This window comes from Molothrus aeneus, chromosome 1, assembly GCF_037042795.1.
Source record: "Molothrus aeneus isolate 106 chromosome 1, BPBGC_Maene_1.0, whole genome shotgun sequence".
In the NCBI taxonomy this organism is placed as follows: domain Eukaryota; kingdom Metazoa; phylum Chordata; class Aves; order Passeriformes; family Icteridae; genus Molothrus; species Molothrus aeneus.
Genome location: NC_089646.1, coordinates 133,472,738 through 133,616,916, shown reverse-complemented (window position 1 = coordinate 133,616,916; position 144,179 = coordinate 133,472,738). Strand labels below are relative to the sequence as shown.

Sequence of the window (144,179 nt, the reverse complement as noted above, 5' to 3'; positions counted from 1 at the left end):
ATTTCATACTATGCATAGTCTGAGAAATGTAATTACATTTCTGTGTCTAGCATGAGATACAGGATATAATAATCCTGTAGCAGTTATAAAAATAAATAACTATAGATTTGAATATGTGGTTTCAGGCAAGGTAATGCAATGCAAACCAATATAATAACTGTGATACAGCATCCAGAATAGTATTTCAGAGCATAGTTGAAAGATAGGCAAGGCTTTTGAAAATACTTCTCAGTTCTGTCCTTTGTACCATGCTACAACCTAGTGAAGGTTTCCAACTCCAGATAGGATTGGGACATGGCATTGATATGCACAACCATGTGATAATCTCTGGAACAGTTACTATGCTGAAATGTTTAACTTCCTTTTCTTTATTTTCTTTAAATGTATGTGTCTGTAATTTATTCACATGAAAGAGTGTACAAGCACCATGAAAATGGGAATGTCATACAATTCCATATATATTTTTACTTCGAAAAGGGCTTTTTTCTCTGCAGAAATTAGACAGCAGATCTACAGAACACAGGAATTAATTATGAACCTCTTATCTGCAGAAGAATTTTACCTTTAGTCCCATCAACACTGCTCATCCCGTTGCAGTTGTGTGATAAGTCACCCTCCCACTGGCGACACAAAGACAAGGAACATTATGTTATTATGTTATTATGTTATTATGTTATTCAGGGATGACTTGGGAGGCTGACAGCACCTAATGTTGCAGAAAGTGGTTGTTCCTCCTTCCATTCCTTCCCACCTCCAGGGCTGTGGAGACAGGAGATCAGCACACCAGAGCTGTGGGAAGGGTCATGCTGGCTGCACTGACAGCCTCTCCTGTCAACACCCTCTGTTCCCAACAGCAATGGGGAGCATTTGGCCAGTGACTAGACAAGTCTATTTTTAGTAACTTTTTATGCCATATATTCTATTCCTGTCACTACAGAGTACTCATGCAAATGTATGTAGGGCTGCTGCTGTTACAAAGCTGCAATTTCCTGGACTGCATTAATTTTACTACAGTAGATTATGACAGACAGAAATTATAATGGTAAAGAAGTCTTCATTTACACAAAGAGAGGCATCTTCTCTTATTTGTAACTGGAATTACAGTTCTTGTAAAGCTTATTCATGTTATCATCTTTTCCTGATTGCACATCTGTCATTTCTTTTACAGTATTGGTGCTATTTCCAGTTAACCTTATTTTTAGAATAATGGAGGAATTTTCAGTCTCAATTAAGAAGCAGTTCACTCTGGAAAATATAATCCCTATTGGCAGGAAAATTGTTTATGGGTTTTAAATTCCTTTACATTCCACCTCCATCTCTATGTGTTACCATAACCATTAAGCACTTTCTTGGTCATCTTGAAGACACCAGCTGCTTTCAAAGATCTTTATTTAATATATTAATCTCCTCTTAATCACATTACATATACTCAAGATTCTTGCCTTTGTTATTTGTCAGAGATTGCTACCCAATAAGTATTATATTATTATGAAATATCTATATAATATCTAAATATGTAGATCTCTTTATTCTGTAAAATCATTCCATTTGTTTATTAATGTCAGTCAAATGGTATTTGAATAAACTTAATTCCTTTCTTTTTACTTTATTTTCTATTATTGAATGGATTAATATTACACAGATAATAAGTTAGTTTTAAATTTGTTTGACAATTCTAAATGTTGGCATCATATACATTTTTAATTTGATCTCTGATTTTTAGTTCTGAGGGGCAGTTTGAGGGGAATGAGGAAAATATTGTCCTACACTTTTGAGGTTTTTTTTTTCAGTTTCCAGTGGACTTACTTTTTAGCCAGAAGCTTCTGAGTCTTGGTCATGAAACCAAGCAATATCTGGCTCAGTCCATACCTGGATAAGATACATTGAAGAAAAGCAGGTAAAGATCTGAAGTAACTTGTGGTGCTTCACTAGACAGCACCTTTTGCTTTGTGGAAGAACAGAGCTGCTGTACCCTCCTGGCACCTGGTGGACACTAAGTATAAAGAAGGAAGCTCCAAATTCAGTGTAGGTTACAGCAGCTTTTGATCACGAGCTATCCCATGACACATATCACAAGAATAGCAGAATCTTGGTCAAACTCCAGTTCGGATAATTAAGCATCTGACTTGAATTCCCTTTGCCATTTCAGTCTCAATGAGCAGCCTTCTTCAGTTTCAACTGGAACTCATTTCATGCAACATGTTCATTAAAGTGTTGCTCCATTTCAGGAATAGATGAAGTGATAAACATACAGTTCATGATTTTTCCAGGATAATAAGAAAGAATAACAAGGCCTGCCACTCTAGTTATTTTATGAGCACCAATCTCTACTTCAGCTAAGTAGCATCCTTGATGATAATGCATAGTAGATTTATGACAACATTGTAAATGGGGTAAATGCAAAGACTGTTCCACACAGATATGGATGGTGTGGATTGAAGTGGCACGGTGCTCCTTTTTAAATGTAGTTGCATTTGTTAACATAGTACATAGAGTGTTTGGAACAGGGACACAAAGATGGTGAGGGGCAAGAGGAGAAGCTGCATAAGAAGTAGCTGAGGTCCCTTGGTCTGTTCAGCCTGGAGGAGACCTCATTGCAGTCTGCAACTTCCTCATGAGAGGAAGAGGAGGGGCAGGCACTGATCTCCTCTCTGGGGTGACCAGTGACAGGAGCCAAGGGAACAGCATCAACATGTCTCATGGAACATTTAGGTTACATATTAGGAAAAAGTTCTTCACCCAGAGGGTGGTTGGTCACTGGAACAGGCTCCCCATGGAAATGGTCATAGCACCAAGCCTGATGGAGTTCAAGGAGCATTTAGACACTGCTCTCAGGCACATGGTGGGACTCTTGGTGCTGTCCTGTTCAGGTCCAGGAGCTGAACTTCAAGGATTCTTGTGGATCTCTTCTAACTCAGCATATTCTGTGATTCTATGATTCTATTAAATGTGATCAAGAGCAGCCATACTGAACTGAGGATCTTTGAATCATCAGCACTTTGGAAGAAAACATTTGAGATCAGACTGGGGGAGTGAAAATGCTGGTGATGGCCTGTCTCCAAGGTAAGCTTTTCTACTGGGAGCTGCCAAGAAAGATGTTGCTTTAGAAAGAATGTGCAGATGTCAGAAGTCTGAATGAAATTCTCAAAGTTCCTTGAACTCATCTCCACTATAGCTTGGAGTTATGCAAGGCTTCTGTGAGTTAGAAAAGATCCACATAACCAGAAGGGAAAGAAAGGAGTTTGAGGCAAAATGAGTTTACTCTAAATACCTAGAAATTAAACTGTTTGCATGTTTGCATCTAAATATTGGCTGTACTTGCAGAATCTCTTCAATGGATGCTTTTCATAAAGAAATAATTTAGTTTTACAGATATGGAGTGTTATTGTGTGCCTCTCAGCATGGAATGCAAGGGTGGCAACAGCTAGTCTAATCACAGCCACCAATAAAGAAGAATTTATAATTAACCACAAAACATTGAAGCAATGAGAAACCTGACACATTAGAGGGATGGAGGGTATTCAGCTAGTGGAAAGCTGAATTTTTTGCTATAAGAATAGAAATAACAGAAGTAATATTTTTTTGCCTGTATCTTGAATTTAACTAGATTTTATTAGTACATAGATTGTAAAGGGAAAAGCAGAAACAAATATTATTCTCCCGTTGATAGAAAAGATGTGGGAATCATACCAGTAGTTATTGTGAGCTTCATCAGAAGAGTATTACAGCTTCTTGATACAAAGCCCAATATCCTTCTGGGAAAGGTTAAAACCATGATTTTTGATTAGAGCCATGATTTTCTTATCCTTATCAACTGATCAATCTTAAGACTGTCAGGAAAACATGCAGATCCTGTAACAAGGAGAAGGAATGCAAAATAGTGCAATTAACGTAGCAAATTAATGGAAAAAAATGCCTTTACCAGTACTACAAACAACTTTCAAGACCCATGGAGTTGAAAAAGGTGCAATGAAATTAGTGTATTTTGTGTCATTGCAGTATCTTTCTAAATGGATCTCCTAATGAAGAGCAAATAAATATGGATTCTGCACACTGTTTGCACATAATGCTTGAAATGGGATTCCTGTGATCTTTTTATCTGGGAAAAAGAAATGAGACTTAGTTGCTCCACTGTATCTCTGCAAATTCTATTTTGATGTGCACCAGCTTTGTGAGCCAGTGACAAATTTTTTTTTCTGATTTTGCTATCAGGTTACTCACTTAAGTTATAATATTTTGCTCTCTCCTTGTAGAGTTGGAAGACCTTTCACCATGCTCATAACTCAATGTGCCTATGGCAGTTCGGATAGATTACATTTCCCTTCTTTCCTGCAGGCAGCTGTTACAATTCCAGCTCTGCCTTCCTTCCACAGCCCCTCCCAGATGACCTGCTGTGCCATTTGAGGTCCCTAGTATGATCACAAAAAGTGATCCCTAGTATGGTCCCTATTATAGATCCCAAACAACCAAAATAGCTTCTGTAGGAAATGTATCACATCTATGTTCTTTGATATGACCTTGTCATTTAACAGCAATCTGAATCTCTGGGTGCATTACTGTAACAAATGACAAAGCAAGAATTAATACAATTCTCCAACATATTTTTGAGGAATATAGATTGGAAATTGAAGAGTTAGGAGTAGAAAGGCACTGGTTTAGGATTTCCAAGGAAATGGAAAATTCAGTTCTGCCACATAGTCAAGCTCTAAAGGTAGCTTTCTTTCCTCCTGAAAAAAAGAAAACCAAAACCAAACAACAACCAAAAAAATTGACTCAGAAGGAATAACACCATTTGTTTCTTTAAGCATCACTTGCTGGTAAATACAGAAAATTATTTTTGTGAACTGCTTAATAAAGTGAATGGAAATACACATCAGCTTGGGGTTTTGTTGCTTTGAATTTGAAGAAACTGTTGGATTTTCTCTTTTCTTCTAGATGATATACTGCAAAGGTATAGAAAGCCTGGCTGGTTGCTTATTAATAGGTTCTATCAATCTGGAGATAAAAAGGCATGAAGCATTTTGAGGAAAGGATGGAATGATGGCTGACTTTAAGTACCAGCGCTGGTTTGAAATCTTACAAGTAGTGCTTTTGTACCTACAGCCTGTGGTTATATGGTACAGCTTATTCTTTCTTCATTCTTCAGGGCTGTATCCGTTACATCTGTGCTGCACCTTTTCAAATAATTCAGTTTTCTCATTTCAAATCCATTGTGTCATACTCCATCTCATCCTTCTTCATAATTCATTTGTAGATCACTCCATGTGAGGAAAGTCTGTTGTCAAACTCAACTATTTAATCTGCTCTATGTTTGTAAAGGTTGAGGCTGGTGTGATAATTTTCTTTGGAGTGTATGCAGCAATGTCTCTGTCAATCAGAATATTTGTGGGCCCCACTCACTTTGGGATTGCACTGCAGAATTCTGGAGCTTGTCCACCTGTTTTGTTAATCACTTTTAACCATTCCATTGCCCTCATACTCAAATTTACAACTCCAGGTCCTTACCCTGGTTTACCCCTTGCTTTGTCCTCCTCTCTGGTTTCCCACTCAGCTTACCCCAGATTTCTCTTGAAGCCTTGTTTCTTGTCAGAGATATCTCCTAACTTCACCCATCTATGATAGGGATCAATGATTCTTTGCCTCCTTCTCTGACTACTCCTAGTTCCATTGTTCATCCTCCAATTTTAGAATTCATAGGATCATAGAATAGTTTGTGTTGGAAAGGACCTTTAAAAGTCATATAGTCCAACCCCTGCAATGAGCAGGGACATGGTCCACTAGAACAGGTTGCTCAGGGCCTTGTCCAACCTGACCTTGATTGTTTCCACGGATGGGCGATCTACCACCTCTCTGGCCAACTTGTTTCAGTGTTTTGACACCCTCAAATTTCTCTCTCTTTGTCAAACATGCTTTCTCCAATTACCTCTACAAATTTCTCTATTGGGTCCAGACATTCCTTCCTCTTGTCAAAGCCATGGTATCTCTCACCAGCAATGACCTCTACAGCTCCTTTCAGAACTCTCAGTCAGTTTTCCCTTTCCTTTCCCCAGCCAGGTCACCAGACTCCTTTTCTGAATCTTCTGCTTGTCTCTTCCTCATCCTTAGGGCACTCAGGCAGATTCCTTTCTTCCCCTGCCCCAGGGTATCTGGAGATGAGAGCATTAGAGGTGGGGTCCAGTACCCAGCCCTATGGACAGTACTGGCAGTCCAGGGCTGGGATTAGAGGATAGGCCTAGGTTGGTACTTCACCCCTGGCCAGAAGGTTATCTGGCACAGACAAATACTTTTGGTTGAGCTGTGACAGCAATTATGTGTCCTAGAAATTATGGTGAGACTTCTGTATGCTGAAAAATTATACAAAGGTGTAACTGCATTTTATTGATATAAGAATTTACAGTGCACAAATCACAGTGCAAATACTTAGTCATATATTTGTCTTGAAGACTATGTACAAGTAAAATGCAATTTTAGCTGGACTGCTTACTTGAATGCTACTTTGAGAGTCTCAGAGATTGCAGTAACTGACCCATTACTCATTTTAGCAGTTTAAGGAGTATCTAGGGTTCCTCTTGTCTTTTCTTTCATTATCATGAGATATGGGAAGATTATCTGGCAAAAAAAAAAGGTCTGCTTAACACGTGACACTCTCTTTCCTTGTTTTACAACAAGATGAGCTATAGTTGACAATTCCACAGTGTAGAAAGTAAGTAAAGAGCATGGTGAAAATAAAAGAGTGCAAATGACAGCAGCTTCAAGGGGTTATGAATTATTGGCCTGAATTATTAGCCAAGATTCTTTACAGGACTACACCAGCAAAATGTGATGATATCCAGTGCTAACCCTGTGAAACCCAACTGAAAGTGTCTGCTGAATGCATTAAGGAACAGTACTTACATACTGAAAATCCCAAATGTCCAATTTTAAATATTTTTCCTCCTGAAAAGTAGTGTGAAGAGCTGCAGCTGAGCTTTTTCTCTTTGCTTATTGTTTCTGAGCATCTAGAATGCATTCAAGTCACCTCTTGTCAAGCAAAGATCACATCTCAGTCATTTGGCCAAGAAAAGTGCTTAAAAATCCAGACTCAGGGGTTTTTATGTAATGTCACCATTCTACCTTGCTAAAATTTAAAAAAGCAAAACACTGCAAATTTCACAATACATCTGCTGAGGCTGGCAAAAAGGTGCTACCACTAACAGACACATTTCTCAAAAGCAATCTTCACAAAAACCAAGGACATCTACAGGTAACAGCCTGGAGAAAAACAACAGTTTTTCTGTACCCCAGCACTAGTAAGACAACTGTGAGTGAGTGAGCCTGAATCTATTTGCATTAACAGAAACCTAAGTTTTTTTACAACTTCTGATTTTACAAATAGAAAAGATAAATACATTGGTCTTTGTAAGCTCAAAAATATCAAATCCAGAAATAAGCCCCACTATTTTGTTTAACTGATAAATGACTCATAACAGATTTTGTTAAGTGATTTTATATACATTAGGTCCTGACCCTTGTCAAATTTGTGTTGAAAAATTACTAGAAAAGTTTAAGAGATTGGGGATCTCAGCTGCAGATGTCTTTCTGCAAAAAACCTGATAGCACTGTTTCCAGCAAAAATAAACAAACAATAGGAAAATCTCAGCTAGTTCATTTACTGATCTAAGTGAACTTTCAGAAAGTCTGTAGTACATATACCATGCTGGGAGATTTTAGGAGCCTAACAGCACATGCCATATTGAGTTTTATGTTCTGTGGAGGTTTCATTGCAAGGTCATGTACAGTCCTTCTTCATTTAGACTAATTGCAAACCTTACTGCCAGCCAATTTTAAGGCATAAAGTTTAACAGTTTACTACTTTTTCTTCAGTATCTGGGCTCAGGTGACCCAGATTCACTGATTATATAGCACATAAATAAGAAAACTCTCAAGAAAGCCTTACCAAAACAACAGAGCCATTTCAACAGTTTCATGTATAGCTGTAACCAGCCTATAATTCACTTTAATGCTCTGCAAGAAACATCTTGTAGCTAATGGGGGGAATGAGATACACACGGATGTCAAAGCAGTAAGATAGCTTCTTTGCTTGACCAATGTTTTATATCATTTAGCTGAGTAAGATTTGGGTAGTCTTTACTACTGTCATGAAAACTGTTTGCCCAACAGCTTATTGGCTTTGCAATTGAAGAAATAAAATCAAGATTTTTGGAGAGTAACAGACGTAGTGGGGCGTCCCACCCCAGCTTATGAATGAACAACCAACCTTCCTGAAGTTCAGATGTTACTAAATACTGTGACAGCACTGGGAGACTGATACTAGAAAGGAGGTCAAAGTGCAGTACTTTAAATAGCCATGCATGCTTTCCTCCCCAGAAAACAAACATGAAAGAAAGTGAACACAGCAGCTGGTTAATTCACTGTCCAAATCAGCTGATATCACAGGTATGGAGTTATTGACTTCAGTGACTAACTTGACAATATTCAGTCGCATTGCAAAAGAATCCCTTAATTCTGAAAGTTTCAATTTTGTCAGTGTATAAGACAGACTGTGCTTAGGACAGAGCCTCTTAAGCTATCATTGATTTCAATGGGAGGTTCAAAATCCTACAGAATGGATTAATGAAGTAATAAATTTTAATACCAAAAAGGGCCATTATGGCAATCCACTCAGACTGCTTTGAATTCAGAAAGTCAGTAAATGCTGCTTGCATGAAGACTGTAACTTAGATCTGAGCTAACACATATCCATAGGAACTATTCCAGTCTTGATTTAAAGACCTGTGTGACAGCAAACCTATCAGATCCTAGATAAAGTGCTTCACAGTTGGTTACCTCAGATTTCAGTTCTCTTTTTTTTTCCTCCTTTCAACTTCTAACCATTATGTTTCAGTATGACTTTATCTGTTAAGCCACCCTTTCTACTCAGGAACTAGATAAACTGAGCTTATATGCAGGAAGGCTCAAGCTAGGTGCTGTAAGACTATCAGAGAGGAAAGCCAGAATATGTGGAGGGGAAAATGCTGATGAGCTGGCAGATCAAGAGACCCTGAGGAACGAGGGATCCTGGTGCAAGCAGGCAAGGAGCAGGCAGGAACAGGAAAGGCCCCTGGAGCAGGGGCAGGCACAGGCTTAGACAGAAGGTGGCACACAGGCTGCCCTGGCAGTCTCACAGAGACAACTTGACTGCAGGTCCCTGCGATGGCAGTTTCTCCAAATTCAGGTGTTTTTTTCCTTTTATAAGAGGATTTCTGATCAGCCTTTCGTCTCCATCCCACAGGCTATACTCACATTTGGCGATACCGGAGAGTGTCATTTTCTCAGGTCTCAGCAAATGCCTCCTCCTGCTGCTTGGTTGATCCTCTCTAGCTCAGCTGCTGCTTCCCTTTGATGGGCTCAAAGCATTACTGACTTGTGATGTGGTTTTCTTCAAGCAGTAATTTGGTATCAGTTAGTTTATAATGCTGGCTCCTCTGTTTTCAGTATTTCCAAGGCCTTTGCTGTTATCCCACATTAAACTCCAGTTCATAACAGCCGTCTTGGCACAAAGCTCCAGTTCCCAGGACAGGCTCTCAGCACAGGCTGATAACAAGCACCGCAGGCCAGAACTGGGGCATTGAGCCTGTGGCCTGCTGCTAACAATGGAAGTGCTCTTCTTAATAGCTTTCATTTATTCCAGGTTTCATGGCAACAGAGGAAACTCATCATTAGCTGGCTGTGCAGCATGACCTGCCCAGCATTTGTGGTACAGCTGTTCTCAAACATGCACTCCCTCATACTTAGTGTGCACTAAAATCTCCACTCCTGTGTCAAATTGAGTTCAGTTATATTAAGTGTTGTTCAAATGAGACTAGTTTTAATCAACTTAGCACTGTCCATTTGGTGACTTGAGGTATTTATTTGGTTGTTGGTATTTATTCTACACTCTTTTGGGTTACTCCTAAAGATATGGCAGAAGCCTGGACTAAAACCAGTGGTCACTGCAGAGACTTCACTGGATCCCTGTAGTGACTACCCTTTGACTGGGGATAGTTCTGCTGAAGGGAAGGAACCTCAACTACCTTATTTTTTCTGAAAGATTTAAGGCTGTAGTCTCCTAAAACACAGGAGAGCTCAGCCTGCTTGAACAGCAGACAGAGTGTGTCATATGTCTGAACATCTAATTATAGTGTCTTGTATGGTAAAATGAGGATTTTTTTTTAAACTTTGCTGTAATTTCTAATGTTCTGAAAAAAAATCTTGGAAATGTAGAAGGTTATATGTTAAAGAAACTCTCCCATTTGACCATTCTGATGGCAATCTGGGAGTCTCACTTGCACCATTCCAAATTTTAATGCTGGAACAGGAGCCCCTTTGCAGCAAGTAAATCCAGTGATGTAACATGTTTGACTCCCTGCACACACCACACTCAGACCTAAGCTCCCCACATCAGCTTGACCCCAGGTTTCCCATAGCAGCATCCCAGATGTCCTGTACCTTTTAAGTAATTTAATTGTGATGCAGCAACTTAGAGAGCCTCTGGGGAAGAAACCCCAATGAAAAGATCACTGGGTTTTTATACCCTCACAGTCTGTGCACTCGTCCTTCAAGCACCTCTTGATCCAATGGTGGTTTTGGTCTGGGGTCTTCCTGTTGTTCACTGGGTCCTGCAGAGTCTCTGTGTCACTGACCATCCTTGCCTGGCTGGCGTTGCAGGTCCCCAGGCCCTTTGCAGGCAGAAGGTCAGGGCTCCTTCCTGGCTCCTTGCTTGTGGTTCCAGCCATGCAGGGCACAGTGAGCACGTCACACACCAAACAATCTGAACTGGGTGTGCTGCTCAACAGTCCTCCTGCTAATGTACTGAAAGGAAAAAGAAAAAAACTCTCAAGGCATTTAACCACTGCCTTTACATACAGGATTATTGCAAGTAACAAACATAACAAAATTAAGGCTACCAAGATTACCATAGGGCAGAAAACAAATTCATAAATTCTTGTGCATAAATACTCAAGTGATTACAAATACAAAATCACCAAGGATTCTCAGAAGTCTTTTACTTATCAACTGATTGATCAGCCACTCTTCATTTGATGTGAGAATTGTGTATCCAGTTTTCCTTACCTAAAACTTAAACAGCAAAACTTGATACAGCAAAATAAGGACATTGTAGGAAAGTATATGGCCTTCTCATTTTGGTGCTAACTTGAATTTTCTAGAGAATACCTTAATTAAAACTTAATTTCCAGGCTATATATTATATACCTTTATTTCAGATGGCATGTGCTGATACAATTGAGCAGCACAATTTTCTTTTCTGCTCTTACATGCTCTTTTTGCATCTAAAAAATATACTGTATCAACAGTACAGTTTGAAGGCAAACAAAGGTTGACTTCCTTCATCTATTGGGATGCTGAAAAAGCCAGCTGTTAAATTATTTACAATAAAATAGCCATTTTAAAGTGGTATTTGCAAAAGCATAGTCAAGGGGCCTGGCATCACTGGGTGAAGGGTCACTGCCTGTTGGTTAATCATCCACAAATCCTGCACAAGTACTCAGGGTCTTCATCTAACCTATTCTGGTTTACAGGCAATATAGGAATGTTATATGCAGGCACACATGCTTTAAAATTCCTTTGTCTAAGTATTAGTCTATCTGGTTTTGGATACTTTTCCCAGCTTCCAGAGGAATAGGATACTGTCTCACAGAGGCTGGCATGTCTGCCTTAGTTTTAATGCACATGGGTGGTTCCCCACCTGTAGTGGTCTTACTCCAGAACTCTCATAATACAGCTTTCAATATTTCTAGTATCTTCTGCTCTTTTTTGAAGCTCTCAGTAATCACACCCAGTGCCATTATTGAATCCATTCCCTCTGGTGACACATGCAATTCTGCATCTAAGGCCTGTAGAAGGTCAACAAGCACACTGAGGAATCTTCTACTAATATAAACCTTCCCAGCACACTCTTATATCCTACCATTGCTGACACAGGTTTACTTAAATTTTTCCCTGCCCAGTGGCTCCATGTATGCATACTTTGTCTGTTAAACTTTGTCTGACCCTCTTGGGGCAAAGTTTAAGAGGATAATGTGGCTCCTGTATCTATCAGAAATTCAACAATGACACCCAATCCCCACATACTACTACCATATGTCCCTGTTGTTCTGGGTGTTCTCCACAAATTGTATATTTCTAATTGTATGGCTCCCTCAAATTCAGTAGAATTGCTGGCCTCTAGTCATTGTGACAATATATCCTTGCATAATTACTCCCCCACTTGGTTGGAAAGGCCATTCTCTTTGCCTGTGTTCTAAATTTCCACAATAGTAACGCTCCATTTCCACATTCCTTTTCTGTCTCTTTCTGCTTTCTGGTTTAGGTCCACTAATTGTATTTGGTTGTCTTCTCTTCCATTTTCTCCCCCAAAGATTTCCTGTCATGGCAACAGCCATCAGATTTTCCACTTTCTCCAATTTCCCTTTTTTCCTCTCCTTGCTTTGCCCTCTGTTTTTTTCTTTCTCCCATCACACATGAATACTGCAACACATGAATTTTCTGTAGTGCTACTCCCTGCCACCTTGGCATATGCTCCTTAAATTACTTTTGGCTGTCTGGTGCTGCCTGACCTACAAAAACACTAATTGCAAGTGTACCATTAAAGTTTTGTGAAGCCATTGCCCCAAATTCTAGCAAAACCTGTTGGAGGCAGCCCCCAAAATCTCTAGTTTTGTTGTCCATTCTCTGTCTGCAATTCCACTATTTTAGTCCAGTTAACCTTTCATTCCCCATGATCATATTGCTTCAACCAGGTTTTGAACTCTTGTCTGATATGCAGGCCTGTCCTCCACAGTATTATAATTCCAATTCAGGTCATTCACTGGCCAGGGGCTCCTGTTTCCTTCTGTTGGCAGTGCCCATTCTACTTTGCTATTAATTACTTTTTCCCTTTCACCAGGCCAGAACAGTTCTTTCAAAAGCACCTGCATGTCCCCCACAGCTTGGGTCATGTCCAGTACATATATTACAGCTGAGCACATTTCTTGCTGCCTTCCCTCAGCCTTAGCATCTCACTTCCCTATAATGCCAAATCGCTCGGACTCCACGGGTGTTTGATAAACAGGGAGTAGCCCCACAGGAGAAGTCAGATGGTGTTGAAAGAGTATTTAAAGGACAGGGCGGTGCCGAGGCAGAAAGAGCGCCGGCATTCCTGCTTTGGAGATGAATCCCGCGATCAGCAGGGCAGAACGCCAGGGTTTCTGCTTTGAGGCTCCGCCAGTGTCACCGTCGGTTCGGCTTCCCTCTGCTGACTTCTCATCTGTGCACTGCTGCTCCAAACATAACAATAATCCATGTGATCTGGGAATCCATTTTCCAGACACTGCCGCAGGAAAGTTAATTTGTGTAGATCAAAAAGTGCCTTGCGATGGCCATTGTTCTGCCGCGCTACCACTACAGGTTACAGCCGGCCAATGCTCCTGGCACAGCGTCACTGCCTGCTCTTGGAATAACAGCAATGCCGGACACGCTGTTAACCTGTGAGTGATTTAATCGCCGTGCACCTGGGGGCCTCTGGGGAAGGACCCTCCCAAAAAAGATCACTGGAGTTTTATTCCCTCACAGTCTTTGCACCCGCATTTCTCACAGCTCTTGGTCCAGCGCTGGGTTTCGGTCTGGGCTCTCCTCACTGTTCATCAGGTCCCTCGGGGCCTGGCGGTGACTTGGCCACCCCCTGGCTGGTGCTGCCGCTCCCCTAAGGGCCCTTGCCCATTCACAGCTCGGTGTCTGGATCCCCAGCCACTTTCCCCAGCCAAACCACACCGAGATTATCTGCAAGGAGCGTTTTTCAAACAGTATAAACCAGTATCCTATTTTAAAATATACAGTATATTCAAGAATATGTACTAAATGTATATATAGATACATATGTAGACACATATAGGCCATATACAAACTGATACAGAGCACATATATGTCAGTTAAACCAAATCCAACAAGGATTTGTCCCTATTCTGGATGAGCAGAATATTTATAAGGCTGCCCTAGTACTTTCCAGTGCTACACTGTTTTCCTAGCTAAAAGCCAACTTCCCCCCTTCCCTTTTCCTAGCAGATCTGTGACATCTTTTATTCTATCAAGATGTGAATAGCAGGTGGAAGAATATTATACTTTCAGATATGGACATATGAATCTGAAAATCCTTTACATTTCAACCTAATTCTAAAAGGGATCTAAAAAATAAGTGGTTCTATATAGCAAGAGAGATTGATATATCATATTATGATTCTGTTTTAGACTTGTGTCCTTTCTTTACACATGACACTGTACTTCATAGAATCTCAGGACTGTCTTGCTCGGGAAAGATGTGTACAATGTCCAACTCTTAACACAGCACTGCCAAGTCCAGCACCAAATCATATCTCTAAGAAACATATTTACTGTTTTTTAATATCTCTAGGGAGATATTCTTGTAGACATTCTGTTCATAAAAATGTAAAAGGAGTAATGTAAAAGCAGTGACATTAAGAGTCAAGGACAGATGCAGTTCCATTACCAGTTTTTGATCAGTTAGAGTAATTTTAAGCACCATTAAAATATGAACTTTTATAGGCTATATTTTGTCATTATCAACTGAATGTTCCAGTGTTGGTGCCTCCACCAGACAGAAAAGCATCTCACAACACAAGGGTTTGTAGTTCTCAATTTGAGGCGGTGATTTGACCCCAAACACGAAGCCTGGCTTTTTACTGTAACAAAAATGTTTCACATTCTGAGGAGTAATTCACAATGATGAGGACACACATCACAACTTGAAAATCGTGAGCCTTTCTAGTGTTTTTGAGCTTCATGAGAAAAACTAGCACACGCAGCACACTGTGTATTTTGCACAGAAACGAACAGGTTAAATAATTTGTTTTTCCTTAATGTGATAAACTGCGTACAACCCCTAAGCGATTCCCTTCTCACCTCCCTGTAAAACAGGATCTACCTCTAGGTTGAACTAAATCTATAGCTTTTTCCTAGGGCACACTTGTCCACGGGAGTCCTTTACCGGGACATTACGGCAGCAGCGAGTATCCCGCAGAGATCAGCGGACAGAAACGCTCACAGCCCCTAAACAAACCAAGGGCCACCTTTCCCTTCCAGGAGCTGAACCTGGGACCCCGAGCCTAGGACCCCGAGCCTAGGACCCCGAGCCCCGGCGCGGAGGCCGGGCCGCTCCGGCCCCTCACGCCGCGGCGGAGGCGGCGCCGGGCGGGGCGGCGCTGGCGGAAGCGCGACGAGCTCCCGCCTCCCGCCGGGGTCGGGGGTCAGCAGCGCCCGCCGGCTGCGGGCGCCCATGGAGGGCTCGGAGGAGGAGGAGGAGCCGGGGCCCGAGGGGCCGCTGCAGCAGCTGCTGAAGCGGCAGCGGAAGGAGAAGCGGGAGCTCCAGGGTGAGGAGCGCTGTGCCTGGTGCAGGGCGAGCGGGGAGCAGGCTGGGGAGCGGCGGAGGGAACACGCGGGGCCGGCTGGGCTCGGCGTCCCCTCTCCGCCTTCCCTCGCAGGAAGCCCCGCTCGGCAGCGCGAGTAGCTCGGAGGGGCGGGAGGGACGGCGGCGGCTGTGGAGAAGGAGGGAGCAGCCCTGGCAGTGCCCTCGCAGGGGGACGAGGACGGCGGGAGCAAATGGTGCGTGCGGGCAGCGGTGCGGCAGCCGGGCTGCGCTCGGCGTGAGGGCGGCCTGCGGAGCTCGCCTTGCCCTGGCCTCGGGAGCCGTGACTTAATGCTGGGCTATTGGCGTGATGTTCGCGGTTTGGTACTTTGATTTCAAGTTGAAAAAGGTGTGGTCGTTTAAGGCATTTTAGATTGAAAAGCCTGCACAGGGGCTCTTCCTGCCCAGCCTGATATGTTTCTTCATTCCAAGTTTCTTCATTCTTCATTCATTCAGGCAGTTGACCTGAACTGAATTTTCATGTCCTGTCCATCCATAATGAATGGTGCTTCAATATAAACTTGTAACACTTTGCGTCGTTTGACCTACCCTATTACAATATATTCGTATAATTAAGGAGGTCTGATAGATGGATTCTGTTGAGTTTCATAGTTGTTATATCATTTTTGTTAAGCTTTTCTCATTCTTAGTATATTGATAAGGCCTTTTCCTTGTTTGGTTTTTTGGTATGTAATGAAATAGGCCCATCTGCAACCTCTTATCGGAGGGTTAAAGAAGAAAGGAGTCAGGTTGCATACTGTCACTAAATCTATAGGAACTTACTGTTTTGAGAGGCCTGTTCCTCCCTCAGATTTGGTTGAAATTGAAGAGGCTTACGAATCAGGCATTGTCAGAGGTGGCTGGGGTGCATGGCACCTTCACTGGGGGTGGCTGAGGAGCAGAGGGATTTTACACCTAGAGATGGGGTGATAATGGCAGTTCTCCGCTACCCAATGGTGGGAGGGGTGTCTGCAAGGCAGAGTCCCTTTCTTCCCAGTTGGGAGAGGCAGCTGACTTACAGGTAGGTACGTTTGCCTACTAGTAAAATAGATTCGTGGTATGTGCATTGAGAACTGTTTACCAGAGAACAAAGCTGTTGGTGAGAACTAACACAAGGTGTATCTCAACCTCTGAAAATCTCAGCACCTTCTCTGGTTCATGGTACTTGTCTTCACAATCCCCTCCTCCCTTTTCACTACCCTTACTCTCTCCTGTGTATTTGTGTGTGCCTTTTATGTTCTGGATTCATTTTTCCTCTATTATGTTAATTTTAAGGAACAATGCTGCTTTTCTGTCATAAGCAGCTTCATCTGTGGGGCTGAATGCTTAACATAAATCTTTCAGTGTAAGCCTCTTCCTGCCTCCCTTTGAAAAGTTTCATTATCATTGCCATCATCTTCAGCTCAATTGGTCAGTCAAGGATGCAGGACAAGAAAATGTACAGGTGATGAATAGCAAGCAGGGTGTTAAATAATTGCTGATGTAACTCTAAAACAGTGAATACAGAAGTGGCAGAAGTAGGGGGAGTGTTCATTTAGGAACACATGAGAAAACTATGGGGGAATGTGGTTCTAGTTTCTACTGTGTAATGGATGGAGCCAGACTCATCAAAGAATAGAGGATGGACTAGAGACATGGGCTGAAGGGCAGCAAGAAAAATCTTCCTGGGAAGAATAAGGGAAAATATTTTCATAGCAAGAATCATTAAATTTTGGGAAAAAAGTTTCCCAGAAGGATTGCAGAATGCTGATCCCTGGAGACTGCACAGTCACCTGAATTAATTTCAGGTGCATCTGAATTGGCATAACCTGATGCAGCTTTGAATTTAGCTCCACTTTGAGAAGGAGGTAGAACTAGGTTTCCATTCAACACCATTTCTAACCAAAGTATTCTGTGATTTTAGAAGTGAAGCATTGACTTACAGCCTAGAAATACTTAGGAGCTTTACTCAAGTTAAGATTTTTTTTTCAATACCCATTTTGCTCTTAGAAAGTTTGTCCTAATTAGGATGGGTAAAGTCAGTTTTTAATTTTAGTCTGCTGTGTAATTTAAAAACTATGCATTTTCCTGTGTGATTTGATATTTTGATGCCCACATAATCTTTCTCAAGGCAACAGGCCAAAGTCTGCTGCATTGATGAAGTTCATATGTATTTTTATTAGTAACCTGGCATAAGCTTTTCTCTTCTTGAGAGAAAGAAAGAAAAGGCAGTTTACATCTTTTAAGAAAAAATATAGCCATTTGGAAAATGTGAAGATTAGAACCAGCAGTCTCACAGCTAAACTATTATACTGATTTGTTGATGTTTGTAAATTAGTTTTTCTGTGTGACTTGCAGTCATTTTCTGCAATGACCATAGAGTATATATTAAGAAATAATGTTTTATTACACTGCTTCTCTAACAGCAAAAATTCAAGGCATGAAAAATGCTGTTCCCAAGAATGATAAGAAGAGACGAAAACAGCTGGCAGATGAAGTTGCTAAACTAGAGGCAGAACTTGAACAGAAGCACAAGGAGGAATTAAAGCAGCTGAAGGAAGCTTCACCTGAACAGAATAAGGTAGGTGCCCTAACTTCAGCTGAAGTTGTACAGGTACAATTTATGTTAGGGCTTTTTTAATTTTTAAAAATTATGGTGAAATAGTAATTCAAAGCAGTTATCCTCTTTTTCACGGTATTAGTAACTCTTTTTCAACTTAGGAACGTTTTAGCTGTTACAGTAAGTGGGCAGTGCTAGAAGGGGTATGTAACAGTGAGGGATTTCTGTTGAGCTCTTTTGAGAGAGTGGCTTGGTTGCCAAAGAATCGCTGTAAAAGATATTTCAAAAGCAGGTTTAATATAAATTTGCAAAAGCATGACAAAATTTGATGGCAAGATTTACTCTGCTACTGAATCCATGGATGAGGCTTACAAGCAAACTCATTACACAAATACCAAGCTGTAACAGAAAGTAAATGTAGAGTGGGGGGAAAGATGCACCACCACAAGTAGTATTTTGTGTTGCTTTTAAGGCTACATGGGTAACTCAGTTATGTTAGAGAATTATTTTTTTAGGATACTGTTATATTGCCTCTCTGGTTATCTTATGTAGACTACTCAAGTATTGAAAGCTTCAGCAGGTGTTTGACTCATCCAGTGTGTTTTGCCTTGCAGTTTTGTCAACAGGGTGACTGATCTTTTTGTATAGCTCATACATTTACTGAGTTAGGTTTGTCATTTTCTTGAGAAGTTTCAACTCTCTGTCTTTTTCAACTCCTCGTTATGCTTTGATATAGAGGATGGACCCTTCTGCTTTAATTTTCACAGAACTTGCTAATGGCTGTTTGGATACCTCATAGGCTGGCATGGTGAGGAAAGCTTTTCCTTTCAGCCAGTAAGCAGTGTTCACCTTTCAGCCAGTAAGCAGTATGTTAGAGAACATACAGCTTAAATTTGAGATGCACATAACTCTGTTGGGACTGTAGAAAGTAACAAAATGCAAGACAGTAGTTTGGGATGTGAAATACTTTGATGGCTTCTCTGCTATACATGGATCTTTGTGGTTAAACTTCATAAAAATACTGTGGAAGAAAACTTAAAATTGTTTCAGAAGATGCATGTCTTCGTTATTGTTTATACTAATAAGAACATTTGACTTTTTTTTTCCCTTTTAGACAGATTCCATAGCTGATGGGGTTGCAAATATAGAGCTTGAAGGAGTAGAGCAGCAGATTCAGCATCATCGAATATCAAAAGCACAGAAGAGGCGGGTATGACTTCATGTTAAACATTTTGCAAATAACTGATTGATTATCTTCAGCTAAACTTAACTGTAATAGCCAAAGGTAAACATTTTTACTGGGGACATTACCTGGGTAATTCTGTATTGATGCTGTACCTACTGGATGCCTTGAGAATCTGTTAAACTGCTGCCTAGACATATGTAATGATTTTATAAGTAATTGTACTTTTCTACCCTCAGCTGTGAGCCAGTATCAGAATAGGTCAGAAAATGGGAGCCATAAAAAAACTTATAAAGCAAATTATTTTTTAAAGACTCTCACTAAAAATATTATTAAAGCAGTAAAGTAATTGAATTAAAATACTATGTGGAAATTATGCAACTAGTGGTACTTTATACATTTAACGAAAGAACATCAATACTGAAGAAATTCTGTAAAATATCAAGTTGTTAAGAAACACTACCTAATGTCCTGTTCTGTTAGGCTTAGATCTGGTTAGACATCATATGTTGTGATGGATTAACATTGTCATTGTACCTGCCTGAATATTGGGTCATGGCCAGGGGAACACTGCTTTATTGCATATTTCATCCCCTGTTACATGTCACTACAAACATGGCACCATGTCTAGGCAAACCAGGAACTCTGGTCTAGTTTTCCCATATTCTTATTGCCTAAACCTGTCTGGTCTTGATTTGTGGTGAATTTTAAGCATGAAAATGGAAAGGTAATTCTTCTTACTGCTTCCTTGTTTATTTGCTTATTTATTTTGGTTCTTGTTCCCATGTTAACATCAGCGTGAACTTATGAAGCATTCTAGGAAAGTATTTTTTTTGTATTATTGCATCCCTACTAATATTCTCTACATGCATTCTTATCCATCCTTTAGGTTAGGAGCAGTCTTTTATGATGTAGAGTACCTGTCCTGAGAGAGTTTCAGTCTCATGGCATGAGCTCCATTATGCAGTCCTATACTTAACTGGTAGATCTCACACTTCTTATGAAAGAGCAGTATTTTCTGAGTTTAATTAAGAGTTCCCATCCTTGAGTGTTGAAATAGTTGATCCTGAAGAAAGCACTATGATTAATAGACTATATAAGTGTTGTAAAGTGTTATTTTGCATGTTGATTTAATTAAGATTTCTCTTGTCATATAATTTTGGGTGTGGTTAACTGTGGAGGCAGTTGGGATGTATTAGTCACTTAGCATTTGCTAAAGTTTGGGTTTAGGAGGTCCCCAAGATCAGTCTGAATCTGGTAGTACTGATTCAGACAAATATTTTATAGATAAGAACGTACTGAGAAAGCATTGGAAGAGCTAGAAGCAAGCACTAAGCCAAGAACCGTACGGGCATATTCTAAATTTTAACATTTGATGCAATTTTTGTGTGTTTTTAATCTAAGGAGAAAAAAGCTGCTTTGGAGAAAGAAAGAGAAGAAAGAATAGCTGAAGCTGAGATACAAAATTTAACTGGTGCTAGACATCTTGAAAGTCAGAAACTTGCCTGCCTATTGGCAGCAAGGCACTTAGAGATTAAACAAATCCCTTCAGATGGCCATTGCATGTACAGAGCTATTGAAGATCAGCTCAAGGATCACCAAAATTCCTGGACTGTAGCAACTCTGAGGAACCAAACAGCAAAGTATATGCAAAGTCACTGTGATGACTTCTTGCCTTTTCTTACAAACCCTAATACTGGAGATATGTATAGCAGAGGTAAGATTTTAAAAACAATTATAACTGTTTCTGATAAATCTCAGTCTCAGTTACAGCTTAATTGGGACTTTTATGGTTTTTGTAACTTTGTTACTGTATTGTGTTCCATGGAACACAGAATTATGATCTGCTATGAAACTTGGTACACCTGGATCTCTAATTAAATATATATTTTTAAATTAATCTAGGAAATATTATTCCCCATTGGAAAAAAAAGAAAAACAAAACCAGAACAAAACAGAACTTGCTGGTTACTAGATGATGTGAACTCATTCTGGGATGTGATTTTGTTATTATAAACAGCTTGTCTACCAGGTTGGAATTATTTTCTTGTCAAGTTTAATATTGGTGTTTTCAATGTACACAGGAAAGCTGTTAAAAATGGGTGTGAAATTCAATCAAATCTATTTTATAATAGTTTGAATAGATGCATTTTCTTATTCTGTCTTGTTTTTTTCACTGCAAAGTAGTTTGGGACCATTTTTTTACAAATAGACTAAATTAAAAAATATTAAGAGTTTTAGTGTGAAGTAACGGTGTAGGCTGAGTAAAAACAGAGTTTATGTACCTCTTCTTTGAGCAATATATGATTTATTCATTATGCCTTGAACACCACAAAAATGACTGTATGAATTTCATTAACTTAATGCTACATTTGTTTAATAGCCATTGCTGTGGATTTCATGTGGTCACTGGGTGCTGTCTTTCCCATGTTGACAGAGATTAATGTCACAGGTTAGGTGTGTCCCAGGAGAATACTGAATAAAATTCTGCACAGCAACAAGGAATTGTGCTTTTCTGTTATAAAGGAAATGAATGAGAAGTCATTCTGAGCAGTCTTCAGAAAATCTGAAGATTCTTCTTTCTTAAAATCTGTAAGGTTCAGAGGCTTGAGGGTTTGTAATTTACAAACTTTAAACTTGGTATTTGTAGAACATGATCTGAAAAGATTAGCTATTTACAGAGGGACTATTAAGAATAAATACTTCAGAGGTTAAAAACAAGGCAGCTAATCTGGAAATTTAAATAAACCCTAGCCAACTGTTTACCTACATGCAGTTGCAAGATTTTTTAAACATACCTGACACCTGGCTAATTTAAGACCTAGATACACTACTTGCTGTCACATTCTTTTCTAAAGTGTCTAAACATCCTCTGAAACTTGACATGAAGGAAACTGTGTGCAATTTCATGTGTGTTGTTACCTGTTGTTCTCTGAATAAAAAATTAAAGTATTAGCTGTACTTCTTTTTTTACTCTTTTTTATCCCTCTCTTCAGTCTGAAATTTTCTTTTCAAAACAGAATGAGTCTGGGGTTTTTTTTTGACAACTGTTTTTCTCTGCTTTTCTTCAGTGAACATACGTATTTTCCAATAATGTGTTTGTACTTTTCTGCCTCTAGTTTGCACAATCAGTGTTTTTCCTCAGCTGCTTGTTCTTAACCAAGACAAGTACTAAATGTTGTCTTTTCCTGCAGAGGAATTTGAGAAATACTGTGACGATATTGCAAATACAGCTGCATGGGGAGGTCAGCTGGAAGTAAGTATTGTATTGATAATTTTTATTTGTGAAATTCTGAAGTGGGTGAATACACCTTAAAAAAGGGCTTCTTTAGAAAGAATACATGAAGGCATAAGGAAACATAGTCGTAAATAGCTTATTAAGAACTTTTTCTTGTGGTTATAGGTTGTTTTCCCACCATCTTTCTGATGGTGCACCACTGTTCTGATGTATTTGACAACATCCAAGTTAGTGAATTCATTTGGTATAAATATCATTAGAAAGACTGACACAATGAGTGGGGTGTATTGTTAGGTTGCTGTCATGTAAACGAGAACTCGTGCTTCAAAAAATACATATGTATTTTAGTTTGTTGAATTTTTTATGAGAAGAGTTAGCAAATTAATGAAACTAGCCCAATGTTGTATCCTCTAAACAATGATTAAGGCAATCTGTTTTCAATTAACGTTTTAAAAGTTAAAATAATTTTGCTTATTTTAATAAAGCATAATTTCTGAAAATATTTCTAATGTTATGCTTGAACTGTCTGCTAAAATTAAATGCCTAGTCTTCCTGTCTCCTACCTACATTGTCTTTAATCTTATTACTAAATTGTTTTTGCCTTAAAGCTAAGGGCTTTGTCACACATTTTGCAAACACCTATTGAAGTAGTGCAGATGGATTCTCCTCCCATTGTTGTTGGTGAAGAATATTCAGGGAAACCAATAACACTTGTGTAAGTATGCAATTTTATCACTTAAATTTAGTGCACTTATTTATGTAACAGAGGGCTCAGCTTTGATTCTCATCTGCTCTTTTGTTTTCTGTTACACATCTGATGTTGAAACAGTGCTTGAGTAATGGTTGTGCAGATCAGAAATTGTTTGTGATTGACACACATTGGAGAAATTGTAATTAGTGTCTGATGTGTATCAGTCACTCATTTAGAGAATGCTGCAAGGTCATTTTACCTGGTAAATACTTACAAAATAATAATGACATTGATACAAGATGGAGAAAACTTATTTCCTTATTCAGGGTATTTGTCAAACTGTGCCTGGAAGTCACCAGAAATAAAAATTGTCTTTATTAATACTCTTCTATGTAATGATCCTATATGTTTTTGTTGCTAAAACTTGGCTTTATTTCAGTTGTCTTCCAGTGCTGTTACTGTTTGGCATGATGTATACTTTTTGTTCAACTGAACACTATTTCTGTAACTTTTTTTTAGGTATATGAGGCATGCCTATGGATTAGGAGAACATTACAATTCTGTGAAAGTTCTAACAGACACTGCTCCAGAGAACAGCAGCTAGCATACAGAAGTTGTACATTCGCATGGATAACAGTTGCATCGTGATGTGTTGGGCTACAGGAAATTCCCAGTAAGACTGGAAAGTAAATGGCATGGATTAGAAATTAAAAAAAAAAAAATACAAAATACAAGACCCTGCAAGGTTTGACTGTAAATCAGACATGGCTCTTGATTTATAACAAAACCAAACCAAAACCACACAACAATATTTTGAACTTACTGGTATTAATTATGTTTAGAAGATCTTCTGTAAAATGGTGGCTGTGTAGATCAGGTTTTTTTCAATAGAGCTTCCTCCCAATACTGCAGAGAAAATATCAAGTAGTAAAAATTCGTTTTGGTTAATCTGCATTTCTGCTGAAAATTTAAGGTTACCTGAAAAATGTAAGGTCCCTGTTCCAATATTTCTGTCAGATTTTCATGATAATGGAAGAGTTCAGGCATTTGAAAGAACTGATTGTACTTTTCTTATGGAATATTTGCAGTGTTTCTGTAGTCCCTATTAGGATCTAATTTCAACAATGTAGTATTGATTCCCTTCTTTATTTGGGCAGAGAAGATGAGGAGGTAAATCCAGCAGCAGAATATCTTGGCTTGGCTGAAGGAATTGCACAATCTTTTTAAAGACTTCCATGTAAGATTTTTACCAAGGGTCTCTGTAGGGGGTTTTTTGAGTTGGCAGTAGGAATTCAACTCTTGTGCATTGTTATTAATGACTGTACATTGTACTGTCAGTGCAAGTTAACTGCACTGTTCATTCTCCATAGTCTTTCAGCTGTGCATTTCGGTGAATCCGAAATCTTACAGAGCTCCTCAGTGTCCTCACCTGAGGTACTGAAACTCATCTGAACTTATAATTTCTGGATCTGCTGATCTAAGCACTTTGTCATCTAAAGTGTGATGTTTTATAATGCTTAAAACAACTGGTTGCACACAAGCTGTAGAAGTAATCACCTTGGGTTTTATCAGTAACTAAAGTTGATCTGGAAAAGAGTTAAGTTTATTTTAATTGCTTCTTATGATGCACAGAGACTTGAAAGGTTTTAATATGGCTTGACTTTTTACATTAGAAATGTAGATTGTTGTCTGTAAATGTGACTTCAAAATGAGGAGCATACTGAAACCAAAATTTTAATGCAAATGTTTTTTAACAAGTGATTTTGTTAATTTTTAAAAAGCCTTAGTCAATAAAAGTGTTGTATTTTACTGCTGCTGAGTTGGTTTGGAGAAAAGTGGTTCATGAAAAGATTAAACACCTTTGCCCTGGTTTGTGGATTATGACCTAACAGTGTGTATCTTGTAGTACTTCAATAAAGCTAGCCTGCAGACTTACATTCCTGGAACTTAGAAAAGTCTGCTCTTACTTAAGAGGGAGATAAGTGATCACTTTATGGGTCAGATTATGTCTGAATTAAAGCACTTTGAAAGAGAGGGGGTAAAAAAAACCAGATAATTACAGCAGGAGTTTTTGGACAGCAGTTCTTTAAGGCTGGTACCTGCCAGGAAAACAAAGTATTAACCAGATCAGGAGTTTTTACATTCTTATTTATCTGTTATAGTGTAATAAATATAGCTGGTTTATGCACCAAACCAGCTGGCTACTGTAAAATTTGGTTTACTACCTTGATTGTATAAAATGATGGTTTTAATTTCAAACAAAAAATAGGATACAACAGCATGGAAAAAATGTTTCTATTCATAATTCCATTACAAATTTCACTAAAAATAATAAAAAGTACTTTGCTTTGCTTAGAATTGATGTGATATAAAATGTACATGCTGCATTTTATAGATACACAGTTCTTTGGTTTATTTGGGTTTTTGTTTGATTAATTCAGAGAGAAAAGTTTTGTTTGATTAATTCAGAGAGAAAAGATGCCAGAATTGGGGAACACCTGTACCAAGAGTTTGTCATGTTGAAGATGTTTACAGTTTGTATAAAGTTAAATAATTTAATATAGCGAGTGAAAGATCCTTGCTTATGCTGTATGGGACTTGCCAAAAAGTAATAAATTGGTTTATTTGTGGCAAATCTTGTTGGGGTCAGTTTTATTTTATACTCAAATGTTCACTTATTTCCTAGTATGAATAAGCTTACCCGTTTAAGTTTTAGGATCCTATTGTAATATGAATTCTAAAACAACTGATTGTATTCAGGCAGACAGTGCTTCACTCCATATGAAATTAAGTTGTTTCTGAAGTGAATTTATCCTTTGCATTTTAGCAGTTAAACTTGGGCTCTTCTGAAAAACTGTATTTGAAAATCCTGTTGAACTTCAGGGGTCTTCTCACAATTAAGCTTCTAACTTTTGTCAGATTACATTTTTCTCTGCAGAATAACACTATTTACTTCGAGTGTGTTTCAGTAGCTTTCCTTGCTTTCATCTGTAATTCAGTTTCTTCAGCTGCTATTTCTTTTAAGGAAAAGGGTATTTTTTGGGGTATTTTTTTGCAAGATTAATTAAGATTAATTGCCAGCAGGAATACTCACATGAACAGGGGGGAAGCTGTCTAGTGGTCTGCAGTATATTGTGTACAATATTCTGAAAGGGAAGAACATATTTGTTGTTGAAAACAGTGGTTACATGTGGCTCTTAGTGCTTGTCCTTGTACCCTTCACTTACTCTGCACCAGTCTCTGCTTTCCTTTCCAGCTGTGTGGGCTGCAGGCAGCCCCAGAAAGGGGGTTGGAGGTGGGTGGCAGCCAGAGGGAGTGTAGACCTGTCATAATTTATTTAAGCAGTAAATTAATTCATCTAATAATTTATTATTTAGATAGTAAATTAGTTCAAGGATTTTTTTTAAAGAAAGAAATTATATAAAATGCAATGAAGCAGTGATGTCCCTTGTGCACTTTTGTATAGTTCTCATAACTTGTTGTGTTTATGTATATTAAAATATTGCAGAAAGCTAAAATGGAGCTTTTTTATGTTGAGGGTGGCAGAGCAGTGGGACAGGCTGCCCAGAGAGGTTGTGGAGTGTCGTGAACGGCGGAAGAATTGCAGCACACGATATGCGTGAACAGCAAATCTCAAAGTTTATTGGTAGCTCACACATATTTATATTGGTGTTAACGAAGCTTATACATATTGCAAAGCTGAGCTCATTATTGGTTAAAACACACATGAATCAACCACACCTACTTCTATGCTCTAATGATTATTTTATTTCTATGTTTGCATTCTTGTGGCTATTCTACCTAGGCTATCTTCATTTTTCTGGCAAAAGATTTTCTCCCCCATCTTCATGTTGCAGCAAAGGTCACCATGACCCTTGTCAGTGATTGGACACTGACTACTTAATCCCCAGCTTGTTTCCCCTATCCTTATCTAATGGTATCACATCAAAGTGGCCTTTCTCAGCTAGCCAATTATCCATAAAGCTCTCCACAGTGGAGTCTCCCTCTCTGGGGACATTCAGAACCCACCTGGTTCCTGTGTAACCTGCTCTGGGTGACTCTGCCTTGGTGGGGTGCTTGGACTGCATGATCTCCAGGAGTCCTTTCCAGCCCTGGTGATTCTGTGATTCTGTGAGACAGTGAAGAGGGAATTTGTTCCACAACCACTTGCTTTGAGGCAAAATTGTCAGTAGGAACACTTTTTGCCTCTTCTCCGTGCTCTGTTCTTTGTAACAGGCAATTGAACAGGGGCTGTGATGGGCTCCAGGAAAAAAAAACAACAAAAAAAAAAAAAACAAAAAACAAAAAACAAAAAAAAACCCCAGTGCTGAAATTTTGGGTGTATGCCGAACACAATCCCCTCTGCTCCCGTGACTAAAGGAGTGAGATGTGCTGGCAGCGGTGTGACTGGGTACATCTGCTGCCTGTGGGATGGACGGTGCCTGCCCCTCAGCTGGGTTATGCTTGAGTGTAACGTGAATTACAAGGGTGGGAGTTCTGGAGCTAAATGCACGGGTGGAGTCGATGTGGTGGGGAGGGGCCCTCCCTCCCTCTGTGAGTTTGGGCTGTGAGTTTTGCCCAGTTCCTCCCCCAGCAGCCCCGATTGCCTTGCAGCTTGCAGGCAGTGGCAGAGTGAGGACAGGCAGCGTCCCTCTCCCCTTGGTGGGCGGCGCGGCGGGGGCAGTGCACGCACGGGGCTGTGCTCAGGGCAGTCCTGCCCTGGCCCTGCAGGGCTGTGCTGCGTTAATCAGCGCCATCTGCAGGGCTGCAGCTGCATTCCTGCCAAAGGAGCCAACGATGAGTGGCCCGGAGATGGCCTGAAAGCTTTGGTGAGGGTGGGCATCAGAATGTCCCATCTGCATCATCGGGGTACTTTGGGCTGGCATCTGTCATAGGCCACAGAATTGTTGCAAGTACAGCTTTCTATTTTTAGCCCTTGAAACTCAGCCTGCCTCCCTCTGTCTGCCAGTGGATCTCCTGGGATGTATCTATCAATGATGTATTTATTTTGCCTGTGTTTATTACTTAATCTATAAGAAGTTAAGCAGACTTTAAAATAGGATCTGAACCACAGAAGGCATTTTCTCTACTTTCCTTGGCTTCAGTGAGAATGCTAACCCACCAATTCCTTGCTTTGAGCAACTAATAAAAGCGACAGATGGTTGCTTTTATTGATTGATCACTAGAGGCATATGATAGATGTACTTTTGAATACAACTAAAATCCAATTGCCCCTGTATGTTAGAAACAGTTATATCATAAAAAGAATTATTCATGCACAAAAATATTTGGTAAAATTCAGAATAATCTGATGTAGTCTGTGTTGAAAATTAAATAAATACATCAAGGTGTTAATTGAAAAGCTTTTTTCTATTTGCAAGTTAGAAAAATTGGAGTGTATAAACTTATATAGTAAGCAGATTAAAAAATATTCCCAGGAGCTGTATTTTCTACAAAGGCTCCCTGAACTTCATCAGTCATGATGTATGTAGGAGTTAGATACGTTAAGAATCTGACGTGCTGTGTTTGTCCAGAAATGAAAACCTTCCAGATGTGAGTAATGCTGTTTTATTTTTTATTGCTATTTTTTTTTCTTTTCTTTTGAAGGATAGTATTATGAAAACATTTGAGTACGATCTCTTATTTGAAATTATTATGTAAATCATGAAGATGCATGTTGGCAATTGCATTCTGGAAGGTATATGAATATTCTTTTGAGAAAGCTAAGGATGTGGAGATTTTAAACAATTCTTCTACACACATATATACACACACATATATCCTCTAAAATCAAAATATGAATAAAGCTTCAATAGTATTAATATGCAATAGTTTGTCATTAAATCCTAATAAGGCTCCATTAAGTGGGGAGTGAGGGACATCTAATGAGGAACCATTTTTCTTTTAGCTGTTTGCAGAATATTGGAGCACAAAACAAAAACAAAAAACAAAACAGGGAAAATAGTTGTGAACTGGGGATGCCTGCATGAGATGCACAGAATTATTCAGTGTTGAGGAATATTCCAGGTGCTGGTGGCTGGGTGTGCTGCTGTTGTGCCCTGGCTGGGGGGAAGCAGCTGGAGCCCCAGGCAAACAGCTGTGAGTGTCCTTTTGCACTTTGGTGCTTTTCAACAGTTGCACCACATTAATCAGCAGCCTCCAACACTCAGAGTTTGGTGAGCTCCTTGTGAGAGTGTTCTGTACCTTCACTGGCAGCTACATTGCATCTTCTTCACTGGCTGGTGGAACTGCAGATTGCATCAATGGATTTTAAAAACTTTATTTTGATCTCTGGTATATTTGTTGGTATTAGACATACTGTGCTTAATGTTGCTGATTCCATTGTAGTGCTTGCTGTCTGATCTGCTGCTTGTGTGTGTTATCCATCTGCTTCTGAACATTTTATCACAAGTTTTGCAAACAACTGAAGAATTAGAGTCAACTTGAAGATTTTTGAGAAAAAATACAGGGGGCAAGGGGCTGGAGAATGTAGTGCAAGAATGCTTTAAATCCAAATTGAAAAACTGCTGTTAGGTAAAAAACAATGAAGATACTATTAAGGAAGGTTATTCTCCTGATCTTCCAAACGTTTACATTTTAGATTGTACATTTTAGTTGTGACAAGTTAAAATTTTGTTTGTTTTAAATAGAAAAGAAGGTGGATGTCAGACCTCTGATAGAATCTGCAAAACTTGAGTACATGCTGTCACTTCTAAAAGAACCTTAACTTTCCTTGTCTTAACAAGTGATATTCCCCCTCTTGTGGAAGGACACATTACAAAAACTATGATAAGGGCCTTTTTCTAGTTAGACCATTTGGGAATTCAGTTATTTTTCATGAAACATTTTTGATGCTGTCATAATTATCCACATAATTGCTATGTCCTACTTGTGCCTGGCTGAGAGCCTTCTGTCTACTACTCTTGCCACAGACATCACTGGAAATAAAAAAAAATGAGAAATAGCTTGTGTGGATACAGCCTCCTCAGAAAGGACAGACTGGGATGGTGAGGAGGAGAGGGATTGCTTAGTGCTCCTCTGTGGGACTGGTGATGGGGTCTGTTCATAGCTCCTGGGTCAGGAGCAGAGAGGGGTGGCCTAAGTGGGCTTGTTACACACCAACAAACATATTTCATATTTTTATTAAGTTTGCTGATAGTGTGGGCATTTTGCACAGTTTGAGCTCCCTGCCCAACTTTTAATCTAAAAATAAGGTAAAGCAGACTAAATTTGAACATTTTTGCTTTGTAAATACAATTGAATATGAAATCTCATATTCAAAATGCTGTGTCTGAAATTCTGTGTCTTTTTTCCTGCAAGACTTCTTTATGCATTTGAAGAAGAGCACACAAGACAGGTTATTTGTACAACATAAGAAAGCAAGTCTCAGTAGAGGATTTCTGCTAGTCTCACTTCATGCCATGTGAGGTACACATCACAACAATGCATGTACCATCAAAGTTTGTCTGATACACAAACTAAGCTATTATTACTTTCACAGAGTGGCCTTTCCAAAACTCATTAAAAATATTACATGAGTATTGAAATAGTCTTTATAAATTTCAAATGCAGCTGCAACAGTTTGCAGTCAGAAAACAAAAAAATACAATTTTGCTTAGCCCCATCCTTGTGTTCAAGACCAGGTTGGATGGAGCTCTGAGCAACTTGGTTCTGGTGCAACGTGTCCCTGCCCATGGCAGGGGGGTTGGAACAAAGTAAACTTTAAGGTCCCTTCCAATCCAAACCATTCTATGGTTCCATGATCATTTCAAGGGCTGAAATCTAATATGCATTCTAATAAGGGGTGAAAAAAATCTAATCCTGTACTGCACACTGTAAAAATAGATGAGAACTACTGACTATTATATTAGAATCTAAGTAAACAAGCCAAGAACAGAATCAACTGCTAAAGGTATAAAGCTTAATTTTTGTTTATTAAAGCACTGTACATGTTAACTATATATTGTTCAGAGTAAACTGTAAATTTTACAGTTTTTTTAAATTTACTCTCAGTAAATTTTAATTGAAGAGCCTTAAAAATTATAAAAGTAACTTTGCTTCTAATTTTGCACATAGTACATCTCACAAACATTTCCTTTTGAAGTATTGAAGTGAGGGAATAGGTAATCCATAACTATACTGAGTAACTCAAATGATATTTTAAATTTTGGAACTAAGATTCTGCATGTTGCTCACATGCACGTGCACGTACGAAAAATACATGGACATAAAACATATGTTCTACATATTTGGTACTTCAGTTCATTTTTAAAAGTAATGACATAGTTAAACAAATTTCTGATATCAGGGCTGAATGTATCCCTGGCACACAATGCACATGACATTCTGTTCATTCAGTTAATGTCTTCAAGGATAGTTTAACCAAGTGTATCTGGCACACAATGCACATGACATTCTGTTTGTTCAATTAATGGCTTCAAGGATGGTTTAACCAAGTATTTGAAGAACTATACACCGAGATTAAAGATATGTATTGAATAACTTTTTATCTCTTAAATATAGTCACTTCTTTTTATAATCATAAGAAGCATAAATCAAAAAGCAGGGTGGTGGATGCAGGGTGGGAATATGGGTCTCAAAGCTGGGAAAAAAATAGTTGAGGAAGTTATTAGTGGCCTCAATAACATATTTTAAAACTGAGCAAGTACCTTCCAACAGTTTACAAAATACCAAAATTTGATCACATTTTTCTAAATGTGTAGACAAACAAATGAGTAAGCATGAAGCATGATTTTCAAAGAATATTTTAGTTTTAAAGGGATCTCTGGTGGTCCTCCAGACTGACATCCAGCTCACAGCAGCACTAGTTTCGGATAGAGAAAATTATTCTTTCATTTTATGAGCATCATCTTGTATGTGGAAAAAGGGGAGAGAAGGAACTGAGAACTCCGTAGACACAGTCAGAGGAGAAATGCATGTTCTGTGTGTTTGCTTCAGGCTGCAGGTCCCTTGTTTCTGTGTCCATGCCAGTCAAAGGGGCCACCTCAGAAATTTTTTATCTGAAGGTTTCCCCAGTTTGAGCTGAGTTGTCCAGTTTCTTCTGGCTCAATCTAGGTCATAATGAGGGAGATGTTTGCTTGGGGTTTTCTGATCACTTGGATTGATAGAGCCAGCTGACAGACTAGAACAGCTTTGAAGGTATTTCTGCCCATTCAACCTATTAATAATACTGGTGTGTTGTATTCAGTGGAATTAACTCACCTTGTTCCTTTAGACAAGTCTTTCATTCCATCCTTATGTTAACTCTGCCTTTCTTATATGAGCTATCATGCTTAGTGCTTTTCAGATAAATAATTTTATTGGAAAACAGCTAAAGAGTTACAGAGACTGTAATCTCCTTCTGCTAGGGATTGTTTGAGTTACTGAAGCATCGGTTATCAGTTGTTTCTTGAGACTCCCAGAGCTCTCAGCTGTGTACCCTGGTGGTTGTGAGCACATTCCTTGGCAAAGAAATCTGCTTACCATGTTTGGGCAGATGGGGAGCAACTCACCCTTCATTTTCTGGTTGAATTTCAGTTTGTCATTTTTGGTTTGCAATTTTCCATTTCCAAGGATCTTTTTTTCATTATCACACCTCCCTCTAGTTTAGCAGCATCTCCACATTCATTAAAGCAGTTTTTATTTCTTGCACCTCTGTTACAAGACTGAACTAATGAAAAAGTTACTAATTCAAAGTTCATTACTAATGAACTTTGTCACACAGCATTAGCTATCTCTCTCAGCAGATGCCTTGAACTTTTATAATTCTCCCTGAGCCTTTCTACATCATGGAACCAGTCCCAATGAGCACGGAGTGTTTCTGACACACTTTGCTATGTGGCACCAAATACTTTGCTAGTTGGATGTAAACTACACAAGTTATTACACAGAAATTGCTCATTTCATAGGCCTTTCACCTCTTTCAAAAAAACTTCTCCATCTCAGAGTAGGTAATAATTTCTTTGCATGTGCAATTCTTGTTGTGACTGCCAGGAAGAGTTCCACCCATACAATGATTTTTTTGCAAAATCTGGATTTCATCCATGAGTATCTGGTCTCAGGCCAGGGAGTTAATATCAAATAGTTTGCAGCAGAAACTCTCTGTTATAACTCATAGAGTACGTAATGAAAAGAGTGACTTAGAAATGGAATGTCCTAAATTCTTTGGCCATCTCCCTCAGCCATCCAGTCCTCAGAACACATTTGGATTTTTATTTACTTTCTGAAGTGCTGATAGCCCTAATTTTTCCCGAGATCCTCTTAAAGTATAGAGTTTTGGGAGTAAAAGATTTGTGTGTTGGATAATGAACTTTCAACCCCATATGAAATGACATAATGCTCTTGAAAGAGACTGAGGTGGATATGCCTCATTCCAAATGTGGGTGACTTAAAGGGTCTCATTATGGAAAAATAAATGGAGCTTCATACTCATAATTACTTTAGCTGACATGTTTAGCTGAGCAGCAATAAAACATACATCATCTTAATATATATTGTTAATCTTGCCAATGATTTATATCATGCAAGATGAAATTACCTCACCCAGTTAGAGAGAATGAAGTCAGTGAAAAGCAGCTCAGGATAATTAATCTAGACAAAGTGGCAAGTAGGTTTTTCACTGCTTAATATATGCTATTATGAAATATTTAAATACTAAAAGACAACATGAAATTCCTTTCTTTTAACCATAATTGGTCATGCTGTGGATGTGTTCAAACAAAAAAGATATTTCAGATATTTCATAACAGTAAATAAACATGGTTTTATTTCATTTTGACAACTACATTAGAATGTGCGGATTTTAAGCTAAGATCTCCAGCCTTGACATTCTTCTGATGAATCATGGATGCAGAGCAACAAACAAGAGAACTTTGCTGTTTGGGGTGTGAGTCTGAATACACTTCTGCTTGGGAGAGAAAATTTTTCTTTAGGTGTGTTTCTTGCAGTCTTTTCTAATCTGAGAGAAGTCAGCCTGGTGATGACAGGAACAGGGAATCTTTGTAATAAGAGAAAATAAAATTTTGTACTCCTCTACCTTTTCTCCTTTTCTGTTTAAGATGATTATTCTTTAGATAAAACATGCAGAATTTATACATCTTGGGATATTTTCAAGCACTTTAGCATAAAAGGAGATAATTATATTTTATTGTCTAACAATATCCTTCTTTTCAATTTGGCCCTCAGGGCACTTTTTGTAGCATCATTGTGCAAGATGGGCTTGTAAGGTTCATATACTTTTTAAGTATTCCATAATGAAAATCAGATGAGCAATTTCACACACAAAAAAAGAAAATAAAGTAGTAGTTCAAACCTAAGATTTAGAGAAAAAGAAAATCCATATGTTTTTAAATCTTTTGTCATTGTTGTTTGTCATTTTGTAACAACTTGGAGCAATACTTAGTCCAAGATTTCAAACAGAACATGGTTGGCTCTTTAGTCATGGTTAGGCAGTTGCTTAAGGCCACCATCACTTATGTTCTGTATGCCAGTGAACACAGGAAAACAGAAATTTCTTCAAGGCAAAGGCCTGATTTAATAAGCTGGTTTCTTAAACCAGCTGCTTTCTTAGAGTTTCTGGTTACTCCTAGCTTTTGTTTATGACTGAGTTCTAAAGGACATGCTCCTATGCAAGCCTAATTTTTATGATGTGTTGTGAATTAAATTTCTATGCTGTCAGTGGAACACAGGTGCATCTTTGTGCTTCTTATACAGGCCACTGATTTGCTGTGGTAGATAAGGCCATAGAGGTTAAATGTTTTGTCATCAATATGATGAGTTGTACAGCAGGAAAGGGAATGGCATTATAAAAGGATGGGGAATGAGAAAATGAGATGGAACTGCAAATCTCTAGGAAGTGTTTGGATGCACAGTTTCCAGAGAATCAGGAAATCCTGAACCTGTTCAGCATGAACATAAATATCTTTGGAAGTAAATTAATTTTAAAGTGGCCAAAGTATTTGGATTTTAAAACTGTTATTTTTCTGGTTCTAGATAATCTTAGAGAAGAGGATTTACAGTACTATTCATTGAATTAATATTTGATTGATTTCTTATACAGCTTAACTAAAGGCTTTATTCTGGTTTATAATTTATAGTTTTATAAAGCATTTTAAAGACATCAAATATGAATGCATTTTGGGTCCCAGTGTAGGCAATGGGAAGGAAGATTGAGGATGGTCAACACCTTGGAAACCCAAATCTCTTAAGAGCCATTTGAATGTGGAGCTACTCCCAGCCAGCAGTAACATCTGGATTTCACAACAGCTTAAATAACTTTCCAGATGGATGTTGCTAATGTTCCCATTTCCATAGACAGGGCTGACACTGTGAAAAAGGAGCGAGAAGGCTTGAGGATCTGTTCACAGCATCTCTACAGTGCTTAACTTGTTCTTACTGGCAAGTCATCCATTTCATGGAGCTTGAGAGTTATGGAATTGTCATGGTTGGAAGGGATCTCCTGAGATCGTCCAGCATAACCCCCTGCCCAGGCAGTTTAAATCTCTTGGCACATGTCCTGGTTCTGGCCCAGAGCAGCAGGAGGTGGAGTGGCCAAGACTGTAATGTTACTTGATACCAACTTATTTCATTGCCAGGGGTGGGGGAAAGGGATTCTCTCTGTTTCCAAGATGAAGGACATTCTTTTCCGGTGGGAAAAAGCATGGTGTGGTGGGGAAGAGTCAGATGGCATTTGTTGTGTTTTTCTGTGTAAACTGTTTCTTTATCTTATACCTTTTGTTGCTGTTACTGTTTGTTTTCTTATCTCATTGCTGTTTCCAGTAAATTGTTGTTATCTTAACCCATGATTTTCATCTTTTATGCCTCCAATTCCCAGCTCCATCTCTGGAGCAGAAGCGGGGAAGGGAAGGAGGGAAGGGTGAGCAATCAAGTGGTATGTGGTTTGGGAGAGTCCTGGTGGGGGCACTGGAGTGGGGAGTACCATTCCTAAACCACAACAGTATGTTAGCTGTAGATAGGAATCACATTTGGTTTCTGAAGATGCTACACTGAATGTTGAATAGAGAGTAATATGGAGAGTGTCTTGAATTCTGAAGGAGACATCACTAATCTGCTGGATGCGTGACACAGTGGGGAAAGCAGGCAGAAGGCTGCTGCAGCCCCCTGCCAGGCTCTCTGCTGGACCCTTCATCCCTCATGTGCTCCTCTCATTTTAAAGTTTCTAAAGCAAGCTGAGGGCAGTTTGTCCGGCTCAGGAGGGCTGTACATTTGTACAGAATGGAAGTGAAGCTATGTATAAGTGTTTAGGAGTGCAGCATGAGGATTTTTAGGGGTTTGTGGGGATGGAAAAACTTCTGGGACAGCACTGAAGGGCTGAGTATGCAGAAAAAGGCAGAACTGATGTAACCTTATCCATACTGACTTTTGGCTCTGGTTTTTGAACTGAAATCTCCTTCAAACTTTGCTCAGTTTGCAGCCCAAAAGATGCCGGCAGTAAGGGAGAAATGAAGCAGTGTGGACAGTGAAGGGTCCAATTAATTTTCTGGCCCTCAGTTACTTATCAGCATGGATGTTTTCTATGAAGTTCAATCCTAGTTATAATATAATTTATACTGCAGTATAAATAATAAATAAATTATAAATTAATTTCTTCTTCCTAAATTAAAAATAACCTAGGATAGCATTTTGATTTCAAAAAACTTACGTTTTCTTCATCAACATTACTGTCCACTCCCCACTCAGGGTTGCATATGACATGACAGATAACAATGGCCCTGTCCTAAAGATCTCTACATTTAAATATTTTGTCTTGAAGAAAAAATTTGAGTGTAAATTGTGTCCTTGGAAGCCTTTGGGCCTTCAAAGCCATTTAGAAAGAACCAACACCATACAGAACATCTGACAGAAAAAGAATTCAGCAGTATAGATTTGTGGAAAGTAATTTTGAAATGTTGGTGTTGCACTGGTGTTTCCTCAGAAAGAATGTGCAGCACCTCTTATTTTAGAAGGAAAAAGAATATAAGCTGAACTGTACACCTGCTAGAATAGAGACAATGCTGTGCTCCTACCCAGCCTAGTCATGGCTTGGACGCTGTTGCTGTGCCACAGAGCAAACAGGGAATGCACTCACTAGATCAATCAGATTGCTCTCTTTGGTATTGTTTACAATAATTGTTAATTAGTTTCCTAGGATAGTACCTCATTTGCGGTCAAAATAAAATGTACACCAGATGGAGAGAAAATGAATTCAAAAGCAGTAATCTATTTATATACATAATTATTCCTTGGAACTCTAATGGTGGTGGTTTTGGCTGTTTAAACTCCAGCAACAGATAGATCAAGCAGATGACATTGCTTAAACATTATTCAGGATTTTATTGGATAAACCATAAACAATTGATATATGATTGCTTTTTGACTGGCTTCTTTCATGTGTATTAATTTGATATTGTAATTAACAATTTTTCATTTAGAGAATTTGAGTTCAAATTTAAAGTTGCAGAAAATATTTGGATGCGCTTAAAGTGTTATTTCTAATATGTTTTAGCATTTTTGCTATAAGTCCTGCTTTTCCTTAGTTCTGAAACTGGCTTTTAAAATGTGATGTATGGATGTCTTGATTTAGAAACAAATACATTCTTAAAAATGAAGACAAAATACTAGGTATGGAATGTTTGTAGATTTTGTGTCAGTTTTTTTCTGGAACAACTTTAAACTTAAAGAATCTCTTAGACCTCATGGAAAATAGTAAAAAAGCATAAATTACTTTATCTTTAGAAATGATATATTTATATCCTGCCCATGTTTATATTTCATTTGGAATCAAGATTATTGTAATATTCTTTTATGCTAAGAATCTGGTCATTCATGTCATTTCTTTCTCCAGTAAAATTAGAGGGTTTTGTTATTTCTCACCCTTTTGAAAGAATCATGTTACAAAGACAAAACTGATTCAGGAAACGTATTCCTAAGTATGTAATTAGTAAGTAATTTCAGTGGGAATCTCAATGTGCTTGAATTTAAGGATGTGCTTAGTAAGCTTCTTCAACTGATCCCAATTTACTTACTTTGGAATAATTCTAGTATGTCTATTACTTCTATAGTAAGTAACTTTAAGGATAAGTAAGTCAAAGTTCCATAAAGTGGTGCAGATTTTTTTTCCCCATGCAGATTTTTTTTGTGCTTAGAATAAAGGATTGCTGGAATGCAAGCTTTGGAGACTTTTGGCTCTGTGGTGGAGCCTATGGGGACTTTGGGCTTGATATTTTTGCTTTGAAAAATGAAACTGACTGAGAGATGAACTTTTATACTGCTGTACAAACTGTGAGGGGTATCTTGGCTATACTCTAAATATTCTGTCACCTTTCTGAATCTGAACACTTCAGTAAGAGGGTGTTTAAGGAACACTTAATTCAATTTTGGTTTTTATGTAGAATAAAAATGTAAAAATGACAAACTAAATTCACATCATTGTCCCATTAAGATGATGTTAAGAAGGCTGTATTTGGTGCCCAAATATATGGAGGTGACAAAACCAACAAAACCAGAGCTGGTCAGGGGACTTTATTTGTACTTTGCTTTTAAAGGTCTTTAGAAATCAACATTTTATGTGCAGATTGTATTCCCAAATAAAGAAGATCAGACTATTTTCATCACTGTCTAAAAATATAACATTAAATATTATATAAAAGACAATTATTTAAAATATGTAAGATCTCATGAAGTTTTTTTTTTTGAAATTCACCTAATTTATGTAATATATATGATGCTTTTCTGTTGGGTATGGGATAAATGAAAATCCATCTCTGACAAGGAGAAAAGCATATTACTGAAGTTTATACAGTACTGTCACAGATCAAATATTCACATGGGCACTGGCACAATGTCTTGGCTGTGTAGGATTACAGGTTAAACATTTAGAAACACATACAGGTTAAACATTTAGAAACCTTGGAAAATAAATGTACGTAGATCATTCTGTAGAACACTAAAAGTTATCTGTAATTTATGTAAAAAAATTCTTCTGTCCAGGTTTTATTGTTAAATGTACACACTCTAATTTATGCTGAAATGTTTGTTCTGTTTTCTTTTTCAAAAGCAGTTTCATTACAGCATGAAGTTTGACAGTGTTTCCCGTGTGATATTATATGGACATTGGTTTAAGTTGTTGATATTTTAAATAACACAATTTGCAAATACATGTAGAAATGAATAAGGCAACATCAAAATGGTAGATATTAATTATACTGGCACAGATGGAATAAGTCTTTGGTGGCACACAGGGGCCTCATTTATCAGCCACTGGGATCTAGCATGGCTTGAGGCAGCAGAAAGTCAAAGAAGAGTTGGACAATGGAATCATGGTGCAGCCAAGTGGGTGCTGTCTCTAACAGCTGCCCAAACCTTTGGACTCCAGTGTAGGTTCTCTTCACTCCTTTGTAGCTCTTTCCAGTTGTGTAAAGGATGGTTATGAGACATCTCACTGCTTTAGCTTCTCATGAGCTGCTGAGTAAAATTTCTTTCTTCCATTTATGGATTGACAGAGAGAGTCTGAAATGTAAGAGAGGATCAGGATCGTGCACAGAGCTCCCATGGACACCAAAACCACCAAAATGATTGTTGTACGTGACAAAGTTGTGTCAGCACAGGGAGGTGAAATTAGTCTTGTTTCTCATTCAAAATGCATAAGTGAGCATGCCAAGTTTCTCCTTCTCATTCTGGTAACTAAGTTTTCTGTAGAAATAGTCCTGAGGTGTGTTTTGAAGCAAGTTGGGGTTTTTTTAATTACTGTATCTTGGAGGAAGTTTCCCTTCTCTCCAGTGAAATCCTACTACAATTTCAGCTGTGGCAAAATTAACTCAAAGTAATTATAGTTTGAAACAACAAATCTATGCTATATATGCCTTATTTTATGCACTGTTCTGCCCAATGTCTAACTTAAAATACTGCACATTTCTGAATAAATGATTCATTTGAGGGAAGTAATTCTAAACTGGGAAAGTGTGCAGCTGATCAGTCATTAAGGAACCCCCAGTGAATAATTACATCAATGCATCTGAGCACATGGGGACAGGTTTTAACAGGGTGGAAGGGAAATGCTTGTGTGGAATATGGGAGTCAGAACAAAGAAATCTTGCAAAAAAGGAGGAAAATTATTTGTAAACCAGTGTAAAAGAAGACAAAGGCAACACAAGAGCTAAAAAGTCTAAATTTTAGAAGTAGAAATGGAAAAGGAAATATGATGGGGAAGTAAAAAAAATGGTTTGTCATTTGCAAAGATCAGGAACTAAACTAAAGCAACTGCTAAGCACCTGACTCAGCAAACTATCCAGCCATATGCTCAAGTGCATTTTTACTTAACAAAGCACTCCACAGTCAATTAAGCAATCACTGGGGTCAGGAGGAATCTTTCCATAACAGCTATGAGAATTTAATCTCTTAGATTTTATTCCTTTTTAATTTAGAAACATGTAGGTTTTGTGCTCCCATTGTTTATGGGATTAGACAAAATGAGGCTGAGACAACAAAGATTTTTATAGTTTCTATATAAAATTCTAAATGCATGTATAATGAAAAGCCCTCTCTTTCTGTTTACTTTACAAAAAGTATTTGAAAAAGTTGCATCAATTGCTAGGTTTCTGCTTTGGAAATATGGCTTAAAAATACAGAGTTTGAAGTATGTAGGAGAGAAAATTGGCATGAAATTATCTCAGTTGTCTGTACTCCCTCTCTGTAACAAGAAAGAGTGGTAACTTTATAAGATTTGGAGCTATCTAGGACAAATATTGATTATTTGGGAAAGTGTGGAGTTCTGCACCAGTTGTTCAGTAGCAGTGGTGCATTTCTCTTGCCCTGATGAGCATCCCTGCTCCCTCAGACAGCCCAGAATGGTCTGTGCCAGCCCTCTTTATCAGCTGTCCTCCACTCTCTAGTTGGTGCCATGTTCATATTCCTAGGAAAAGAAAATACTCTGTCGTGTGATGTAGATAATTGCCTTAGAGACCCAGGAAAGAGATCATGTTCAAAACTTTGAGATATTTACTGAGACTACCTAATTTACTATTATCTATTGGTAAATTGTCTAAACTAAGTAACAGCTGATAATTAAAAAAGCACATAACTACTGCCTTTTCTTCATCAAGGAGGTCATTAGCAATCACATCAGAAGAGGAAAAGAATATATATCCTAATTAGTGTGAGGCAGAGCTATAAAGACAGAATGCATTGTTCAAGGTCGTCTAGAAGAGATGTTTTTTGCTGTAAATATAATTAGGACAAATTGTCCAACTCATGGAGTCGAGTACATGCAAGCATGGTCATACATGGAATTAGTTTTTAAGATAATCAATTGTTTAAAATAGCATTGAGATGCATAAAATGAACAAGTAGCAGTATTTGGTTGACTTTTCTTCTCAATTCTGTAATATTGTGCAAATTAAAATGGACTGTGATTTGGGGACTTTGGAGCTGAGTAATGGGCATTTTAAATAAAATATATGGACTCATCTATATGGCCTATATGATTGAGCAAACTTTTTTTTTTTTTTTAGTTCACTTTAATGGATTCTTAAGCACCTGGCATGTGAGTCATGGTGTTCTCAGCTATCCAGCACCAGTGTACCAGTGAGTTGTTTTTGTTCCTACACTTCGGAAGAAATTGCGGAAAGGGCAGCAACATTCCTGATTTCAGGGCACTTGGCAAGTATACTGGGAGATTTAGTTTGAATTATTTGTATACTTTTGAAATTTGGAATTATTATATTTTTATAATCTATGGATGCATGTATGGGAAAGTTTAAAACACATTCTTTCAAACTGAAGTATTTTGTGTGTGTCTAGTCACTAAGTCCTAGGCAAGGATGAGAATTTTTACTAAAGTAAGCAAGATAGTTCAGTGCAGCTGTTTGTTGTGTGACTTTTCTGAGGTTACTGTCTTGTAGTAGTGAAATCATTTAGAGAACTAATGTTCTTATGTGTCTGTATATCTTTCATGCCTATTTCTGGAACTAGTAAAAGCTGATGTTACAATTCATTATTATTATTATTAGTACAAACCTTTTTGTCTACTCTTTAATTTAGAAGCAATCAATTTCCTGTATACTCACTCATGATTATGAAGTCAGTGTGGCAAACAACATCTTTGGGGAGAAAAATCATTAAAATCACAAATTTAAGAGTAACCTCTTTTTTTATTTAGTATCTAATATACATTCTTCATGTGAAAGTTTCTATTAAGTGTGCAGACTACTAGATAGTGGTGTCATAAAATATCTTTTCAGATATTTTAAATTGCAATGAAGTAAGAAAAGACTGTGTGGATACGTTAATACTTTTGAATTATTTCTTCTCACGAACTGTTTTAGCTTTCTCACAGGCTGCATGGAATTTGCTCAGCTGTGATCCTGGAATTCTGTCAGTTTGCTGTCTCTTGGGGCAGGAAGATATTAGCTACTTAAATACTAAATTTTAATTATTATACTTCATAGGCCTTCCTTTCTGAATGGCTGTACTTTCTGTCATATGTTGTAAAATCTATTACCACTGTGATTTATATTATGACAGCCTACAGTTCTGGATTAATATGCTGATTTATAAATACACTGTTAACTTAGTGTCCTCAGTGAGGTAATTAAGTATCTGTTTCAACTGGATGAAATTAATTTAAGGAGTGAAGTGTATGGATACGCCAAAATTGCAGGTTTTTCTGATTAATGCTTTCACTGATGTGTCACTCTAAAATACTTAACAACACCACCCTTTGTTGTAAGAGAGGATAGAAATGAGGCACTTAGAGGTTTTTGCATAGGGAGAGAAGAATGTGATAAGGTATTTTATCACATGATGCAAAAGAAAAGATTTCATCTGCTGAAGATTCTGGAGGCAAGGTATTTGTGATTAACCAGATAGTGATATCCTCTCTCTTTAGATTGCCAGAACAAAAAACTTAGTATTGAAGAAATATTATGTATTTTGTGATAATCTGTGATTTAGTATTCATTTCACTGCCATGAGATGATGTAACCCTCTATAGAGGAATGCAGTGAGGGGGTCAAGCACAAGAACAGTTTGTCCCTCTTGAGCAAGGTCCTGAGCACCTTGTCTGGCTTTGAAGTTATCCATTCTTTGGGGAAGTGTTTGGATGAGATGGCCTTCAGGTGTTCCCTCCCCTCTTAAATTATTCTATGCTTCACAGGTCATCTGGAGATAAAGTCCTTCAGGAATGCTTGTTTCATGCTACTTCCCAAGTCGTTCTCTCATGAGACAATCCGTAATAAGTGAGCACCTAAATGTTCTGTGGTTGATGACATTATGCTCTTCAGGTAAATGGTAACTTGAGGAGTTGCACTTCTTGAACATAGGTACATTTTAGACCTATCTGCTGTTTGTCTAACTCATAAGACTGTTGCACCTGAATTCCAGGGAAAACAGAACCCTGTTGTGGGAGGTCTTAAGGAAACTCCTGTCTGACCACCCAGAAGTGACTCAGTCACAGTCCGATCACCTGAGCTGGGACCAAGGCTCCTTCACAGAAGGAGGCCCCAGTGACCCCATGAGTGCCCTGCACGGTATGTGATTCCCTACACACTCCATACTCACATACTCCAACCAGGTTCTCTAACTGGCTCAACCCCAGGTTTCTCATATTAGTCTTAGAACTCTGGATCCTTAAAATAATTTAATCATGGTGCAACAGAATAACCTCTTGTGCTAAGAGCCTGAATAAAGGACTCCCTGGGGCTTTTATAACCTTACCTTAGGTGTGCAATAGTTGGGGGTCTTCCTGTTGGTTCATTGGCTCCTGCTGTGTCTCAGTGCCAGGTCACCGGGCTGGTGTCACAGGTCCCCAGCCCTTTGCAGTTCATGGCCTCCTGACACCCAGAGCTCGATTTGCAGCTGGCTCTGCAGCTGCACCCTGAGCTGCCTGCATTGATTGTATTCTTCTACAGGAGCTCAGGTTTGGCCCTCCCAGCTGCATCTGTGCCCCAGTGTCCCACAGCCTCTGGTGGGCCAGGTCTCAGCACCATCACTTACAGATTAGGTCTCAGACATGAGAATGGATATTCTTCAAGATGTGCTTAAAGGCTCAGTACACACTGCTTTGAAATGAAAGGATGCCCAGAGTCAGCAGCGGCTTTGACTCATTCTCTGGAGGTCAAGGCTGGAACTGAAACCAGTGAAGATCTGCTTCTGTGGTGTGGTTACTCCATTCCACAGGCTGCTGAGCACCCACCGGTCAATAAGATATGCAAGAGAAGGGGTCACTTGAGTTTGAATTTTTTGGTTTCCTAAGTTGAAAAGTTCTCCTTTATTTGTGTGGCTTATAGGCTGGCTTGTGCACTCAATAATCCGAAAATCTGGTTTACTCTCTCTGTCATAACATTTGGCTAAGTGAAATAATATGAAGAAACCAATGCCTGTGATTTAAATATTTTTTCAACATGCATTTTTGATGTTGAAACCTTAAACAGCATTTCTCTTGCACAGACAAATCTGTGTCAAGGGGAAGGGGTTACCACAAAATATTTCTGTTAAATGCCAGCGTCTCTGTATATAGATTTATGTATTTTGGCTGTCAAGACATTTTCTCTAGTGTAAGAGTTCTTAAATCTCTTTCTAGTCTGTTCCGTGACACTTAACCCAGTTTAAAAAGAAAAAAATAAGCTCACTTTTACTAATTTGAAGGTAACCTTCAAACAGCTGCAAGAAACAACCTTAAAAGGAAATGAAAAATTACATTTCTTTACAGATATTTTCCATAAGAAGTGGACACTACTATGTTTCTTATTGTCGTTTTAGATATGCTAAAATTATCCAATATAAGTTGCTAATATTTATTTTTTTAAATTTCATTAGCACCTGTATGGCAATTTATTAGCAGACAGCTAATCTTATCAGGCTCAGAGGATCTCATCAGGAACAGAGTTTAAGAGGACGGTTGCACTATGCCTTTTTTTTTTTGCCTATTCTATGCTCCCTTCGCCATTCATTAGGTGTGCACAGAGCAGACTGATCCTGAGCATAAGGAGCTCCCATGGTTCAGTACCTTCCTAATCAAGCAGATGACCTCCTGTCTTAAATTTCTGACCAGTAAACACATTGAATTTTTTTTGATGCTACAGATATCTGATTTTCAACTAGCTGTGTTAATAAATTATATAGTTAATATCATCCAGTTCAACGGCACAGCGTCAGATGGGAGCAGCGCCCTCGCATCCTGCGATAGCCAAAGGGAAATACCAGGCGAAGCCGCTCGATGTCAGTGTTGCTTCACCGAGTTTTGCTAGCACAGCGTCCTTAAAAGAGCTAAAAAGTCCATTTTACAGAGAAGATGCTTAAGTAGAGCCCAAGCCTTTTGATCCATGCCTGGCTTCTGTATTGCCTTGGTGTTACTGTCCCCATAGTCTTGTAAATTATCTGTATGATGAGGGGATGGAGATTATAGCTTTATGTGTTTTGTGAAGGGTGAGAATCGTATCTTTCTCAGTTTAGGTCCACATTCAAGTAATTGGTGACTGAAATCAGTGGTTTTGAAGTTAATTATTACTGAAAATGCATTGCATCCAAGCATGGGAAATAAATTGGCAAGCTTTTGAGTTTGTGGATTTTGTCTGGCTTTGATACAGCAGAATTTCAGAGGAGGAAGATATTTAAATATCATTAATAAATGATTTGCATACTTACACATACGCTTCTTCTCTGCCTAGTGTTGTGGTTTAACCCAGGTTGATGTAATACATGTGGTTGATAACCTACTTTTTTACAAATTCTCAAAATTCAGGAACGCTGTTTTGACCTGTGGATTTCTATCACTATTTTTGTGTTGTTGCATTTGTCAGCACTCTGTTTTAAATCTAGTAGCTTGTATTATATTCCCATGTGCTATGTTCTACAATATAAGAACTGCACGATTTGGTCTCTCTAAATTATTTCCTATCACCCTCTTTTTAAAACTTGACTTTCATTCCTATCCAGTTGTGCTTTGTCAAAATCCTTTAAATTTTTCATAGGAAAAGATTGTCTAGGAATTTTAGCCATAGTTGCTAAGGACACAAGCTTTATGTGACCAAGATTTTTGCCTGTCTTATTTTCCTAAGTCTACCATTTAGTATCACCTTAATCCTTTAGCTATACTTAACTTATTTGACAGAAACAGAGCAATACCAAAACTGAGTTCATAAAAATTTTTGGTCAGGATAGAGGACAAGGATGAACAGCAATTAGTTTCTGCACAGAACAGAAAGGTGAGGAAAGCTCAATCATTATGTATTCATTATATATATATTAAGATCTAAATCTTAAGATCCAATATGTTTTTTGCCAGTGGCCAGCCAGAAGATGTGTGTAGTTTTGGATTAATGACAGCACATCCTTCCCTTTACCCAGTGATGGTGGAAGGGAGAACTTCAGGAAGTGAGTTGGATGCTCTGGATGTTCTTGAGGGGAAAAAATTATGCATAGCAGCAGGAGCACAGGTTCAGTTAGTTCAAACTGGTTTAATGCTGGATGTTTGCAGATATTTAGTTCCTTCCTGATAAAACTTACGAAGATCAAGTCACACTGCAGAAGCACAGAATGGACAAGGTTGGAAGGGAGCACAGTGGGTCATCTGGTCCCACCTCCCTGCTCGAGCAGGGCCATCCCAGAGCACATGGCACAGGATTGTGTCCAGATGGTTCTTGGATATCTCCAGTGAGGGAGACTCCACATGTTCAATTTTTCCATCTATGCCTGTCTGAGGTTTGAATAACATCATTTAAGTTCTATGAGTGTCTGTACACATAAGTGTAGTTTTTGAACTTGTCTGCCAGTTTATGTGACATCTAAAGTCAGTTCTCATGCAAGAATCCAAAGATTTCCTTCAAAGATTTTCGTGCTTCCATATGAACTAGGGTTTAGGGCTTCTCTGTAAGAGTTTACCACAGTTTTTTCCTTTTGGGGTCTAAATTGGACTAAGGGGTCAGATTATTATTTTTTTAACTCTTTGAGGCCAGAGCTAGAGAATCAAACCCCTTTCTTCATATATCCACCATGTTTGTAAACTTCCCATGTATGTAAATGTTAGAGGAGCTAAGGTTACCCCATTTATTTTTGGAACTTGTTGCAAATCAGGATTTAAAAGCCCACCATATCTGATTATGATGCCATAAATATCTCCTTCTATATACTATCTGTATGCTAATTTTTGACTTATGGTAATTATCTTTTTAGCATTTTACATAAATATTCTGCTAGAATTAAATTTTTATGCATTTCCAGAACAAACAAACTACTATGGTAATCACTTGAAGATAGGTTTTACTCATATGAGATCATCAAAAAAGCTATTTGTGAAGCATCTAATATTACAAAAGTATGTGAGAATACAGCGACTTAAATGTATAAAACCAAAGGTTTCTCATGCTTATCCTTTGTTGTTCCAGAAAATGAAGTTTTATTCACTTGTTTCAGAGCAAGAGAGGGTCTCAGAATCCTGATAGCTCAGGTACATCATGAAACAATTCAACCTGTGGAAAGCCTGCATGGTCTGGGAGTGTATAGACTAAAGATTTATATCAGCTAATGGGAAGGAGTTTAATCACTGTGTGTGTGATACAATGTGTTTCCATTAGGATACTGAAGTGTTCTAGGAAAGTGGAGGGGATTTTATATTTCTTTAAGATTCAAAGGCTGTAATATTTTGTAGTGAGGTACAGGGTTGTTATACATACTTATACATCAGTTTTCCCTTAAAAATGTTGATTTCTCTGGGGGTTTGTAACTGAAATGTTACTTTGTGTCACAGGTAACTAGGATTATTTATTAATTTCAGAATTACAATGAAGAATGTGTTTCAATAGTGATAGTATTATCAACTTCAGATTTATGGATAATGCAGTTTTTTACTTATCAAAAATTATTGTTGGGGTTAAACAAAGTTTCCACAAAAATTCCACAACAGCTGTAGGATGTTTGAACTCATGCATGCACACACTTAGAGAAAGATACCATCTTTTGTTATTGGTAGGGGATAATATCTGTTGATAATGGAAATCCTAGGTGTTCAAATACTAATCTGGGAATGAGGTAAACTTGTCCAGTTTAACTGACTCTGCAATCAGGAGGTGGGAAAATCTCAATTACAGACCTTCTCAAACATCATCAGCATTTTGGTGCAAGAATTTTGAGGACTGGAGAATGTGTTCTTGTGTGTTTAGCCATGGTTCTTTGGTTTCCCACTGTGGGTTTTTTTGCCTGTTCAGAATATCCAGAGCTTTTAGCAGACAATGATAAAAAAAAAAAAAGAGGCTAGACTCTTTGGCTTTTTTACAAAAGTACCTATATTTGGGGATATTTTTGCACATGCATACTTATGTGTAGAAATGTATTTTGATTTTTATTTCATGGTAAATACTGTTATAGTTAGAGGTACTGAACATTTCGTCAAAACTAAGCAGCACCTGACTGCTGAGTACCTCTCATTGTAGCTCACATAGTGAATTCCTGTCCACTTCTATTGAAAGGAAAAGATTTGTGTTGTGAAAACTTGGCAGGCATAAATGTCTCAATTATTAAATCCTTCAACTGCATTTTCAAGTTAAAAAAAAAACAAAGAAAACAAAAAACACAAACCACAAAAAGAATAAATTAAAATAATTGATGCTTAGAGGTTTTATTCTAATGAACAGAAGTAAGATTACCTGTCTTTAAAAAGTGTATGTTGTTAATGGGTGGGCAGGGCAAAGAGTAAGTATGCCAGGAATAGTTAAAAGTAAGGGTCTGTCTCATGGTAGGAAATTCTTTCTTTCTCTTCCTTTTTTCTTTTTATCTTTGCAATGCTATGGGACACAGTTGTGGACATCAACTGAATGTCACTCAGCAGAATGACTTGATGCATTTGTCTTTGTGCCAGTCTACCTGTTGCATTTGGAAGCAGTCTCATTTTTCTAAAATTGTTTTGGATGGAAAATGCTTCAGGGTTTTTTTGCCTTAATCTAAACAATAAAATGTAAATTAATTTCTATTTTTAAAAAAAGGAAATATTTAAAAAATATATTGATTTTTATTGCTTACTACAGAACAGTGATTGGGAAGACACTTCACCCATATAATGGATCTTGCATTTCAACTTAAATTTCTTTGCCATCCAGAGATACAGAAAACTTAGAGGAAAGCTTACTGTGTCCTTGCTCCATAACAGTCAAGGCATTTAAATGCCTGAACATTTAAAGCTCCTCCGTGTCCCTATCACTTTGTGTCTGGGCACTTTGTATCGTACACAAGGTACATGACATTATTACAAGAACAAATGTTACTGGGTGAACAGTCTGTGCTGAGAGAGCCTTTGCTGAGTGGACAGCCAAGAGCAGAAAGGACTAGCTTTGAACAAGAATGATTCTCACAAGAATTTTTGGCACTGCCCATGTGAAGCTGATACCTTGCAGTCCCTCGCTGCACTTTGAGCTTGTTACTCTGAAGTTTGAGGTTTCAGCCTACAGAGAGATTCTGTGTATGTTTCTGGTAAGGCTTATTGCTACCTGATGTTCTGCATTTGCTACATAAACAAGCTTTTTGTGTCATTTAGAAGACAAAATGCTGATGGAGTAAGACAAGTCTTCTAGCATGAGCTTTACTGAGGTCTTTATGCCTCCTGCCTGTGGCCAGAAAAGCTCCCCCAGGAGGGACAAGGCTGCTCTCCCAGGCTTGGCAGGGAGATGCCTGCTCTGCTGGGCACTTCTTGCTCAGATTAGCATAGCCCAGCCTATATCACACACACACCCAGTAATACCTCATTTTGCCACTGGAATGAGGCCAAAAGCACAAGCATTACAGGGATATAAAGCGGGAAGTTACTGGAAAGAATCACAAACTAACGTGAGACTAGACCAAATTTTTGCAAACAGGAGAAAATGGGATCTTTGCTGTAGACAGTTCTTGCATTTAATGTAGCTGTTTATATGATTGAAGCACTTAAAAGTGTTTTCATTGAGTATACTTACAGAACAGCTGCAGAAATCTTAAGTGCTTCTGTTCATTTTTTTTTTCTTTGTAGTTTGGAACTGAAAAATCTCAGAAGAAAACTGGACACTGACAGAGATCAGGGTGATTCCTCAACAGTGCACTCTTCTGACAGAGGCACTGCTTTTGTGGGGTAGGAATGATGACAGGGGCAAAAAGGAAGAGAAGTACAGTCTGGAGGAAGATCCAGGCTGTTCGCTTTGAAGATATCAAAGCCTGGTGTATGAGAAGGCTGCCTATCTTGACATGGGCGCCTGTCTACAACTGGAAGGAAAATTTGGTTCCTGATACTGTTTCTGGGATGATGCTAGCCATCCAACAGGTGACTCAAGGTACAGTTAACTCATTTCAAATTAATATTTTAAGTTTGTCTGGTCATATCTAATGTTGATTGAATCCAAATAAAAATACAAGGAAAAATATATAGTCTTAACTCATTTATAGAGTGGATGTGTAAATGTGGAAAGAAACCCATTGTGATACTTGAGTTAATTTCTGTGGAACTTTACTATTTATCCTTCGACATTTTTTCAAACATTGAATATGGAAGGTGAGAGAGCAGTAACTCCATTCATACAGGATATATATTATATACAATGTTTTATCAGTTAAATGACCATCTTTTTTCTCTATTTCACATGGAAAACAAAATATAACTCGATGATAATTGCACTATAAAATATGCTGTTGTGGGATAAACACATGCATGATACTATTACCTGTAAAATTCCAAAACACAGCAGGAAGAGGTCACAACTTTCTGTGCCTAAAGAGTGTTCCTGCCAGAGACATTATCTGGGGAGAGGATCTGTGGCATCCATAGCTTGTGTGCTGATTTAATGCTGTATTACATTACCTACCACACCTCTTTTCAAGCAGCAATACAAAGCAGGGGTGGAGCTAGACTCCATTTTACAGCTAAAAAAAAAAAAAAAAGAGAGAGAGAAAAAAAGGCAGAAAAAAGGAAAAGCTTCCCAAACCCTGCACAATGAGCTGCAGAAACTTTAAGTGCCAGTCTTCTTGCTTAGTAAAGTGATTGCTGTGAGGAAATAAATGCTTTTGTCAGTTTTTGATGTGTCTTTGATAGTGTCACCTTCTTATGATAATCTCTTATATTTGTCTCAGACAAATCACAGCTTCTTATCTCAGATGGACTTTAACTCCTTCCTTCATGTGAATGACATCTATTGTTTTCTAACAGTCTTCCATATTAAGTGTGCCTAACTATCATTCATGTTGTTAAATACTCCTTTAATTGAATTATGCTGCAACTTGAAACAACTGATTTGTATAAGTATTTGTGCTTTTAAAGTAATTAGGAACATCTGCATTGGCATGATTTAACTTTGGGAACCTTAATACTGTAACTCTGCAATGTATCTAATTTCACTGGTATGTGTGCAACAATTGTAATTAAAATGCTGCTAATAACAGTATGTTGAAATTCATCAAAAATGCTATGTTAAACAGCATTTCTGCAGTGCTGGTAGTTTTAGCCAGGATTTTAATGTTTGACTCTTGTACCAAGAAGTTGTTTACTGTCACAGATAAATCTGTGAAGACAGAAAATACAGGTTTGTGTTTTCTGGTTTATTTATAAGTACTCTAGAAACAATTTTATCCTTATTTTATGCTGTTCAAAAAGAAATACTTAGAAACTCCCAATCTGTTTTTTCTTTCTCTGCTTGCTGCTTCTCAAGATTTTGGAATGATTTTAGGGGATGAAATGGGAAGAGAATTAGAGACAAAAGCATTTCATCATGTTTGTGGTGCTTTAATTTGAATGCAAATATAAGCTCTTTTACTAGTGTTGTAAGCATTCCAGTTACCAGCACTATCCTGATATTTTCACATGGATGAAAAGAAGTTCCATTTGTTATATAGCACAAAGCCAAAAAAACCCAAATATTGGGAGGTCGTATTGTGACTGTTTTCTTCCACCCTCAAGATAAACCAAGAAATTTTGTAATGCAATGCAAGGCAGAAATTCTAAAAATAGTAGGAAAAAAAGGTAATTGGTGATAATTGATTTGTTGAGCATAGTGTCAACCTCAGCAACAGGTTTAGGCAAATCCAAGTATAAGGAAATAAACCTGAGTAATGGAAATATTTGGAAAAATGTACAGTTGTATTCATATGCAGCAGTTTTCTGAGTGATGAAAACTGCAAACTCCAGGGTGGAGAGCAGTCCAATAGCTTGAGAATAATTAAGAAAGGCCTTGCAAATGAGCTGTGTTTTTCATAATTTCCTTCTGTGGGATTTCTTACTCATCTGGTATTGATCATATTCAGACTATTCAGGTTGGCAACTGCTCTGATCTCGTGTAATGTGTTTGTGTTCCCACTTCTAATCTAAATTTTAGATAAAATTGCTGATTTCCCTTTGTATTGTAAGGAAGAAAAGATGAAAGTCACTGTCCTTACTGTGCTGTAGTGAAAGCAACAAAACTGGGCTGGGGAAAAGGAGACTGAGGGGTGTAACAAGATGGAAAGTGAAGGCATGGGATTATCATAATGTACTGCTGGGCATTTGTGATGAAAGAGTCATTGTTGAAACCAAGCAGTCATTCTGAAAATGTTCCTGTAGTTGTTTCATTGTCTGCTAAAAATAAGAAATAAATATTAATTCAGAAGTCCCAAAATTTAAGGATCTTTACCTTATGAGACAATACTTGTATTTTCTCTGTATGTATCCTCTAGTTTTAGAGTCCTTTATCTACTTCTACAGAATATGGAGAAAGAAATGTCAAAGATAATTATGTTTCTAAAAATTTTATGAAAATATCACATAGGAAAAGACCCTACAAGTTCTAACAAAAAAAAGCCTTTTCAAATACACCAATTGGCACAAAGGTCCAGCTGGACTTGCACAGTCTCAGACAGCAAAGTCAGCCAGCCACAAGTCAAAACTAGTAAAAGAAATCAGGCTTCATCAGTTCCAGCTATTTAATATTAGTTCCAAGTATAATTTAATAATGCTGACAAAGAATCTTTATTCTTACTTTGATACCTAAGGTTGAAAAAATAATCTTTAAATCTAAAATGAACATCATGATGCAGTCTTGAAGTTTGCTATACACTGTAATAGGAAGTTAAGAAATTTGAGCTTTTATGTTGTGGTAATCACTACATAATTTGTCTCCAAAACTTCTCAAAACTCTGTTATTGATAGACCAGAGCAATATGTCTCTAAATTAACATAATAAATCCCCGACTTTCTTGTTGGATTAACATTCATTGTCCTCTTCCCTTTCCCTTTAAAACTTATTAATACCCCATCAACAGTCATTCTCTGAAGAGTCTTTCCATTTAATTTTGTATCCCTCATCCTTGCAAACAAATTCAACTGCTAGATCCATGTAGATGTCTCATAAGTGCCTAACCTTTTTTCTTTCCAAACTGAAATCATGCTAATAAAACAAAGGGTCTGCTGTGCAGGTAAGCAGTTCTCAGCAAGCTGCTTCTGTGTCCTTCACTGGTCAATGAAGACTTAGTTGATGGGAGTTAATGAACATTAAGTTATTAGAGAGCATCCAAAGGAGGGTAAAGAGGATGATTAAGGGCCTTGAGGGGGAGCCAGATGAGGAACAGCAGAGGTCACTTAGTTTGTTCAGCCTGCAGAAGAGGAGACTGAGGGAAAACCTCAATATGCTTTGAGAGGAGGTGGAAAGGCAGGCACTGATCTATTCTCTCTGGTGACCAGGGACAGGACTTGAGGAAACTGAGTCAGGAGGGGTTTAGGGTGCATATCAGGAAAAAGTTCTTCAGCCAGAGGGTTGCTGGGCACAGGAACAGGCTCCCCAGGGAACTGGTCACAGCACCAGCCTGTCAGAGTTCAATAAGCATTTGGACAATGCTCTCTGGCACACAGTGTGACTCTTGGGGTGCTCTGGGCAGGGCCAGGAGTTGGACTTGATGATCTTTATAGATCCCTTCCAACTTAGTTTATTCTGTGACTCTATGCTTGTGAGAGGTGGTGAATGACTGCATTTACATCACTTGTATTCTTTTCTTTCATTCACTTATTAAGTTGTCAATCTTGACTGACAAGTTTTCTCACTTGTGCTTTTCTGATTCTCTCCTGCATCCTTTGAGGAGGAGTGAGTGGCTGGATGGGTACTTAACCGCTGGCTAGAATCAACCCACCACAGGCGTGATTCATCTGACTAAATCTAACCATCTGCTTTGTTAAGGTTGATTAATTATATTAATAAGTTTCCTCTGAGTGTAACAGGGAAGGGCTCAAGTGTAGACACTGATGAGGCAGACATCAAAGTTTAGGTGTCTTAACCATTATATCCATGTCATTGTGGGTAATAAACAGATAAAGAGTTCATGTTTAACAGTTCATGGTTAAAGGCAGGTCTTACTGTTTTCTTTTCTTTTCTTTTCTGTAATTCACCCATTGACTTGTCACAATAGAATTATTTGTGGGTTCTTTGTGTGACTCATACCCATGCTCATAGAAGAAGAATACTTCTATCAGCCTGGGTCTGAATTTTTCTTGGTTTCTTTACATGATAAAATTAAGATGCATTATGATGCAGTCTTTCCATGTAGCTAAATCTCACTAAACTGTCATCATGTTTTTTCTGTAGCCTTCTGAACATGTGCTATAGTCCCATCATAGCTCTTCAGAATGCATCTGCTTAGCTTATTTACCCAGTGGTAACTTTTATTGCACCAAGAAAATTATTCATCTTTACTTTCATGGCCTTTCATAGGTGATGTTTCCTGATATTATTTATTCATTACCAAGCTCTTGATCCATCTACCGATAATTCACTTGGCTATTCTTCTTCGTTCAGTCTTGTCTTTTCAAAAAACCAGCTTTTTACTCAGGATTTAAATTTTGCATTGTATATTTTTTGGTAGTCATTCCTCAGTATTTTGCTATTTGGAATGTGGGATTTAGGGTTTGTTTTTTGCTTGTTTTGCTGTTTGTTTTTTCCTGGGCAGAATTGTGCACACTGCTCACAAAGACTGGCATATAGAAACCATGTACCATGACCCATCAGTAAGCTTCCCTGAATGTCCCTGAATGCAACAGAATTAAAACCAAGTTTATCTGAAAAAGTTTATAAAAGAGACCCTCGGTCATGCAGATGAGTTAAATGCCAGAGGAATTACTACCCAAGTTAGTCTGCTTGAATATATACTTTATTTTTTGAATATATATTTTAGTGTATGTAACTTATTTATGTTCTCTATACAGGTAGGGGACACAAATGTGTCTGAAGTATTTTGGTAATGAAATGCTGTGAAAATTAAGTGCTCTGCATAACACCTAAAGTTGTTTTACTCTTTCTGGATGTAAATTACTAATGTAGGTACCTAACTTCAGACTATGTCAACCCTTCTCTCAGGCTTCTTCCAAGATCTCTCTTGAGGTTTTGATAATTATAAACCTCATCTTCAAGCTATTAATGACCAGACTGTCTCCTTCTTACACAAACATATGATTTAAATTCTTTTTTTTTGGCAATTTTCTGGGTGATGATAATACTTATACCCTACACTTTTCTTTATAACAATTTAGAGCTCTTTACACTTACCAGTAATAGAAAAGTTTATAGGTAGGGAAATTAGACACACAAAAATGCTTTTGCTCAAAATAGAGAAATTACTTGAGCAATACTACACTGAGAGTTTATGGTGCAAAGAATTCAGGTTTCAGTAGTTTGCTACTGAAACGCATGTCTAACAGTGCAACTGAGTTAAACCCCTCCAAAAAACCTCAAACCTACAAGTGCTTTTACAGCCTTTAAAAAAATAAGTGCAAAACAAAGGCATGGTACTTTCTACTGAAGTATTTGGTCTGAATGGAAGCCTCAGTGCAAAATTAGAACTTTGACTCAGTTTCCTGAAGAATGATGACTTTTCCATGAGGGAAATGGTGAAGCACGTGGATATATAACTGATATCAAACAGAGAAAATGAAACACATCCAGACTGAAGGCTGAGATAGGTAATTGCCATCTCAGGATTCTGAAAAATGAGGTAAGTGGCATTGTGGGTCTGGTTACATGTACCCTAGATGATGCTGTCGATTTTGGAATTATATTCTATGTTGATAGTGAGTATAGTGTTGTACCCCAGTTACAAGTCTGTACTGCAGATGAGGGACTGGACCAGATGCAACCCATGGTGTTGTATTTCTCTTTAGTAATAATAATAATAATGAAAATACATGTCCATATAGAGCAATAAAGGACACCAGAGTGATGGATTCAGCTATGCAATTCTGAAGCAAGGCTGTAGGACAGATGATGGGTTTTACGTCAGATTTATGTATGGGTTCTAAAGACAAATCTGCTGCTGCTCTCAGTTAAAGTTGGTTTTAATGGTGTGTTGGAAAACAATTAGCCTATTAGCCAGGGAAAAAAAAGTCTGCTGCATGAATTGGGAGGTGCAAAGAATCTGATGACCACTGGCAGTGCTGTCTGTTGTTCCATTATCACAAATACAGTGTTTCATTTTGGTTGCCTCTGTTCATAGATGATGATCTCAGTAGAAGAAAAGGCTAGGAGAAGGAGTAGAAAAACAGAGATTATATTTGGGAGAAAAATGGCTCAGGTTAATTAAAACATGAGAAGGTTTTTTCTTTATCAGGAAAGGCATTCAAATTAAAAGACAGTTGCAGCACATAGAGAAATGAAAATAAAGTAACTTGAATCTGTTTAGATTTAAAATTGGGAGTAGTTCTAAAAATATTGCATTTAATTATTGGGTTCAGAAGATGGATCACCTTATCACATAATCCCATTCATGGATGTGCTAAATTCAAACAATTGTGTTTGGCTGTCATAAGGGGGAGCAGATCACAAGAGAAGGTCTTGACAATTTTATGCTCCCTTTCATTTTTATGATATCTGAGCTGCTGCTTTTTTTTTTTCCCAAAAAAAAAAAAAAAAAGGAAAAAAGAAAAAAAAGAGAAGTTTGGAACTTCTGTATGTATATGAAAAAGTTAAGACAAATGTGTGGGAGTTTCAAAATGAAAACACTGTCACTCTATTTCTGATTCAGTCTTTGCTTGCTAAGTTGTGGAATCATAAACATTTTTCTGTTTCTTTTGAAATAAATATTTTTATGTATATTATATTGCATGTACTCAGTAGCTGCCCACTGGAAGCATGAGGGTATAAGATTTGGACTTTCAAACTTGCCAGATTGCAATGATGCTAGTGTTTGTAGTTTTAAAAAAATACATTTTTTTTGTAGGCAGCTAGTACAGGGATATGATTAATGTAGAATTTATATATAATATTATACATTTGCTGCCTTTCCTGTGATCTATCATGAACAAGAAATGCTTTGGCTCAAGTGGATTTTGGTGGGCTGTTTTTTTGGAGGGTGGAGGGCCCTTGAGACATATTTCCTCTAAAAGTTAAATATGTAGATGGCATCTGATGAAATCAGTATTGTTATTTCTGCCAACTTCTTTTCTTTTTCATTCTTCAAGCCCAATAATAACTCACTGAGTCTTGGTGTGGTTTGTATGTTTTAATTAAACTTAATTTAATCTGGAGCTGGATTTATTGCTGAACAACTAATTCCTTAACACTGGCTGGAGATCCTGACATTAAAAAAAATTAACTATACTGCCTTCCTGCATTCCAGAACTGGTGCCCAGTGTTTTGGAAGGCATGATGCCAGGAACTTATATAATTTTTTTTCCTTAGCTTTTCATGGAGGAACCCCAGCTGTGTCTTCTCAAGAGTGATAGTTGCCAGGGGTTTATTTCAGGTTCTGATCATAAATGTAGGCATAAATATACTCTAAGCTCACTAACTGGAGCTAATAATTTTATTAAGGGGTAAAGCTGCCTTGTAAATATACATCTGGCTTACAAAAAACACGTGTTGATGAAATAGAATAGGCACATTTGGAAACAGAGCCAGAAAAACCTCCTACAGAATGCATTGGAGAATCCATGTAGTTCATGATTTCTGGAAGAGTGTCCAGTTGAACTCTGTTATAGTTCTCTCATGCAAAGAATAATGATGTAAGCAGAATATGAAATTTAACATGTTAGTGAGAAAATGTGGGACAATGTTTCACACTTTACAACTCTCCAGTGGAGCAGCAAGGCACTTAGGCTGCTGTGCGTGCAATATTTTCTTTCTAATGTCTATAAAAATTCTTCCAAGTTACACATGTGCTGGTGCAGACCTGTCTAACAGAAATGTGCTAGAAATGCTGCTAGAAATGTGAATTCAGCTTCTGGATGCCCTCTGACTCCCCTGGGGCCTCCTGTCCAGGTGCACTCCGGTATGCACACACTGCGTGCCCACATGAGCTGCGTGGATCCCTGGGCTCTGAGGTGCCTGAGCACCATGGACAGAGACTGAGCAACCCAGGAAACATTGATCCTTGAAGGAAGGAATGACACCATACATAATCTTCCAGATCAGAAAACTGTTCGTGTTCAGATCCTTGGGCATTGGTTTCCCAAAATGGATGCCCTTTTCATGGATTTCAGCAAGTCCAGCTCATCTGGATTAAGGCCTGAAATCACTCATGACAGGCTTTTGTTTCCCCACAGCATTGATGCTTCTCAGAAGATCACCTCATAGTTACCTGCTTGCCAGAAACTTCTGAAGGCTTCATTCTCTGCTTATTCTTACTGAAATACAGGGATTTTTACCTATAATCCATGTTCAAAATCCTTTTTTCTGGAGGTGGCCGAATTCTTCCAGTATTACAGCTGGCTAGTGGATAATAGGACTCCCTGTGAAGCAGTTTATAAAATCTTTGTGGTGTTCAGATATAGTGCTGAATTTATCCTAAAGGGATCTTAACATTTCCTCTCAGATTGTCTGTCTGAGACAGTAGCTGATAGCTTTTTTTTGAGGAGCTCTATTGAAAGAAAAGAAAACACTAGGAGTTTTTTAATGCTCTGTTTTGTATGTATCTATTATATATAGAAGGGTCAAGCTGTCTTGAACAGTGAAATCATAAGCTGGTCGTGCCATCCCCTTATTTCTTGTACCATAATGCTTGCATATTTTCCTTTTGAACATTAAGATACAAATGTACAAATACAGATCTGGAGATCTGTAAAGTGGCAGAATAGCACAGTGTTTTCTCAAATCCACCTTTGATGTGCTTGTCAGATGGTACATTGGCAGAGCTGCGTTTCAGAATCTGTGAAACACTGGGAGTTTGGGTACTATGGCTAACACAGCTGAAGTGCTTAACTCTCACCAGGCTGAAGGAGACAGCTGCATGGGAAGGACCTGCACTGAAGGATCCTTCAAAAACAGAGGGGGGTTGCCAAATCAACATTGTGTGGTCTCTGAAAGATTTATGGCTCATTTTTGAGGGCCGGTCCTTCTATTTTGTCTTTACATTCTTCATTTGCCTCAGGCTTTGAATGACAGAAGAACCAAGGAATGATTTTAAGCTCTTGGTACTTTGTCACCGAATAAGTGAGACAGAAGGTACAATCCACTTGTGCAGCCCCAGCAAATGTGCATTGAGAGAACTGATACTGAGCTGCACAGTTTTTGGAGGTTAATGATACTATTTCCAAAAGATCAGTTTGTGTTAAGAGCTTTTAGAAAGCCATTGTTAAAGAACCCTCCAGAACTTGCAGGTTTCTGTAGGAAAACTTTTCTGAAATATAATATTAATTGTTTTCCTGTGGTGGAAAAAAATTTTCTTGTTTTTTCTTCAATAGAAGTTAGCTATCCTGGAGTTAGAAATTAAATCCTGGGATATGAGTCATTGGTTAGTTTGATTTGTTAGTTCTCCAGGAAGTATTGATAGAAGACTGATTAAATATGTGTCAATTCTACATTTTAGGGCATCCTCAGAAAATACCCTTCTTACTACATAATAGAGCTTTTTGAGAAGAGGGAGAAGAAATGGAGAAAATCTATTTTTCTGAAGCATTAGAGAGTGCCCACAACTGCAGATAGCATTTTTGAGTGGGATAAGATGAATTAGTGTCATTTAGGGTTTCATAAACCTGGGGTCTGACCATCTTAGAATAGACACACTTAAGCATAAAAGGTTACAATTACAGAAAGTTATTTGAATATACACTCTATCAGAAAAACTTTTAAAATGTATATAGCTTTTTACAGTAAATATTAAATGATACTAATGTTGTTACTCCTCAAATTAATTATAGGCTTAATACTTTTCCTGCTTCTTAATTTAATTTCTGGTTTGCACCTAGTATGTCCAAAAGATGTGGTAGAGTTTTCCTGAGAACAGATGTATGTATCATGAACATATTTCCAGATGCAGAGAACTGTTAACTAGTTGACTATTCTCTGGTGATTCATAGCTCTTCCTATGGAAAATATTTTTTATTGCTGTAGCTTTGGCACTAATCTAATTAGCAGAAACTTCCAACTCAAGCTGAGACCTTTCTCCTGCGGCAGGAGATGGCCTTGTTTCTCTTTGTATCAAGTTTGTTATTTTGCAGTTGCTTGCAATGACACTGAGTGTTCAACATTTCTTGCTTTTCAGCATGATGTGCCAGAGGACTGGAAAGCACCTGGTGCTAATCACAGGTCATGGTTTTCAGTGAAAGTGTGTCCCACAATGTTATCTTATGATAAGGAGGTAGTTAAAACAAACAATATTAATGTACTGTATCTAAACTTACTGTTCAATATTTGTTTGCATTTCTTTTCATGGAATTTATATTCTTATATGAAAAGCTTAATGTCACTGCCATGGGGGTTTCTCCATATTACCAGTGAAGATTATGGGAGATCCTTACTTTATGATCTATTTTCTTTAAGTATTACTCTATGGAATGAAAAAAAAAGAAAATAATGTTTCCTGTCTTTTGACGGGAAAGTTCTTGTGCAAACAGAATGCATTGCAGTGAAGTTTAATATGAAAATTAATTAAATAAGCATAAATAAACTACTGATTACATCTTGAAAAGTATTTTAACCTTTAGAGCATTTTATGCCTAATAAGAAAACCTGAAGTTTTTACTGATTCTATTTTATAATGCCCCTCTGCTCTTACATACTTCAGTAAGTGCTACACATGCTTCAGTAATGGGAGTAAAAACCCAACAAACAGAGCCAGGACTCAAGTCAAAGGCTGGTAGTTTTAGCTCTGGCCTAATTGCCACAACCTCACCATGAAAAAGAATGACATACTGCTTCTAGAAATTAATACAAAATGTGAAAAGTCCAGGCATGAAATGGAGAAAAACAAGGGCCAAATTTAAGCTCAGATTATCTGCCTGTAAACAAGTGATATTTATCAGCAGCAGATAATCTGGATTTATAACTATAACCAGGATCAAAAGGCTCTTCCCAAAAACCTTCTGAAGTACATATCTGGCTCAACATTAAGTACGGAACCTTGTGTATTCCCTTGTGCTTGGGAAGCACACAGACAGGTCACTCCATTTCAATTATGTTGTTATGATTAAAATGAGACCGAAATTATACTGATTTTTCTGATTCCTTCACTTTTTGGATAGTCAAATAATTAGCCTAGCATAATGCTTTGTTGCAAGTCTGGAATATGTGTGTGAATAGTATTCAACTAGTAAATTAATTCCAAATTTTCTCTTTCTGTTTGATTTTGTTCATGTTCAAAATGGTTAAAATGGAGGAGCTTTCCAGTGTTAAACAAGATTTAAAAATTTCTTTCTCCTATTCTCTATTTCCCCCCTCTCCTCCATGCTCAATTTTATCTGGATTGGGTCACATAGTTCTCTCCTATGCTGTTTTTATTCTCCTCAGGCACACCCTTCTGTGTTGCTCTTGGTTCAGAATCTTCTTTTACCTCGATTGATCATGTGAACATGGACAGTACACTACAATTTCAAAGAGCTTTCTGGATTATGCTGTGCTAAGAGAAAAATACAGAAGTGACTCAGTAGATGCACTCATTATAAGGCTGAAGAGCAACCAAGTCCATTTCTGTTTAAAAGAAATTTAAAACTAAACAGATTTAAAAATATCTGTTCTCCAAGTCATAATTGATAGTGCTACTTTGCTGAGCACAATGTGGATGAAAATGATCCATGTAGGGTTTACCTCAGCAAAATCTTCACTGTGAGGTTTTTCTAAGAACAGATGAACTGCTTCTCTGAGAACTTGACACTTCTGACCTTTTTGTATTTTCTTGCCTCCCCCCTACCACCACGTGTGCTTTGTTACAGACTCGAAAATGTAAGAAGAAGATTTTGAATAAAAGTGTTCAGAATTGCCTCTTAAAATCCATAAACAAAGACACTCTTTGGCACTCTCCATATTATCAAAGCCTCATAACACCAACATTTCAGGCAAATAATGCTTTCTGGAGCAGTTAGGAAAGCTCAGTGAGAAGAATGAATCCTACAGGTTTAGTTTTCTTTGGGGATTTCACATGTACACAGAAGGCAACTCCATTGCACAGATCTGAATCTCCTCTGTCACAGACCACAGGTGCTCATTCTCCCAGTGCAGGCACCTCTGCCCTAGGCTGGTGAGTGCACTCAGGTTGAAGGTGGACTTGAGAAAGGCATCTTGTGTGTTACACAGGCCAGTCCTTTCTTCCAGACTGCATGATGAGGTATTCACCAAAATTTATGGAGCAACTGTGCAAGCCAAGTGCTCCTGCTCTTGGTTTCCAGAAGTAAGAGCTGTGAAATGGTTGTGGAGCCTGCTGATCTGGAGGAAGTCTGGGGAGTCTCCTTCTGACGACTTGCAAGAAGCCAGTGCAGTCTGATTTGCTGTCTTAGGTATCTCAAGTTGAAAAGCAACCAAATCTGCTGCTTTACAGGAATGTTCCTGTTGAAAGATGAGTTCCTGTCCAAGACTTTCTAAGAAAAGGATGGATGCTGTCCTCTGTAGCTAAGCAATGAAAGTAATTAGTAAGTCTATAAAGTTAAACCTGAACCAATTCTGTTCGTTCTCCATCTCAACATGAAAGTCAAATACTTTCTGTTTCTGAACTGACAGATTTACATGATGGAAGATGTTAATGTCTAGAGGCTTATAAACCCCAGGCACCTAAAGAAGATGAACTTTGGAATAGTTTTTTGTTTAAGAAATTAGAAGAAAGCAGACTGAAGGGGCTCTATCCAAACCAAAATTACAGGTTTTGAAATATTTGTAAGAAATAACCATCCCACCGCCTGGAGACCGCCTGGCAGTTTCAAACCCACGTTTGTGAGGGTGGGGGTAAGACATTGCTGCCTCCTCCTGTGAGGCCTGGCTATTAAAAGAGGCTTGGAACCACTAATGGAGACAACTTGGAAACATGGTAGGATATGTGGATTTGGATGATGAAATGAAAAACCTTCCATAGTTATTTCTGACCCTTATTGTACAGTACTTCACATGCACTCTAGGTTTTAATAAAGGAAGGTGAGTTTTTCCTGCTCTTAATAAAATTGTAGACATTTCCTCATAAAAATAAAAAACAACAAAGCAAACAGAACAGTTTTATCGTCATACAGTGAAGTAATTATCTTTAATTTTCTATAGGGCTGGCCTTTGCTATTTTGTCTTCAGTCCATCCAGTTTTTGGTTTATATGGATCTTTTTTCCCTGTCATTATTTATGCCATATTTGGAATGGGACGTCATGTTGCAACAGGTAAGTGTCTGTCTGCTAAAGTCATTTTCAAAAATAAAGAACCGCATATTGAAATTTATTTTTGTTTAAAGGTCAATGGAAGGACAAATATCTATCATTAAACAGAAACAAGATGTTTTTGTGCTTCTCTTTACAACTGTTTTTTGTCAGTTTAAGTACTTTAAAGAGCCTCATTAAGAATATACTGGAGTTACTCCTGCCATTATAATTTAATATTGCACTAACACTTCCTTTGTAAATGTAATTTAGTAAGAGCTTCGTATTTTAAGTTTGCTTTAGAAATCTGCTTCAGGCTAAGAGTTTAACACAGGGCTCTGCCAACAAGATGTATGTAAATGGAAATGAAAAAGTTTGACTGCCTCTTAAACCACAGAAAAGACACATTACTTCTCACCTGTCTAAAACACAAATCCTGCATTTCTCAGGAAAAGAAAAACAAAAATGACCTTCTGAGCCCATTACCTGCTATTGTATTAAAGCTAGAGACTCTCCCAATAAGGACTCTTACCTCTTGCAGAGCAGTTGGGCAGACAGTGAAAGATCCTGCCTGGCTACTCTGCTGGTAGTTATGAGTTACTTGCTTACCCTCAACAGAGCCTCATCAGCTGAAGAATTGAATGGCTTTTGCACCTAATAGGTTCATGAATGCTCTGTTTCTGAGCCCAAAGAAATCAAAATTATAGAGGGCAGCTGGAAATAATACTCATTAGATTGAACCACAAACCCTTTACTGTGCAGAAGTGGGCACTTGATGGCCCCTGAAGTTTGCAAGAAGGGTGAGATGGGCCCAGCAGCCACACCCAGCATGGCTGGGTAAAGGGAAGCAGCCCCTAGGGCTGTCAGAAGATTTAAGCAGGGAGGGGTATCTCTTCCTTGAAGAGGAGAAAATCTCCTGAAAGGACAAAGGATTGTTCTGGGTAATTGCACTCAAAATGAACTTCTCAGAGTCTGATTGCACACATGTATGCATAAGAAGTTAGCAACACATTTTGAGCACCCTTTTTGATCAAAAGTACTCGGTTGCATTATTTAAAAATACAATTCTGAACAGCTGTAAATTGGCTTAGAGAAAAAGGAAAGTTGAAAGTTTGTTTTCCCTAGATGTACAGAGAGTATTTGAGCCTTTTGATGTCCAAAAAGGATCTGTAGATGTGTTAGTATCCTAATGTTGTAATGACTGTATTCAACTCATGTTAAAAGGGAAGCATTCCAAGAAAAGGTGGAAATTTAGAATCTGGAAAATAAATTTTACTCCTGAATACAGATAGATTAAAACTTTAGCCTATATTAAAAAGCTGTTTCAAAGCAAAAAAAAATTAGAAATGTATTGTCAGAAGTTTGTTGGTGTATGATTATTAGGAAGACAAGAATCTATTATGTGTAGGAAAGATGGGTAAGCTCCTGGCTGCCATAAATTCTAGTAATGAAAACAGTTGATAAAATAGGTAAGTATGCTGTTAAGTCTGATGTTTTATCCTTGGGAGGGAATAGTGTTCAGAGAATGCCTTGCTGAGTTAATGTCTGCAAATTTCTGCATGGTCCTTGGTGTGGAAATTCCACATTCCATTCATAATTCTATTTCAAAATTTAATCTCAATCAAAAAAAAAAAGGCAACAAAAGAGTTTTCTTGCACATATGGAATTTTTTAAAGTAATAAATTTGAGTGACATATATTGTTGATCTTTTCAGAAGAAAGGTCTCATGCACTTGTTCCCCCAGCCTGGGTTAAGGCATTGTGGTGAGTGTATAGGAGCCACACTGCCTGCCTCAGCTGCTCCATAATTCCTTATGGACTTTGGAGACAACCTCTTCACTTACCAGAATTTTCTGTAAGATGCTCTCCATATGTACACAGGCTGTAAAAGTGTTCTTTGTTAGTGAAGGCACTCATGTTAGTATGAAATGGGAAATCCATCAATGGCCCTGTTCAGTTAACTTTTATTCACTTGAAATGCCTCTTCTTTGAAAAGGCTGATCTACTTGAAGAGATTTCTCACCTGAGCAACAAACACATACAGCTTTTCTTGACTTTTGTTAACATAATTGATTTTGAACCATTCTCTGAGACAGTTTTATCTGCCATAAACAACACATACACATCTTTGATTTAGGATAAAATTTCATGTAAGCTGTTTTCAAATTTAATTTTATGCAAACAACTTACAACAATAGAATGGCCGGGTTTGGAATGAATCTTAAAGGTCTTCTAGTTCCAACCCCTCTGCCATGGTCAGGGACATCTTCCACTAGATCAAGTTGCTCAGAGTCCCATCCAACCTGGCCTTGAACACTTCCAGGGATGGGGCAAAAAAAGCTATGTATAATCAGACCCTATTGGAGAGGCGTTAATGTGACTTCTGTAAAGGAAAATCATACCTCACTACCTTCTAGACTACTGTATGAATGTCAACAAGTGCATGGAGAAGGGATATACTTTGAATATAAGATATCAGAATGGTCAAACAGCTACTGATAAGGCTCCGCACCAAAGGTTACTAAAGAAATTAAGTTGTCCTTGTGATAGAAGAAAAGTCCTTTTATTAATTATTAGCAGGTTGAAAGATATGGAGCAAAAGGCTGGACCTCATGGTCACTTTTCGGGGTGGTGGAATCCCTGGTGGGTTCCTGAGGAATTCATGCTGTGAGCTTTACTCTCTGAAGGCCGAGGTGAGGGCAGGACTGTGTACACCAGGTCCTGCAGCAGTAGAAAAAGGGTGAGTTCAGAGAGAAATTGTTTTAGAAGACTTTTAAAGTATAGATTAAAGAAAACAGTACAGCAGATACTGAACTTCTGCAACCTGCTCTCAGACAACATTGCAAAAGGAGACATTACAGGCAGGTTCAGACAAACCTTTGACAAATCAATGAATGCTAGTCCACAAACGAAATTTAAAAAAAGCCAGCTAAGGAAGTACTTCACTAACACAACAGCTATGGATGCTGGCAAAAAGAGCAATGGCCCAGAGAAAATGGGCCAGGCTTGTGTGCTTTCCCCAGGTAACACATCTGACTATCACAGCTGGAGGCAGAGTACTGGGCAAGATGGGCCATTGTTCTGACATAGCAAGATACTCCTGTGCTCTAATAGATCTGCATGTTTGTGTCTTTTAATGCTGAATTGTCATCCTCATTTATGTTTGTGTCATTAAATGGGCTTTATCTCTTTCAGCAAATAAATGTTTTTCTCATAATTTTCCTCCATATATTAGAGTGCTAGGTACTATTTAATGGGCTAGGTACTATATGTGTAGTGAGAATTAATTGCCCTAGACATTTGAATGGTGAACACTTGGGATTCTCAGATAAATAGCTGCTTGATCACATCCAGGGTGAGTTAAAAGCATTTCTGATAACTTGAAATAACTTGAATTAATTTAAAATTGTTGTATTTGAATGTCTTTTGTAAACCTGTCTTAACAAATGTGCTAAAAAAAGGATTTTCATTTAATTTGCCTGTATAAATGGTATTTTATGGGAAGAAATGTGTGTTACATGGAAAAATTACCTTAAAATTGTTCTTATGATGACAGGAATGTAAAAAATGCCAGTTTTACTAATAATGGCCATTTTGAAAAAGAGACCATGAGTGATGAGTACAGACAGATATACAATTATTGATGACTAATGTGTGGCTTTTTTTACAGGAACTTTTGCTTTAACTTCCTTAATATCTGCCAATGCAGTTGAGCGTCTTGTTCCTTCAGTCAGAACTAATTTCACAGCAAACAATAATTCAGGAATTTTGTCAGAATTTGAAATGCAGAGGATTGGAGTTGCAGCAGCAGTTTCATTTCTAGGTGGAATTATTCAGGTTGGTGGTGATCCCATTTTCTGTACGCTACTGATGTACTGCCTTTTTTACAGCTATGACATTTATAATAGTTTTTATACTTCTCTGAGAAAAACTAATGAAAACATCTGCTTCAATGGTCACAAATGATGAAATTAATGCACTTTAAGAATTTGCTATTCCTTTGTTAAGATGTAGTAATTATCTGTATACATTCTCTCAGTGTTTTACAATATGAAGCAAAACCACCTTCAGTCAGCTTTACCATAATACTCACTTGCAGTTGGTGTCCCTTTTCCTTCTTCAGAAAACAAACATGAATCAGCTCCTGGTAAGCACTGGCATATTCCTGAGGCTTTCTGTTGCCCTTGGCTTGAAAAGCAATACAATATCCAATAATTAAAAACAGTAGGGAAAGTTTTAAATTCTCTTTAGAGTTCACACACCCATCATTAAAGTGAAATAGTAAAACAGATGTCTTCAAATGATTCTCTAAAGTTTATTTAAATGATCAGAGGTCTTTTAAATTTCTTCTTTTTTTCCTATTCTGGCTAAAGGGGCCAGGTTTCTTCATCCATTGCCAGTTGCTTAGATTTTCAATGAAGGCTTCTCTCTTTCCTTGTAAATATTAAAATAGAAGTAATGTTCCAGCATGTGACATTGCAACACCTCCTAGGTAGCTGGGCTCCTGAAACAAACCCAGACCCCTCCACCTGGTGCTTTGGATCCCTCTCCCATGCAGAGGATGAGCAAAGGGGCCCAGAATGAGATCTTTGGTGGTCTACGTGCTTGGCAGGAACTGGGGCGTGTACTCATGTTAGTCAGTAGGAAATATCAAGAAGTATTGTTATTTCTGTTGTGTTCTTATAATTCTTTAATTGGCTTATGATGAGAATTCTTTTATTGGATTATGAACTGGGGTAGGAGCATGAGGGACAGCCTACAGACAGCACAGACAGCAGAGCTGATGCAGATTGTGCCTGGCTGTGCCTGCATGTGCTGTTCCAATGTGCAGCCCAGCACTGGGTTGGAGGCCAGAGTAAAACACTTATTTCCTAAAGAAGTGCCTTGAAGCTGCTAATATTGCAATATGCAGGTGAAAGTCCTGATCAAGGCTGAGATTAAACTTTGGCATCTTCCCAGGTGCTGTTAAGTGTGGGAATCTATGTCTCTCATCAAGATTCCAGTCTCCCAACTAACAGTTGCTGCAAACCCCAGATAAGCTGACAGGGCACATCTTGCTCTTAATGGGTAGCTGAATCAGCCACCTTCTTCTATTTATCAGATTAGATTAGAAATTAACTCATGGCCTGAAATTAATGTGTGTTCTGGGACAAGATGAATAGTATGATGCATTTTGAGGCAGCAGCTTTTCGTTGAAGACATCCTGCAATACAAAAAGTTGGATTTTCTGTGTACTTGATATCTGGGATGGTGCTGCTCTGGGAAGGGAGCAGACCTGGGTTATGTTATCTAAATAAGACTTATGTTATCTAAAATAAGACTTTAATTTTTCTGAAAAACAGTCAAAATGCAGTTCTCTAATCAGCCACTAATTGCACAAAAACAACAGATGCTGTGACTAATCCCTACCTTGGGCATCTTCCAGACAAAGGATGAAAAGTCCTTGCCAAAACAGCTGTTTCCTTCTTGGAAAGAGTAGGTAAAGAGCTGTGCACCCTTGGCCTAAAAAGGAATTTGATGCTATTTTTCCAGTAGCCTGGCTAAGTACTCCAATCAGCAAATAATGTTAAAATAAGAGAGAAAACATAAAAAATAGTGAGTAATGGAGGGAAGGTGGGGCATGGGGGGAGCTGTTTTTGAGATGAACTGCTGTTGGCTAGCTTGTGTTTATTGCAGACCAAAACTGTGCATTTGTGTGTGAGGCAAATTCTGAGCAGGCTCTGTGAATTTCAGTGTCATCTAGACATTAAATAAATTAGCACTATTTTCTTATCATAAGACAAGGATAGGTAGAGATTTTCACAATTCAAATTAGGGGCTTAGCTGCTTAAGTTTTTCTCCAAGTAATAAATTGCAGAGTCCTGAGCGACTTCTGAAATCTAATGTTTGAGGAAGAGTTCATAAAAGAGAAAGAATATTTAATTATATTAAGAGGCATTCTGATGAAGTTAAAATAGTATTAAAATAGAAAATAAGTAAACATAAAATAAAAACTGCAATTACCAAACCCATTTAATATAATGCATTCATTACTTCATTTTAAAAAGCAGAATGGAAGACATATGAATTTTTTTTATGTTTGTGTAGCTGCTACTCTATAAAAATAAACAGGGTGTGGAAAACAAATCAACCTAATAGAAATCTTCCCTGATATCAAATATCTTGGAGGTATTGATGGGGAGAGAAAATGATGGAACATAGCAGACATATATGGAGTAATTTTGTAATTAAAATTGGATGCTGCCTTTATAACTTTAAAAAAATCCTCAAAAGAGTTTTTGGGTAAGATTTTTTCCCTATTAATATATGTGCAAGAATGCTTGCATAAATATATGTGCCTCTAAAATAATCTCAGCATACTAAAATGAAATTCAAGATTAAGATTTGCTGAATAAATAGAGGAAAGCTCCTTGCAGATCAAACTGAGGAAAAAATATCCTAGGAAAAACCTGAATTCTCTTAAGACCACAGTGTTATAGACTTCAGTTGGGCTATTCTTCTCTAGAGGAGAAATATCTGCTTATTGCATTCCAGTCTTGTAACATTTTTTATGAGCAAGTTTTTCATCTACAGTATTTTAAAAACTAACATGTAATTAGTTGCTGATATACAGTGTTGGATATAAAAATATTTCTGGTTTTCAGGAGAACAAATTTACACAGTCTATTATCAATTTGCTTAATAAAAAAGGAGTACATTTGAATAAGAGGGGCATTTTTTAAAGGCAATATTCTTGTCCAAATCTCTATTACCATGTAAGAAAAATGACGCTGCAGTATTCTGTTACCCATAGCTCTGCATGAGGTAAAAACATGAGTCTATTATACAATGATAATCAAGGAAAAAGTTCATTTTTCTTTTATAGTGGAAATACCTTATTGCAGGCTCTTACTCTGTATTTTGAAAACTACAAGTTTTCAAAAGGGAGTTCTGATTCTCACAATTATGGTAGAGCATACTATGTGTTAGTACAGAAAGACCATAGAAAAGACTTTTTCAGGTCCTGGAAGGAGGAAAGTTCACTGTGCACACCATGAGAAGCTACCAGACACTCTCAAGACACCCAGGACGAACATAGGAGCTGCAGCTCAAAGAACCAAAAGCTGGTGGTTTACCAGTCAGATGTCTATTGAAACAGGCCATGGAGATTTTAAATTGGCAACTCAGCTGAGCTGAACTGTGTCTGACTGCTGTCTCCAGAGGGTCCATAGAAGTCTTCACTTTTGCTCCCTTGGACTGGGAGAAAACCAATATAATGTACTAAATGAGAGGCTCACAGTGCGCTCCAAGAGATGCTCCCATGTCTGGCCTCATCTACCTAGCCCATGCAGCAAATGATCAGAAAGGGCCCCACCACTTTGTCTGCTCTAACACTGGAAAACCCCTTCCAGAACAGTGGAGTGTTGAAGGGTTTAAAATTCACTCTCCAAAGCTGAATCTGTGCAGCAGGCAACACGATGTCAGTCTTCCAATTTCTGGGGACTGAAAGTTCGACATTAGTGATTTTCAAAGAGCTGTTAAGTGATAAAAATTTTTACTGGCCATGGAGTTAAATTGACTACATGTTGAATGGAATTCTAATAATAATAATAACAGACTGAGCATGTTGTCATGGGAAGAAAGTATTGAAAGTGGACAAGAACCAAAGGTTCTGAATAATGAACATGGAGGGCTTTGCTTTTTGCAATTGCTTATTTTTCTTCTCCTGGCTAAATTTCCATTCTCTTCCACTTGTCAGAGTAAAATTATGGAGCAGTAAAGACAGCTGCAAAAAAGTCCCTTTGTATCGTCTTTCTTCCATTTTGAAATTTAATTATTTTTTCCAATTTTTTTTTTGGGAATCACACCTTCCCCCACTTCTGTCTGATCACTTCATTGTATACCTTTTTTTCTGTGATCTTTTCTCCTTTACTGTGCATTAACTCAAGGCTGCTTTCCCTCACTTTATCTTATATTGCTTTTTCTTTTCTCTGAAAGGTCTTGATTTTATTTATATGAATTTATTCAAGAATTTATACCTTGTGAAAGCAAAATTCATCTCAAGAAACTTACTTCTTAATGAACTTTTTTACATGGTATTATGTACTGGAAGTGCCATGCAAATAAGCAATAGCCAAGTGCCTTTCAAACCACTTTTATATTGTATATATTTCTTCCCTGAAATCTGCATTTATCCTCTAGGAGCAAAGTTCTTAAAAATTAAAAATTCTAGATACAATTCTAAAATATATTAATTTTTTTTTCTTTTACAGGTAAAGAAAATCTCAGTATTATGATAAATAATAAAAGGAAAAAAAAATTTGCTTGTTGTTGTTGTTCCAGCACTTTAGTGGCACTTTTCTCTGTAGTTTGTCTGCATCAGAGACAAAAAGAAACCATAAAATATACCAGAAAATGAAGTGGAAGACCTGCAAAAATGAGCATCACAACCAATAGCCAGAATACAGCAGATTGTTAGACATTTCTTTAAGAATATTGAACTTTCTACACTTTGGTCAGTGTTACTGGGTGAAAGGTTTTATGACATAATGCAATATAATGTAATTGAGTGCTGTCAGCTTAGCTAAGTTTCAAATGGTGTTTGTTCAAAATGCAGTGGCAGCCAAGCTTAAATGGCTCTTGCCCAGCATGGAGGGTTAATTGTAGAGTCAATCTGGGCCTGTGTAAATGCTAATAATAATTTAACTGTCAGGAAAATTCACATGCAAATAGATTTGGGAGGCTTGTTTCAAAACCTTTTCCTCCTCACGATCCAAGCAGTTTCTGTCCATTACTCATGTTGCAGGGACAACATGAAGTTCCCATATCAGTTTGTGCTAAAATTACACCCTCCACCCAGAATGTTTCCTGTTCTGGTTGCATCATTTTTAGATCCTCTCCATGGAAGATGTATGGGTGCCCATCATATTTATTTAGCTATCATATAAATAAAGAGTAGGATGTTCATGCTCATGAAGTACTGCCTTGTCTCTGGAAGTCCTGAGCTGCTTTCTGCAGGAAGGAAAGGGCACCAAGTGTTGCTTGTTCAGTTGAGTGGCTACAGAAATTGTCTAACTGAAACCACACCCATGGTTTGCATGTATTTTACATAGACCACGGTTCCATGCAATCAATAAAAACTGTGTTTGAAATGTGTTCTTTTAGTTAGTACCTGTGAAGCATCCTCTTAAAATGCTGAAGATTAAACAAAAAAAAAAGTAAAAAACCAAAGTAGATCTGAGAATGATGCTAAAATTTCTAAGCTCAGCAATCATTTTGCTGTAGATCACAATAATAACTTTCTCTGAAATGCTAATAGTAACTAGTACTTCTCTGTGATATTATGTAGTATACAGAATTGTCTCTGTGGTTTTGATTCCATAGCTAAATAAACATCCAATTTCTTGGAAACTAAGCTATTACACAGTTAGAAATTTCACATTCAGACAATAGAAACCAATTTTGGAAAACAAACAAAAATTCCCAAGGGAAGGGAGAATTGAATTCTTATTGAACTTTGGTACTGTGAACAATGCTTTAAATATTGTAGTAGACACACTGTTAGAACAAACAGCTAAACAAAATATCTGAAATTAGTAATTATCAGTTTTAGGCCTGACTAACTAAATTACTACTCATTGAGGGTACACAGCAATTATCATTATTGGAGTCCAATCTTGAATGGCAATCAATGTTCCAATTGCTCATAGTAAAGAGCAATTTACATGCTATTAGTAGGAAGTAGAAGAAAAATCTCAGATTTAATCTCTCAAATGGAAGAGGATATTGCTCACTAGAGGTTTGTGGTTAATTAAAAGCCACTTATTTTGATATTTTTGTTTCTTTTGTGGTACTATGCCCAAAGCTCTCTGCATACAGGTGAGTTTTATGGTGAGAACATGAATGGTGCTCAGGCATAAAGAAAGATAACATCTGAAAATAACAGTTTTAGCTTCAGAAAAAAACCCCCAAACAAACAAACAAAAAAACCCTCAAAAACCCAAACAACAACAACAAAAAAACCCCAAAAAACCAAAAAAACAACAACAACAAAAAAAAAAACCAAAAAAGCAAGGGAGACTGTGATATATTTGATATTTAGTATGGTAAACACAAAATGAACCTCTTAGAAAGTATTGTAACAAACAACTCTGTGCCAAGATGATGCAACTTTTCAGGGAGAAGAGCAGCAAATGCAAAAGACCGCAGAAGTTAGAAACTCCAAAACTCATTGTGAGGGGAGATAATGTCAATGTAACTTAATGTGGATCAGAAAAGCATGAAATGTTGTGTAAGCCACAGTAGCAGCTGTAGTCATGTAGCAACTTCGTTCAAAGAATTAAGAGTTATCAAATCTCATACTTTGGAGGGAAAGAATGTTCGAAGCACAGGATAAGGGGAGAAAACAGTTGAACACAATACCTAAAATAGTTGCAGATCCTGCTGTAGTTTAAATTTCTGGATTAGGGGTCTCACCACAAGAGTCTCTATAGCACCTCATAAATTTGATATCTGTTGAAATTACTAATTTTGAGAATACTGATAGTGACATTATGGTAATCAGTAAGCTGGACCAAGATATGGCTCTGGGCCCATTTAGGCTGCATAGCAGTGGAACAAGTCTCAGAACCAGCCTCACTTTTTGAGTTGCTGTACTTGTAGTGTTGAGTTGATATTTTTATGGTGTTTATTGTGCTTACATATTTGAGCAGGAGAGAATATTTAGAGTTTCTCTGAGTCTGTTTTTATTACTAAACTAGTATTAGAGTCTGGTAAACTAGTGAGTAAAATAGTGCACGTAAACCCACAGAACTTCAGTGGGTTCCATTTTCAGATTGATTTGTCTTCCAAAGGACTTTTGCTTTGTATCTTTAGCTCATTTATCTTATAACTTATTAAAAGGACTCTGACTCATTTTCCTATCACCAAGAAGCTGCTGATCCTCCTGCCTTTGCCTTTTAGGTAGTGATGTTCATGCTGCAGTTGGGCAGTGCCACTTTCTTGTTAACAGAACCTGTCATAAGTGCCATGACAACAGGAGCAGCTAGCCACGTCGTGACTTCGCAAGTGAAGTATCTGCTGGGAATGAAAATGCCATATATATCAGGACCACTGGCATTTTTTCATGTGAGTTCAGTGAAAGAGATGAGATTTACTTCATTAGATAAAATTTTATTATATGCACTATTTGTCTCTGTGTAAGAGTAGGGAATTTGTTATGCACATGTGTGAATGAACAGAAGATGAATCTTCATCTTGCTTTAACTGTTTGTAAGACGAGATTTGGAAAACCTGACAGAGAACTAGCAGGGATGGGTACAGTAATTAATTTAAAATATGTTTCTTAGGGTATCAATAATCCCTTTTATTATCCTGAGCCATTATACACTCATATAGGGAGGGTAATCTCTCTCTGGGTCAGCATGTGGAAGGAATATTTATTTACTTATATTTAATTTACTTATATTTAATTACTTAATTTATTTACTTATATTTAATTACTCTAGATACGTTATTTATTATTTTATGACATGATACTACTTTGCCATAAACAGAGCAAGTGGATGGCTTGAAGGTAATTTTTATAAAATGCATGCTGCATTTCATGCAGTATTGTTGCAAATGAGGGGTAAGGCTGCTTAAAGCATCACCATCAGGGATATTGGTAAAAAGCAGGTATGAGCTTAATATGAACTTATGGAAGTGTGACTTAACAGAGTTCAGTGACAAGGTTCATTCTCTTACTGCAAGGATGAAGCATTCATAGGGAAATTACATTAGTAACAATTTAGAATAGATTGCATGGAGACTGAGGATGAAAAAGGGTAGGGGCACAAAGGGTATGGACACAAAAAATAAGGTGTGCAAAAGGGTTTAACAGAAATTCATCACTGAGTAATTTAACATTTATTAAGTAATTCAATGGGAATTTTTATAAATATAACCGTGACTTAATTACAGTTCCATGATAACAACATTCACACCATAATAATTTCACATGCACACAGGTGGAGATATATGCATGTCTGTCTGTGAGTGTAAAGGTGCTTATCAAAAATTCCCCTCAGCTTCAGGGAAATACTCATGGCAAATGGCTGAGTGTTTCTCACCAGGCAGGGGTTGCACCTCAAGGAGTCTGTGTGCAGGTGTGTGTGTGTGTGTGTATTAGCACAGGGGTTGTACCTCAAGGAGTCTGTGTGCAGGTGTGTGTGTGTGTGTATCAGCTCAGGGGTTGTACCTCGAGGAGTCTGGGTGCAGGCGTGTGTGTGTGTGTACCAGCACAGGGGTTGTACCTCGAGGACTCTGGGTGCAGGTGTGTGTGTGCATGTGTGTGTGTGTGTGTGTGTGTATCAGCTCAGGGGTTGTACCTCGAGGAGTCTGTGTGCAGGTGTGTGTGTGTGTGTGTACCAGCACAGGGGTTGTACCTCGAGGAGTCTGTGTGCAGGTGTGTGTGTGTGTGTATTAGCACAGGGGTTGTACCTCGAGGAGTCTGGTGCATGTGTGTGTGTGTGTGTGTGTGTGTGTGTGTGTATCAGTCCAGGAGTTGTACCTCGAGGAGTCTGTGTGCAGGTGTGTGTGTGTGTGTGTGTATTAGCACAGGGGTTGTACCTCGAGGAGTCTGGGTGCAGGTGTGTGTGTGTGTGTGTATTAGCACAGGGGTTGTACCTCGAGGAGTCTGGGTGCAGGTGTGTGTGTGTGTGTGTGTGTATCAGCTCAGGGGTTGTACCTCAAGGAGTCTGTGTGCATGTGTGTGTGTGTGTGTATATCAGCACAGGGGTTGTACCTCGAGGAGTCTGGGTGCATGTGTGTGTGTGTGTATTAGCACAGGGGTTGTACCTTGAGGAGTCTGTGTGCATGTGTGTGTGTGTGTGTGTATTAGCACAGGGGTTGTACCTCGAGGAGTCTGGGTGCAGGTGTGTGTGTGTGTGTATTAGCACAGGGGTTGTACCTCGAGGAGTCTGGGTGCATGTGTGTGTGTGTGTGTGTGTGTGTGTACCAGCACAGGGGTTGTACCTCGAGGAGTCTGGGTGCATGTGTGTGTGTGTGTGTATTAGCACAGGGGTTGTACCTCGAGGAGTCTGTGTGCATGTGTGTGTGTGTGTGTGTGTGTATTAGCACAGGGGTTGTACCTCGAGGAGTCTGGGTGCATGTGTGTGTGTGTGTGTGTGTATTAGCACAGGGGTTGTACCTCAAGGAGTCTGTGTGCAGGTGTGTGTGTGTGTGTGTATTAGCACAGGGGTTGTACCTCGAGGAGTCTGGGTGCATGTGTGTGTGTGTGTGTGTATCAGCACAGGGGTTGTACCTCGAGGAGTCTGGGTGCAGGTGTGTGTGTGTGTGTGTATCAGCACAGGGGTTGTACCTCGAGGAGTCTGGGTGCATGTGTGTGTGTGTGTGTGTGTATCAGCCCAGGGGTTGTACCTCGAGGAGTCTGGGTGCATGTGTGTGTGTGTGTGTATTAGCACAGGGGTTGTACCTCGAGGAGTCTGGGTGCATGTGTGTGTGTATCAGCTCAGGTCTCACTGTGATGGTCTTTTGAGTATTGCAAACTTGAGGATTCCCAAGCTCAGAGACGTGCCCCACAGAGAAGGAGAGCTCAGAGCTCAGAAGAGCTCAGAAGGCCTCACTTAGGACTGTTGTGTGCAGGGTCACAAGGTGATTTGCTTTAGTCATCAGTTGGTTTCCACCCTGGCCATAACCCACGCTGGCAACTACTGGAGTTTCCAAAACATTTGAAAATTGTTTCCAAAACTTCGGCAACAATGGTGCTGTTCTACTTGGGCTCCAGCTGAGGCAGGGAATGTTCCAAGGCTGTCAGGGGATGACTGACCACCCTTTGTTCCCCACCTCAGCCCCACAGTGGGTGTTGCTGTTACAGCACCTGATCTGCTCAGGGACACGTCCCCACCTGGCTGGTTTGGGCAGGGCCAGGAGGTGATGCCCCACCACCAGTGCCATGCTTACAGCCCTTGGAATGTACATATTTTTGGCCGATACCTTAAAGAGAAAAGCTGAATAATCTTATTATGTAGTCACAAACATATTCTTGATTATTATTATCTTAACTTATTCCAGCAAGCCCTGAGTTTCAGTGCTGTGAGCATAATCTCTTGGCATTATTAATGTTACAACAGTGCCTGTCAAAATGATATTTTGCTCATAATAAAACTGTATTTACTTGCTGAGGTGATATCTACATTGCACTGATAGTGAGACTTTATCTAGGCAGCCAATAAATTAGGACACCTTATTTAAAAGCACTGACTATGTCTTTGTGCCCTACTATGTGCTTTATTTTTTCCTATTATTTGGAAAATTTGTTAATGTGAAATCTTGATTAGAAGACGTTGCTTTTTAGAATGTTTTTTCATAGTATTTTATAAATTTGATAGCTTTTCATATGGATAATACATTTCTTAAGTTTTTTGCAGGAACAATTCATTAATGAAAATTAGGAGCATGTAGTAAGCACAAGTAATTTATCCATTTATGTTGTACAGATATACCTAAAAGTGTTATAGCTATTTTTATGAGTGATCAGTTGGCTTATTAGACTATTAAAAATGGTTCTTCTTTTTTTTTTCATTATTTAAAAACCTTTTCATAAATGATTCTTAATATAAAATGTGAAAAGTCTCCTTTTTGTGGCGTTTCCATGGAGACTATACTTACATATAGGAATATTGTCATCTTGTAGAGATGACTGGTGTTAAGTACTGCAGCCAAGGCATAATCAAAATACACATTATGAGCAATAATAAAGAACAGCAGTGATATGAAGAAATATTTCCACCTTGGTGTGCTGATGATATCATAAATGAGGTCATTCAAATGCTTTGAAAGAAATCTATTCCCTTATCCCTTGTATTTTTAATGCATTTGAAAAAAGTTCTTTGCCTTTCTCTTCTCTTTTGAAATCAACCCCCTTTGAAGATATTCCAGAGAAAAACTCCTGTTTTTTTTTAAGATACTGAATTGCTCTGTAAGTTGTGTGAAAGTAAATGACCAAAAAAAAAATCTACTCTGTCCAACTTGAAAGAATGATAAAAAAGGGGCAATTTTACTATTTAAATATTTTAATATTTCTGGTGTCTGTTCAGCCTTATGAATTGCCTTAAGAAGGTCCAATATCTCAATATCTCTGTCAAAAGTACCAGAGCTAGACTTAAGCAATATTTTTCTTCTGTGGTTGTAGTTTCATGTGAAAATTATATTAATTAGATATAAGGTATTTTGCACATGTATCTAGAGAGTGAAAGGCAACTTTGGCGTGTCTCTCTGGACACGTTCTTCACTTCAAATTCTCAAAATCCAGTGACTGGTTCTTTTGTTAAATTTTTTTTCTTTGTCCACTCCAAAACACCTCCCACTCACAAAACCAATTGCTTTGCCTCAGGCAGCCTTTGGGTTGGCAAAGCAAGAATAAGAATGTTTAATAAAGTGTGATAGGAGAGTTGCAAGCATAGCAAGGCAGTGAAATGAATTCTTTATAGCATGTGAGATCATGGTTAAATACATAGGAAGGAACTTTGCATATGGAGAGCAAATCTTGTACACTGGCCCTGAGCCAGTGTATTTCTGTGGTATTTCTGTGTTTACACACAGGTTATGTAACAATAAATTTTGTTTTCCCTGTACATAGTTTGTCACATTTCAATTGAACTCAATAGTGCAGCATTAGCTGGTATTTTGCAAATTGAAAAGGAAAAGTGAAGGTGAAAAAGAAAAACAGTGAGGGACTAATGCATGTGAGATCTAACTTTACAAGGGAAAAGTGTCATCAAGTTTTACTCAGCATCTGAAAATGAAAGAACATACTTGTACTTCCCCCTTATTTGTGTATATTTCTCTTTCCACATGTTTCTGAGAAAATAAAACACTGCAAAATGAGCTGTAATGTAAGAAACTTGCTTTGCAAAATGGGGTCTTCTGTGGCTGTGTTGCAAAATCCTTGTGTGGTTTTGCTGCAAATCTGAAAAAAAAAATCCAAACATTCGCATTCTGCTGTCAGTTCTTTCTTTTCACCCTTTTTTCCCCCAGCTACCTCTACAGTTTACTGTATTTACCTGTACATTTTCCCTCCAGTGTGACATATCTAAAAAACATGAGAATGAATTTTTTTTTAAATTGAAATTAATTACTCTTAAAATGTATTGTCTTAAATAACATGTTCCTTTAATTCCTTTGTTTGCTTCAGCCTTTATACATATTTTAGAGCTAATTTTTTGGGGCTTCACATAGGCATTAAAAAAAACAACTCAGAGCATTTCATCAGTACATCCAAAGACACACCCGTTCTAGAATATAAATCATTCCAATGTTCAATATCACCTCAAAACTGATGGTTTCCCATGAGAAAAGGAACATTGAGTGTCGGTATATATATGTGCAAAGCTCAAATAGTTTTTTTTTCACTTAGGTCAAAATTTGCATTGATTAGAAAAAAGTCCACTGATTGCTCATAATATTCTTACATAGGTTCTATTAAGAATATTTACACAAAACTAGCAATGAAATTAAAAACACAAGAGACAAACAGCTCAATTAATATATCATTGCTGATTTTTAAAATATTTTAAATTATAGAATGAAAAAGATTTAAAAAATATTTTAAATTATATAATGACAAAGATTGCTTCATACACTGCAATATCAAGATAAATTCTGCTGCATAATTTCCAAATTACATTTCTGATTAAAATATTTGTAAATACTTCTTTTGAATCAGATGCCAATGCTGTTGGAAGCTTGAGGTTTATGTATTTAGATTCAGGATTTGTAGTTTGATCTTGGATGAGTACAATAACTGACTGGACCGAATACAATGTAAAATTTAAAGAGATAAACAATGTACAGTTTAAAGAGATGTCTGTGGTATGTAATTACATTCCTGCTAAGAGCCACATGCTCTTTCTTTCTTGTGAAAGGGTCTCCTCATTTCACTGGTCATACCATGAATTGAGTGGTTTTAGGTTTTCAGAAAAGGATTACCCAGGAACCAACTAGTCAGAAGAGTGGAAGCTCCTTAGTCTAATGCAGTAATTAATTTAATACTAATGCATTATTCCAGAATTGTTTTGGTGTGCTACAGACACTTTGGGGATAGGGCTGTTTGGGCTACTGAATTTGAATGAGCTACAGAGTATTTATTGGTAGTTCCATTATTTTCATTTATTGGCTGATGTAGACTGCATACAGAAGGGTATGACTTCAAAGAAACACCAAAGGATGTACTAGGCAGTTCATATAAAGATTTTGTTGCAAAATCTGAAAAACCTATTGCAGAGGTTTACAAGGTTTGGCCATAAATTTTAAAAATTAAGTGGAAATGCCTTTTTTATTCAATTTGAAAGACAAAAATTCTTGAAGCCTGTATATATTTCTTCACTAAAATTTTATTTATTCACTCAGTATTTTGTCTCACTTTGTCTCAGAAAATTAGATTTGATGCCATGAATACAGATAGCTAATGCTGACACTTTAATAGCCAGCATTCATTTCAAAATAAATCCCATCTTTCTGACTTCAGCAAGTAGGAATCAAACAATTTCTTCCCTTTTCTTGCCTCTTCATTTTAGATCTAGCTCAGTCTTTGGTGAGTTTGTGGGCTCAGTTTTCAGATTGCCTCCTTTTGTGTTAATTAATCACAGCTTCTGTTTGGGCACGGAGCCAAGTCCTGTGCTCTCTTGAAAATGCATTCTTGGAAAATTATGGGTACAGATCTAGTCCCAAGCCACTCAAGACACAATCCACATATTTTCTGATTACAGTGGGGCAATATGTGGCTAAAAACTGTGGTTTAATTGCCATTCTTCAGATTTGAGACATATCTAGATCATATTACTTAACAAGTTGACTTTAAAACATTTTCCTGGTTTCTGAGAAATGTTTGTGCTGGGTAATATTGTGCATCCTTTATTGAAACTCCAAGGGCTACATTGGCTCTTTATGAGGAAAGTTACTTTTCTTAAACCATATTTAGGTTGGGTTTTTTTCCCTTTCTAGATTATGAAAATATCTTCAGAGAGAAAAAAATCAGGAAGTCATTTCAATTGACTCATTCTTCAATATGAGCATCACTTCTTTAATGAGTGACAGAATCAGAACAGTAGAAATAAATTCTATCATCATATTGACTACCTTTCTGCTAAAACAGAGTTTTTTCCTAAGATAATTTTTCTAGTATTTTTCCCTGTCCAATATAAATTTATGAATTTGACCTCCTGTCATGGTTTGACACTGGCACAATGCCAGTGCCCTCATGAAGATACCTTCTCTCTGGTTTCTGCTGTGAGATGTGACTAGGAATAAGCAAAGCAGGCTCTTACTTAGGGAAAAAGAACCAGAACTTTATTAACTACTCTACAACTACAGATAAAAAGGAACACACACACAGGGAAAATGAAAACTTCACAAGTGCATTTCCTCCTCCCCCCACCAAATTTCCAACACAATACATTTGGTTCTTCAAATCACCAACTCTCGGTCCAGCACCACTTTTTAGACAATCAATCCTCAGTTCATCAAGAGGAGAGGAGTCCTTCTTGTGCCATGGGCTTCCCCTGGAAACACAGCTGAAGCCTCGTGTGTTTCTGTGTCACTCGTGGCACTGCCTGGAGAACATCTGCCGTTGTGACCTCTTCCTTTTCATGTCCAGTGCTCTCACCACTGAACACGGACCAGAGCTGCTTCTAGGGTTGTCTTTTAAGGATGCTCTGTCCCGATCCAAAAAAGGCACAGTCTCTCCTTTGGGACACCTGTCCCCACAATCTCTCCTTTGGGACACCTGTCCCCCCCATATTTTTCACTCTCTGGGGCCGAGGGGCATCAACACTGAGCAGTCTCTGTATCACAAGGAACATGGGTCTGTCCATCTCTCTTTTGGGACACCTGTCCCCACAATCTCTCTTTTGGGACACTTGTCTCCCCCATATTTTCACCCCCTGGGGCCGAGGGGCATCAACACTGAACTCTCTTGGTTCTGAGGCTATTGCTTCTCTTTAGAATGTAGTTTTTGTATCACAAGGAACATGGTTCTATCTATGGCTATACAAAAAGAGTCTAGCAAAAGCTACTCCATCATCTCTTCTCACTAGGATTCTTCTCTATTCTTCTACTATCTCTCACTCGCCCAGACCTCTCTCACACTGGCCCATTTCCTTCCTCATCTTCCACTCTATCTTCTAGGAAAGGTCAATGTTCTGTAAAGTTCTCATTCTCCAAAAAGGGGTTAAAAGCTCCTACAAGCGGCCGGCTGAACCCCCCCCCCCCTTCTCCGTCCCAGCCGTGCTGCCGGCGCAGGCCCATGTTTATCAAGTCTCAAGGTTACAGTCCCAGGCAGCGGCTCTCCCTCTCTCTCTCTCTCTCTGTGTCTCTCAGGGGGGGCTGCCCGATGGCTCCCGGTGTCTCTCTCTCTCTCTTCCACCCTTCTACCCCGGGGCTCAGGCCTACCTCTCTCGGCCACATGGCTTTCCCCTCCCCCTGCCCAGCCAGCAGCTGGGCCGGGGGAGAGACCCGAACTCTTTCCCGCCAGAAACCCAAGAGGACCCTCCCAGGGGAGAGCTCTGCTTTTAACCCCGTGTTCTCAGAGGCGTGTCCATGTCCCAATGGCCAGGTTAAATGCCAATATTAAAGTCTGAATATCCATTGGCCAAAAACACAGCATCCCAAAAAACACATTTCCTGTCAAACCAACACACCTCCAAACTGTCAAAACTTGTTAGCATTTTACATGTATTTGAGAATAAGTTCTCTGGAGCAGAAAATTATTAATCTTTATTTTGACAAAACTACAAGTGTCACCTTTGATTTATTTTAGTGGTCGTCTTAGTCATTGCCAGAGAAAACACCTACTTTTTAATACTGCTATTATTATTTCAAGCTTCACTTGCTTTATTTTATTATCCTTTATGTTGGGGTTTAAAAAAAGTTATTTGTGATGGTGTCTAAATCTACATCCTAATCTTACCTTCTGTTCTCTCCATGGCTTATATTTCAGTATGCACAGTAGTTCCCAGAATTTAAATGCAGAACTCAAGGGACTGAGCCTATCTTGTTTTTTCTCTTACAGCTTTAGTAAACATGTGTATTGTATCCATTTTTATGGCTTGCTGTTCTTTCAGGCAATATTGCTTTTCTTCATGAGGTCCAAAAATAAATTTTGATGAGATCTCATGATTTCTTTATCAGGATAGATGGTCTCTCTAACTTTCTTCACCCCTTCTGTTTCAGCAAACTTGTAATTTTTTCATTGCTTTCTGTTAATGTACTACCATACTGATTTATGCCTTATTTCCTGAACCCACAAATTCAGCACACAGCAAAAATTACAGTTCACTGTGTCATCTGTGCTGGTGCAAAGGGAACTGCATTGTTCTGAGCCTGTTACTTACAAGATGGTATTAATCACCCAAGAGCTCTGTTTCTGCTCACCATTGGTCATTCTATTCCTGTTCTGTATTTCTGTTCTGCATGTTCCTTATAATTCAGCACCATATTTCCTTTATTCATCACAGATCCAACCACATTTTTCTAACCTGTTTTACAGCTGATTGCAGCACATATTAACTGCTGAAAAACTGAGCTCCATAGCTCTGGCCTGGGGTCCTCTTTCCCTCTTAACTCTGCAGTGAGTGGAAAAGGAACAAACAGGGCTAAGCAGATAACTTCAGTTGTTTAAATAACCAGTAGCATATGTATGCAAGCTTGGCAACTATTTAGTGTGTGCAGCACCTGGACCTGACCAAAGCATGCTCCATGGAGCACTGTGTAAGGGGCAAGGGCAACCAAAGGGGGGGCTGAGGATGCCCTGCTGAAATTACTCTGGGGAAAAGTTACCCTGGAAAAATGACCCACAGGCTGCAGAGGATGCCCTAAAGGGGATGCTCATCTTGAAGGTTCCTGTTGCATCTCTTCCCATCCAGCCACTACTACATTTTTCTTTCCCTTTTCTTTTTTTCTCTCCTTCTCTTTTCTCCTCTTTTCTGTCTTTTTTTTTTCTTTTTCAGAAATAACTTTCTATACTAGCATTGGTGGATGTTAAATACTATGGCCACTACAAATAAACCTTTGTGCAAGAAACTTTTCTCAACATTTTTATGCGACACTCATTTACCTCACTGGACTTAATGAGACTGAAAAAGGAAACATATCACATTTATTTGAATTTTATAACTTGCTTCTACTAATAGAAATTTGTACATTAATATATATGAATATTAATTGCATTTCTTTTTAAGTTTTCAAAAGTCCATAAGAGTGGTAAATTGATGATTTTCTTCTTTGTAAAATCTAAAATACAGGCCAAAAACTTGTCCAATGACTCAGCTCCTGCAGTATTGATTCAGGTCTCACTCATTATCTGTCTGAAGTTGTGAGAAGATGCCATGGCATGTGATCCAGAATATATTTTTTGATCTGTGATTGTTATTTGCTGTTCACTGTAGATTTATGCCTATGTGTTTGAGAATATCAGATCAGTTCAGTTGGAGGCATTACTTCTCTCCTTGCTGAGCATTGTGGTACTTGTTCTTGTTAAAGAACTGAATGAGAAATTTCACAGAAATATTAAAGTTGTTCTCCCCATCGATCTGCTTTTGGTAAGTACAAAATTATATATCAGGCTTTTTCTTACAAAGCTTTCAGTGGCTCAATCTGCTGAAGTTTGCTGTCTGTAGTTACCCACACCCACACCTGCCACTTATTAAACAGACAGCTGATTTTCATGGCTGTAAGTTAATTGTAAAAACAGGAAACAGTTTGGCTTAATAATTAAGAAAGAAATTACATAAGCTCCCAATTTGTATAATATTTTTCATATGTTTACTACTTTTTACATAATCACAAGAACACAAAGCCTAGAATGTTAAAGTATAAGAAGTTTCAAATAGAAAATAAAAAGTAACTGGCATATTGTAACTCCAAGCAAGTCTTGTGCTGGGTAGCTCTGCCTTAGATGTTGCTTGTGATTTATCTACAACAAAGTTAAATAGCTATGCTATTGCTTTCTGTCAATTTACTAACATGTCTTCTTTTAACAGTTTTTAGTTTTCTTTTAAGTAAATTAAAATTAGCAGTTGCATTATAAACCCCTGCTTTAAGGATTAAGCTGTAGTGAAATGATCAGCACCAGATCACCATTAGAAAGTTTCTGTTTTTCTCTAAACCTCTAAAAGAAAATGCAAAGTATGAAGGACAGCTCGTTTTCAGAGTGCATTACTGCAATTACTCTTCTGTTGCTGGAAAAAAAAATATTTACAAGGGCAAAATACTGGAAAAGGAGGTAGTGTGGTCCTGGTCTCAGTGTTACCTTCTTAAAAATATTGGATAAAACATACCAGCAAACTAAGGATTGCAGCCTGGAACCCTGTTCTATTGGGAATAGTGTGTTCTTCTCATTTGAAATACAGGAAATTAGTTTGAATCTCCTCAGGGTCAAACTTTATACTCCCTCTGTAAGATTTGTACCTGCTAGAGCATAAAAACAAGAGGCAAACACATCTTCTGCTGTGTTCTGTGCTGAAGAGAACACTGCTAGTCTGGATTAGATGTGCTCAGAGAACATCAGCTGGATCAGATTGTCAGGAACACCTAAATTATGAACTGCTTTAAGCTGCTTAGATGAATGGCAGTGCTCTGGGGCAGGTGCTGAACAGAGGGACTTTGAACACTGATTGCCAAGGTTCCCGAGGCTTTATAGAGAGCCATACAAAGCTCTTTCATTAACACAGAATGTACAAACTGCACTATAGTCTCACATCACTATTGTGTCCAAATCTTAGCTTCTTTTGACTCTCACACATTTGCAAAAAAAAAAAAAAAAAAAATCATGATAATACTTTCCTGTTTTACTGGATTGATCTAAGGATAAATGTATGAACAGTGCCATATGCTTAGGTATGGCAATAATAGAGACCATGTCAGAAGCAACAGAAATGTAACATCTTTTTCTGTTTGAATCAATAGATAATTGCTACATCCATTGCTTGCTACTATGCTGATATGGAATACGTCTACGGGATAGAAGTTGTGGGAAATATTCCTAAAGGGTAATGTGGGTTTATAGCTTGTGGCTTTTAAACACTTCTATTTCTGAGAACAGTCTCTGAAAAGGTCAAAGGAGTTTCTGAAATAAGAAATGGTAAAAATCTATTTTGTTTTTTTCTGTCTCCTGAAGCACTCTCTTACAACTCAATTCCATGTAAACAAGTTATATGTGCATAGATATCATCAAAAAATGCATCCCTATGCATTTTCATAGCTTTTTATTGCTTTGTGGAATAAAAAGTAGGTACTAAGTACTTTATGATGTATGATAGGATGGCAAGACGCTCTTTACAAGATTATTGCAACCTGCTTTTTGAGGGTTGGGTTATTATAGCAGAATATTCTCCACCCATATAGTAATTTTAGAAAATGCAGTTTCTGAGAAAATGTGAAAGATTTAATTATGCTTAATCTAGAAAAGAACATTTTTACTGTAGTTAATTATACACTTTCCTCCATGACCTTGAAAAGAAGGCAAAAAAATTTCAATATAATTTTCTAGAAAGAGAAATTAGATTAACTGTCAGAGAAAATGTTCACACACTACAGGTTGGTATGGAAGAGCACAGCTGTTGTGTACACTCCTGCTTGGATATAGAAGGGTTTCCCTAAATTTCACAAAGTACGAGTCCAAGAGAGCATGAGTGCATGTGTGGCAGCTTGCACTGAAAGAGATGAAATAAGGGACATTTCTGAGAAAGAATACAAAGAATACAGTTTCTAAGTATTTAGAGCATGCTATGAATCTGAGACTAAAACATGGCTAAGTGTGCCCCTTCTATGTGTAATGAACAAGTAAACTGTATTTGTGCAAATTTAATCAGGAATTTATTTTCTGTCTAACCTCATATATAGTGTTGAAAAACAGAAGCAGAGCCTGAATAATTCCTGCATATTTTTAGGAATTTATCCAAAATATCTAACTGCCTTGTCAGTGGAGAGCATCAGAAACTTTAAGAGCACAATTTGGTTTTCAGATGGTGTGATTTGTGCTCTGGAAAGACCAAAGTCTTTTCGAAGAGTTCAGAGACAATCTGTGGTGATTTGGTTCATAACTTGAGTAGTTTTATTACAATCCCCATTAGATGGAATAAATGTCTGTACTGTCAGTAACCGACGGGAATATAAAATTTTTAAAGATTTTAATTTAACTTTACAGGAAGGCCAACTATATTAAAAAAGGAGAAAACATACAGTAGTCTCTTCTCTGAACATTACAAAATTAGTGAATGGTTGCTAATTTTATTTATCAGTTGTGGAGTTATTTTATCAACATCTCTTTATAATTTCTCAAATTGAAGTTTTCAAATTGAATACTCCATCTGAAACTGTTTCATCTTCTACAAATTCTCTTCTGCTGTTCCCAACAGAGAGATCTTATTAATCTAAAATATTGCAAAATGTCACCTTACAAGTTTACAAGTAATACAAAAATTAGCTGTTCCTGCAGAGATAGTTTCTGTGGTATTCACATAAATTGCAGGTATATAGAGACTACGTATCAAGTTTTTCAAAAATTACTGTCTTTATTTCTTTCAGGTTGCCATCACCAAAAGCACCACCCATGAGTGTCCTGCCTGAAGTAGTCACTGAAGCTTTTGGAGTGGCACTGGTTGGTTATGTAGCCTCACTAGCTCTTGCTCAGGGCTCTGCTAAAAAGTTTAAATACACTGTGGATGACAACCAGGTAAAGCTCTATCTCCTTAGTGTCACTGAGCCTTGAAATCACCATTCAAGAAAAATGTTCTAGATGAATATCCAGCAGGAAAACTTATGTTCCATATAGCATCCTAACAGCTTCTAGTGTTTACAGTAACACCCAAGTTTTGTTTAAATTATCTCTGCAGAATGCCCTCATTGGTTGAACTGCTCTTTTGGGGAAGATCATCCTTCAGGACAATTTTGTAATGCTACATTCAGTGCAGCATTTGGGTATTAATGCATTTTTCACTGCTCTAAGATGAGACAGCTTCTCCTCTGGCAGTTGAGCTCTTATAGACAAGCTGTGATGTTAAATCAGCCACCATTAATGAAACAAAGCAATTCTGAAACAAAACCAGGTACTTATAGTCCCAGGACTTACCCAATGTTATAATAACAAATTATTTATTTATGCAAAGTAGAAGTCTCACCTGAAATAAAGGTTTATTTGTATCTAAGAAGCTGGGTGAGTTTAGAGAGTGCTGCCAGATTTACAGCCAAAGGAGATTTTTGTTCAGAGTTCCATTTTGTAGAGGACATGCTTAAATAAAAGTGGGCAGTCTCTACACTACCACAGTGCTTCTCATGGTGGGTGGGTAACTCCAAGCCTGCTACAAATCCATGGAGAAGCTAATTCAAGCACTGTGGGAAGAAAGGCTCAATTTCAGATAACTGGCACTAGTACTGTGTGATGAAAATGTTGCCTCCACCTTTATGTTAAGTGGTTTGGGATAAATGGCATAGGGTTGAATGAAGAACAGTTGTTTTGCAGCTGGAGGTCTATTTGAACACCTTATCTTGACAGGCTGGTCTTGCTACATCAGGTCCTGCCCTTTACAACTTGTATGCCATTGGAAAACACAGTGGGAACGTTCTTGGCTATACAGGTCTCTAAAATATTTCTCAGTTTGAATACATTGGGCCATGAATTTCCATTGATGCTTCAGAGCCATCTATGGAGCAGAGGGAGAATGCTTTGAGCTTAGTGCAGCTCAGACTTCAGGGAGACACACTGCTTTGTTTCAAGGCACTCCATGGAATGCAGCAACCTCTGTGTCCTTCTGCACTTTTGGAAGTCTTGTACCTTACACAGGTTCATTACTGAAGTCTTGGAAACTGTCTATGTCCACATCAAATAATGGATCACAAGAGCAAAACCTCCATGAGAGGAGATCAGTGAGGTGGTGTGGCTGTACTGCCTTCAAGGACAGGCATAGTGCGGGGCACAGGGGCCCGTGGGGGTGTGAGGCTGCAGGGTGAGCTTTAAGGGAGTGCTGCTCTGTGCTGTGAACACAAACTCATGAGCTGCTGTTTTCCTGGCTGGATACAGCACCATTTTCCTACACATTTTCCTCAGCAGACCAACTTGCTCCTTAAAGTCTGTGATGCTGGGTGGCCATGGTGGAACACTTCCTTAGAAAACACTGCTCTTAGGCTGCACATACACAGTGGCTTCTCCACCTTTTCTTCTATGAATCCTTTGTTCAGACATGGCTGCATTTTGACTGTGAACAAACATCAAATACATTTGTGATGAAGGGCAGCGTGCATAAAGTATGGCTACCACACCATTACACTTTCACTAAAACATGCTCTAAAGGAAAAGAAATCAGTGGCCATCTTCTTCCAGTGAGCCATGCACCAGAAATGATCTGGACAGTTTCCAGACACCAGTACTTGGGGCTCTGGCCAGTTAAAAAGCAGACATGGATCAAGATGTAAATATTTTGGTTGAACTTAATCTTCAAAGCTTAACAATAGCATTTATTCTGGGAACAAAATGTCCCTCCTGTTTTTGATGAATCTGGTTCAACAGCTCTATCATGCAAATTAGTTCTGAGTTGGGAGAAGATCTATTCTGTTGGGAAACCCTTTGTCATGTACCTGTGGGATTTTTTCCCTCAAAAATATGTCCATCCTTTATTATTGCGAATATTTGCATAGGGGACTCCTTTGTTGGCAAGAGGCATTGAAATGACAGCACAATAGGAAAAAACATCTTCTATTTAACAACTTTGCAGGAATTTTTGGCTCATGGCCTCAGCAACGTGATTCCTTCATTTTTCTTTTGCATACCAAGTGCTGCAGCGATGGGACGGACGGCACTTTTATACAGCACGGGCGCCAAAACACAGGTAATGAGTTTCAAAAACACAGGCTGTGAAAAACACAGGCTTAGAGTGAAGTATGTCAGAGAATTAAAGCTGTGATTCTGCTCACTGCAATTTGTACTGATTTATCCATTGTATTTCCCTAGCCTCCCTTTTCCTCTTTCCTGGGTATGCCTCTGCCCTGTCATTTTTAACAATCTGCATGAAATTGCATCTGATCAGTGATGTCTTCCTAGGAAAGATAATGGTTCCATTTATTAATTTTTACCTGTTTCATTCAATATGACATATAAGGTCTGTGGCAGCAAGGAAGTTAGGAGTTGTATTTTCAGACTGCAGGAAACTGCATAAAAGCCCTTTAAGTTTATGTGAATTTGTCAGCATTGTAACAAAAGTGCCCTCTAATGGTGTTTAATGGATTGAATGCTACAGTCTAAACCGAAGTTTAGGAAAAAAAATCACATTTCATTTATCTGATTTAATTTATCTTCTATCTGATTTCCAAAATAAAATGAAAGTAACCTTTAGAGCTGTTTGTTAAAAAAACACAAGTAATCTCCCAGCTTCTGCCTTGTGACATGGTGTGCTTGTCCTATCCCTCAGTGTACACTGAGCCCACAGAGATGACATTTAGATTTTTGAGGATGTTTGTTGCTATTTCCTACTGAGGAAACTAAACTCACAAGCTGTTGTTACAGTAGCTCAGGAAAGAGGGGACTGTAGTTGCTGAGAATGATAACTGTGACCCTGTCAGCCTGTCATCTGTCCAAAATGTGCTTGGGAACAGGAGAGGTGGCAAACCACCTGGGGCACCCCCACAGCATTGCCTCTTCCTCTGAAACTCGTGGGCCCTTCAGGGGCAGCCTGCCAGATCAACGTCATGTCCTTTGCTATTCTCCCAGGAAACAAGTGACAGGACAAGAGGAAACACCAACAGGCTGATCCAGGGAAGGTTTAGATTAGATATCAGGAAACTTTTCTTCACAGAAAGGGTTGTAAAGCATTGGAATAGACTGTCCAGAGTAATGGCAGACTCACCATCCTGGGAAGTTTTCAGACATTGTGTGAATGTGGCACTTGAGGACATGGTTTAATGGTGAACATGGTGGTGGTGCTGGGTTGATGGTTGAACTTGATGACCTTAAAGGTCTCTTAACCTTAACAGTTCTACGATTCAATGATTCTAATTTCATTTTATAGCTGTTTCTCTTGCCTTGTCTTGTATAAAGGACATTAGCTGCAAGGAAAAAGTTCATGAGGGACAAGAATAAATACAATCCATAGGTAGTTTCTCCTCAACCATGCCTTGCAATTATTTCCCATGCAGATGCCACAATATTAAGGAATTATACAGGACTTTACTCCAATAATCTACATGTTAAATAATTGCTAATTAGCCCACAGAGTACTTTGAACTCACTTAATCATAATGCATAATCTAACAAATAATAATCTTGAAAAGTATTTATATGAAAATATTTAGCTACCACTTGGCTATTAGTTATTTCATGTATTTTAATTGAATTTTATGTCATACAATGAGCTGTCATCCTCACAGACATTCTCTTCTGTAATCTGTTAATGTCCTGAATGTACAATTTACAGTTGTACTGCATCATTCTGGCTTTTCCATGGGAGATTTGAGGTAACATGTAGACCTATAACCTTGAGGCATATGGGGTACTTGAGCACCCTGGCTCTGGTACATGAAGGGAAGGACCCTGATAAAAGGTTATTCTATACATGAAATGGAAAAAGAAACCACTATAATTGATTTCAAGGCAGCAAATACACAATAAAACCCTGCTTAGTTTACCCATTGGTTTCACAGTATAGCAGTGCCTGTGTCTAAAAGTTAAGAGTGTGGTTATGAGTTAGTACTATGAGTGTATTTTACTATGCCTAACAGACTCTCCCTTGCCTTCCTGGAAAGCAACATATCAGCTTAATGCTCTCCTTTGTGGCTGTCCAGACAGAATGAGGAGATGACAAGATCATCACTTGTAAATATTGGTCAGGTCATAGGCGAAAAGAGGCCTTTCCTTAACTTAGAGGGAAGTCAGTTTGGCAGAGCACATGGAAGAAATGCAAAGAGCCTTTCAGGGGCACAGAGGAGTCCTTTTTTCTCAAATGGCTATATCTGGATTGCAGTTTTGTCATTTGTTCCTCAGTGATATATTTTCCTGGGAGAAAAGAGAAGTGAGGAAATCTATCATGGACTAGAAACGTCCTTCAAATAGAATCAACACTTTTTTTCTTGCTCTTCAGGAAGGCAGAAAGAGGGAAAAGTTCCTTGTGACTTTACCAGCAGATTTTCTGTCCCTTTTTATGTAAACACTCTGTCTATCCTTCTTGATGGTATTTTTAAGTACACCATGACTTTAATTTTCTAGTGTTTTAACAACTTGTCTGGTTTTGTTTTTAACAACTTGTCTCTTAAAATGAAACCTAATTATTTTAGTAAAGAAACATATTATCAATATAAAAATAAAGTGAGCATCTGTCTACTTATCGTCAAAAACCTTCTGTGAATCTGAACTGTATATTTATAAGAGCAGAAGTACTCAGTGAGCACTCACAGCAGAATAGGACAGTGCAATTTTACTGTCATTTTCCATCAGATTAATACCATATATACTGTGAAGAAATATGTAATTATTAGTCCATATATTTTTTCTGAATTTATATTACTTGCATTAGTTATAATCTTTAATGTACTTTTAAAATGGTACCTACATTTTCTTGAGTAAATACACTGATATTAAAACGAAATTGTTAGTGGTTTCTGGTTTAAAAATAGTTTTCTTTTAGTGTTAATCCCAACAAAAGAAGTCAGAAGTCTTCTCTTGTGGAAAAAATGATAGCATACATAATTCTTGCTTAGTGCTATGACAGATCTGTTATTTAGTACAACATGGGGTGCATGGCTATAAATAAGTTGCAGAATGACAGTGGGTGCTGAGAAACTTCTGGGATGAGACATTGCACACACACGTTCCACTTAATACCCAAATGTGAAAGTGTTGCTCTGATCTGTGTCAGGGTGCTGGCAGCAGGGTCAAGCACAGATGTTGAGATCTCTCACTATCTCATCACTGTAGTTGATTAAAGGTAATAATCAGAGATTAAAATTGAAATTATATGCATCTGCAATCCACAGATACATTAATAGCTAACACCTTCAATACCTGATTCTTGACTTTGTCTACAATATTTTAAAATTAGTCCTTTTCACAATTCCTTTTATTGTTTTTGTTGTTAGACTGAATGATCTGCAACTCCTGTTTATTGTTTTAGGTGGCTTGCCTTATCTCTTGTGTATTAATTCTTGTGGTGATCTACACAATTGGACCTCTGCTGTACTGGCTTCCTATGGTAGGCTACTTAACTTTTTTTAAGATTAAGATGTCAAATATTTTCTAAGGACAGTTTCTTTCAGGGAAAGACAGTGCAACCTTTAAAACAGCTCTATTTAATTTCAGTGGCCAAAAGAATAGTAAGGGTATGATAAATATCAAAATCATAAAGTACAGAGGTGACAGCATAAGACATATAGATTTTAGACATATATAGTTACTTATACAGGCTATCACATCAGAGTATAGAAGTGAATTTCTCTTCTACTTACTTTTGGCAAGTAGTTTACGAAAAATATACACCCAGGTCGCTGTAGATTTGTAAATTGACAAAGTGTTGTAGAAATTAATGAAGATTAATGATATTTCTCCTGATATGCACATGATACACAATTTTGCTTTTCAAATAAATATGACACAAATTATTTTAAATAGTGATATAAGTTTAATGACAAAAAGATTACAAAGTATTCTTATATCTCTGTCATACATCTATGCTAATACTCTTTAAAGCAGTGTGACATCTTTTCACATAAGCTATATCTAGCTTTTGGTATTACAAATTAATAGTTAATTTTAACTAGAGGCATGTCAAAGCTGCTAAATACAGCTCCAAAATTATCCACGACTCTGCTATGTATGTACATGAAGTTTTAACTCAACTATGTTTTAAACTTGCTTTGTGCCATTGTTTACATGGTGTCATGCAAGTTCTCACTTTTCAAACACAGATCCTTTTATAGCTTATTTTAACCATGCAAAGTAAGGACACTTAAGAAGGGTACACAATATGTCCTGGGTTTTTTGCTATAATTCTTCTCTACTTTCATTTGTTTTCATATGGATTATAGGTAAATTTTGACCAGTTTCCTGTAGGTTTTTCCACCCATATTTTAAAAATACTTTTTGGTTTTTGCTTTCTTGATAATTTATTTCTCTTCTAATATGCTTTTTCAGCCCCATCTATGCACTGTAAGTCCATTGGTTTGTACTCCATTATTTTTGGCTCTAGATGATTTCTTCATCCATCTCCTCCTCCTTCCTGAGTCAAAGAACAAAAAAAATATTTTTTTTGCTTCAAAATTAATGAACCTTTGCCCTAGAGACCTTCTCTAGGGGAAGGGAAGGAAGTGAGGAAAGTGAGTTACAATTCTTCACTGCATAGAAGTTGAGCGATGATTTGCTTTTGAGTCCTTCAGACTGTGACAGAATGCATTTGGTCTGATGAGGCATGGAAGAGTCTTGAGTAGTCCTGAGGTTTCTGTCATTTTTCTCTCAGTTAGGTAGCCTGTAGATTGCCTTCACAAATAAAATGGGGATAGGGTGGTTGTTGCTGTTAGCAGCTGTCACAAGGACACCTGTGCTTATCCCATTTTCTAAACACCTACCAGTTTTTTCTGTAATTTAATTATGATATTGACTGCTAAATAAAAGAAACAGCATTTGTTTTCACTAACAACTATGCAAATGGCTTTTGTGTTTATGTCTTTGCAGTGTGTGTTAGCAAGCATTATTGTTGTGGGCTTGAAGGGGATGCTAATGCAGTTCCGTGACTTAAAAAAATATTGGAATGTGGATAAAATAGACTGGGTAAGTAAAACTTAATCGAAGGAGGTTTTCCTGAGACCATTTGGCAAACATCTGTTAACTAAACTTCAACAGTTCTGTGGCCCTAGAAGAAATAAGTGTAAGATATTATTAGTAGTACTTTTTGTTCACCATCAGCTCAGAATAACAGCAACTGTAATATCAGTTGTATTAAAAAATAACATTTTAACAAACGATAAAGAATCAAACCGATGCTAGAGATGTGTATACAGACAGATCAAATTAATATGAGCAAATATGTGTCTAATTTTTATGTCTTTCCCTATCTGTTTAACATGCTTTTGTTATTGTAGCATTATTGAAGAGATTTTGGTAGCATCCTATCTTCTGGGAATAGGGAATGACCACACAGGTCAAACAGAACTGGAAGCACTAGTGGTGCAGGAAGATAAATATTGAGGGGTGCTGTAGGTAAATTGCCTTAATTCTTTCAGATTTTGCAGAAATCTATTCTATCTACTGTTTGAACACAGTGAAAGATTCTGCACTATAAGAGGAGGAATACATCTGAAAAAGAAGATAGGTGAAGAGATAGAGTATGAAAATTTAGTTTAATGCAAAGTCTAAATAGTCTGAGAGAATTTGCAAGAATTCCATAGTAAAGATGAATCCTGGATATAAGAAGATTCCTGGATTTCTCTTCTGTGGGAGATTTTGGGTGCAATGGCCCATTAGTGGAACCAAAATTTCTGCTGATGTCCTGCATATTTGAGTTAACAATATTCAGAAAGGTATTTTGGCCACATAGTCCTTGTCTGTGGTGGGAAATACAGGTAATTGGAGTTGATAGGACTTTTTTGAATCCATCAGTTACTTAGCATTCTATAGAAGTAATGGTTAAGTCTAGAAAAAATAAAACTCTTTTTTTTGTTAGACTACTGCATTTTAGTAAGGGAAACAGAGCTCAGTAAGCAATATCAAGTTTGTCTGTGAGATTTTTCGCACTTGGTTGCAGAAAACTAGAGGTTAGAAGACTTTTTTTTGGAAGTTTCTTTTGTATTATCCAGAAGAAAAGTTCTGTATTTCCTGAAATATTTTCTTCCTCAAGCAGTAAAATTCTGAAAATATTTTCTATCTCTTGTTTTGTATTTGATCTTCAGCTTAACCCATATTGCCAATGACAGAAATTATGGATGATGTGGATCAAGAATTATTTTGGGAACAATGGACTTGAAAACATTTAAGTCATTAACATTTAAACATTGGTAGTTATGGGAGGTAGATATATCTTCTCCATCAGTTCATTGAGATAATAAGTAGCTACACTTTCCAGCAGGATATTTTGGAATCTCACTAGATTTGACATGTCTTCACAGATAGACTAACCTGATTGATTTTTGCTTTTCTGGTTTTGGCAGAAAAGGTTGTGTGAGTAGTTAGTTATTACATCTCTGACATCTGTCATCATTTCTAAGAGAGGTTATAGAACGGGGGAGTTTGCTGGGTTCATCTTTTTGACTAAACATACTTGAGCAATGATTTATCTTCAAGTAGTTTTACCATCAGTCCTTAGCTTGACAGGATAAATCATCTTGCCTTAAATAGCATAGTTTAAAGAAAGGCTATAAACATTGATCTTGCATTGCTGCCTGCTCTGAGGAGCCCCACCAAGGCCAGTGATTTGTGTAACTATACTGGTTATTTTTGGCCTGAAAGGATTCACCCCAGTAATTGACAGAACACTAGAAATGAATCATTCCATCACCCAGGTTATCCAAAGTGTTCTGAAGATAGAAACCCTAACAAAACATTTGGAAATAATTAGCAGTTGTCCTTTCTGGAACTGATTCTTTAAAGGGTGTGTGTCATGTAGAATTGAAGTCAGGTTTGTTTTGGTTATAGGTCTGGCAAATGATTGTGCATGGAAACGGAATATTATGGAGTTTGTTACCTTGTTCCTTCACACTTCTTTAAGCATCTCATTAGACACAAATGGGATGAATATATTTATTTGTTGATTAGTTCTCTATAAACAGGATCCTTTTAAATGTAGAAGGTATGATATTGTTCAGGGGTTGGAGTTGAGGAAATTCATTGGTTCCTCGAATCACAGGATATTCTGTGTTTCTATGAAATGTCTTCTTTCAGCCATGGGTGGCTTTTTCTTTCAGATTTACATCCTGCCTCTCAAATCACATTTGATTACTTTTCAGCTACTACCCCATTGTCTTTATTCCAGAGGTTTCTTTCCTGCCATTTGAACTTCAAATGTCTCCTGCTTCAGTTAAGGTCTTCTGTCAGTCCCTACACCTTGGCTGGATGACTTCAACAATCTCAGATTAATAACTGCATTATTCCACTATATATGTTATATGCATAACTGAGAATGATTAGTCTTGATCTTATTTTCTGCTTTTTTTGAGAAAAGCCAGGAAGTTAATCTGACCTTGTCTGTAAATACATCTCACTTCTCAGGTCCTCAGGTCAAAAGATGATTTCCTTGTCCTTCCTGTAAGCCTAATTTCTTATGCAAGCCAACTTTACTAGCTTGCTGTTTTTATTCTCCAGCTTGATAGGGCTGGTGATACCTGTGATATTCTCCTAGTATTACTAAAAAGGCCAGTGAAGTTCTTGTTAACTTTTGATTTTAAGGCTCAGGATCACAGATAAGCTGCCTTTTAAGACAGGCAAAAATACTGCCTGGCAATGGACTGCTGAAGAAAAATGTTCTCTTTGCTGTTAACAGTTGGACTTGAAAGTAACCAGAGATGGGAGGAAAATATTTCAGAAGGTGATGTTCTAAGTGAAAAATTATAACAGAATAAGGATCACTTTCATGAGTTAATTATATACCAGGGATTTGAGAAGTTCAGCAATGAAATACTCTCACATTTAAAGAGAAAAAAAATGTTTTAAAGTTACATATATGTCTTGACCAGAAAATGACCACAGCTGAGACAAAGCCAGGTTGCATGCCTGACTTTTAAAGCAGAAAGAATGGCCAGAATTTATGGTAAAAATGACACATTCCCAACATGGTGTTGTGATGAGAGGCAGGTATGGATGCATGAATCATAATTGTACGCACATATATTAATATTAAAGGACGTAAGGAATGCTACTAATTCAGCAATTAAAGTAGATCCAAGAATGAGGGTCTCATTTTTGACAAGTATCCTCCAAGATCTTGCCATTGTGAAATTCTGGGACACGTATCCAATAACCTGTTAATCTATTTTGTCAAAACATTTAGAGAAAAGGCCCTAGAAAGGATCTTCCTTGAAATCTGGAGCTCATTAGTGCATTTTCTTGGGGTTTTTTAGAACTTCTTCAGATACTATCCTCAGGAGGAAGATGACCTCTTAAATTTGTTCATCACACATGGGTCCTGATTCGTGAGAGGGCTCTGAGAGCTCTCAGGGCTCTGCTATGCTTTACAAAGAGAGAGCTCTGCTCTGCTTTCCTCTACAAAGTAGGAAACCATCTCTTCTATGAGATGATTATTTTACATCAATGATTCTATCTTATGGCATCCTAGGGAGATTTTCTGTTTTTCCTGCTTTAGTGAATATGCTAGTGTGAGTTACATTACTTGTGCTGTAGGTGGTATCAAAGAACTACAGTACCACTTTAGGATCATTTAGGATCATTTAGGTTGGGAAAGACCTTTAAAGAACCATCTAATCCAACTGTTAATCCAACACTGCCAAGTCTACTCCTAAACCACGTCCCTAAGTGCATTAGGTAGTTCCCACCCTATGGCTGTGGTGGGCTTCACTTGAATGCCAGGTTTTCATGAAGGGTGTGCTGAGGATGAATGCACACATTAGTCATTTGTCTGCAGAAGGATTTGGGACCATGGCCATGTCACTCAGTCCTTTGAGCCAGAGCCTCCTCCAGGACTCCAGCATCTACTGCTGAGACAGTTTTGGAATGAGCAGGACTTTAATGGGTTTCTTTTGGCTCTATGCTGGAGGGCCTCTGTTTGAGCAGCTCATCACAGCCTCACATTACAGACAGCACAGAACTGGTCAGCTGAGACATGTTCATCTCTTCCTCCATTAAGCTACAGCATAACCAGGTAGGAGTTAGATGAACTGCATCCTAAATTTTATCCATTCTGATAACCAAATCCATTGATTATGGTAGGAGACTAGACAGCTGTATTGCGAGGAACCCTACCCATTCAGGCAATTCAGCTGATCATCTCCTCAGTTTGTAATGAAACAAGGCAAGTGCATAATCTGCTTTTAAACTGGTACATAAACACTTATTATCACCGTACCTTAGCATTGCATGGTTTAGCCCTAGGTTCAGAAAGTATTCTGCAACTTGTTTATATGATTTTTTTCCTACCAAATGCAGATTTTACTGTCCTCAATGGTGGAAGATTAGACTTCATGAAATGGAAAGTCTAGAGGAGGCAGCTGCTATACACAGTCACTGTCCCTTAAGTGCTTCTGATACTTTCTGATACATACAGGGGTTGACAAAAATCTATTTCTTCTGCTTGTTTATTTTCTCCCTCTTTAGAGTTTTTCTTTAAATTAGTACAGTACTTTGAAGGTGGATTTTGTTTTGGTTTTTGATATTAGCATGTGCCTATAACATATTATTGCTAAGATCTGAAGATTGCTTAGATTCTATCTGTCCTGGAGTATGCAATAACCATATTGAAATAAGCTGCCAAGGATAACTTTGATATTAGTTCTATGTTGAACTTTGCAACAACCATGAATTTAAAAAAAAAAAATTCTATCAGATGAACATCTTTCTACAAGTTTGATGCTACCCTAACTAAAGTAGAACTGTTTTCAGGCCAATGCAAAGCACTGAAAGGGTGGTTGATTAATGAGAGTATGATTGTTTTGGCTCAGCCTCTACAACAATGGCAGTCTCTGATTACAGTTAAGATGTAAGGTACTAGGCTGCTGGAGAGGCACTTAACTAGCTTCCTCAGTAGTCAGCAGTACTTAAACATTTCTGGCTTTGATTCTTCCTGTGCAGATTTTGTATTGAGTTTTTATGCTGTTTTCTTCTGAGACATAAGAAGTTTGCAGGCTTGCAGCAGTGATTTAGTCAGTTGTGATGAGGTTCAGGTCTGCAGCTGAACTGGATTGCACTGGAGTGGATTCAGGTATTGTCAAGGATTCAGCCTTATTAAGATAGTCTAATTCTTGATCTCACTGATTTTCAGGTTTTCAGTAGTTCTGTTAGCCTTTTCACATTCAGGTGAGCTTCTTTATAAATGTGAATTGGATTTATAAATCTTAGCATTACTTTCTTATTCATTAATCAGACCTCAATATCTGTTGTTCATAAAGGTGGTCTTTGCAAATATATGCACAACACTTCACATAAGATGTCATGTCAAAATACAACTAGTGATTAGGGACAGTTTCAGAGGATGAACTACTTCCTTACCTAGCAGCCTTCCTGTTGAAGAAATTGAAAAGTCTTTTGCAGTAGTTAGGAATCTTGAAGACGAGGGAAGAAAAGGTTTCTCAACAGTCTCATAACACTCTGTCCTCTGTGAAGCACAAGTTAGCATGGTATGAATTACACTTAATAATTCATAAAATAACAGTTCTGAAATCTGCTCAAGCAAAATCCCTGTGCTTGGGCTGAAAGTATTCTATTGTCTCTGGCTTTCGTGAGTTAAGTGAAGGAATCAGAAAAGATAATCTTAAAAATGACTGTGCCATTGTAATGTGATCTGTTATTGTGCAAACATGAACAAGCAGCACTGTAATTCTTGAAACAGGCACCTGTGGGGATCAGTGTATCCAGAGAAATGAAAATAATTTCCAGTCTTTTTTAACACCTTTTATATAAAGATTAGATGGCAATCTTGGCTTAAGGCTCCCTCAAGGAAAGAAAGATGTGCTTTATTATACCATTTAGGTTGATACAAGAAACCAAGTAATTTGTACTTTTCTTTTAATTGTAAAATCTGCATGTCTCATAGCTGTGCACATCATTGTAGTATGGAAAGAAAAGTAATCATTTCTGGTAAGAAAATAATTAAGGAAAAATTGAAATGTGAAAGATTTGTAAAGTTTTTCAAAATTTCTTTTTAAAGTGACCTTAGTTTCAGATATGCTTCTGAGTATTTTTTAAATTTGTATTTTAAATTAATCCAAAATTGTAGTAATCAAATATTGAAAGATGGGGGAGGTAATATGGAATCTCACCATTTCCATTGGAAGGAATTAATTCCCCAGTAATTTTTATTTGTAATAGAGTTGTTTTATTCAGCTGTACTCTGATAAGCGCCACTTTTAATCAGCCTCCTTGCCAATCATAATTCCCACTTGTATGATTAGTGGAAGAAAAGCTCTCTGTATGTGACCTCATTAGGGCACCTCTTTATGGGAAAGGAAAGGAGGATTTAAAATCTATGCAGCAAAGAAGGTGATGAGAATTTTCAATGTGAAAAATAAAATACAGGTTTCCAAAACAATTGAGTTTATTCTGACTTAAGCTGTTAGCAGAAGTACAAATGCTATTTTAAGTAACCCTGGAAGGAACCTCTGTGAGCACTGGGAAGAGTTGTGCCATGCTGCATGTGGTCCCCCATGGGGAGGCATTACTTTAATTGCTAATTCAGTCTTCAGTATTGCCAGTTCAAAGATCCAAATGTTCACATCCGAGAAACTTGCTTCATTTTAAAAATCTTTATTTCTGATTCATAAAATGCACATTACCATAAAATTTGAAACTAATAACTTCTTTTTGCTCCCCTCCTTAAAGAGCATCTGGGTTAGTACCTATGTGTTTACAATATGCTTTGCTGCTAACGTGGGACTGTTGTACGGCGTTGTGTGCACTATAGCAATCGTGATTTTCCGCTTTCCCAGGTAAGAAACAATTTATTGAAATGTTCCACTAGCACTTCATTATGTATTCCTTCTGCATATTGCTTCACAGTCAGGATAGACATACGGTATACTAAATTTAACAACTAAACTTCAGGTTTTTAGTTGCAGAAAATTGCAAGATAAGACAATTCAAAAGTAAAAGTCACATCTGTCCATTTACCGCTGACTAAGGAATCTCTAAAACATTTTATAAAATGGCATTGTTTTGTGATTTCTCTTATTATTACACATCTGTAGGATTCATTATGTGAAGGTAGCATAAAATCAACTAGAAGATTAATAATATTTTTTTCCATTAGATATTTATTTGCTCCTTAAGGAAAAAGTATGAATGGCAAGCTTAAAAACTAAGAGCCTTTATAAACTCCTAGGTACTATGTTGCACAGGAATTGGTAGTTGACAATTGCACTGCTAATATAGATTAATGAAACATAACTGTACAACTATTCTAATGTCTAACAAAATGTGTAAGTTCTGTGCATGGCTTAGAAAAGTCAGGACAAATAAACTAGACCCATCAGAAGTTTTTTTTGTTTTGTTTTGTTTTTTTAATTAATATTTTCTAGTTGCTACTTTGGATCACGAGTCAAGGGAAATATAGCTGAGGTTCATGATTGATTTGTGCTACAGAATTAATCCACAGCTCACCAGTCCTGGAAATGACTTGCTGCTTGCATGCAGTTGTTTGCATGAACATTGAATCCCAGTGAAATTAAGCACAATATAGACAGCTCGATTAAATGCTTGTTAAAGTTAATGGTGTTAGACATTTGTGCACAGCTTTATTCTCATATAATAAGTTAAAGAACCAGCATGAAAATAGTTCAAAATTTCAAGGCAGTTAAAAATAATGGGAGATTGCTTCTGCTTGAATTAACTGATACTTTTGTGATAACATTGTGCTACTCAGCAAACTAAAATTTTGATAAAATCTGTAGTAAAGGAAAAGGCAAGTTTTCATGTTGTTTTTGTCCTGAGCCTGGATGTTAGAGGCTCTCCAAAAGCAGAAAGTGATGGACATTTAACACAAAAGAGCCAGATGTAGAGGAGATCTCAGTCTGAACCTGCTCTTATTAATGTAAATAAGACTCTTCCCACTGATCTCTGTGTTCAGTAAAGCTGCACATGATTGTCCACAACATCTAAATGCATGGAACAAGATTGCAGCCTTAAAACTGGCATGGCATAGATGGGGTTAACGAGAAAATGAGTAGTAAGCCGTGCAGTCATGAGTAGAAGTGTTAGCAGAAGCGAAGCAAGGACAATACCATAGATTATTTATTGTAAAGTTTCTGTTCAGATGTCAGAGTGCTGGATGTGGTACATGTTATGTATCAGACTGTATTAAAAGCAGCAGCAGCTACAGCTCCATTTATGCAGAGATGAGAGAACAGCTGATGTTTGCAAGGCTCATTTATCTGGCCCCAATACCTGCAAATACTCCTTGTCCATTGGCGCATCTGTCTCAGAGGATAGATAGTTCCATAGTCTTCTGCAGTTAAATGTGTTCCTGTAAATGACATGTTGAATTAGAAGATCCTAACACTGAGCTCCCTTTCCAAAGCAATTTTCTCTTTCCTCTCTGTAGAGAGCATAGGAATACTGATGCTTTCCAGTAAGTCCCCCATTTTGATAGCTAGAGTGCAATAATATTCTGCTTCATCATGTAAAGATGTGTCAGTTTCAATGACAATTAAAATATCTTGGTTTTTCATGACCCACAACTATTCTACATATTTATTTTCCCTTTCCTCACAATATCATTTTTGCAGGTTAAAAATATTAATTAAATTTCTTTACTTTTGAAGATATAGATTATATATGAGCTACCTTGACTTGAAAGTAGCTCTGGCCAGCAAACAAAAATTAAAATTAAGATATTCTTCACAAGCAAATTAGAGAATTTAATTATTCATATATTCAAAGTGATCTCACAATTCTAAATTAGCTTTTTACTGTTTAAGAGGATGATTATCAGAAAAGATAAGGTCTGTAATCACAAGAATACTCCCAGATTGCATTTTTGGACCTTTAAACTGCTATGCTGTAGCTTGGGGTGTGTGTCTTTTTTGTTTCTGCTCAAGACTACTAATGATTAACTGTACAGATCTTTCCCTATATATTGATCACAGAGCAAAGACACTGAATTTGAAAAATATGAAAGAGGTGGAATACAAATACAAAGCAGAAGATAATTGTGTAAGTTAATTTCTTTTTTAACTTTCTGTTTGTGTGTGTGTTTCATGAATTCAGATTTGTTTGTTTTCTCTAGTTAATTACCAGATCGTAATTGAGGAGTCAAGGGAATGCTTTTATGATATGACCACTTGAAATCTAAAGCCAGGATAATATAATAATATAGCTGGCCATCAGAAACTGGAATATTTTCATGGTTCTGCTGCTTGTCTGCAAAGTGAAGTTAGGCAAGTCCTCTTAGATTTATCTATCTTAGTTTATTTGTCATTTATAGTTATGAATTGGTCTTTCTCAGTGTTTCCTAATTCCTAAATTTAAAGAACTATCTTGCCAGGAATGGCAAGAGCAATCTCAGCAGACAATAGCAGTCTCTGTATTATTATCACTTTTCCTGAAAGTCCTTTGGTATTTTTATCATCTCCAATCTCTTTTCTGAAACTGTTTCTCTCACCAACCCCTCGTGACCAGATTGTTCCAGAGGACATCATAAGGCTGGGCAAAGAGGGGCAGCACCACAAAATTGTTACAGACTGCTTCACAAATTTCATCACCCTGTGCACATGAAAAATGGGTGGAAGAATCTCTCCCAAAGACTGCACCTTTTAAATCTGGCTTCTTACAAACTTAAACCAACCAGTCAGATTATTTTGGTTATTTTCATTGCAATTATCATCAAAGTTGCTTTTTGCTCAGGTCTGTGGTAAGAAGAGAAGGGTAATGACCCAGAGAGGTGAACTCCCTCCTCCAAGATGAAATGGCAGGTCAGCAGCCAAGAGAGAAGTAGAACCATGTGTCTTAGCAGAGAGCCCCATCACCAGGACATCCTGCCTTTTCCACTGTGGCAGCTTCTCCTACGTCCTTTTTCCCTTCTTAGTGCTGATAGAGGGTCTTATGTATCAGTAAACTACATACTCAGCAGTTAGTGCTTCACCATTAAGCAGATCTTCTTTAAAGAATTTATTATTTCTGGCAAATGTCTTCCATCAGAGCTGTCTTAGGCTAAAAATCTGAACTTCCAAGGGCTCAAGGGAATTTACTGTTTTGGCATGCTGAGAAACGTTGGAATGTGAAAGGTACATAAGAATGGGGAGGACTCTGAAATGTGAATGAAAAACATTGTTGTTGAGGCTGGATCAGCTGTCAATTATTATATCACTTTTCATTCTTAATAAAAATGTTGGAGTAACTTTGTCAGAGATGGGTAGCAAAAATTTGATTTGCCTGCTGTTTTTCATATCGGTCCATGAAGCACTTTGTACAAATGCCTATACAGGTTTTTTGAAGCTTAAAAAGCTGGTCCGCTGCTTTTTTTCCCCCCTAATTCAGTAAGATTAATGCCAGTAACCTAAAAACAAACTAGTGTCTGCAGACAGTGGGGAAAATAACATTATGTTAGAGAAGAAAATTGCTCAAGAGCTATTACACAAAAAAAAGAAGGAAAATATGCCTTTAATTGAATTTAGAGTCACTGGGTTGCAGCAGGCATTTAGGGTAATTTTTAATGTATGAATGTTAGACTGATCCAAGTTTCCCTGGCAAGTAACTGATTAGACATAAACAACAGGACTTTTAAACATGAAAATATGCAAGCTTAATGATCTACCCTGCCATTAAGGATTTATAGGGGTTATTTCATCAATAAGAGAAAAGACACTTTAATGTGGAAAAAATCAAAGGGTATTTAGAAAGTTATATGAAACACATTTCATCCCAGGCGTTCGCTGGCACTGAACTTGCACCCGAGCAGAGCCAGTGCTGCGCAGAGTGCGCAGGGCAATCGCCCCGGGCCTTCCGAGGGGTGGCAGGAACAGACACCTGAGATAAATTTCCTGCTTTCTTAGCAAGGACAAAACAAAGAGGAAGTTCTGTTGTTATCTGAACAGTTCTTGTCAACAAAGAGTCAAACCAGAGCGAGGAATAACTGGCTGGTCAAATTTAGGCACAGTTGACCTTGTCCATTCAGGACGAAAATTATACCCAAGTCTGCCATTTGCTTGATCTGGCCTTACGATTCGAGCCTTTCAAGTTTTGGACTTTGTGCTTATGGAAGCTTGATCATCACAGGATTTGATCTTTGCACTTCAGTCTTCCTTTTTTCTTATCTTTTATCTTCTACTTTGCCATGGCACTGTGTCCACTTGTCTCTACACCAAGCTGTCTATAGCATCATTTTTGTGGGAATCTGTGGGATGTCAGAGCATTTCTCCATTCAAGCATATACCATGCTTTGTTTTGCCCTTAGTTTAGAGCTCTATTCCATACAAACAGATACATTTTAACTACCAGTTGAGTTTTGCCACGTATCTGACTGTGGCAAAACTCATTTGTGGTATTTTCTGCAATCACATCCATAGGTAAATTGCGCAAAGTCCCTACACATAGTCTGGGGTTCTTTGCCTCAGTTGGGATGTTTGAAATGTTTCCTTTATTTCATGGTCACTGTGGTGGTGTCTGAGAGATCATCTCATTCCCAGAAGTCTGAATAGCAGTCTATAATAAGGAGATAGTTTATGTGGTTTGTGGTTCCGTTTCTATTTTGCTTGAAAGTCTGTTGGGAAAACTGCATATCTTCAATGCAATCCCAAACAATTTTTAACTACCTAAAAAATGGTCTGTGTCAGCTCCACTTACTTGTGTTTGACTGTGACCTTGTTACATGATTTTTGTTAGGAAGAAAGAGAGTATTTTTTGACCTTTTTCTCTTGAAAATTCTTGATTTTTGCTTCCATTGTCACACAACCTGTAGAAGATTGGGAGTTCAGTAGAAGCAGCTTCTACAGAAGTTCCCCTACAAAACCAGTCTTTAAGCATGTCTTACTGCTGTCCAATATATTTATATATAAATATTAATTTTCTTACTGGCTTTTGAAGATGTTTTATATGTACACCTTGAGAGTGAAAGAAATAGCACTTGTTTTGTGCAAAATGTCTCCCTCTTGTACCTGGGGGTTTCAGAACATTATCTGTGTCTTTCCAAAATTGTTCTGCTGTGTAACATTTATGTTTTTGAGCTGCACAGTCTGACTGAAGGTGCTGGTAAGCTGGTTGTAGTTTATTTAGTGAATAATAACTTAAGGGCAATGAAGAGTTCTTGTGAAGATTATTGTGTCGGTTGTAGAAATATGCTGGTAAAGCTTTAAATGTGCCACTCAAGGTTGATCTGTATCCATTAAATATTTTCATGGAGAACTGTCTCTGTAATAAGGTCATCTTCAGATGAGCAAGATGAATATTGCCAGCTTTCCCCAGACCACCTGCAGTGTTTGCCCTAAATCCTTGTGTACTTTTTGCAAGATGCATTTTTCCAATAAAATATATTCCCTGTCTGTGAATGTTACCTTGTCTTTGCTTGGGGATCATACCAACTGAAATAATGCTATTACAATTGTTAGCTAATATTCTTAGTATTATGCCTCATAATGTGTATGCTTGTTTTCACGCTAAATAATATTATAGATAATTTTCATTATATATTACTTGTGTTTCCATTCTTACTTCAGTTATGTGTGAAGGCTGATCAATAGAATTATCTGTTAAATCATTCTCACAATCCAAAGCTCCTCCTAGGTTAATTCTCAGGTATTTTCAGGTTTTTTAAAGAAATGTGTCTGGGGTTTGTTCTCTAAATCCAAGAGGAACTTTTCAGCATTATGTTTATTTCATTCCCCAGGAATCACTAAAACAGGTAAAAATAGTTTCAGTCAACAGCCCGTTAGTCTTTTTGAATGCCAGAAAATTTCACGCTGACCTGTTAAAGATAATTCAGAAGGATGGCATGAGCAGCCAGGTATGTGATATTGTAAACAAGGTGGGATGTGCTTTACGCTTCAGTAATCACCATGACTGGCTTGAAGATTGTGTTTGCTTTCTTTGCATTTCTTAGAGAATGGAATCAGATACTGAAACAGGTATAAAAAAGCAACATTAGAAATTATTCATTTAGGATAAAGCTAATTCTAATCTTAATCAGATTCAATATGGACTATTTTCGTATTATTACTTGAAAATAATATCTCTTTGATTTCTGCATGTGATCCTGTAAGAGACATTAAAGTACTTATCCAAAACTCAAAAATTTCTAGAAGAACTTACATAACCTCAGCTGATATAAGGCTGGGACTTTAGAAAGACAATGAGTAGTTACAAATATGCTTGAATAAAATGTGATTTTTTTTTTCCTGGAGATAAGTCCCTGAGAGATGGACACTTCATTTCTAACTATAAATAATTTGGGGAGAATTAGGAAGAAAGTGGCTACCTTTTTTCTCAATGGTATTGCTTCTTTTTCCTCTTTTGCAGTGATTGTTTTAGAAAAATAAACAGTATACAAATTAGGTATATCACATTTTTGGAGAATATCCCTGTAAGTACAGTATTTTCCAAGTTCATCTGCACATAACTACTGCAACTTCCTGCAACACTTCCTAAAAGGGAAAAGATAAATTATCATTTTTCTATCAGTGCCATGAAGACATTCCAATATGATACAATGCTTACTGTAGACAATTTCATCCAGTTTGGCAAATTGGGCTGAGAAAATCTAAGCTGTGTCTTAGATAGGTTGTTAAGACAGCAACATGTGTCTCCCACCTCTGCTGTTCCTTGACAAAGAGTTGTGCTACCCGTATGTACTTAGATGGGTGGAAATTCAGCTCAGAAAATGTGGTGCTTTTTTCCCTTGGTTTTGCTAGGCTGACTGATTTGGATTAGTATGATAAAAAGCCTCCAAAGAGAGAGAAATTAGGATTTCCATGGAATTAATTTGAGTCAATTTAATAAGTTAATTTGTACGTTACTTATAAAGGAGATTTTATCCTTTGTTTCTTCTGTAAGGTACTCAGCAGTACAGCTGCCTGAAACACTGTGCCTTTTTTAAAAAATTTTTGTTGTTGTTGAGTAAATGTCTTTCTGTAACACATAATGGATGTGAAAAAAAATGCAGTTTCACTTTTGTTTCTCTGCTTTGTGTCTGGTTTTAACTCATGTTTCTACTGAGAACATACATATTGAAATAACCATTATGAAAATTATCCAGATAAATGTAATTCTTTAATAATTTACACGTCAAAAATGTTCTTACTAAAATATTAGCATAGCAGATGAGATTGCAGCAAGTAGAAAATAAATCAAAAGTTAATCTTATAAAATCACTGCCAAGATTTTTTCTTGCCAAGAACATTTTTCCCATCTTTTGGCCACTTCTTAACCACCTCCTGCTTCCCCAAAAGCATTGTGTCCAAAATATGCTTTCTAGTGAATCTAAGCTTGACAGAGGTTGAGCCAGCTAAAAAAAAATGCAAATATCAGTTTGAGTATGTATCTCACTATTCTTCTAAAGTTATACCAGAAAATATTATACATCCAACAGGCTATTGCATAGGACATGACATTGGAGAGAATGAGTCAACTTTGGTACTGAGAAACAGAATTCTTATGTATTGCATTGATTTTCTCTCTTTACTGTGCAATGGACTGGTTTTCCTTGGTATGTTAATAATTTGCTGCTTTTATTTCAGTGTGAGCAGAACACATTGCTCTGTTCATTTTCCAATGGAAGTTGCCATGGTGAGTTTATTATCTACAAATGGTGTTAAAACCAAGATGGATGTAAGTGTGCAAAATAGTTCCACATTTTTCTATATATTTCTAGGTGCACACAAGTTTTGTGGAAATAAATATTTTCAGTTAGACTAAACATTCAATGAAGCATGAATGCTGAACAGCCTTAAATTATGCTAACCTTGCCCTAATAAGTCCTGTAACTCATTCTGGTTTTGACAGACTTTTTAAGATTTCAAAATCAGGGAACCCCTTGAAAGTGCCTTTTTTAAGGAGTGGAAGGTTGGAACTAGATGATTTATGGTCCCTTCCAAACCAGGCGATCCTCTGATTCTGTGTCCCTGCTTATTGCACTGGAATGAGTGTGTGTGTAAAGAGACAGGTACATAGTGGGGGAAACCCTTCCCAGATTGTTGCCTGGACTCATCTTCAGACCAGGCTGAAGAGATTGTTTTGCTAAGCTCTGGTCTTGGGGTTTTTTTGCATGCAGAGTATATTAGTATGAAAAAGTAAAAATAAGATTAGAACCATGTTAAATCTTTGGGATCTTTAAAGCCACATAGGAGAAAATCTCAGAAAATGTCAACTGAATTGTTAGTGACACGATAACCACCAATATTATACAGTATATCAATACAATATATAATAAAAACCCCTAGAGGTTTTCTTTCAATTAAGGATTAAACTGGAAACTTCACTCTTTCCACATTTTGTAGTACTTAAACCAGAGCACATACATTCCCATGGGAGAGCTGCAGCAACCTTTTGCAGTGGATACTTTATACAGATGACTTCATTGTGGGTAGAATTAAAACAGTGTTTATTTAAAACACTTATAAGCATTAAAGCCACAGTAGAAAACCTGATTTGGAGGCTGTTATCTGAATGTTTGCATTTGTTAACTAGACTCAGGACATTTTTATGGTATTACAATTTTTAGTTAACTTGGGGGTGACAGAGTGCTTTGCTGTAGTATAAGAACCTACGAAAATGGTTATTGAAGATTATATTGTATTTTATTGACTATATTGTAAAATATTATGTTTGAGATCTTACCAGTACAAATTTCAGTCATCTTGAAGATGAACTGGTTTCTCATATACAAAAGTGACAGAAAGCACAAGACCTCTTTTCTGAATGCCAAAGACCTGCCTTAAGGACTTAAATGCTGCCATTACTTATATCAACCAGTCTGTGGTGATTCTTCATGGGGTCTTTTCAACAACAAACAGAGAAAAAAGAAAAATCCCTTTAAAAAGAAAAGCAAAATGCGGAGCTTAAATTTTCAAGGATGGGAGCATGAGGACACAATCCTTAAGCCTTATGGAAGTTGTCCAGGAAAACATGGAAAAAAATGTATGCCTTCATCAGAATCTTTCCTTTCTCCCTATGGGGAATACTGTCTGTATCAGCACCAAGTGAAACAGCTGTTCTGGCTCATGCCACTGATCCAAAGAGGGTGCAGGTCTTTACCTATCCCCCCATTTAGAGGCCAGGCAGCCTCTACTGCAATTCAGGATGCAGCAGGGAATTATTACACTGAGCCTGGGACATTACATGAACCCCTTCTGTGTTTCTATCACAGTAATTTTCAGGAGGTTCCCTCTGAAATCCTATCTTTTTGTTTGTATGTATCTATTCATGTACATTGCACAGAACAGAGACAGTAAACGTCTGGACATGCAACTCCAAAAGTCTTTGCTCTCAGACTACTGTTGGAAAGGAATTACCACCATTATAAATTTGCATCATGGGGAGATTCCAAGTCTCCTCAATAGTTTAAAATCTTTACCTCTGCTCGGCCAAAGCCATTCAGCTTAACTCATCTTTACAATCAGAATTCCTTTCCTTCATATTTTTTTTTTTAGTTGTGAGCATTATGAACAAACATTTGTTCACAGAACAATGTAAATAAGATGTGCAGTATTTTCTAGTTTTCACTTTATGAAAGCCAGGAATCATTTATCTATGTGCTAGCTCAGGATGCATTTAGAACAGAGTATGTTTTGATTAAACACAAGATGGCCTGAGGTTGAAGAATGAGTATAAGAACTTTGCAAATCTTGCCAACACAATTTTCTTCTCCAGCATGAATGTGTAGTTGTGTATTAAAAAATTACCCAATCAACAACCAGTATAGTAAAACCTTAGGAAAATTAATTACTCCACTTTACATCTATTTCTTCCTTATGGGTGAATATTAAGTTAACCCATAGGCAGGTGTTTAGGGCCTATGGAATTCAGTGTCATATCAGAACTTAAAAAAAAAATAGATAAATTGTCTGTCTATACCATGAAAAATCTTCCAAAGAAGCCAACTCAATGAGAAAATCAAGTTTGAAGAAGCAGCTGCTTAATTCTTGAGACACTATTGCTGCCTAAAACATCTCCATTAATATATTCTGTCTGTCATCACTTTGCATTGCCTTAAAGGTTCTTCATTTGTTCTTCTAAAATATGGCACTTGCTTTCCTGATACCCCAGAACATAGCAATGACAATTTTATTGTGATAGTTTGGGCTTATTTTGTTGAGCTATCATCATTCTTATACCCATTTCTTGAGTATTCTCCTTTTAATTAAAGGTTTTCATTTATCAAATGTGTAGGTGAGTTGGTGCAGCCATGTCACAGTGAGCGACATGTTTTGATATTAGACTGCAGTGGACTGAATTTCTTTGACTACACTGGAGTCTCCGTGCTTCTTCAGGTATTCATGACACTAGAAACAATCTGTAGATGTTATAATTAAACATATGAGTTATTTGGGCCAACTACTAGTCACTCCACCTATGTCACTGGATAAATCTTTCAACCATAAAAAAGATGAACACAGACTTGGCATTAAATTGTACTGTGTTTATATACAAAAAATTACATTAAAATATTTCTATTGGGTAACAGAGCAAATCTATGCTAATCTAATATTCTATTGGTTAACAGAGAAAATCTATGTATCTATATGTAATGAAGAGGAGTTTTGGAACTTTTCCCTTTTTTTTAAGTTGGCTTTTTGTCATATTTGACCCTGCCACATCAGTTGTAGAGATGAGTAAATTTACTGCTTTAAAATTTCAGCTCTAATTCTGTGATTTTATCTGTATATTCTACTGTTTGCTAAGACAGAGGTCAAAACATGATCTCCATCCTTTCTCCTGTGGGCAACACATGTTGCAGACTGGGTTCAGGCAGTGCAGGAGTTCCAAGATGCTCCCAGAAGAATAAACCCAGCATTCACTGGTTACTGTGGTGAATGGAACTACATCCAGATGGTGGCTGGCCACAATTGGTGCTCCCTTGGGGCCAGTCCTGCTTAATATTTTTGGGGATGATTTGGACAAGGGGATCGAGTGCACCATCAGTCAGTTTGCAGAAGAGACCAAGCTGGGTGGGAGTGTTGATCTGCTGGAGGGCAGGAAGGCTCTGCAGAGGGGTCTCTGCAGGCTGGATCAATGGACCGAGGCCAGTTGTGGGAGGTTCAGCAAGGCAAAGTGCTGGGTCCTGCACTCGGGTCACAACAACCCCAGGTGGTGCCACAGGTGGGGCAGAGTGGATGGAAAGACATGGGTTAGTGGTGGACTTGGCAATGCCAAGTCAGTGCTTGGACTTGATGATCTTAAAGGTCCTTTCCAATCGAAACAAGTTTATGAGTCTATAGTTTCACATAACAAGTAGTTCTATATAGTTGATAAAAAATTATGTTCAAAGCTGTTTCTTACACTTCCATCAGATCTGGAGTTTAAAAGTTGTGTAGTGAGTACAGAGTTAAGTGGGTATGGAAGACTTGGTTTGCATAATTTTTCTGAGTAAGATAAAGGGCTAGATTTGAACTCGGGTCTTGGCCCAGATCTCTTGTTGCCCTAACAATTTTCTCAATTTACTGCAGGGATTGCACAGTGAAGTAAGTGCTGCCTTAAAATGTTTTAAATTAAAACTACACATATAGGCAAGGATATAATGAAAAAAAAACTGGAAAAATAAGGTTAGTGGGAGTGACTATTAACTATTAGTACTTTTCCTATCCTTTCGTACTGGGAAGAGTTCATCATAGATAGAAACTGACCTGGATTGCTCCGGTCTGAACTCAAATCATGTAGGACTGTTAATTGTTGAACAATAGTCACTAATAGTCTAATATCTGTTTGAAATATTGGGCATTCAATATTGTATTAGTTTAAAAATTTGTGAAACTGATTTTCAAAAGGTCTTAGAGACCTCCAAATTACAAATTATGTCAAAGAAGTGTTTGACAAATTTGAGAGAGGTAAGTCTGGCATGGGCTGTGAAGTACACAGGTTGGTAGTGCAGCCTCTGGATAAACAGTTGGTCCAAAACCAAGTTACTCCTCCTCCTACCAAAACGACCACACTCAACATGCCCTTGTTACACTCCTTCCCAAAATATCATCACTGATGTCAGAGATGGAGGATTTTTGAACTGAGTAAGATTTTTGCTTTGTTTTAAAAATAGAATATTCTGATGGGGTTCTCACTGAATCTCCTCCCAGAATTTTTCTACTTCACATGGATTATTTAAACATTTTTTGAAGCAGTAACTGCTTTGGATATTCCTCATTTGGCAGGAAAATACCGTACTCTGCTTTTAGAGTTATTTTCACTTTTGTTTTGTTTTGTTTTGTTTTGTTTTGGTTTTGTTTTCTATCTTAATATTTTTTTCTCTGGGGAGTGGAACACTTTCAAAGAAATAATAAAGAACAACTTACTGCTCAATGCAGCATGATAGCTATCATGCTTTTTTGATATAAGTCTCAAAGTTTCCTAGGTCTGAGTCCTGTCTTTGTGGACTGGAAGTAAGCATTTGGTAAGGACAAGGGAAAACACGCTGAAAAAAGAGAAATGGAAATAATATCCTTAAAAAATACAGTCAGAAATTGCAAAATTATTACTCAAATTCAGTTTTAATTCTCAGCAGAGCTGTAGAGTACTGTGAAGCAGTGGCAGGAAATAAATGTGGTTTGGTGATGTTTGCATTATAGAAGGGCTCGCTCTGGTGGCTGCTGGCAGTACAGCTGCTGCAGCAGCACTCTGGGCTCTGCCTACCTTGAATATGGGCTTTTTGTGAGCTTTCTTCTCTGTTGGTATTTTAAACAGTTTTTTTTTAAATTTCCTGTTTTCAAATATAGATTTACGTGGACTGTAAAAACAGATACATCGATGTGTTGCTAGCACACTGCAAAGGCAAGTATCAGCTTACAGTAAAAATTTAACATGATCATTTATATATCTTCACTACCTTCTCAGTGCTCATGTGTTTGTTTTACTGCAGGTTCCTTGATAAAAGCAATGCAGTACGGTGGAAATCTTGACTCTGAAAATCCTGTATTTTTTGAGTCTATTTCTTCAGCAATTGATGCCATTCAGATTCACAGGGTAAGACTTACAAGCAGGAGTAGGTGAAGCCTGGAAGGCTTCTTGGATGCTCACAGCAATTTGTTAAAGTCTGGGAAAGTTTTATTTACCCAGTGAACCTTTTATGTAGAAATCTTTTATCTGGCTGTAATCTACAACTAGTCCTCAGGCTGAGGAATGCAGTTTTCCATTTTTTGCTGCTAGCACTATCTTCCCATCACCACATCTCCTTTTGCAACAACATCTCCATCTTCTATGATAGATCCAGAGGTGCTGTGTTGTGGTGCTTTAATTCTCTACTGGAAAGATTTATGTCATCTAGAAACATCTAACACAGCCTCTCAGTGAGACAAATTAACTCACAGCCAGTTCTGCATTACTGAAACAACAGTCCTGTTTCTCAGCCTGGGATGCTTGAAGCTCTTCACACATCAGAGCACTGGTCTGACTGAAATGGTTCTGTATCCCCAGCTGGTTTGGTTTGAGTTAGAAATCTTGTCTCTGCCCTGCATTGTACCTCGCTGTGTTGGCTCACTGGTGGAAAGAGGGGAATTGCATGAGGTAGAAGAGAGAGCAAGAGGGAGAAGGGAGGCTTGAGCATCTATTTACTTGTTTAATGATTCCTGCATTCCTTTTTAAAAAGATTGTAAACCTGGACTATCCTCTTGAACTATGTGATCCATTTCCACTATCATGGAAGTGCAAGTGAGTGTCCATTAAAAGCAGTGTGCTTTCCCATGGTTTTATTTATGATTCAAACTTGGCTAGAGCTTGGCTCAGAGCCTTCTCCAAGAGACATTAAACTCATCATGGTCTGCGGTTTGGTCGTTTGTCTTTTGTTCTTCACTTTGTATTTAACTAATTTAATCAGACTTGCCTATGGACAAAACCACTTTCCATTGATTTATCCAGATTAAGGTGAATTGGCATAGTTGGTCTAGTGAATTGACCAGAAAAACATGTTCTTTTCAGTGCTCTTCAACATTTTTCATTATGTTGTCCTACAAAAAATAATTTATTGAAATGGTAACTGCAGGGCAAAAATAATGGGGTTGGCTATTGTATATTTTGTCTGGGTCTGATTAGATGAATTAGAATGATTGGTGTGTTATAAAATGTCTGCTTTTTATATTGACATTATTAACTTTCCTAACATTCTCGTAGGATAGTTATGTACCAGCATTCCCATTTTATGGAAGTGAAACATGGATAGACCAGGACAAATGTTCATAACGAAAAGGGGGAGTTAAAACTCAAAGTGCACTTTTTAAGGAACTGATTACTCGTTTCTATCAGAGCTGCTAGGCAAGTCAAACCTCTGCATAGTGGCTTAGCAGTTTAGTCTGAAAGGCTTACATGCAAACTCAAATTTTAAATGTAATCATGAACAGTGTACATATACTGCTGGTGCTTCTTCAGAATATTCACAGTATGTGCTTCAGGGATTTTTATGTATTCATTGTGTTTAACCCATGAAGATAAGGTGGACAGGAGTGAAAAGGCAGAGTGACTGCAATAGCAGCAGCACACTGTAGCTACCAGTCTAGGTACTCCTCCTGTGCCTTTTTCAGGTGCTGAGGTCAGTAGGACTCTTCAGTGTTAACATGACAGAATAGGCAGAATAGGATAGAAAAAAATTTGAGGAAGGAGTTGGAGACTAAGAGAAAGTGATTTGTTCTGATTCACATTTCAGATTCCCCATATAGCAGGAAATAGTCTTCCACTGTCAGAAAGGTAGAGGTAAGAGGGCTTTGTGGTCCATTTTCATCTCTGCTGCTGTTCAGAAAAGACATTCTTATCTACATGCTCCTATGAAAATGTGTTGTTCTCATTTTTATAAATTGGTAGGATACTTGCCTATTACTTTATGCAGTTAATCTTAAATAACTTTTTTTAATCACAAATAACTTTTTAAAATATTAGTGGCGTTTTCAAGCTAGCACTCCTTCATATCCTAATTTTACATTATATTCTAGGAAAACATTATAATACTTTTTTTTTCTGTTTCTCTCATTTTAGAATTACAGCAAGTTCAGTGAACAGAGTGAAGTGTGATGCCCACCCATTGAGCACAGCGAGTTTCATCTGCTCATATTCAAAATGAACTACAACATGGCTTCTCCTTCACTTTTTTCTCCAGTGGATCTCATAGATGATCTTGTGTATACCATATATACTTAGTACATTCAGTAATGACAGATCTACCTTTCAGAGAGAAAATCTTTCAGCTCTGATCACTCAGAGAATTTTTATGCAATTGTTCTACAGTGGTTTTATAAAATATTTTTATATATGTTTAGATACAAATTATTAGAAAGCAGACACGAGGTACTGTGTTTACCAGTTAGGTGGATTCATTTAGTATCTTCTATTGTAACATTAGTTGTAATATGCATCTGTAGTTTTGTGTATGGAATAGAGACATGAATTCTTAAAAGAGTTTATTATAATTGATACAGTATCTGCAGCAAGGCATATACCAATGCATACATTTTCTAATGGCTTTACTTACTCTTTCCTCTGTTCAAGACAGCCATTTGCAGTAACAGCAATGTATCACAGCTATCATATGCTTTCACTTTTTGTATTGGTTTTGTATGCTTTTTAATGCATGCTCAGATCAGTGAGAGAACACACAAGTCTATGCAGAAAAGGCAGATACATGTTGACTAAGAACACTGGATTGCCTCCCTCTGTATTTGTTGTCTTGTGCTATTATGGTTTGCTACATCTTCAAAGCCACAGGTATTCTTTAGCTCAGTCTGAAGAGGAAAAATTGGTAATATTTTTCCAAAATTATTCTTTTTTCCAGCATTTTTCCACATTTTTTCCAGTCTGCATTTCCACTTTGAGCTGTGATTTGTTTGGCGTTGAAATCTTCAGCTGAGGCAGCTGAAAGGTGACGGTAGTGACACATGAGGTGTGTGCCACACTTCAGCCACAATCCTGGTGTGATGTGCAGTATACTGTGTGTGAGCACACAAAGCGGGTGGTGGAACTCACAGGTTGAGTATTTGGTTTGTATTTATGGGTTGTCAGCAATTGTATTAGATCATACTATCACACAGCTATCGTGTTATTTGGCAACATATTAAGGCCTTCCAGTACCTGAAGGGAGCCTACAAGAAACATGGAGAGAGACTATTTGCAAGAGCATGTAGTGATAGGACAAGGGGAATGGCTTCAAACTGGAAGACAGTAGGTTTAGACTTGATATTAGAAAAATATTAGATAATTAGAAAAATTCTTCACTGTGACAATGCTGAGGCACTGGAACAGTTTGCCCAGAGAACTTATGGATGCCCTGACTCTGGAAGTGTCCAAAGTGAGGTTGGATGGAGCTTTTAGCAGCTTGTTCTAGTGGAAAGTGTCCCTGCACATGGCAGGGTGATGGAACCAGGTGATCTTTGGCGGCCTTTAAAACCTAGGCCATTCTATGATTCTATGTATGATTTTTCTCCTCTTACCTTTGTTCCCTTATGTGAACACCAGCAGTAAAATGTGAGTTGAGCAAAAAGGAATTAACAAATGAGAAAAGAAGTAGGGGATTTTCGTTTTTTCACCAACTTAAAAAATCTATGGAAGCTATAGGTATAATGAATATGCAGTACAGTGGATATCTTACACTACAGAGAGGAGGGAAGTACAAGGAGGCTTTGTGCAGCTGACACATATAGGCAAAATCTAACTCTAGGCATTCTATTTTCAGCAGCAGTTACATCTGTATGCTTGTCTGGACCCTCCCTGCTCTCTCAGCCCAAAGCTGATGCCTGCAGGAGATGAAGTGGCTCATGGAGTGACTTCTGCATCTCTGCATAGTTAAGACATTAATATGCTTTTCCTCAAGTCTTGGTCACTCCACACTAGTAGTTGATAATGGGAGAGAGCCATGGGCTTTCTTGCCCTTTCAATTATGAGTGACTCTTGTGGTTATTCCCTCCTTTGTCCCACAGAGGACTAGAAATGTTCTGTACAAGTTCTTTTGAGACTGCTTTGGTAATTACTATGCAAAAAGCTGATAAGTGAGAAACTCATTATATGCAGGAGAAATAAATTCTGTATATTGTCCCAATCACATTAATTTCAGATGCTATAGTTGACTGCAAATGGCTCATTACATCACTGGACTCAGTAACAGGCTATAACATTTGATTAATAATTTCTTGAAACAGTTTTAGTAATTTATTAACACTTTAGAAACTATTTACAATGTACTTTAATCGCAAAAGCATCAATTTTATGTCACAGCTGAATGGAGATTTCTACTTAACTGCAAACTGAATAAATGAATAAATGGTATCTTTTCTACTAGGTTCAGCATTTGTTCTTTGTCAGCTGAATGTTTTTTCTGAAAATTTATAGATTAGTTGATTAATGAAATTGTAAAAAATAAGGTCTTTAGCAAAGATAACATCACTTTTCAGGAGACTTTCACTTTTATTCTGAATGATCTTGTAAATGGAACAACACAGATGCTTTTAAAATTCCTTGTAGTATTAGCCTTTTAAGAAACCTTCTGCATTTAATAATCAATTTTGTAGTGCTTATCAAAATAGCTTCTAATTTTTATTGATTTCAATAGGAATAATTTTTGATCAGTTTAATGGCTGGTTTAGGAATGAACATTTATCTCCCATTAGCTCCAACCTTCCAACACTGGGATTTGGTGTAATACTTCTGTAATCTATTTTGCTATATATAATTAGTCTAAATAACTTTCTGTTTCTGAGAGTATGCATTGTTAATTATATTCCCTGTCCGGGAAGTGGCATCACTTAGGATAGTTGTTTCTCAGCAGAACAGTGTTTAAGGGGCATGTGAAGATAGCTGCTCTTTCAATTTCTTCTACAATACCTGTACTGAGTTTAAGCTCTGTCAAAATAGAACTGCTCTATACAGCTATGGGCAGTGAGGGATGGAGCGTCATTTCTTTTTTACCATTGACTTGGAAGAAAAAATTTCAAATTACAAACCACTGACACAGTTTCCATTTCTCCACCACACACCCTTCTGAGCTACTGATGTTTACTAAAACATGTGACTGCACCTTGCCTGTTTTCAAATGGCCAGGAGGCCATTGCCATCAGACCTCGTGGACTGCCAGGTCATCACTGCTCTGCTGGTGGGATGGGAGTTGCTTCATGTCCTCCCCAAGTTGCTCTTTGCAAATCCCTATTGATGGTGTGTTTGTGCCACTGACAGACTCAACTGACAACTGCTTAATTCTTTGGTGAAGATTTAAGGAAACACCTTAAAACTTCTGGATTAAGCTTTGGAGGCAATCCCCACTATCAATTTCTACCCTTCTCTCAATGCTTTTTTATATAGATTGTCCACTGGCTTTCCTCTGGCTCTCAGAATTATTATGTAAATACATGGAAGCTCAACCCAAAACATCACAGTTAGCTTTGCTGGAATGTAATAAAATGAAATAGAATAGAGTAACATTGGAAAGAAACCAACAGGGATCATCTAGTCCAACTGCTGTTATTATAAAGGAATATCATAATTACAATAAACCATACTTATTCTTCTGATCCAGAAGGGCCAAGGGAGCCAAACTCATTCTGTAGCAAATAGCCTGCACAAAGTCTGTGTGTCCTTATGGCTGTGCAGGCCTGGCCACACCATCCCAATGGAGTTGGGAATTACAGTCAGGAACAATAAAGGGGTTTAGTTATTTGTGCCCTGCTGCTGCAGACATTCATCTTTGTACCTTCAGCCTTGTTTGCTTGAACATCCCTAGGGACTTTTCAGAATAATGCAAGGTTTTATCAAGTGTGGTTACATCTGTGAGCTTATGCAGTGTTAGCAGTAAGAGCAAACCGTGGAGTTTCTCTGTCCTCAGTGATTTCTAAAGCAAGAGAGAGACAGCACCTGCCAGCACAGGCTTGAGGAAGTCTCATTTGCAAACAGGTTTCAAGTAATGAAACTAATGAGTTTACTACTCTTGGTAAGCAATTCTGAAAATCTAACCATTCATTTTGCTTCCTGTATGTATACTTACATGCTCAGATTTTATATTGCAAAATTCAGTGTGTATGAGTCACCAAGCTTTTGCAAATCAGTGCTTCAATTCTGCAGATTTGGTGTATTCTGCACTTCATAGGAGAACTTAAATACAACGGGTTTTTTTGCAGAGGTGGTCCAAAGTTATCAGAGATTATATATTTACTTGATGTGTTTAGGAATTTTTAGTTATTTTTAGGAACTTATTCTACATTTTAAATAGTATATCATGTGAGTAAAGACTTTTTCTCAACGTTTAAGATTTGATAACCAGAGTATATTGATGGTGATCTGATCATATGCTCTTATAGAATTTGTTTCACACATTCCAAAAGAAATCAAACAATGAGGAAAAAAAGAGAGAGCAAACTGATGTTAAAGAATGAGTATAAAGGCAATTAAAAATTAGGCATAAAATATGTAATAAGGAAAAAGACTGTTAACATTACATTTATGCAAATTAAATGTTTCTAATTCTTGTCATATGTCTTTCATTTTAAAGGTTATTTGCCCTGATTCTATGATTCAAGTGTCACAAGGTCTGGCTGTAGCTGCTTTGACATAATTTATTTGACAGCTCTGTGTCATAAATATATAATGTAACAAGGAAAGGTATCTTCACTGTTGAATGAAAACATTAATGTGTCAATACTGTGTATGAATACTGTTTGACATTTACTAGTTTCAAAAATAAAATACACAGTATGCCTTGAAAATATGGTATTCCTATTTTTGGAAGATACTTTCTTTGTCTACAGGAACTCATAAATAAATGAAGGAGCGCAGTTCCAGAGTGCATGCTAAATGGTGCCTTCATCATTAAGATAGATTTTACTAAAGATCACAAAATCTGTATGTTTCCATATGTTTTATAATGCATTTAAATATTTTTTCTTTTTACAATTCCATGTATTAGCATATGCAAGAATAAATTTATACTGAAATAAATTGGACTATGAGACAATTTGCATGTAGAAGGAGGAAAATGCCCTCATTATTTCAATTCTCTTTTTTTACATTCTGTACTAGCCACTTTGTTAGGAGATATGCTGCTTTCTCCAACCTCAAAATGTATTAGATCTTAACAATGAAAAAAGAGAATTTGCCTTACATTCAGAAGTTTTATTTCCTCACAGCTCTTACAGGAGCATGGCATATAACACATTTTTACCTCTATGAGAAATACAGAAATCTTGGTCCAATTTCTCCAGTATTGCCTCTTTGCATGCACAGTCATTTGAATATATCTTTTTTTAATTGTCATTTGCATCTACAGATGGTGCACCTCATATCCAACTGGCACGTACTGACGGCACTGCTTATGTACAGTCTGTGGCTTATCCCAGTACAGAGGAAATGATGGGCAAACCTTCCCACCACCTCCCAATAACTGTAATGACATTAATGAAAAATGGATTGACATATCTTTAAAACTTTGGTCTTGAGTGTAGCAGCTTAATTTTTCAAGCCTGGTAATTTATGAAAGCATTTGCTTCTACAAAAATGAATGCAACTGCTACATTTTTTTGATTTTACAGTGGTATGAAAAAGTATAAACAATTTACAGTTCCACAAACTCCTAGATGCTAGACAGCTAAATAATCTTGATGACATAGGCTATTTTCTAGAGCTAGGCTATTTTTTAGAGCTCTCCTTTCCAATTAAACTTGGACAATAGCAAGGAAACATCCAAGTTATCTTTCTTTGGGGTGAGAGAACAGAAAATATCATAATTTTTATTCCCAGAATGAGCATGTAGAAGCTGAAGATCAGCTCTCACCAGGAACTTGAAAGGTAACTTGAAGGGCAACTCCTTCCCTACTGGGAATCCTTTCACTCCACAGCAGTTCTGAAGAGCATGCTCTGAAGAGCATGCAAAAGCAGAGAAATATCTGCTTTTTCTCATGTGTTTTCCAATAAAGAGGTCTTTTGTGCTGGATAAATTCAGGTGGTTAATATTTAAGAAGAACCAAGAGAGTGGCTCATGTTGGTGCTCTGAGTGACTCGATGAAAAGTGTTCTCATTCCCATTGTGCTTTGACTGTGATATTGTTGCAGTTTTGAAACACAGCAAAATTGTAGGAATTCTTGAAAACTCTACAATGCTGAATTAAGCTGTACATTCACTTATATCCCACAAAACATATCCCACTAATTTGGATGCACTGTTTTATATTTCATTTGAGAGGCAAAATTATCTGCTCCCTTAATTGTTACTTGCAAGTAATAGTTGTAAGATTTCGGGGAAGGTGCTTTTTTGCACATTTGCTCTGATTTGTAGGCTCAGATAGTATAGTAAAAAATGTGTGCTGCTCATTGGGTCTGGAAATAAAGTCTCTCTGAGTTCACAGCAACAGTATTGGAATTGTGAGTTGATACTACAGAATGTGTAGTTTATATTCCAGTATAAATTAATAATTTAAAAAACCCTCAGCATTTTGCTTCAAGTTCCTTTTTCTCTTCTCTCTTTCTCTGTGACCATTTTTACATCTCAGGATTTTCATTATTTTCTGGTTTAGCTTGGTTCCTATAGCCAAAATCTTAATTCAGAATACTTCCATAAAGGAAGATATGTTTTGAAAGAACAAGAGAAAAATTCTAACTTATTTGTTACCAAAAAAAAAAAAAAAAAGCAGCACTTTTTTAGTTCTGGAGTGCTTCCAGATTTGAAGCATGTTTTGGAATAATACATTTGCAATATGCAATTTGTGATCATTTTGATCTGTTTTTTAGTAATAAAATTGTGTTTAAATCTGCTGATCACAGCTCAGGTTTGGTGGTGGTCTGACTCCACTATTGCCCTGATTTCAGAGGTCTCCAGTATACCTCATCTTCAGTTCCCAATCCCATGAAACAGAGACAGTGTTGTAGGTGCCCTGTGATGCTCTGCAGACCTGGGGATGGCTCACTTTGCTGCTTCCTTCTGCCTCTCTCCTGGCAGGAGACAAGCTCCTCTACAGACTGCAGAGCACTAGTGGCTGCAGAAGTGATCAAAATACAAGTGAAATGCTGCAGATGCAGAGCTGGAGACCAGGGCTAAGATGCTGGTGGGCTGTGAAACTGTCATGCATGGGACTGGGCGGAGAAAGGTGCTGGGGTAGACAGCAGGATATGGGAAGAGGACATACAGGAGAAAAAGAATCAAGTGAACAAGACTGTGATGCTGTACATGAATGAAAAAGCGAAGACCAAAGATGCAGCTGGGATGTCAGGCTGCATGGAAGTGCTGGATGAAAGGGAGGCAGACCACAAAAATCTGAACAAACTCCTATGGGCAGGCCCTTGATCACTACACAAGGTCATTTTCTTCCAAAGTGCAGTTTGCTTCACACAAGGATAATTTCCTCTCAAGTGCGATTGATCCTGTTAATGTGGTTTCAGCAGCATTTCAATTACTTCATACCAGTAAGAGTTTGGGTTTTTTTCTGAGTCAGACATCTTTTTCAGAAAAAAATGCAGCATTTATAGGTGTTTCATTCATATAAGTATGAAGTACACATATTACAAAGCTCACGTCTGCCTCGTTTCAGCCTCACAGACAACATCTTTGCAGAGAGACAGGTGGTTCATAAGGACTAGCAGGTGTACCCCAAGTACTGCCACCTCCATCTTATGGGCAGCCCTTGCAAACATTGTGCTCAAAGCACTCAAATCATTTCTCCATCATTTTCACCGTTCAGATACTTCACCAGGATCCACCTGGGATACTGGCAGCTGCATTCAGGTTATGCATCAAAGAAAATTTAGCACAGGACTAGAAGTGTGCAACAAAAAGAAAGCTAAATGGGAAACATTTTCAGTTGAAAGACTAATTCCAAGCTAGGATAACAGTTTTAGAATAACTAGTTCATTAGGGCTAACAGTTTGCTATGGGCAATGTTGGTAGAGTTTCTTGGGGCACCCTGTATGCTGTGCCTTCTCGAGTGCCTCCACTCTGTCTGTGCAGGGAAAGGCCAAACCAGGCAGTGCAGTAGTACCCTCAGTACTCATGAGAGCTGCACTGAGATGCACTGCCCTGGAGATGTGCAGACACTACACAGAGGACCACTGTGACCCACTGAGCACCAGGCAACCAAGCGTTAGCACAGGCAGAGACACTATTGCACCTTTTATCAGGAGAGTGACATCCATGTGGCTTTGGACAGCTGCTGAATCTGTCTTTGTAAACATGGTCCTCAGCTTAGAATGGCATCATCCTGCCTGCCTGGGCTGCGCGCACCTAGGTGCAGTCTGAGAACCTGAACCAAGTGTTTCCAGATCGCCAAGATCTACAGTGCCCAAGTCTGGACTTACCTCAGGAAGGTACCTTAATTCTTCCTGTGGACATTATCTGGCTGCATACAAAAGAGGGCAATAAGATTCACTGGTGACAAGGGCAAAGACAGCAGAGGGCATAATCTGGCAATCTAAGTTCCTGGGGTCTGGTCTTCATAATGGTGGCTTAACATTAAATACATATATTGTCCTAGGAAGAGGGAATGGTACCCAGTAGCTCTCCACTCCTATGACTTCCCCAGCCACAAAAATAGTGTCTCCTTTTGCCAGGCAGCCCAGTTAAGGCTTAAACCCTTTTTGGCATAGTTTTGTTGTAAGGTACACTCACCAACCAGTAGAAAGGTTTTTACCCTGAAGGTAGAATGACAGATGTGAATTTTGCCAGCCTGAGAAGGAAGTTGTTTCTGCACTTCTCAACTCATACAGCAAAACCTGGGCTATTGTATTGAAGGAGCTGCCCTAGGTTATCCATGAAAAGAGGACTAGCAATATGTTAGCTCTCTGCCAACACTGGAAAGACCAATGACAAGCACCTCTATATTTCTGCAAGGGATAAGGGAAATGCCTCACTGCTTGGTCTGGTCAGCTGTGGACAACTCTGGTGCCACCAGAGCCACAAGTCTGGACGCTAGGTAGAAGCAAATGAAGTGTTCTAATACCTGAAGTCATAAGCACTGCCTAAACCTTTTACTAGGTGTTGGAGGTATTTCCTCTGCCCACACAGTTGTCAAAAAGGATGGGGAAAAAAAAAAAAAAGGTGATGTTTAACTCTGCAGTATGTATAGTGTTTCTGCATCAGTGATTTCTCCCCCACGGAACACAGCAGGTAAGTCTTGGTGACAGTAAAGCTTAAGCTTTTTTTTCCCTTCAATTTCCTAGCATTTGCAAATATGAGATAGGTCCTTAATGTTATATTAACATAGATTTTTATGTGTCAATTAACAGATAAATTCATTATGAAAACTCATTTAGGAAAGGACTGACACCAGACAAAGCCTTGAGGCAGCTGTGGAGTGCTGGGATGAAACATCTGCTCCGTCAAATTGCACTCAGATGCTCCCAGTTGTCGGCTGTTCACCCCTGCTCCACAGCATTTCAAGCAGCCACTTACCTCCTTGGGACATACAAGTTCAGACACAGACCCACATAAAGGCCAAATGTCTCCATCAATTCTTCCAGGCATAACCAGCTAAAGAAAGTTGTCAAGATATGTAACCCTCTGACATAATGAAAGAAAAAAATTCTGTACAAGCTATAAGCCATGTTCACTTTTCATGTAAGATTTGCTTTTGTTGACTTATTTACTCAGTATTGAATTTGACAACCATCTCAAATATTGAATCTACTTCTGAAACCCACCCATTTTCTATGTTATGGACCTCATTTGCTATTTTAGCTAATGCAAAAATGCCTTCCATTACTAGCTGTGTTGCTTCTCATGACATAATAGAAATTGACTCAGAAAGTAGCATATGCTGTTATCACCCATAATAGATCAGCCACATCTCAAGGATTGGAAGCCAAAATTACCATTTGGCATGTCTGTAAATTCAAATATAACGTCTGTCCCAAGTTGGAAATTAATGGAATTTTATCTATTTTATAGATATATATCAAAGCTTTCACTGCTGCCACAGGAGATTTTTCATTTAGTATTTGTGTTAAAGAAATTCTCCGTGGGTGTTTAATGTTGTTGAAGAGCTCATCAGGCTGCAATTTGTAAAACACATCTCCTTCTGCCTCCCTGCAGATTGTTTCCTCCACTCTGAGGTTCAGCGCTTCCAGAAACAGAGAGCTAGGAGAAGCTCCCGAGAAGCTGCTTCTCTGTCTCTCTGTCCCAAGGCAGGACTCGCTAAACCATTTCCAACAGTTATTTCTCAACAAAATAGAAGGCAATACTAAAATATTTTACACTTATACACACACCTTCATATATATGTAGTGTACCTCAAAAATTTTTCCCTGTTGGTTGGAATTATTTACCTTTAGTTTTTAAAGGGCCAATAATACAGAAAAAGCCAATTATTGAGGATTATCTGGACACTTTCAGAACAGAAAGCTCCTGACAGCAGTCAGATTTCCATCCACATACATGGCAGGATCAGACCTTTCAGGAGCAGCTCAATTCTTACCTGTAGCTGGGGTGCATTTTCAACCAGCACACAAGCTCCGGTGGGGACTTTTCACCCAATTGTACAGACTTTTTTTCATTCTCTGCCACTCATGTTTTAGATCAGGATTTCTTTTCAACAGCTATGGTTTCTAAAAGGGACAAATTATGCGTCCAGTTCTGCAAACCTTCCTGCAATGAACGCCTTTAGAAATCAGTGGAGCTTTCACATGGCAGATGGCTCCCTAGGATTGAGCTCTACATAATTTTGCGATATTTTAGCTGGGGATATTTTAGTGGCTTTTTCCCTATGCATGACAGCATGATTTGCTAGCTGCTAGAAAATGTCATCAGACCCTTTCTCATTCTACAATCAACCCCTTAGATTTGTTTTGAACGAGCAAAAATGTTTTCTTTCCCCATTGTACAGGACACTCCAATCCTATGAAAAATATTTCCAGATAAAAACAGTGACAGTAGAAGGGTAGAAAGGTAAACCAGACGTGTTGTGATTCAAAATAGATGTAAAGCCAAAAGAAGGGGGAAGGGGTTTTGCTAAAAGCCTTTAAACACATGTTCTATTATTGAAAATGCTTCCATCCCCTAAAATCCTTCTGGAGGACTTTCTAATTATTTCATTTGTGGTGTCTACTGATATCTCTAACAAAGCAATAAATGCAATATGATAAATTCACCAAGTTCAGCTTTTTTGCATTTGTTCAAAAAGGATGAATTCAATGATCATTGCATGTCAGTCCACTCTAGACTGCCTCCTTCAAAAACACAGCAAAAGCAATAAGGAAGTTGCTTCAAATCTCTCTCTATTTTGCCAACATTTGTCCCAGTCTCAGAACTAATTAATTCACTATCCCCGGCCAGTCCTATATCTGCACACAGAGATTGAAGTGGAATATTTTACACTGGTTTTGCCAATAGACTTTGCAGGGAATATACCCCTTCAAGCTGGTCACACAACTGTTAGGGGTAACATACATGTTCTAACCTCTACTATAGTGCTTAAAATGGACTTGGCATGTCCAACTGATGTTTGAATTCAAAAAACCTGTCAGTGGCTGAAGTAAAGGTTACCTGGCTCCCTGGGCAGTCCACAGAATGAAACAGGAGCCCTATTTAGATAGTTTACATTTCCCACTGTGTCATTCCCCTGGAAGACATATATAGCTATGACTTATCATCTCTGGCTAGTAAGACTGATTCTACTGTCCATTTTTTTGCATTTTTTTAAAATAAAAGCACCTATGTCTCTATTCTGAAGCAAAGCAGATATTCTGAATACATCTCACTTAATCCTAGGATTCACAGTCTGTACCATCATTTACAGCACACACAAATACACAACTCCTTTTGTAGTTTTCTCCATTCTGACCTTGTGACTTATTATTCCTCTCCAATGTTTCCACTTGTTTTCAATAAGGCATTCCTTCTTCTTTGACCCTTGAGTATGATAGCTACTCAACAAAACTAAAATTAATGTGGCTTCCTTGTTTCCTTCTTTATATAACAGTGCAATCAATAATATCATCTGACTTCTGGAGACAGGAACTGTTAGTTAACCTTCCTTGCTGCTCTTGGCTGAACATTAGGGCACTGCAGCATGTAAGACATTGTAAATTACAGAAAAATAGTTGCTATCTTCAAAAATATGGTGATACACCAGTCATTTTAACAGCAGGATATTTTGATTCATTGTTCACATTCACTGTTCACATAATAAACACTTCAGGACTTGAGTCTGAGCTATTGAAGAGGGGGGTTTTGTTCAAAATAATTCTTAACCATTGTACCAATGGTCTTCTGAGTCAGACACTTGATCAGAAAGGTCTGGAGCGGAGACTATTCAGACTCCCACCTGAGATCTCCATGCAAATTTCATGTGATGTTCTACCTGGGCATGGAAATACAAATGGAAAAAAAACTCATTAGTCATGTTAAGGGATCATGTTTTGGTTTTTTTTTTTAATGATATTTTATCAGATGAACAAGAAAAAGTTATAAGAAAGGAGAATGAATAACAAAGAATTAGCTTTGGCAGTTGAGAATCATGAATGTGTTTTGCAGCTGGAACCAACACAGCCAAGGAGGAAGAGTGCTCATTATTGAACCAGCGATAACAAGTCAGTACATGGGGAGTTAATAAGACCACATTTAGAAAATTAGGGAAATGGGACCTTAAGGAAGCACTCTAAGGCATAACTTGCAAAGCCATTTTTACTAATCAAAGAGGCATTGCAAACTTGGCTGACATTTGCTTTAATGAAAGACTTTCATTTTTGTCCAGCTCCTCCACAGAGTACAAAACTGCGTAGCTGAACTCTAAACTGTCTGGTATTTTGTGTTGAAGGTCTGAACCTCTTTGTAAACAGAGAAATCAATGGATTATGCATTCCCATTTTGCAAACTCTGTTCAGCCAGTGTAGTTCAGCTCTTGCTTACAGCCACAGACTTGTAGGCCTATGTTAGATGAAACAGGAATTAATTTTGCTAGAAGATTACGAGATCCAGTTTAGCATTCTTTGTACAAACTTACTGAACCAGACCAGTAACTTCCTTTATACATTCACTTCAAAACATTCCCATTTCCTCAATATACAAGCACTCCTCTCTATTTCGGAGGAATGTGTTTCTTGTCATCTAAGTAGAAATCTACACATACACATGCACAATATTCTAGAAACAGGCAGTCTCTTGGTCTTCTTTTATAGTCTGAAAGATAAATTATATATTGGATTATAACTTAAAAACTGATATATCCATTTGAGTTTTTCTCTTCCAGGGTCCTTAAAAAGTTTAGTTAGTCTAACTTACATCAGAATTCAATCACAAAGGAGAGAAAATAAGGAATATTTACTATGAGAGATAATGTTTTTTGAAACCGCCATAATTTTTATTACAATTTTTTTGTGGAGTCACATCTGGAATGAAGGCAATACTGTTGTCTTCTCCAATCTGAGATTTGAGGGCAAGTAGGTCTTACCATGGCAAAAAAGGCAGAGCATCCCTGAGATCAATTTATCTACCATCAAAAAACATGATCAAAAAAGACCTGGATTTATGGATTGAACCCTTAAGAGTTGATGTGCTGCCTTGCCTCATGAAGTCTGATAGCACCCAACAGCACCACAAACCAGAGCTGGCTAAAGAGGGGGTAAGTATGTAAAAACAATTATTATTAAAAATAATTCTTAAATTTTCTTATGGAAAAACCCCTTTATTTTCATTCTCTGAGAAGGGATTGAGCAGGGGAAATAAACTGTTTTGATTAAAAAAGCCTCTTGTTCCAGCTTTACTGATTTGGTACCTGACACATGAAAGTGAAGTGCTTTTTGTCCACCGGTAACAGTAAAAATATTTAGTTGTTATTTGAATTTTTGCACTATTACTTAAAGGGATGAACATTTTAAAATTATTTTAGAAAAATTTCATGCTAATTGCCAAATAGTTTTTCACTGGGGAAAATATCTTGATAGAATGTTGCCAATTTATCCTGATGCAAATGAGAATGAAATCCCTTCCATGTTGCTAGAGAATAACAATGATGCAAATGAAATTATAATCTACCAGGGAAAAGCAAGTTTAGTTTATGGGAGATAAGAGCCTCAGTGGTTGTTCAGCTGAAAACCTTTAACATCCTTCCAAAGGCTCAGTCTGAGTTGCATCCAATGTTTTTAAAATCTGTATCTGCAAGATACAGATTTTAATTTTACAGATTTTAATTTTAATTACCCAATACAGATTTTAATTCACAGGATGGAACTGTCTTGACCAAAATTTCTGTAGTGTTGTGTTTTCAAGCTGTTATCCACTCCAGGAAATGCTAACACAGGCAGACTGTGAATGGCTGACACCCTTTTAATACTCTGATGCTGTTCCATTAACACCGAGCTGAGCTTTTTTTTTATTATTATCCATTAACAATAAAAAGCAACTCAGTTAATTAATCCATGTCTTTCACGGACTGTCAATATTGAAAAAAGGTGAGTTTTGGTCAGTATTTTGCACATAATTTTTACTAACACTTGAACAACAGACATGTAAAGTTTCTCTACATCTTTGGCAGTGATTTTGAAGAATGCATACCTAAGCTTGAACTCTATTACCAGGAATAAATGCAAAATAAAAATGCTCTTAATCTAAGAACAAAAACAATGCTCTATTTACACAAGATGCTTATAACAATAATATTGTTTATGTAAACAAGGCTATCATTATTGATTCAAATAATTTGTTGGTATTTAGGGAGATTTCTGCTGAAAACACTTTGCAGTCAACTTGCATTTGAAAATGTTTTAAAAAGTTGAACTAAAACTGAATAATGAACTCTATGGGTATTTCACTGCCTAGCCAGACTTGTGACTCGCTGTCTGAGAGACACAGAAAGCAATCTTATGAAAGAGCTTCCTGATAAAATTTCAATTTTGTTATTCTCAAATCCTTGATTTTGAGCAAATGTACCATGAAAAAAAATAAAAAATTGATTTATTCTTTAATTGGTTCCTTTTACTAGCATTGAATATCATGCTATTTGTAAATGAGAATTTAATATAACATAAAGTCCAAACAAAATATCTAGAATTATAACTGGAATCCCAAGAATTTTTACAATTTGAAATAGAATAATTTTTATTTTGCTAGGCTGATATTATTGACATTAGACCACAATAACACTAGATAGATTGCCAAAATATATTGCTTCAACCAGCACGTACTGAAAGATTTTTTTATTTAATGAGAAATACCAGAATTTCAGCTCTCCCCTTAACTTAATTCAAAGGAGAAAAAAAGAGAAATTATTACTCAAAAATTTCAATGGCACTGTGTAATAATAGAAATTAAAAACTATGAAAGTGGACGCTGGGAAATATTGGTCTATGAGGCTGCATGAAGACTGATATTTCTTATTATATTAACAAATCTGTATATGTGCATATGTTAAATAAAACCAAGGATTTTGGCTTGACAGTTAAAATATTTGGGGGTTTATTTTTGAGGGTTCAGGTTTGTATTGTCTTAACTGGTTAGGTATATTTATCACTTTTATGAGGGCACATAATTTATACCTACTCTTCACTTGACCTGAGCCACTAAAGAAAATGGATTACCATCAGTTCAAGTCAGTTTATACAAAGAACCTTTTCACTGACAATGCACTGCTCCAGCACAATAAATTAACAAAAGCCCCACATAAAAGACTTTGTAGTGTATTTTTAGGATACTTTGTATAATTTTGATCTACTTCAGTATATTTTGCATACCTTCTCTGTGTTGATATTATTTGAGTTTTCAAGTACAATGGACTTTGTATAAAACTACAGAGGAATGAAATAGGGAATTAAAGAAAAAAAAGAAGAATCCCTTCAATGCTTTCATTTGTGGTCAGTCACCACTATACTCCCTCTCACTTCTTTTGAGATTTGTAGCCAAGCCGAGATCTATGGCCATCTGTTTTTAATCTCTATTCAGGATGATAGCCTGTGGATCAATGAACTCTAGTCACAGTCTATAGAGAAACTGCAAATCTTTTGGGGATAATTTCCAGAGGATAATAATATTCACAAGAGACATCTTTTGCCTCCCTTATCTCCAACTACAGTTTTTCATAAAAGAATGGTATCATAGCTGCCTGTTCCACCAATTGCTTCTATCATGATTCATTATTGCCAGTGAGCTAAACAATTGAAGTCATAAATCTTTGAGCTTTTAGCTCTGCTACCACTGCCCAAAGGAGATTTTGTGAGACACAAGTGAACTAAAGAGAGTCAAGTGACTAAATGCAGGAGGGTGAAATGGGACAGAAAAGCTCTCTTAATATATTGTCTGGATTTTCTTGCAAGAAAACATAGCATGAAATAAAGTTCCTTCACAAGTTTGAAATTAAGCACAGTGCACTTGCTTCAGTTAAGCCCACCAGACACCAACCATACTGACAGAAACGAGTAACTCTACTGACTGTACATTACACTGAGAAACACATAGGAGGAGAAAATAATAACTACTAGTTCCTGTCCTGGTGCCCATTGACTTGGCATCTGCTGAGGATAAAATGCACAAATGCATATGCTAAGAAGGGTTAATCTCACTGGCTCTTGCACAGTTCAGTGATGAGCACTCCCCTACACTCACACTTCTGTGCATGACCAGCAGCCATCCGGCCAAAGCCAGAAAACACATGGCTTTGTAAACCCCTGATAGGGTCTGCACTGCTGCTGCTTCTCCCCTCCTCATCCTGAGGAAAAAGTGGAGAGAGCATCTGGGACTGAAGGAGGTACGGGTTCCCCAGTCCCAAACTGAATTAACTACCAGACTGGTGGACAGCACAATACTCTTGTCAGAGCTGGCTGAAATCACTGACTCTAAAGGGTCATTACCACATAAGCAGGTCCATTCTCTGCAGAGGGGCATGAAGGCATGATAAATCAGCCTACCAAACTGCTCCAAAGAAAAAGTAAATAAGCAGCAGTCCTTAACCCTTAGCTCTCCCAAATGTGCTTTGTTATTTCTTTCAAACAGCTGTCCGAAATGAAATTGGCATAAACTCAGGACATTCTTTCTGATCTGAGATTCAGGCCTCTTATCTGAATTGCACTTAAAAATCACATCTTTGGTGATGAGAATATCCATCTTTTCAAATTATTGTTCTGTATGTCATGTAAGTTGCAGCATTCTTATCTCTCTTGAGAAAAAAAATAAAAAAAAATAAGCTATTTTTTTCAGCTTCTTGCTACATTTTTTTAGGATGTTGAGATTCTACATTTTAAATATGAACAGCTGAATTCTCCCCTTAGATACATAAATGCAACTCCCACTGAAATCAATTAAAGCTGTCTTGAAATCTCACAGAGTACCCTTAACTTTATATCCATTTATATCTTGAAAGTAATTGGACATATATAATGTGAATTGTCTAATGGAAAGATGAATCACCCCCAGCTCACTATCTGGAAGGAGACTTTGGATACTTGATACAAAACTTTTCACTTCCTGTAAATTTTCAGAACCACAGCTTCTCTCTACACCTCCATTTGTATAAAATATTTCAATTTCATGGTGCTAATCCCTTTTTTTGTGAGCTTTATTTCAAGATCTTGCCAAGAAAGGAAGAACTATGGGGAAAAAAAATTAGTTCTTAACTGAGTCTACTCTCATATAAAATATTTCTACTCTACAATATTATGGGCAACATTTTAAACCAAAACAGACTTTATGAGAAAGCTGCAAGGCTATGGTATTAACCTGAGAAGTATTTACAAGGAAAATGACTAGGAAAATTTACAAGGAAAGTGATGGAAATTCCAGTTGTTCTAGACTAGTTCTTACCCCACCCAAGTCAACAGATTTTTTACCACTGATTTTTGTGCTGGACAGTTTCACTCTGGTCAAGGGCTGGGACTTTTCTCATGCCAGTGGAATCTTCAGAGCATGTGATAAAAAAAATGGAATGGAATTTTCTTGAAAATGTGAGTCCATATCAAGAGTCCATAGTAAGACTGATAAGCATGTTGCTTATTCTAGAACAACTTCTTAATTCCAAACCATTTCTAGTTTCCATTAAAAATAATTATAGCATTCTACAAAGTATTCCATATTAATCGCAAAATTTTTTTCTGAAGCAATTTCTGAGATAATAGTTTCACTGTTGAAACACAAGCATTTTCTTGGTTTTAACATCTTTAATTGTGATTTAAATAAAGTTAGGCTAGGGTGGAAATTCCACTTTTAAAAACATAGCTGGCTGGAAGATGTAGGTACAGGTCAGAAGCTATCAGAAGCCTTTTTAGATACTCTATGTGAAGCACCATTCTTGGGAATGGGCGTGTGAGGATAACTGGGAGGCAGCATCTGGAGCCAAGGATCAGGAGAAACAGCTTTTCTGTCCTCGTTCTGTTTCTACCACAGAGCTAGTTAGCTATAGCTTTACATACGACATTGTAATACTTAAGAAATTCCTGACGATAATTTTAATTGAAGAGCCATAAAGTTTTAATCATGAGGTAATCTGAAAGAAACAGCATATTTTCATAGAGTAATAGGCTCTTGCTGGTGGCAGACAAGGCGTTTACAGAAATGAGATTTATCTTCAAAGCAGAAGATATCGATCATACACTATTACAATCACAGCACTGTTTCTTACACCGGCTGATGGATGGTGAAGCAACGATCTTGACTGATGGATGTCAGTACACAAGAGAAACAGTGGTGTAATGCTTTTTTTCAATAGCAGACCTCTGAACAGTTCAAGTTATAATTGCCCCTTCTGGGGACCAGAAAACTAGGACAATTTTGAAATGAGAAAATAATGGGTAATTCATCCATAGAACAAATTTTCCATTTGAAATACCATGATTAGTCTATTTCTCAATCAATGGGCTTGTAAGTACTCAATTACAGTAATTTTAAATTATTTCAATTTTTTTTTCTGGAAATAAAACTATTTCACTAATAAAGTATAATATAAAAAAGAATACTTTTTTTTGCATTCAGCCTGAGAGTTTCACCCAAGATCCATGAAGTGTTTCTATGAACACAGAGTACTCCTGCTGCAATCACCTGCTCCTGTATTTTTGGGTGTTGACTTCATTTGTCCACAAATTACCTACTGGGACTTCTGGTTCCCCTCTCCTGTGGCTATAAGAATCTCAATTATCTCTTAACATCAGTGATGAATTTTTTGTGTATCTTAAGAGGTCGGGGATCTCCTTTCTAAACTCTTCTTGGGATACAGCCCTGCCTAATCCTACTTGGTCATCCATTTGCTCTTTAAAAACATCTCCACAGTTCATTCATCCTTTCTCAACATATAAAGTATGTGAAAACACAATTTTTTTAAGAGAGGTGAGAAAACCCAGGTTTCTTTTATATTAGCCATTTTGTGCTGAAAGCTGTAGGTAGGATATCTTATTCCATAAAAATGGTAAGACCTCTAGCTATGGCTTCCTTATCCCTTTCATTTCTTTTCCATTTCATTTTATGTCTTGCTCCTGAGAACTTGTTACATCTCACAAATCATGGCATCTGCTCTAAATATTGTGATTTATTAGCTTTCTAAAGTTCTGGGCCTTTCTGCCCTAATGATGATACAATATATTGGGTAAAAATGATTAACCATTTTTATCCTTATTTCTACTTTAATTAATTTACTGGGGATTTAGAAGCTGTGAAAAAAAATAGAATTCCTGTGGCCTGTGGATAAAAAATAAAATTCCTGTGGATATTATGGTGAGTGGGGAGCCCTACAAAACACATGAGAAATTACCCTCATATCTATTTTCACAAGTTTCTTTGGTTGGCTTCAAGTCCTCTGTACTTTCAAAGAAAAAGAGACACAGAAATGTATAAAGCATTCTTAAGTTTGGCAAAAAATATTTTGCAAAACAGGGTGTGTGACAGGTCTGGCACTGTCTGCCAAATGTAGATTTGTGCTGTGGGTACCTAATCAAACAGTGCTGCTAAACTCAGCGCTTATACTCCCTTAAGAAGTGATGGAAAAAGGATAAGGGGCTTTGAAGACCTCCACAGACAGGTCTTTTCTGGCAAGTTGAGGCATTTAAATGACTCCTCCTCTCTGCAGGCCTGAATGGGTATCTCGGTTTTTGATCACTGATCATACAGGATGTGAGATAGATGATGCAGTCTGCGTTCCCATCTCTGGTGACCCCCTTGCTCAAATACTGCATCCTTCTTGCTCCTGCTGGAAGGAGGGCAGGACAAGGGCAGGGACTTTTGCCTTTCACTAGGCATTTTCTTGGCTCACATCTTGCTCTCTGGTTCTACTCTGGTATCAACCCCAGCTGGGATGGGCTTCTGTTGTTGGTGGCAGACAAGGTGTGCAGTACAGGGATGGATCAAAGTTTGGGCATGAAATGAGGAGCTGGGATACAGATGAGAATGAAAATGGAACTTGCATTCTATTTTTACACCTGTCTTTGCCGCCTTGCTCGGTAGAATTGGCCATGTCGGTATTTCGGGGCCCCGTGGAGCGGCTGGAGCGAGCTCTCCCTCTGCCCGGCTCTGCGGGCTATCCCTCAGCAGCGGCACGGACGCTGCTCCGGCCCGGGGGCTCGGGCAGCTGCCCAGCCCCGGAATGCCGTGGTCACCACCCGTGTCCGGCTGCTCCCACGGCAGGGCGGTGAGCGAGGGTGCGGCATGGCCCTCTCGGCTCCTCGGCTCCTCCGGGGCGGCCCCGGCCCGGCCGCGGACCCTGCGGGCCCTGAACGGGGCACGGACCCTGAACGGGGCACGGACCCTGAACGGGGCACGGACCCTGAACGGGGCACGGACCCTGAACGGGGCACGGACCCTGAGCGGGCACGGACCCTGAACGGTGCACGGACCCTGCGCAGGGCACGGACCCTGAGCGGGGCACGGACCCTGAGCGGGCACGGACCCGTGAGCGGGGTACGGACCCTGAGGGGCACGGACCCTGAACGGGGCACGGACCCTGAACGGAGCACGGACCATGAACAGGGCACGGACCCTGAGGGCACGGACCCTGTGTGGGCACGCACCCTGAACGGGGCAGGGACCCTGAGCGGGGCACGGACCCTGAGGGGCACGGACCCTGGGCGGGCACGGACCCTGAGCGAGCACCGACCCTGAGCGATATACGGACCCTGAGGGGCACGGGGCCTGAGCAGGGCACGGACTCTGAGCGGGCACGGACCCTGAACGGGGCACGGACCCTGAGCGGGGCACGGACCCTGCGCGGGGCACGGACCCTGAACGGGGCACGGACCCTGAGCGGGGCACGGACCCTGAGCGGGCACGGACCCTGAACGGGGCACGGACCCTGAACGGGGCACGGACCCTGAGCGGGCACGGACCATGAACGGGGCACGGACCCTGAACGGGGCACGGACCCTGTGCGGGCACGCACCCTGAACGGGGCACGGACCCTGAACGGGGCACGGACCCTGAGTGGGCACGGACCCTGAACGGGGCACGGACCCTGAACGGGGCACGGACCCTGAGCGGGCACGGACCCTGTGCGGGCACGCACCCTGAACGGGGCACGGACCCTGAGCGGGGCACGGACCCTGAGGGGCACGGACCCTGGGCGGGCACGGACCCTGAGCGAGCACCGACCCTGAGCGATATACAGACCCTGAGGGGCACGGGGCCTGAGCAGGGCACGGACTCTTCCTGACGCCGCTGGGAGCCGCCCCCCGCCCCGCGCTGCGGACCCGCTTCGCCCTTCGTTTGAAAATAAAACCGTCAACAAAATAATTCGTATGAGTCAGCTATTAAACCACTTAATTCGCAAATCCGTGCCATGGGTGATTTAGAAAGGACAATTAAAAAGCCAGGGGACGCTCTCTGTGTTTTTTTACTGTGAGCTTTGTCAGCCGGGAATGCTGCCTGCCATCCGCTGCACTAAAAAAAACCTCGATACACAAATTGCAACGGTGTTTTATCGGTGCCTGCTTGGTTTCCCCTCCTCTGGCCCAGACTGTCAGAAAATGTTTTCTTGGATATAATTAATTATTTTATTTTATTTTATATTTTAATTTTTTTATTTTATTGCAATTTTATATTTTATTTTAGTTAATTTTATTTTCTTTTGCTCTGACTGTAGATTTAAGGCTGGATTGAAAATAATCAGAAAGATAATGGCAACGGGACAATCACCTAGTGTGAGATCAGCCCTGACTTGCTGTGAGCTTAACCACACTTCTCCTGGGCAAAGTAAAGAGCAGCAGGGATTGGGAATGAGCCAGCTCCATCACAACTCTGTTATTATGCCAGCAGCCCTGGAACATAACCCTCCTCAGGACTGGGACCAAGGGTTCAGTCTCACCTTGCCTGTCAAAGCCAAAGAGGATAGGACTTGCAATTAAAGCAGACCCAATTCTGCTTTGATGTCTATTAATTCTGGAGTAACAAAGCTAAGAGTAGAGTGATGAAAACAAGAGTCACAGCAGGATTAACAAATTAATTTTTTATTCTCATGTTGTCCTCCTGGCTGCTCAAAACCAAGCTAATACCATGCTAATGTTCCTTTTAATAGACACTGCATGAAACTTGCCTGTTCACACCCTGCAGTATCTGAACAAGAACCTGGCCCAGATCGTATGTTCTGCGTCTCCATCTGTGCTGGTGGGTCAAACTGCTCTGTGAAAAGAGCTCTCCTATAGCTCCTGTATTCAGCTAAACTAGTGAGAATCTGAAGTGCCAGGGATTTGGATTGAATTCAGCTTTCCTTTTGATTCAAAAAAATCCAGACAAACTCACAACTGAAAACCTTCCTGTCTTTCCCAGGTTAAAAAGAAGGGTGAGCTGGAGTGGGAAGGCCTTTGCGCTCTCTCTGCTGGAGCAGAGCAGGGCATGGCGCTAGAGCAGCAGGAGTGGAAGATGCCTCTTGTGCTTGCAGTGAAACTTAGCAGACAGAAGTTGCCCCAAAAGAGGGGATCTAATCCACAACAGAGGTCCCTGGCTGTGCTGTGTCCAGTGTGTGAGCCTTTGTGAAAGCACTTTGTCTCTTGTTCTTCACTCCAGACAATTCATGATGCTCCCTGTATAGCATTAATGGAGTTGTGTTTCCTTGCATTTTCCACAACTGCCTGTTTTTCTACTTATCTCCCCTTTTCCGTTTCCTGTTGGCACTGCATCCTCACTCCTAACTTCTTACACACATGCACTGGATTTTTTCACTTGCTGGAGGAGGTGCTGCACAATGAGATCCATGTAGTGAGAGTTCAATTGCTACATGTTGGAGCACGGCATATGCTAGCCAGTTTTCTCACCCACACCCCTCTCCGTGGGATTTCTCAGCACATTTGCTTCCCAGCTCCTGCACTCAACATGTGCTGCAAAGTGTAGTGGAATATCTGGGTCTGAGGCCCTGCAGTGTACAGGAGGACTCTTCCTGACTTGTATTAATATTGCTGCCAGTGAAATCTGTGGCATTTTGATTGCTTTGGAGCTCCAGTGCTGAAACGTCTTGCTTTCTCCCTACCCATATGACTCTCCTTTCAGCTTTTCGTCTTCACATGAGAGAGGGCAAAAAAAATCTTTTGATGTTTTTTGAGACTATTGCAAGATATTCTCATGAAAACACCATTTCATTTGCTCAGGCTCTTGTTCATACAGACTTTCATGACTTCCAGGATTGACTATTTTAATTTGTTCCTGGTGGTGTTCCAGATTGTTTGCTAAACTGGCTGCAGATGGTTTTGAATGTTGCTGCTGCCAGAATTGTTACTAGGACTTGATCTGCAGATCATATTTCTCTAGTCTCACGTTCCCTCTACCCTGGTGCCTGTTAGGCAGCATATGGCTTTAAAATTCTTTGCTGACTTTTAAAGCTTGCACTGGCCCTGATTCTTTTTACCTTCCTGGCCTTATAACGCTTTAGACTTTGGCTTAGGCTTATGGTTTATCTGATGTAATGGCCACTGACAGTTCAGAGCCAGCATCCAAAGACCAGGGTCGAGTATTGCTTTGGGTTTTGCTCCTTGTCATACTTTTCTTTCAGTGAAATGAAAGAAGTGAGTAGATTTTCTGGTTCTCTTGCCTAATATTCTAATGATTATTCCAAGCTTTCACTAAGCTTTTCTACATAGACTTACACACAGATGCAGACACACACAAAGTCAACATATAGCCAGTACGCTCCTCCTTTAAAATTCAGAAGTGCAAACGAAAGAGGCTTGATTCCCAGCTGATGTACAAGAGAACTGGTCTAATTAATTCTGGAGAGCCACTTCCTGATGACACTGGGTGAAGAGGGATACGTCCTTGTATGTGCATGGCATGGAAAAATTTTGGAACATCATCTCTTATTTGCCTGCCCTTCAAATACTTTGATTACTGGAAGCTAAGGAGAGTCACTCTTAGCTGTCTATCAACTTTGTGTTGCCTCAGCTGAAAAGGAGGTATGCAAGAGCATTGCCTTGCATGGGTATATTTCATCACACAATGTTTGTTTCTCCCCCTAACTAGTGAGACCCTGCTGCTGGATTTGATCCCTGCCAGATGCAGAACAAAGGACAATAGAAGGGGGCTGGGTTCTTTTCATCTCTCACAGAATGTGCTCATAGAATTTTTATTAATGGTGGTACAGCCCAAATGCACAATGGGTAAAATTTTGTATTGACTGAAATCTATGGGAATTTTCTTGGTGGCTTTATTAGAACAGGGTGGCTTTATTAGAACAGGCTTTAAGGAACAAGGTGTGGAAGCAGAGTTGGCTTGTATTGCAAGGTCAGCAAGTGTGTGTAAAGGGTTCTTGTTGTCAGTAATTTAAGTGAGGGTTGCTGTGGGGGTCCCCGAGGTGCAATCAGGGGTTGCCATAGGTTTAGATCCCCTTCCAGAAAGCCACTCTGCAAGCCCAACCACTGGTATTTATTCTTCAAGGGTTACTTCAGGAAGAGTTCCTGTCCTCTTGCTATCTTTGAGCCCTTCTGGACACTGAGATGTTTGTCTCCATGTGGAAAGAATTTACAGTGCTCCCTTCTGCTCCCACCTCAATCTGCAAGACCACACCAGGACCACGCCAGTGTATCCCAGTCCTTTACCTTCACTGACTGCAGTGAAGTTATATCTGAAAAGATATGTACAAGTTTCTTTGTCCTGACAAGTTCTGAGTTGATAGATTTCTTTTTCTTCTTAGTCTGTGTGTTGGTGAGGTCCTATAGAGTTTGTACTTCTTCCTTTTCATTCTTTCAACAAAGTAGAAAGTAGAACACAGGTTCTGCTTTCCCTATGGAAAAACATTCCAGACTTTTTTGCTTCTTTCACTTCTTTCAGAATTGACCATAGCTGCACATTACATTAATTTCTGGAAATGAAAATTAAAAAAAAAAAGGGGGGGGGGAGAGGGGGAATTTGACTAGGGAAAAAAGTGGTAAAAAGAGGAAAAAATGGGGAAAATTTAGAAGATTTTGAACACTTACATCCATCACCATTTAGTCTGAATGTATTCTGTGTGTTTTGCTTTTGTGTGTTCTGTGTTTGTTATCAAAAAAAGGGGGGAGGAAAGGGAAGAAAGTATGGACGTATCAGCACTTCTTCATAAAAATCCTTTTCTCAAGAGAGTTGTATATTTTATGAAAGAAAAAGTCGAAGTTCAGTTTAGTTTTTTGGATCATAGAATATATTAAATATATTCCTGTGTGATAAATTTGTCAAGGGAGAATTGTAGTACTCTATAAAAAGTTAAGAGTGCCCTAGTAAGGTTAGAAAGTATTGGAAAGCAACTGTAGCTATAAGGCAGGGAACACAAGACAAAGGACATGGAAACTCATTAACGTTCATGACAATTCGCTGCCATGATATTGAGGCCAGATGACTTAGGAAGTCCCCAGGTATACAACCAGGTCAGTGATAAGTAGAAATCAGGAGTTACTTTTCTCCTGTGTGTGCATTTTAAGCCTAGTGTGCGAACATGACACACGAGACTGCAGTCAGCTTTTTAAACAAGATGTTGAGCAATTAGAAGAAAATAGTTCTGGAAAATAAGGAAAAAGAGTAAACAAAATTATCTGAGAGCTAGAGAAGTTACTATCCCTTCACTGACTGGAAGGACAGTGTGTTTATTCAAGTGAAAAGGTGGATGCTGAAGTAATCTCTAATCAAACAGATATGGCCACGGCAAGAGTTATGGCTGGAAGCTCTGGCCATATGAAGATGAAGTCAGAAGAAAACATGAAATAGGCCCTGAGCAGAAATGGCAAGAAAATACTGCAACACAATACCAAAAAAAAACCCCAAAACCCACTGATACTGCCTAAACAGGTCTAAATGCTTTTTTTTTGGGAGACTTGTTCACACAAGTTTTACTTTAGTCACACACATTACTGAGTTCGCTCACTGCATGGACACTGGATAAAATGCTGTGTAATGAGATGTCCAGGAGAACAGACTGAAAGAGATGTTGGCTCATCCTTGCCTTAAACTTTAGCAAACTGTGAGGTGACTTTTTGGGTCAGACTAGGTTTACATCTTGCTTCACACAGAAAGGTAGAACAACAACCCCAAGACTTTACTTGTCTTTGCATTTTAAGGGGGAGAGCAATGAATATCAATATTTTTACAGAACTAGTTAAAATGCATTTCAGCAGATGCTTTCAATTCCTTTGACTGAAGTTAAATTTCTTAAAAACTCCAAATAAAATTGTTTCATTTTGATTTATTTACTTGAACATTCTGAGTTCAGTACTCAGAGGGACTTTGATTCCTCACAGGAATTGGAGTTCAAATGCAGCATCCCCATTTTTCCTTTGTGGTTTGGGGTCCCCAGATCAACTGGACCTGTTCTGGTGTTTCAGCTTCAGGAATGTCTATGGTGTAACTCAGACAAGGAAACTTTTGCAGAAAAGAACTGGAGCATGTATTATCTGAACTAAAACTGCCATGAGACATTTCTTTGACTTTTGTGGCCATGAGGTAAGGTCTAACTGATCTGGTCTGAAGTGTTTTAACCAGCCAAGTGTTTTTCTTGGAATCA

The 144,179-nt window shown here is 38.1% G+C and overlaps 2 protein-coding genes across 2 annotated transcripts; both read left to right on the top strand.

Annotated features, from left to right (window-relative positions):
- The first annotated feature begins 15,275 nt into the window (after positions 1 to 15,275).
- On the top strand, positions 15,276 to 25,722 carry OTUD6B (OTU deubiquitinase 6B). Its single transcript, XM_066565513.1, has 7 exons — positions 15,276 to 15,401; positions 17,842 to 17,996; positions 19,090 to 19,185; positions 20,563 to 20,875; positions 22,353 to 22,414; positions 23,005 to 23,111; positions 23,607 to 25,722. The coding sequence occupies exons 1-7, from the start codon at positions 15,308 to 15,310 to the stop codon at positions 23,689 to 23,691; spliced, it is 912 nt and encodes a 303-aa protein (XP_066421610.1). The 5' UTR covers positions 15,276 to 15,307; the 3' UTR covers positions 23,692 to 25,722.
- A 24,459-nt stretch (positions 25,723 to 50,181) lies between these two features.
- SLC26A7 (solute carrier family 26 member 7) lies at positions 50,182 to 121,816 on the top strand. The gene is made up of 18 exons (XM_066547906.1): positions 50,182 to 50,371; positions 63,497 to 63,607; positions 67,253 to 67,419; positions 74,524 to 74,688; positions 85,005 to 85,157; positions 86,524 to 86,606; positions 88,144 to 88,291; positions 90,327 to 90,440; positions 93,714 to 93,791; positions 95,267 to 95,362; positions 102,074 to 102,180; positions 104,335 to 104,401; positions 108,069 to 108,206; positions 109,915 to 109,963; positions 112,565 to 112,665; positions 115,099 to 115,153; positions 115,242 to 115,345; positions 117,344 to 121,816. The coding sequence occupies exons 1-18, from the start codon at positions 50,182 to 50,184 to the stop codon at positions 117,377 to 117,379; spliced, it is 1,962 nt and encodes a 653-aa protein (XP_066404003.1). The 3' UTR covers positions 117,380 to 121,816.
- The last annotated feature ends 22,363 nt before the right edge of the window (positions 121,817 to 144,179 follow it).

What these genes read in the sequence shown, in the direction of transcription:
- OTUD6B (XM_066565513.1), top strand. Translation starts at nt 15,308, where the DNA reads ATGGAGGGCTCGGAGGAGGAGGAGGAGCCGGGGCCCGAGGGGCCGCTG. An exon ending in CTTCACCTGAACAGAATAAG is followed by an intron (nt 17,997 to 19,089) that starts GTAGGTGCCCTA and finishes TTTCCCTTTTAG; the next exon opens with ACAGATTCCATAGCTGATGG. An exon ending in GGGAAACCAATAACACTTGT is followed by an intron (nt 23,112 to 23,606) that starts GTAAGTATGCAA and finishes ACTTTTTTTTAG; the next exon opens with GTATATGAGGCATGCCTATG.
- SLC26A7 (XM_066547906.1), top strand. Translation starts at nt 50,182, where the DNA reads ATGACAGGGGCAAAAAGGAAGAGAAGTACAGTCTGGAGGAAGATCCAG. An exon ending in GGGACGTCATGTTGCAACAG is followed by an intron (nt 63,608 to 67,252) that starts GTAAGTGTCTGT and finishes CTTTTTTTACAG; the next exon opens with GAACTTTTGCTTTAACTTCC. An exon ending in ACAAAGCAGAAGATAATTGT is followed by an intron (nt 104,402 to 108,068) that starts GTAAGTTAATTT and finishes TTCATTCCCCAG; the next exon opens with GAATCACTAAAACAGGTAAA.